A 123,060-nucleotide genomic window follows, 5' to 3' on the forward strand; every position below is an offset into this window, starting at 1 on the left:
AATTTATGAATGTGTGATATTAATTAATATCCTCTAATTGTATAGTAAGCAAAGTTTTAGATGTATACATAAATCGAAATTAAGTTATTAAAATATCAAAACGCACTCGATAAATATATAGTAACAATTCTCATGTAGTTTGAAAATATTTTAATTATTTACAAATAATTATGTATAAAATAATTTTTGCGAATAAATATATAATATACAATATAAAATATTTATATAAGGTTTTATAGAATTAAGAATGATTAACTTAAAAGATGAAGTTAATATATTATTTTAGCACAACTCAAACTGTTATAATTTACGTTTTTATGGACGTGTATCAATAACACTTAAACTGTTTGCGCCATTTTGTTGTATTTTAATTCTTGAAAATTGGTAAAAAATTGAATTGTTGCGTTATGTGCGAAAAACTATTAATGCAATATAATAATTGATTTATTATTTAATTGAATCACATTTCATTTCATATTTTAAAATCATATTTGTCTAGTTATTTTTTTTACTTAGTTTTACTTACATATAAAATGATTAAAAAAAGTCGATTTGTGTTCAATTTGTCTTTTCAAAATTTAAATTAAATAAATTGATATTATGTTTTATTTATAAACGATGCTATAAATATACATTACAAGTTTACAAAGTAATTGAATTGATATGCTAACTTCTTTTACAATATTTTTAACAAATATTCGTTTAAATTAATTTATCATTTTTAATTTGAATTTTCTTTTGCAAACATAACATAACAATATGGAATACGTATATTATTATCTTTATCGAAAATAATTTTTAAGTGTACATAAACTGCGTTTGTGTTTATAAAATTCCAAATTATGTACGTGCATGTGCCACTTGTTTTAATCATAATTTTAGGGCCACGTGAAGGTAAAACAATAGTATTTCGAATGAAAACACTGCTGTGAATAGTTTTAGTGGTTGTAAAGAAGTTATTCATAGTTTTTAAGATGAAAGATTATATTGAAAAATCTGTTAAGCATACATACAGGGTGACATACAAATCAATTTGTCTATGTAACGAATAATGAAATTGTTTTTGTTTGTTATATGTTATATTCGTTTAAGTGAAATAAAATATATTATAAAGCATAATAATCAAATGTTTAAATAGTTTATATAGTGCTGCTGACATATTTGTAATCTACTTAAAAGAAATTAATAGACATATTAATTGCGATATAAAAAACTCATTTTTAAACAAATATTGATTTTTTAACTTTTACACTTTTTGATTTATTTATTCCAGCCTAAAGAAATTTAACTTTGCAGTGCTTTCAGAACTGTATGAATTCAGGAAAATTTAAACTAGACTAAGTGAGAGTATTTAATCTATAATTAATAGGTTGAAATTATTTTATTATGATTTCAAAAAAATGTTTCAAATTTAAAATAGTAAATGCGTTAAAAAGGAGTGAATTTGTAATTATTAAATAAGAATACAAATTATCGTAAAATTTTGATATAGTTTTAGCCTTTAAAAAAAAACACACTTTACTATAGGTACAATATCAGAAATGGTAGAAAATTTAATACTGCTTAATATATATATTTTTTTTTTTGAGGACTTACAAAATGTACTTGTATATTTTCACCTTATTTAGGAATTCGAGTTTTTTCTGAACTTTAAATCTAAAAAGTCCGTGGATAAAGAGACTTTTGTTTAACTGATTTGCGGTAAGTTTTTTTCTAACATATATAGTACTAAAATCTAACAACAAAAATTTTTATAATAAATTTATTAATGATTGCGGATTATGCTTTCGTTCTTTTATAATATAGCAAAAGAATGTGTTACTAAACGTAACAAAACTCTAAGTTAGGATAACTTCAGCGGTGTTAGGTTAGTTAAGTGACACTACGCTACAAATTTGGCAATTGCAGTTTAACACTAGATACTTGTACTTTAAAAAATTATTTACTAACAATTTAATTCAATAAATAATGAATTAAGTCCAAAGACCGCAAATTGACAAGGAATCAAACAATAATATTTTGTTGTTGTAATTCACAAATGTTCTTCCAAAACTGTTTTTTTAAAAACGATTTCTTTTGTCATTTTATCTTAGTTATTTTATAACATTCTGTCAGAGGAAATGACAGGAAACATTTTTGAGAACAGCAAAAATTTAAAAAACATTTTACAAGTAAAATGAACTTCAAATTAATCTTGGTTTGCCATAATGTAACATAATGTCACCCTGCAGGATAACGGAAAATGTGAAATTATAATATGGAACCTTAATAAAATAATATAATTCGTTAGAATAGTTTTTTAAGCGGCATTTTTATTTGATTGCAATCGTAACACAAACCAATTTTTGATTATAGCACTATTAGTTAAGTTAAAATTTTAAAACTACTAAAAGATTACATTTAATTTATATTTTTAATAAAATGAATTATTTAGAAATGCTAACAATTTACATATGATTTCATTTATATAATCATTTGTAATATTTAGCTCAGTTTAAAATAATTTTTAAAATAATTTTATTTGAAGTTGTACAGAAATTTGTTTCAAAATGATGTCCTTAGGTGAACAAATTATTAATAAATTCTTCTCATATGTTTCTCTTAAAAGTTAATAGTTGTATTCGAAGAAAGCATTTTGGTTATTCTTTTGCAATTTTTAATTCGATAGTTTAATAAAGACAATAAATAAATTTTTAAAGTATTAGTATATTTTAATAAAAAATTTGACCTAAGATTATTTTAAATAAACTGAATTTTTTTTTTTTGATTATCAAATAAATATAATTATTATAAAATTTACAGAAACTAATAATCTTTAATGTTAATTAACTCCAAAAATCATAACTAAGTGTCGAAAATGGAAAACATATACATACATAAATGTTAATAAATAATTCAATTTAAGATATTTTAATTATTATTATCATAATCAATATTTATTTTAAAACTTTTTAGTTAAGCTAAGCATTTAAAAGATTCATAATCGCACTAAGATTTCATTTAAAATTTATGAAATATCCATTATTGTTTTTTCTTGTTTTATAAAAACATAAATATGTACATATATACATTGATATATTAAATTACTTATAATAATTTATTATCCTTATTATATTTTTAATAAATTTAATAGTTCGTTAAGTTGAAAATATTTGAAATCAGTTTTATTTCGTTCTGAGATATTGGAATGTATGTGTTCCATTTACGTAGTTCCTTTCAAATTGGGTGTCCTTAAATGTCAAGTAATGTACCGGCAAAGAGCTTTCAAATAGAATGTTTTATGGTGTGAATAAATAAATTTGCTTCTTTATTTAATTCCAGAATCGTAGGGCTTTTGGTTCTTTGCGTGTTTACTGTGATACTGGCGACTGTAAACCATAAACTTAAATAGTATGTTATGTATTTCAAAAAAAGAAATATTTAATAAGAACGATAAAGAGCATGAATACTTATTTAATAGAATATTTTAATTTGTTTACATTCAAGAAACAACATTTTTAGTACACATTCATTCTGACATTCAAGTTTTAGAAAAATTGCTCAATAATATTCACATAAAAATTAAATATTAAAATAATTTCGAACTTTGTATTATTTACACACAGAAAACACAGAAAATTATCAAATTGTGTTATAATCGGTATCCCTAACCTAGTACGAGTTTGAACAGATAAGCTTATCTTTCCATTGCATTTAGTTGAGAACAATATTAGAAATTTAGCTGATGTTAATCAGTTTGAGTATTGAAAATTACAATATGATTTTGTTGTTATTTATTTAACTTAGACAAAATGTTCAAAATTACCAAACATTTACATTACTTTACATCTAGCAATGTCGTAAATATAATATCGAACCAAATCCAATATCATAGAAATTAATCAAGATTAACTATGGCCTAGGTGCCATAGTTAATCTTCTATGCAAGCCACTAAACTAAATTAAATAGAAGACAGATAGTCCTTTAAATAAAGCTTATATTTATTATTTATTTAATATTTCTAGCTTATTTATATAATATTTCTCGTTGAAAGTTTTCTAAGAAAGAAGTCCTTAGCTTAGTACTCTCCTCCTGACGCAATCTTAGTCAAACAATTACAAAGAATATAACAAAACGTCAAAACGTCTGCCTACAAATAGAGCTACCATTGTGTTTTCTTAGGTGAACTCATTTTATTGAGATGAAAACGCACAAAACATTATCCCAATAAACAGTCTCCCATATTCTTAGCTCTGATCTACTCAAGAGTGAATCGATACTGTAGTTGATAGTACGAAATAACACCAAAACTTGACAAACACTGGCCAATTGATCAATAATGACGTGAGTGAAACGTGTAAATATATTAAAAAAATTTCCAGCGATTCTGTTGAGAAAATAGTCAACATATCTTAAAAGAACAACAATATGTATAAATTCTGGAAAAAGGGTGATAAAAAAGAAAAAAGAAAGAAACGGGACCTATTTATTTGGGACCTATTACAAAAACATGAAAAATATTAATCTGACAAGAGTGCAGTGCGAAAAATGAAGTTGAAAAGTGCCGTATACCCATCGATGTATTCCAATGTACTTATATAGATGTATTGTATACTGTATGGCGTATACAACAATTATATATATCATCAGTAGATGAAAATATTCCGTCGAGAAGAACTGCAAATATTTCCTTTAAATTTCTTTAACAGCAAAACTAAATTCAGACAACATAATTTAGAATCAAATATTCTTAAAATATACTTCTGATAAAACAATAAACACAAATAATTATTAAATAACACTTGATAAGGTTTCAGAGATATGCAAACGAATATTTGAAATGAATTTTCGAAAAACGAAAGTGATAAGTAAGTATAAAATGGAAATTCTTATCAGCGGTGGCGCTTAGGTTGAAAGCGACCCCTAATTGCTCTGTAGAATAATTTCTTTTCAATATTTAATGACTTAATAATGTGGTTAAGTAATTATGTTTATAGATGCGAGGCTTCTGTAAAGTAATTTATAATAATGATTCTACACTTTTTATTGATTCTATGAGTCAAAGATAAGAGTCTTTATATGGTTGTAAAAATTGAATACTAAACACAAAAGCGACTTTTGGAGGTAGAATTAAGAAGAAACTAAAAAGAAAAATTTGGTAAATATTAAATAAAAAATTACCTAAAACTTTGATTCAGAAAATGTGAAGCGCAGAATCAAGGTGCATGTAGGGCACTTTTTATAGTAACATAAACCTATTTCATTTTTTGTTGTACTTCTTCTCTAAACAATATTAGTTTATATCAGTTAAACATGTTTATTATCTTATATAAATAATTTACAAACATATATTAAAATTATTTTCTTAATTTTTAATTTAAAAAAAATTAAAGAACCTAAATCTTTTTATGGAATTAAATTTAAATATTTGCATATTTGGCAAAAAGTTTTCACTCATTCGGAGCAATGTAGGAAATAGTCGTATCTTATTATGAAAATTCACTAGTACGACAATGAACATTGACCCATATTTATTTTGAGTCTCCGATGTTTACAATATGCAATCTATTGTCGTTAAAAATAGCGCAAAATAGCAAATTAATTAAAAACAACGTTTGGGCTTATCAGTTATGGTAACTTAAAAGCTGCTAGTGGTCGGCCACTAGTCCAGTTTTTGTGCCACAAACTGATAGTGAAACAATTAAAACTAAAGTTGTTGGAGGAAAATCGTGAACAGCTGGTTTGACGGCATTTAAAACACCACATAAACAACCACCAGCAAAGAAGAGAGAAGGAATTTTTAAACTAATTTAAAACTTCCAACAGCTGAGCGTTGTTTACTTTCCGCTTAACAACATTACAGACGAACACAATCGATTACTGAGCGAAAGATATGTATGAGCACACAGCGAACGCGCGTACTGGCACGCAGCACCAGCTGAGAAAAGATACTTGGACTTTACCGTACTTGCAGATTCAATTCGATTTCGATTGCATACCGCACTGACTATTCTCAGTCATAGGCAAGCGATCAGGCAGACGAACGTGCAGTGGGCTTATCTTATCGCAACTATGCATAAAACGAGGCGAAAATGTTGAAAGTACAAACCACAACATTAAAATAAAAGGAAATTATCAATATTAAAAGAATTGTTGTTTTTCTCCGTACCACCAACGGCAACAATAGCAGCAACAGCAGCAACAACAACAACAACAACAACAATAAGACAACAACAGCAACGACAACAAGAACTCAAATAAAAAATGTTATTTAAACTTAAAGATTTCAGTAGCGTTCGACGCTCGGCTACATCAACAGCAACTAAAACTGTCTTCCTACAGAACTCGCAGTTTCTTTCAATTAAATGTTTTACTAGACTAATTTGGATTTGAACTGTGTTAATTACGATAATGTCAAATAAAGTAAATTAGATAAATAATTTAATAGACAAAGTGCAAGAAATAAAGAAACGAGAGCAAAACTGACAAAGCATCTGAAAATATCTCGAACTATCTGCAGCGTTTGGTTTCTGGTGGCAATAAACTTTTATAAAAATCTATCAACTAAGCTAATCTATAGAAAAAGTACAGTGAAATTACAAAATAAAAATCTGCACAATTCATGTGTGTTAAAAACACAAATTAGAAACTAAAACGAACGATTGAATGATATCCATTTCATAACTAAAAAAAATATATCTCAAGCTCAAGATGATCTACAAAGGCTTAACACTATTCAAAGACGGGTGAGTTTTATAAAACAAATATATTTAGGTGTTTAATGATATAACATATAACACATAATATATTATAGATACTATATTTTTAGACTAGTCCAAAATTCAGTTAACCACATATCAGACAGATTACACCAATTGAATTTCATTGCACCCAAAATTAAAATTTGATAAGTAAAAGTAACTATAAAAGTATACTTTTAAAATTTGGTTTTTTTAATTAAATAATGACAAAGTGAGAGAGTGAGACGAAGAGAGAGCGAGAGAGAGCGAGAGAGATAAAGAGAGGGGGAGATAGAGAAATAGAGATATTTTAATGTTTGTGTGAATATTTCCAAACTTATTTCAAAGTTCTTTAGTTTAAATTTAAGGTAAGAATAATTAATTGATTATTTTGAATCCTTCGGTAAAACACTTAGGGGTAACTGACTTAATACCAAAATTTTGGAGAAGTAGTGCCTACCACAAAAGCACCACTATTAGAAAAAATTATAAATAAGACCGAGTAATAAATAAGTAAGTAATGACTTGGGATTTCATATACGTCTTATGGTATATTAATGATTAAAATGTCTGATTCAATCACCAGCAATCAAAATGTTAATATTCCAAAAATCAAAATGAAATTAAAAATTATTTGGGCTCAGTACACTTCACGTTTGATTAGAAATATTTGAAAAATAATTGTTTTAAATCTAAGTTCATTTATTTTTGGTTGATTTATTGATAATAATTTATAGGAACTACATAGGCTGTAGTTAAGTATTACTAATTATATGAAGTCAGTAAACTTGCCAAAATTATTTGTATTGTTCCATGCTTTTTTTAATTAAATTACCAAATTTATTTCCCTTTTTAAATATTTCCGCAGCTTCAGTTCCGTTGTCGCATGTGCCAAAGACTTAATTTCATCGCACAAGCTCGCATTTTTAACAGAATTGATAATGATAGAACTATATTCAAAAAATCTTTACATTCGGTCAGTAACGATTTTGAGAAACGCGTTTAATGGTGTTTCAATACGTTTGATTTAGAGATCTTGAATAAGCCACTATAAGCCACTTAATTAATTCGTTTGACGAGCATATACTTATCCGATTACTATTCGTTTGTTTGTTATCCATTTACCATATTTATGGTTAGAATATAAATAAAAGCAAAAAAATAATAAAAGAAAATCTGTAAAGAAACATAAACAGCTTGGACATGAGCTTATTTTTTTATTTCCGTGTATTTTGTGAATAATTAATTAGATTAATGCAAATACATTATTGTCAAAAAGTTCCATACCTCTTTCATATTTTTTATTACTGTAATCTCAGAGTTTAAACATTGTTGTGGATTAAGTTGGATCTTTATCAAATTTATCCAAATTTAAAACTACACAGACTCGAGTAGATGAATTTAATCATTGTTTCCTTTGACGAAATTCTTCCTAAACATATTGAACATGTGTTGAGGTAAAGTAGTTTACTGAATGTATTGAGTTATATTTCATTTTACAGAATTTTGTTATGCTCATATTTTATTCACTTTTAAATTTCAATTTTAGCTATCCACATAAGAGAGACCTTTGATATTGAATTGACATACGTTATAATACTTACCTATATACATTAAGACTGAAAAGTTTTCGGAAATTCTCATTTAAAATTCGCGCGCTGTATATTTTTCGATATTTTAAGTTTATGTAGTTTGGCAGCACTGTCCTTAATTACTATGCCAAAAATGAGCTCGATCTGTCAGACAGTTCGTTTACGGCAGCTGTTGAAACCAGTTCACCTCAGTAGTGCGTTGCGAAATGTCTTCGACGGTCGTACGACCGTCCTGGAAGGCTTTGTACCACTCATAAACTTGAGTTTTCGATAAAACTGATTCCCCATAAGCCTTTTGTAGCATTCGCAACGATTCTGCACACGAAATTTCGTTCGAAACACAAAATTTGATGCAAACTCTTTGTTCAATATTTTTTTCCATTGTTTTTTTCGCAACGCCCTACTGAGGTGAACTGGTTTCAACAGCTGCCGTAAACGAACTGTCTGACAGATCGCGCTCATTTTTGGCATAGTAATTAAGGACAGTGCTGCCAAACTACATAAACTTAAAATATCGGAAAATATACAGCGCGCGAATTTTAAATGAGAATTTCCGAAAGCTTTTCGGTCACAATGTTATCGTATTGTCCTCGACAATACTGATAACAGAGAAAAGAACCGACTAAGAACCACATGGTATAGTTTCAAATATGGCATATAATCCTTACAAAAATGTATTTAACATATTTATTTAAATTTTATAAAAAATACTCTTTCGAAAACAAATACAAAAGGAAGTTATACATAGATTCATTTTTAGATATTGGATTCATTTTAGATAATCTGAAACAAGTGCATAATTGCCTTTATTTAACTGCAGAAAAAACTAAAAAAATTAGGCTTAGTTTCGTAAAAAGTTTAATACACTTCACGAGTATATCTAAGGTGTATTTACATATTATATTGTTTTTTTTTAATTTGTTTTTGATTTGAAATACAACACAATTACACATATAAACATAACTAGTTTTCGGAAGTTATTTGTGTGCGCGCTAAAGCATATAGCTAACAAGTTGCAGTTATATTTAAATTTTATCTAAGCCTCTAGTTTTATTTAATTAGATCAAGCCTTTGATCAGTTATTGATATAAATGAAGACAGATAAACATTTTATACTAATTTTCTTTTAAGTGCCATTTTATGCAGATGGTCAAATGAACGCCGAGCGATGTTTTAACATCAATATAAAAATGTATCTAATCGTGTTTTCAATTGTATTATTTATCAATATCAGAGATCGTAGATTACTTTAGTTTCCTGATGGCTGAATTTCATTCATTATGTTCAGGATGATTGTTAGACAACAAAATTTTAAATACATTATAATATCTCGAAAACATTATTTGTTGATGATATTATTTAATTTTATTTTTATGAACAACGGGTGTAGTAAATTTGCTAAATGAAACTCTTTTTTACTTGAAAGTTATCTGAATGCATTTATTAGAATATGTAACAATGTAAAAAAAAAGAGACACCTGCGTCATAAGAAGTGCTAGACAGTCAGGCCGCAAACGGAAAATGTGTTGTAAGGGTCAATTAAATGAGTAAATAATGACTTGCCAAAGCATTTGTTCGAGTTCATAAATACTCAATTGTTAGCATATGAAATATAGGAACCAAAATATATCAAAATTAATAAACCGCATTCCAATTGTTATCATTCACAAACATTTTCGTTAAAATAAAATATATCTGTTACCAAAATCCAACACAAAACATCAATCTTAAATTGATGTTTAATAAAGAAAACTAACGTTGATTTGAAAAAAAAAAACGGAAAAGCATTTTCCATTAAAAACATTACATTACAAACACTTCAGCACGAATTCATGAATTCATGAATGCCCAACATTGCTCTACTTCTCTGTGCTAAAGAAATAAAAACAATCTGCAAGATACGTTATCTTTTTTCTTTTGAACTACAAATTACAAATCGAAATGACCGGTTTCCCCTTAAAAACAAGTTTCGTCGTCGTTGCTGCCGCTCAGCTGTTCGCCTTTTTATGCCAACAGAGTTTTTTGCTCTCCTGTTTTGTTTATAAACAAAACGAAATGTGCAAACATTGCTTTTCTTAATTTTATTATTTTTTGTGTTTTGTTTTTCAGTTTTAAACAAAAGCAAAAGTTATTGATTGCGTCATAGGTACATTTCGATTGTGTTGTGTACAAATGACTAAGAAATTCGCAGCAAAATGGAAAAATAATTGCATACTTCTGGGCAGTACATAAAAATATCGAACATGTGCATAACACATTCTATCGTTTTTGTTTAGTTTATTTTTTTTTGTTCATTTAAATGGAAAATTAGACATATTGAATGATTACATTTGCTTAAAAATACAGTTTTATTACAAAAAAATAAATTAAAAAATAAAGATGTCTTAGACCCAAGTAAAACATGCATTGAATTTGGCAAAGGTTACAAATTCAACAATAATTATACATCATTTAAAAATTGCGTAAAATGCGTGTGTTAGTATACAAATCCTAAAAAAGCAACATATAAACAATAAGAAATAACTAGAAAACAACAAGAAGCTATGTAATCCTCATTATATTAGATTCAAATCAAATCACAAGCAAATTTTTTAATAATTAATAATTAATAAATTTTTTAATAATTAATACGTATTACACCGTAGAGCATCCAACATTTTGACATAACTGCAAGCTGAGCATAAATTCAAAAAATTAATGTTAATTTAAAAACTGTACTATTAGGCTCAGAAGTTTCTGTAAAATCTCTATGTAAAAACATTTTTGATATTTAAATTATAAAAATAAATAATTGTGGTATACAATTTTTTAATACGATTTATGTCGTTGTTGCAAGATTATGTGGCGGCTAGCCGACTTTCTAAGTCCTTATCATGATAGGAATGACTTATCTAGTATACTTTTACCGATTTTCTTGCTATTCTTCATGAATCTTAATAATATTTGGCACATCTTGTATCATATAATAGATTAGGCATTATGGCATTAGAATTAGTAATGCCCTCAAAAACTAGGCAATGATTTATAAACATGATGTGATAAAGCAAATTCAATTTATAATATATATATATAATTTCAATTTATATATAATATATATATATATTATATTACGTCCATTACTTTATTAAACACAAATTTCAATTATTTACATTTAAATATTATCTTTGGTTCCAATATTCTTATGTATCTATAATTTTTAATGTAATTTTATTTGGATTTTAACTTTTGTTTTAAATTTTATTTATATAAATTGTTGCCTTATTTTAATATTAATTTTGATAGAAAGCTGATCTTAGTATGTTAATAGTAAAATATATTATATATGATAAGACCATACCTAGTAGAAAAAACATATCAACATATCTGAATGGATTAATCCTTGAAATTTAATTAAAAGCTACACGAAAAAAATGTATACAAAAATAGTACAAATAATGTTAATTTCAAAATTAACTAGTTTCATAACTTTTCTAGTTAACACGCTGAGAACTTCCAGCCTTATAACATATATTTCATGCGTTATTCTCAATTTTCTTGATGATGAATATTAATGGCATAAAACTATTGTTTTGAAGATGAATGATTGGTTTCTGATAATTGAGATTTTTTCTGATTTATTATATTTTTTCTGCAACCAATAGCTAATTTGAAAATTATTTTCCAAAGGTAAAAAGTTACTCATTCTAAAAATTAAACCAGAATATGTTATAATATAAAGGGTTCTAATTGCTTTTTTCTTTGATAATTAAGACAAACTCTCACTGCAGAAGAGCTGTGCCGTAGTGGAATCGACAGAAATTGCTTCAGGTACTAACTGCTTTCAAGATTTGAAAATTTCTTCTTATTACTTTAATAAATATTAATGCATAAAAAATAATATTAACCCTAAAGTACTCCATATATTAGTTACATTGAAACTGATATAAATACCAATTCAATTTTAGTTGTTATCGCAATAAAAAATAAAACTATTCGCTAGTTGTAATTTGCGCTGTTTTGCAAAAATGATTTCTGTTTTCCCGTTGGGAAGTAAAATACCAATATTTTTGTATCTTTTTGCTGACAAAATCGCCTAGCAACAGCAACAGCAAGAGCAAGAGCAACTTCAAACGATCAAGTTGAACTTGTTTTGAATTTTGATTTTATTTTTATTTCTTACTTCGTATTTGTTTTGGTTTTATTTTTGTGGATTCCCCACACAAACAAAAACAAACTGTTTAGATTCGTTTTGTATTTTGTGTATCTACAAGTTAAAAATTAGTGAGCTCAGCAGTTTGGTGGCAAATTCAAAGATATTTTTATTTATATATAAATATGTATACGTAATTTTTTTGAATTAGCTACTGTTTCACTTTCTGGTTTAGAGTGCTGAGAGGGGTTTCCTCGAAGTATTTATGTCAAAACTGCTAATTAACTTGAAATCTACGAGCATCGTCTGATTTTTGTTAATATTTTTGGCGACATCTGCGATCATATTGACTTCTATATTTATCTAGTATATATTATTTATTGTTTTTGTTTTTGTATTTATTTTGTTTTTATCCTCAGCAACATGTGCTTTGCGACGTTTCGATAGGATAACTCGAGATACAGTTGCTTCTTTATAATTTGTAATTGCTTGGTTAATATATTTAAAGTATTTTGTCTTTGGTTGCTTCTGCCTTCGCTAATCAGATAAATGCGTTTCGCCACTTTATGATGTGTTTCAGTTAACGATTGAGTATCTTTTTGGCTCTGTACCCAACTTACGAGTACATATGTGACAGTTCGCTTAAGAAATTTTGTTAATGTGCGATAACCTCGCCGTAGAAGAGGCGAGCCCCTTAGTAGCTTGTTTTTAAAATCGCACATAAAAACAAACAACAGAACAACAACAAATCTTGTTTACATTCTGTATCTGCACTCGCGCTCAAGATTGAAAACAACTTGTTGTTGAGCGATTGTAGTCGCGATTGCAGCGGCGATTGTTGCTGGTATTGATGTCAATTGTTTTGAGATAATTTTCCAAGCGAATTGAACGATTTAAGGCGTTAGCAACAGCGTTAACAATCTTTTTTTGTATATTGGAAATTGTGGCATATTTTTATTATTTTAACAATTATATTTTTAGTTATAAAAAAAAATTTCATTGTTTGACAAATTTATCTATCTAGGATCTATTCAATTTATTTGAGAATCCGATAAGCAAATGGAAATCTAAAAATGTTTAAAATTTTCACACAGATATATTTTAAGTGCCATATAAAGTATAGTAACTAATATATATTAGTTGAAATAAATTCTTAGATTTATGGATTTATCAGATCTATAATTCTTAGTACATATTTCAGCCTTTACCTATATTACATATTTCTATTTGAGTTAACTAATGAAATTTTTAGTAAAGTTTTATGTCTACGAATAAAAATTTCAACTTGATTATTATATTGCGATTTCAAAAGTAAATGTAAGTGAAAAGCATTTGTTATTGAGATTTTAGTGAAACTTTTATTTATTTGGAACTTGCCATTAGTTGTGAAATAAAAATTCATGTAAATGTTTTCCACAGGACATATTACGGTACAGCACCTTTTTGATGTAGCTTTTGCAAGTCCATAACTTGATGGTAGAAGTTTAAGGGTTATCAGCATAAAGACCAACCTTTTCATAACTGCCAAAAAAGTTAATGGTTACAAAACGTGAAAGCCGATCAGCGCATGTTCTACGCATTATTTGGTTAGCCAATTTAAGTTTATGTGCTCGACATATGGCAGTGCAACAGTATTGCGATAGCAGTACTACAAAATGAATAATCCTTTCGCAGTCAGATAATTAATAACAATTTGTAATAGAAATTTTTCAGCAAAAGTTCATTAAAAATTATTTAACTTACTGAATTTGCTAGATGCATCTGCAGTATGTGTCGCAATACTCTGGATTCATAATCTGACTTTTTTAAATTTATTTTTATGTTAAAATAAATTTGTTAACGTAATCTCCCAATGTTCAAACAGAATATTATTTTTAACTTTCGTAAGCAATTTTTTGTTATTAAACGCAGTTCGTGTGCCAAAATATCACCACATTTCCATTGTTTGCAAAAATAACGTAAAAATGTAAATTTATCTATAAGAAGAAAATATAAACAAAATAATTATAAATCAGTAAGAAAGCATTGTTCACTTAAAAAAATGTATATGTTAGACATGTATCAGACATGATTTAAATATTTAAATTTAAATTCCAAGGCAAGAGACAGGCGGTATTCGAGCAGTATTTGAGCTGTATTCGAGCTCGCTCTGTTACATTGCGGAGGTCATATCAGAAACAAATAACAGAAAATTTACATTTCCTTCTTTGCGCAAATGTTTTGAAGTCAACAATAGAGTATTTTTAATGTTAATCGGAATCATTTACAAAAAAATGAGTTGAATAAAATTTGTTCATATCGCTTTGGTGTTGCGTTAAATTTCTATAATCAATTTTTATCTTTGGACTTAAGAACTGAAATGCCACTGTTCCCAAATACCATTTTTTGGACCCAATAAAAGAATATTAATTATTCAATATTTATTATGGCTACAAGCCTTCTTGTTGACCCCTTGATATTGCGACTTAGGTACTTCGGTTTCAGTTGCTAATTGGCATCATAAAATCAGCTGAGAAAAAATTGGTGGGCATGAATAACGAATCGATAAGATAAATTTTTTGCTTTCAACAAGTTCAATTTTTTTAAGTAAACAATGATAAACATTCTTACAATCCTTAAAACTAATCTACATTTTATAAAAAGTAGCTTAGAAATTTTATTGTAAAGCCAATTAAAATTTCTTTTATGTTTGTTTAGAAACTGAATATTAAAAGGCTGGACTATTAATCTGTAAACACATAGATAATATGAACACAATAGCGGTATTCAGACATAGCTGAGTAACTCGATAACTCGGTAACTCAGTATTTCGTAACGCACCTGTTTAATTTTTTCTCGGTAATGTTGTGAAATTGAACTACAAAAGCAGCTGAAATCAGCAATGTAATGCCAAGAGAAGGTGGAAGACTTTAAATTGTGTGTAAAATTTAAATAAGACTAATTTTTTTATTTAATTTTTATTGTTTTTAATATATCCATATTTAGTAGACTTTTAAACATTTTTAATTTAAATTTTATGTAACATTTCAAAAAAATATATATCAGTTGTTATTTTGTCGAATACCGAAGAAATTATTGAACAGACCAGAGTTGAGGTTGCTGGTTGGATATTTAGCGGGTCACTATGGACTGTGTTATCACCTTAACAAAATAGATCTGTCCGAAGAGATAGACTGTCAGCTCTGCTTAAAAGTAGATGAGATTTAGATGAGGTCACTGGGTTGAGAACTACTCTCCCCTTCGGACATTAGGAGGTCTTCAACGGCCGACATTCTAGTTTTTATTCGAAAGGCGGAATGTCTTCTGTTCGGTTAGGGTCTGTTACAAAACAAAATATCAACCATGGTCGCAGTGCTCAGTTCTGTTGGGAGCTGCTACCCCGTTTATTCCTATTCCTATTCCTACTTCTCTAATTCTTTAATTCTTTATCGTTGTAGTTTCACAAAAACCAAAAATACATACAATTATAACACTACTCAGTTACCGAGCTAATGTGCAAGTCTGAATATTCTGAACGCCTTTAATATATAACAACATTGACATTCATCACAATACCAGCCATACCAGCATATATTAATAATAATTCAGAGAAGTAACTGAAGAATATGTTCTGCCTAAGGAACAAAAAAATTATGATTAGTTTTCATTACCAATTGTTCATACACTGAAGTTGTCTACTGAAATAGGTATATATACATAAACAAGTAGAATAGTAAAAATCTGGTCAAAAGTGTATTCTAATTGATATTCATTTCATTTTCGCAAAAGATTTATGATCCTCCTAGGAGCTAAAAGATTCAGTATATATAAAATATATATTTATTTGTGAGAAGTAGTTAACAAAAGGATACATAGTCATTATTTTGGCCTCAGCTTTATTGACACCTCACTTGATATTATTAATAATATTGTCATTGTGTTCAAGGAAAATAATGAAGGTAACATCTAAGTAGTGTTTTAATGAGACGACAGATTGAGGATTGCACTATGATTTGCTCCTAAATCCATAAACATAAACATTTTCTTATTCTAATTTTGAGGAATGTTGTCAACTAATTGCAAAATAGTCATTAATCATAAGAACTAAAATAATTGGTTATATATTCAAGATAATTGCACTCAAAGACAATAATTATAATCTAATTATTATTTTAAGTATATTGCACTATTTGGTTGTAACAACTTAAGTACACGAATGGGTAATTGAAATTAACTTTATAAAGTCAAATAAATATTGTTCTTATTTGAAATTTAGTAAACAAAAATCATATAATATATATATTTCTTGGAATTTAATGGGTAAATAAAAAATAGTATACTAAATCACAAAGAAATTTATTCTGTACAAGGACGTAAGCTGAAAACACAATTAATTGGGTGACGACTGCATTATAAAATCAATTAACTTATCATCAAAAATCCCACTGTAAACAAATCGATCAACAATGGGTTTTTCATTTTTATATATTGAATTTATGTATATCGAATGCATTTGTATTACATAGGTTTGTATTTGTCATTTGTCTTCCTATATAAATAATACGTCATTGAATTTAATATGAAATGGTTATACTCTTATCAAAATGAAGGGTTTTGTTTTCCATTAATTGAAGTTGTGAATCTATCTATCTATCGATCTATCTTATCTATCTTTCGATATAGAAAAACGAATTTATTGAATTTCTCTCTTTACATTTACGCCTTTACTGATCGGTGTCATATTGTATTAAGGAACATCTAAGAAGTTATCATGCTTTTGTAATTTAAAATATGTTCACTAAAATTGATAATGAATACCTTTTTCAATTGTTTGAATTATTAGATGTCCTGCTCCAAAACCAATTTATAGCATTGTTTCACGATGAGTTGGTTTCAGTGATTCGTAGATCAATACTGTCTACAAACTTTATTGTGTAGTACATATATGTAATGCGTTATTAAAAATGGTGAGATGTGATCCTATGAATATAGTGTCGCAACTAGTCTATAATTTTAAGATTAATGTTTTAAATTTAAACAATATTTTAAATAATTAAAAAAGAATTAAATTATTTTGTTTAGCAGGAAATTAGTAGGCGACAAATGCCGACGTAGCCATAAAAGTTATCAAATTCAAGTCGTATTGCTTCTTATCAGCTGAGTTGAGTATTTTAAGTAATTGTAGGCACAGGTCAGACGTATTTTGTACTTTGAAATACTTTGATTTTCCCATAACAAAAACTGAGTTAACTTTTGTCAATGGCAAGACCAATACTCCTACATTTGCAATATTTGTACATATACATATATCAGGTTGTTCGCAGTTAGGTATCTTCAACAATTAATTTTGTAATATTGTAAATATTTTTGTTATTATTTCAATTGAAATCGAAGTCTTATCAATAAAAAAGCAGAGAAGCAAACATTTCAGTAAATAGCGTATTAAGCCTCAAAGTCCAGTCACACCAGAGTAAAATTTTTATTTTATGTACACTTCGTCTACAAATTATAAACTATAAATCATGTATATTTCGAGGCACATATATATATATATATATATATATATATATATAATTTTGGCTATCAAATTTAATATTTGGGCTTCGTTGTTAATTTAATTGTAGGTTTTATTTATTTTATAATTTTTTTTGCGACGTATTTAAAACTCATTTAACAAGTTTCAACCAGTTTGAGGGCAATTGATGTGATGACTTTAATTTGTCATTTACTTTGAAAAATGTTTGTGACCTAATGTTTGCCTAAATCAACTACATTAAATTCAATCAAATATTAATTTTTTATATACATTTCAGCATACTTAACGTTTTTAAGATCTCACAATACTTCACGGTTGTTAAAGTAAAATATTTTCCTTAATCTATTAAAGCAAAAACCTGCCCTCTCTGAAAACGAAATAACTTTAGTTCTTCTTTTATTCTGTCTTCATTTATTAATCAAGGGCCAAGGTTATGAATGTGAATGCCCTCCGTCATTAAAACCAGTCAAACCATTTTTAATACATTTTGATCGCATATTTGGTGATCTGACGTTATCACATAAAAGTACAGTTTCACAAAAAGTGTGTGGTTTTACACTGGAAAAAAATAGTTAACGTATTATATAATTTAAAGTGTAATATATGTATTCCCAATTTTCTATTAGAAGTTTAATATTCAACACATATGAATATATGATTATAATATATAGATTACAAAATTTGTTGAAATACAGAAAAAATTCAATAGTTATCATTTATCATCAGTTCTTAGTTATCCTCAATGCAAAGTGAATTTAATTGTAATCAAATAAGAAAATTAAAGAACAAACAAAATATAAATACAAGAGAAACAGTTTTTAATGCCAGTTAACAGCATTAAAAAACGTTGGAATGATTTAAATTTCTGTCTAAAACCTTTAAATTAATATTACTTACTTACTTAGTTGGCCAGTACAGATGTGAGTTGTCCTTGGCCGCGCCGAGTAGCCTCCGCCAATCAGTCTGATTAGGTACTTGCTGTAGGCAGTTGGTAGTACCAACCGCCCCCAAATCAGTCTTCCACCGAATCAAGCTTGCGGACATCCTCTACCGCGTTTTCCATCTGCGGGTACCGAATCACACACATTTCTAGCCGAAGCACTTTCTTCCATTCGCACAACAAGACTAAGTCAGCGAAGCCGCTGAAGTTTTATGCTATTAACTATGTCAATGTCTCCGTATAGTTCATACAGCTCATCGTTCCATCTAATTTGATACTCGTCGCCAACGCGTAAGAGACTATAGATTTTCCAAAGAATATTTCACTAGAATGCTCTTAGCGCTTTCTCATCACTGTTGGAAATTGTCCAAGCTCCTGCACCATACATCAGGGCAGGCATAATAAGAGACTTGGAGAGTGTGATTTTTATTAATCGAGAGGGGGCTTTATTTCTCAATTGCCTACTTAGCCCGAAGTAACATTTGTTGACAAGAGTGATTCTTCGTTGAACATCTAGGCTGACGTCATTTTGGTTATTTTATGCATATTAATATGTATAAAGAGTTCTGCATTCACAATAACAAAAGAATAAACAATAATGCAATTTGAATGTTTATTATATTTAATTTTTATCTGAGATATGTATAGTATTCACTAAATAAATTCTATCTAAAGGACTATTGAGATTTTATTTATTGCTTTCATAATAACGATTTCACTAGAAAATGTTGAAAAGGGCGCCTTATCATCCTGTCTGCATAAAAAAAATATGCATGTAAGCTATTGAATTTTGTAATTAAATGAATAATTCATTAAATATTAAATTTACAGAACTGATGTCTTACTCAGTTCATAATCTTTTAAGGTTGTAAAATATCTCTGTCAAGGTTAAAAAAATTCATATTTCAATGCGCACAAAAACTCATAAAAAATTGGTACAAAAGAATTCGCACTTTCTTATCAATCGAAATGTTTTTCTTGAGCTAATTAATGAAATAAAAAAATTAAAAAAAGCACGCTGAAAGTAATCAAATCACGCGCTCTTTTTTTATTCAATAATTTATTTTTGTTAAAAAAATTCTATACATAACATGAGCTATTCAGAAATCACTGTGGAAGTCTTCCACAAAATCGAGAAAATCCATTTAAGATTTTCACTTTCGGTAAACGTAAAAACAAATTTAGAATAAAATAGTTTTTTTTAAAAACAGAAATAAAATTAAAATCAAATTTTTGAATTCGAAACGTTTATTTTTAAAGCATCTTGGCACGACAAATGAGTTTTCTATTTTCTGTCAGAAAAATCATCGTGGGATTTTCCTTGACCAAGTATGAGACAAATTTTTAGAACGACTAAACTCCATAAAAAAATATTATTTTCACATCATTTTTGTCAGACTAAAGCACATCAGTCTTCAAAGTCTGATGTGCACATCAGTCTTCAATAGACTTTCAAAAGTGACAATTATGAATGAAAAAAGTGTGCGCCGTCGGTAATTATTTATGTGCATTTTACAATAGATTGGAATAAATTTTCTTATTTATAAATAAATATCATTAATTTGCCAGCTATCTCAACAAAACTCAATCTCTGGTCTACTGCGTTATATGACACAATTTGTGCTCACCTATTGGGCAGTTCTGTTTTGCGCAAATAGTGTAGCTGTATTCCTCCCTCCTTCAATGTTCCCAGTGTTTCACTACACTTCACTTTAAATCACAGTCCAAGTATCAAAGTACAAAAGTGGGGAAGGAAAAGCAAAGTTTTTTCCTCAAAGCAGTTGATTTCTACAGTATTCAGACTACAGAATCCTAACATAATTCGTTTTTGCTTTGATAAGTAACACAGAGTGCGACCCCATCGATAAGTGGCTGATCTTAGGGTATTTTTGATTTCTGCAAATCATCTGACGTCAACCCCAAACAATTACGAACATGTGTAGACTTTATTTACTATTAAAAATATTGTGTTAATAAATTTGTTTTCGCGTTCTACGTAATTTCTCAAAAAGCAATGCTAGGGCCTTAATATGGTGACGGTACTGGAATCCCTTAATAGCGCTAAAATATAAAACCTTAATTTACAAATATTTTATGACTGCACAATAGGCAATATTGAAATATTGTAAATAATTGAAATATATTCATTTTATAATGAAGTTTTAGAAAGCAGTTGAAAGGTTTACATATTTTATTTATTTTTGTTTTATTTGTAATATATACAAATAATAGATGAAATGCTAGATTGATCAATGAGAAATGAATAAGTTACATCTAAGTCTAATGAAAACCTCTTTAATTACGACTACTTTTGATAATTATTTAATAATTACTTGTTTGCGGAATTTATTTTTGAACTGAATTTTTTTATCATGTGGTTATGGAATCTAAAGAATACTATATGAAATGCATTACGAGCTAATTCATAGGCGATTTCCATACACAGTTCGGAATTGTTACATGCCACCTTATTTTGAAATATCTTACTTAAATGGTATTATATGTTAGAATAATAAAAATATTGGACTGTTGTTAATATATATTCTCTTCTCACCACCACTTTTTTATGAACTCAATAAAGAACAATGAATTGAATTAAATTGATTTGGTTCAACAATGGAAAACTACTCGTGATAGATAAAAATATCAAAAGTTAAACTGCAGTGCCCTTTAAATGTAGGGTGCAAATAAACCAATAAAAAATTATGTTCTATACAAATACAGTCGACGTAGTAATCACAACGTCAAATAATCACACAAATTTACGCCGACAGACTCTATGTTCTACTTTCAGTGGACCTCGTCATCGAGAGTTTGAATGGGCGTTTGCGGTGTCCGTACTTGCCATCGTTTTGTGTAGAAAGTTGTCCATGCCTTGGGTGCAATGCTCTATAGAAAAATATTGAAAATAAAAACAAATAGCAGCCAGCAACAATAACAATAAATGCTTTCAAATGAATTTTGCATTCATCGCTAAAATCATTGGAATTGGCGTTTTTATCGTCTTGTTGCTGACCAGCTGACAGAGACCCTCCCTGCTCGCCCGTTCGTTGGCTATATATCTAAGCATTAAAATAGCTTGACTGATGGAGATGATGAAATGTTGCATCATTCAATTTGCTCTCTACAACAACTGATAAAAGAATATTAAGATACTCGTAGTACCAGAAAATCGTATCTCGCCGTTGTTTGTTTGGGTTTCTCGCCGTAGTTTCTCGATTGTGCTTTTCTCGTTTTTTCCGCTGATATGGCATCACATATGCTTCATTGAGGTTGCTTTAGTTAATTTTTTTTTTATTATTGTTTTTTTTTTTTTTTGTTTTTATTTGTTTTGATACAATCGTTTATAATATTATTTAAAGTCCTTTATACTAGCATTCAAAATTTTAGATAAACATCCGCTACATATACTACATTTCATGATTTAATGTTTTGTTTTATAGTTTTAATTAATATGAATGGACTCGTACACATTGTCTTTCTTTAATATGGGTTCGTTTATTGTATTATATTACTTTGCAAACATAATTATATCAATTTGTTCTTATAGTACCCTTAAAGTCGGTAAATCTTAAAAAAGTAAAGTATGACAGAGTCGGGTTTTACTTATGGACAAAATGCTTAAGCAATTATTCGGTTACACATTAAGAGAATTGAATCCAAATGTATTTACCACTAAGTTATGTTTTATCATAATACATTACTTTAACTTAAGTTTGATTACATTCAATTCCTTGAATTAAAGGTTGATACGAGTCCAAATATTGTCCAGAATGTTAATCGCAACAGCTCCTCCAACAATTTGACTAATCTGCAATATAAAATTAGCATAATTCAATAAGCTAATAAGAATAAGAACTTAATTTTCTGGACCTGTTGTAACGGTGATAAGCTCCTTTGTTTAACTTTTTTTTGCCTTACAGAAAAAAAAATTTATCTCCCTACAGTTGATGTCGATTTATCCGACATCAAATTTGTCATGGGGTAATAAACACCTTACAGGGGAATATTAAAAAGCGATGTTTAGAAATATTATAGAATTCTAAAAAGTTTAAATTTATCTTTATATTTAATACTCAAATGAATTTTTTGGATTTTTTGCAAAAAGTTTTAATTTAATGTTAGTATAATCTAATCATTCTTGTATAATATTTGAGTTTAAAATAAATTTATCTTTGGATATATTGGAGAAGTTTATTTACATTATTGACTTATTATATTATCAAATTATGTTTAGAATTACATATAAATATATATTAACATACCTTTCCTTCAGAGTTTAATCATATTTTTAAAATTTGCTGTTTTCAGGTATGGCCTGGCATTGCGAACAGCTCAATATAACTACAGACTCTACCAACGCGCGCTTTCAGTACACTATGGCAACGCTGCTCTGTTAACCCCATCAGTCAAGTCATACGTTGAGGAATGTGTCCAATTATGTCAGCCCGATAAAATACACATCTGTGATGGTAGTGCTAAAGAAAGTCAAATGCTGCAAACACACATGCTTCAACAGGGCACCATCATTCCTTTACCCAAATATGAAAATTGTTGGTTGGCACGCACCAATCCTGCGGATGTAGCGCGTGTTGAATCTAAAACTTTCATCTGCACTGCTAATAAAGAGGAAACAGTACCTGTTACTAATGAAGGTACACCTGGTGCGCTAGGTAATTGGATTTCAAAGAAAGATATGCAAAAAGCTATTCAAGAACGTTTCCCCTCCAGTATGGCTGGGCGCACGATGTATGTTATACCCTTTTCAATGGGGCCGATAGGGTCGCCATTATCAAAAATTGGTATCGAAGTAACAGATTCTCCTTACGTTGTAGAGTCCATGAAAATTATGACACGAGCAGGTACTAAGGTATTGGAACAACTACAAACAGGTGATGGGCAGTTTGTCAAGTGTTTACATTCTGTAGGTAAGCCAAAAAATGGTGTTATAGAGCAACCTTCATGGCCGTGTGATCCAGAACGTACAATCATATTGCATACACCCGATAATAATGAAATCGTCAGTTATGGTTCAGGTTATGGGGGAAATTCGCTTTTGGGCAAAAAATGTTTTGCATTACGAATTGGTAGCACAATTGCTAAACGTGAAGGCTGGCTGGCAGAGCATATGCTTATACTTGGCATTACAAATCCTAAAGGTGAAAAAATTTACATTGCTGCAGCTTTCCCATCGGCCTGTGGTAAAACAAACTTGGCTATGCTTACGCCTACACTGCCAGGATATAAAGTAGAGTGCGTTGGTGATGATATTGCTTGGATGAAATTTGATTCTAATGGAGACTTACGTGCCATAAATCCAGAAAACGGTTTCTTCGGTGTTGCACCGGGCACATCTATGGCAACGAATCCTAATGCTATGAAAACTATATTCCGTAATTCACTGTTTACAAATGTTGCACACACGTCTGACGAAGGAGTTTATTGGGAGGGTATGGAAGAAGAGAATATAAAAAGTGTGAATGTTACGGACTGGTTAGGTAAACCCTGGAATAAATCGAATGGTAAACCTGCTGCACATCCGAATTCTCGTTTCTGTACACCTGCAGCACAATGTCCAATTATCGATCCAGCCTGGGAAGATCCAGCTGGTGTACCAATTAGTGCCATATTGTTTGGTGGTCGCCGTCCTGCTGGAGTACCGCTTGTCTATGAAGCACGCAGTTGGGCACATGGTGTCTTTATCGGTGCAGCTATGCGCAGTGAAGCTACTGCTGCAGCTGAACATAAAGGAAAAGTAATAATGCATGATCCATTTGCTATGCGTCCATTCTTTGGATATAATTTCGGCAACTATTTGAGTCATTGGTTAAGCATGGAGAAGCGCGGTAGAGTGCCAAAGATTTTCCATGTTAATTGGTTCCGCAAAGGTGCTGATGGGAAATTCCTTTGGCCTGGATTTGGTGAAAACTCAAGAGTTTTAGATTGGATATTCAGAAGGGTAAAGGGTGAAGAATGTTACCAAGCTTCAGCTATTGGTAACTTACCAAGTCAGAATGCATTAATTACACAAGGGCTACAAGAAGCAATAAAATTAGATGAACTTTTTAATTTACCAAAAGATTTCTGGGAACAAGAGGTTATTGAAATCGAAAAATATTTCAAAACTCAAGTGGGTGATTTTCTACCAACTCAGGTAGCGCAGGAACTAGCAGGATTGAAAGATCGCGTCAGTAAAATGTGATGAATTTTTATTGTTGTTGATGAATTATTGTGAAAATTATACACTAAAAGACTTTTCTTAATAAATAATAATTTTTAAATTTTAAATCTATTATATATCGTTTACAATAAAATAATTGAGAGAAGTATATAGTAATTAAAATAGTACGATAATAATAAATAGTTTAAAACACTTATGATAAAACCGCATTTGTTTTTTTGATAAAATGTCTTGCAGTTTATTTAAGAAACAACGATTTCGGTTGTTTTTGAAAACTAAACCATCTTATCTCGACCCGGTATAATACCAGTTATTTTTTGTTTGATATCAGGTATCGATATCAGTTGGGTTAGTCGTACGACTCATACGAAGATAGAATTTTCCAGTGACATATTTATCTCTGTTTATATTTATTTAATTCAAATTTCGGCGACTGTTGTTAAGCATTGATAATGTTTTTGTAAACAAGTCACTAAGTCTTGCAGTAATCGCAGAAAGGAAACAAAACAAATAAAAAGGTTAATTGAATTTTTTGATAACCCAAAATCTGTGGGTTTATTGCTTTCGGTTGTTCGATTATAAATCGTATTAACTATGAATTCATATATATTTTTAGAAATGTCCGATCTTCCAAACTGACGTCAATATAATTTCGTCGATTTTGCATAATTTTTGAGTTGGAAATCTAGTATAACGGGTTAGCACCAACAAACAAAGACTTAACTTGACCAGATTAAAAATTAATTTAATAAAATTCTCATTAAATAATTTAGGTTTTAATATTTAAAAATAAAACAGCCAAACGAAAATAAAGCAAATCATTTACTTACTTGAAAATCCTATGCAATACTCACGGATTTCATTATGAAGACTATACACTCGCTGCAAATGTTCTATATTTCTAGTTAAAATAACAAAATCAATTTTGAACTTATTACAATGAATGACATTTACTAAATAAAAAAATAGTAGTAATTTGATCATGTTTATATATAAAAAATAATGAATATATAAAATAAATTCCCTGTTGTTGCTGTTGCAAATATATCTAAAGAATATATAAAAGGAGCGCTGAAATCGAAATAAATATACAATTGGATTCAGTGGATATAGGTTTTAACAGCCCATAAAGAGCGGAGTTGACACAGTAAAGATAGATGAATAGAACCAAAACTTTTAAATATAATTCGTTCAATGTATTAGTTGTGATTATAACTATATACTTATGACTATCTTGCTTTTATATAGTAAGTATTTGTAAAAGCAAACATTACTAAAACTCTTACTAACATTTAAGCAAGTTAAAAAACAATAAATGGTAATTTAGTTCTGATAGCATAATTCTTGTTTTTTAACAAATTTTTAGATATTAAAAATAAATTATACAGAAATACATTTGCATTTATCTTAAATTAGTTGAGCATTTCGTTCAGCCTGTTTTTAAGCATTTGGCTCTGCAACGTTCTTAAGAGGCCTAAACGGGATTGATAAACAATAATTTAACTTTCACTTTTCATGGCTTTGTTCAATGTTTTGTTTAAATTATTTTTCAAGAAGTTTTTTTTGAAATCATCTAATTATTGTACCCTCTTAATAATTTTACAACATGATGATTAGGATTTGTGGTGCCAAATTATCTTATGAATCAAACTAAACTAATTGCCAAACATCTATCTGATAAACAAAACAGAAAACTATAATATATCAAACGGCTACTGCAGTTCAAATTTTTCTTACCGATTTAATCTTACATATCTGACCAATAACTGTGATAGCTTCCTATTCGAAAAAATATTTCCAATTTGCAGAGTTTGTGTAATTTTTGTTTCAATTATAGCTAAGAATAAAATCAAATACAAATGTGAAAAGACGATTGAATGAAAATTTAGAAAAAAGAAGGAAGAGAAAAATAAGAAATATGCAAAATAATAATGTAAGAATTATTTAAATTTGTTATTAAATTATATGTATATCAACTTCCTCTTGAATTTAAAATAACAACAATTTTGTCTATGCTTCAAGTTACCATTGTGACACTGGAGAGGATATAAGAAAATCCATTCTTATCGATAAATATTACTGCTTGAACATTTTAAAGGGTTAGAGTAACATTTCATTTTTCTCCTTCGATATACTGGTTATCAACCAAAACAGTCAAAAATCTATAAATTAAGACTAGTAATAATAATTTCAATTCCAATTCTTGTAATCCCTTGTTATAGAACTTTCGTTTCTCCCAACTTACCTCAGTATTTCCCATTTAAAATATCGTGTAATATACAGATATTTCAACGAAACATAAACGTAGTTTTATGATATGTACTGACTTAAACGCTAAGTGACGATTTCTCAAGATGATTAAGAAAAAAGAGAGATCTCCAAAAGCTATATCAGACCAAACTACTGATCTGGTTAGGCATTGACGCACTTCAGTGAATAGAAACGAATTTTAAATTTTTCTTCATTTGAGAGCAGACGTACTATATTTTATTTTATTAATCATTAAAGCAAATGACTAGCTGCGAAAAGATAAATTTATGAGAACCAACTCAAGTGAAATGACTGCATTGTTTAAATAACCGAATTCAGTACTATTTGTGGAGCGTCTCTTGTCTGATAAATAAATCTTTTTTTTTTTTTCAATAAATTACAAATCAAAATATATTAATGTTAGACATTTATATCTACTTTATATTAGGACGTTATAGCAAATTCTTTTTCAGTTTTTGAGATTTGTGACCAAACTCAGATAAATACAGCTTTCATATATTTTGAACCATCGGAACTGGCTTTTCTTTATTATTTATGCAGATATGCAGGCTTATAATCTGAATACCTTTTTTTTAGTAAACTCTATACAACTCTGTTTAAAGGGTATTAGGTTCAATCGAAACTTCTTTTTAATACTGCCTGAAAAAGAACATCCATAAATTATTTGAAATAAATTTGACTATTTTAATTTGATTTATTATCACTATTTTAATAATAGTGATAATAATTTGATATATTCTTACCTATTATTTATTTAGATCCTAAAACTTTTTTGATCCTATGAATTTTCTCGTATTTTCTCGGTTTGATTAGTATTATACTAAATATTCTTGTTTCAAGTTAATAAAAAAAAAAACAAATATTCAAAACAGGTAAGTAATTTGTTGAAGACTTTTGATATAATATTTTAGATTTCACTTCGTAGATAATGGATATCTTCGCTAAAAATATTTTTTAAGATATTCAGACATCATTTTGTTTACCAAAAGTCACAAGATTCTTGGTACGAAAAACCTTCATTTCTCCTATAAATCGTGTGATAATATGGTCTATATTATAATTAACAACCAACGAAAGAACAACGCTTGCCATTATATAAATATATATTAGTTTATATATACATATGCGATAGTATATTTTTATTTATACTGGTTTTAATTGTGGACGGAGGACATTTTGTTATGATTTCTGCTTAGAAACGACGCATATTTTTGAAATTCTCATGAGAAATTTTCCGTGGGAGTCGGTCAGGCAATTCAGTCCAGTCTATTTTTGGCACAATGACAGCAATATTTTGATGAGAAAAGAAATGCATGTGATTTTCCGCTTTTCCTAGTATTCTATGATGAAGTAAATTAAATGAGAAAAACCAAAAAAATTTAAAATACACATGCCGGCAATTACCGCAAAAGACCTAAATATAAAAAACGATTCTATACTAGAGCAAAAGACGCGTGGCTGCCCCGTTGATTATGTATGTTTTTTAATTATTTGTTGTTCTTATTTTTGACGATAAGGCCTTTGTGTATTCTGATAATTATTATTATTAAAAATGCTTAGTTTGGTTGTTTTGGTTCTCTATGCTTCACAGATATTTTTGCCAAACAAGATCTTTGCTTCGATTGGCAATTATTGTGCCGATTTGACTTTCAAATCACCTGATAAGAAGGAATTTTGGAACTGCTTATCTACTAAGAAAGACCAAACAAAATTTACAACTTTAAATGTCATTTATTCGTGCAATAAATACAAAGTTTCTTCTGATATTCACATATTGCGTATGTATGAGTGTTGCGACATCTTTACGAACTTGTTTAATTGTATGCGTTTGCTTTGCAACGAAGGCAAAGCAAAGTCTATTTAATACTTGAAACGGTTATAACCGGTTTTGCGTATGGCTCTTGAGTGTTTTCTTTGAAACAATCTGCACCTGCTGTTTTTTTTCGAAATAAATGGTCTATTTTGTTATGGGTCTGTCTACGACGTACTTTTCACCAATAAATGATATAAAGACCTTTCTGTTTGTGAGATACATTTTCACTGACAGTTAAAAAATTAATTTAAAGGGTGTTTATAAAAGTATCTTCCGAACTATTTGCTAATTGTAAACAAAATATTGAAGAAAGTGAAATTTACACACTGTAAGATTTAACCATTTTTATTATATGTATTTATATTTTTAGATTAGCTGTGTGAAACACGCATTTTTTGGCAATTTAAGAAAAAATTATTTATTTGCAACAAACTTTGAATAAATTTTATAACAACGAAAGAATATGTAACAAATTATCTTAGTTCTTATCTCCAACTGCCTTGAGTTCAAGTAAAAATTCTCTGTTGCTATACGAGTTTTGTGAACGAACAAATAAAAATAACGAAGCAAAAAACAAAACAAACTGCTATCAAACAATAATAATAACAACGCCATAAATACTACGTAGACGAGCCTCCAACTTTTCGGCCAATAAAAACACACGAAGTGTGCCTTTCTTCGTTTATTCTAAACTCTTGCAATTCGTTAGTAAAAACGACGCCAGACGCCAGACGATCGTCACTTCAAACGAAAATCTGGTTGCTTCCACGAAAACACAAACAACACACACAGGCGTGCAGCTGCACTGGTGTTGGTCGATTTCGCATATAAAAGGCCGAAGTGGCATAGAATAAGGCATCAGTACATTGTGGCTTGAGTAAATGGAAAGATCAAGTGAGCAACTCAGTGGTCTAAAAACTAATTTAATATTTGACAAAAAACTTTGGAAAAACATAGGAGCTTAAAAAGAAACAAGCAAGAAAAATACCTACCAAAAAAAATTTAAATTCCAAATTATTGTGATACAAAAATTGTGATCAAACCAAATAAAATAATAAAAAGAATTTCAAATTAAAATTTATTCCAAAAGATCTAAAATCTTCTTTTGTGCTTTAATTATCCCACCTTAAACAAATACAAATAAAAACTTCAAAATGCCTGAACTCATCGAAACACCTAAACAAATGTAAGTATAGTGACATTATGTTAATTTAAAATGGCCTTAACTTAACTTTTTTAAAGAAAACTTCAGCAATTTTTAATTGTAATTAAATAATCATTAATCACGCTTGTAGTTTTCCAATATTTGAATCTCTCCTTTTAGATCTCTTCGAAATACTCGATACTTACATTTTGTTTGTTTTTTTCTTTGTAGTTCTGCCTCCTGTCTTCATCAACAAGGCAAGTACAAACAAACCAACTTTGGTTTGTACAGCCATATTCGGGGTACTAACGTATCATACGGTGATGTAAATAGCTTGACTCCGGCTGTTAAGGCCTTTGTCGAAGAATCTGTGGCCCTCTGCCAACCCGATCAAGTGCATATTTGCGATGGATCTGAAACTGAAAATAAACTACTATTGAAGCTTATGCTTGAAGTTGGTACTATAATTCCATTGCCAAAATACGAGAATTGTTGGTTGGCACGCACCAATCCAGCTGATGTGGCACGCGTTGAATCACGTACATTCATCTGCACTGAAACTAAGGAAGAGACCATACCAACACCTAAAGAAGGTGTTAAGGGTACTTTGGGCAATTGGATATCACCAGCTGATATGGACAAAGCTATAAATGAACGTTTTCCTGGTTGCATGAAGGGGCGTACTATGTATGTAGTACCATTCAGCATGGGTCCAGTTGGCTCACCACTTTCAAAAATCGGTATTGAGGTTACAGATTCTGCTTACGTAGTCGCTTCGATGCGAATTATGACTAGAATGGGTGCAGCTGTATTAGCGGAACTACAAAAACAAGGAGATTTCGTCAGAGCTATGCATTCGGTTGGTACACCAGCAAATGGTGTTGTTGAACGCACTGCTTGGCCATGTGATCCTGAACGCACTATAATATTACACAAACCCGATGCTAACTTAATTGTTTCCTATGGCTCAGGCTATGGTGGCAACTCACTGTTAGGAAAGAAATGTTTTGCTTTACGTATTGGTAGCACTATCGCAAAACGTGAAGGCTGGTTAGCTGAACACATGTTGATCTTGGGTGTCACAAATCCAAAAGGCGTTAAAACGTATCTTACAGCTGCTTTTCCTTCAGCGTGTGGCAAGACTAACTTGGCTATGCTAAATCCTTCATTACCCGGTTTTAAAGTTGAATGTGTTGGTGATGATATTGCTTGGATGAAGTTCGATGCTAATGGTGACTTACGTGCTATTAATCCAGAAAATGGTTTCTTTGGTGTTGCTCCAGGCACATCTGTGGAAACCAATCCAATTGCCATGAAAACTGTATTTAAGAACACTATTTTCACAAATGTTGCATATACATCAGACGGTGGAGTCTATTGGGAAGGTATGGAAAGCAGCTTAGCCGATGGAGTTGAAATCACTGATTGGTTGGGCAATCCTTGGAATAAATCAAGTGGAAAACCTGCTGCACATCCGAATTCTCGTTTTTGCACACCTGCAGCACAATGCCCAATTATCGATCCAGCCTGGGAAGATCCAGCTGGTGTACCAATTAGTGCCATATTGTTTGGTGGTCGTCGTCCCGCTGGAGTACCACTCATCTATGAGGCACGAAACTGGGCACATGGCGTCTTTATGGGTGCAGCTATGCGCAGCGAATCTACTGCCGCAGCAGAATACAAAGGAAAAATAATAATGCATGATCCATTTGCTATGCGTCCATTCTTTGGCTATAATTTTGGTCATTATGTGCAGCATTGGTTGAGCATGGAAAGCCACGGTAAAAACTTGCCAAAAATCTTCCACGTCAATTGGTTCCGCAAAGGTGCTGATGGCAAATTTATGTGGCCTGGATATGGTGAAAACTCACGAGTCATCGACTGGATACTACGACGTGTTAACAATGAAGATTGCTTCTTAGATACCGCTGTTGGTCGTATACCAGCACAAAATGAACTACACTTGGAAGGCATGAAAGACCAAGTTGACTTGACTGAAATATTCTCACTGCCCAAAGACTTTTGGCTTAAAGAAACAGAAGATATAAAGAACTATTTTGATTCTCAGATTGGTAAGGATTTGCCAAAGGAAATATATTTAGAACTGAAAATGTTACAAGAGAGAATTGAGAACGAATTGTAAGAATTTGATGAAACATAAGAACTAACTTCAGATATTATAAACACTACCTGTCTGCAAATATTTTTTTTGTAATTTTATGTAATCCCCAATTTTATGCAGGAAATTATTTATTATTTACTCTTAGCCTAAGTACAAAACTGTTAAATAGTTTAAGTAATAGATTAATGAAGATAGAAATATTTTATATAAATTAATTTTAAGTTAAATTTAAGCTTTTAGAATAGAGACAAAAAACGTATACAATATATAAAAAACGAAAACCAATAAATAAAAAAAAATAAAATAAAAACGTGCCATAAAATTTTAAACAAAAACAAAATTATTTTATTTACTAACGCTCGTATTATATAGATTACAAATTTCAATTTAAGAATAATAACATTGTTAGATATGAAAATTAAAGTAAAATTTTGTAAAGGTTTGTATTTCAATATCTTAAATGAATCCGGCTACTACGCTTATCACTAACCCATTGTAACTTGTGTCCAATTAAAAAGAAAAGTTAATCTCAAATTAATGCAAATATGTACATTAAATATTGAATAATTAGTTCACTACTGAGTCAATTTCATCCATAAGATACCCATAAATTTATATAAATTCGTCTGAGTAATTTAAAACTGTATTCAGTATTTCGATAACATTTAAAATCATGGTCTTTAGAATCACAATCAAATCTAAAATTGAAATCAGTGTTTCTATTATTTGTATTTGGTTTTTTTAACTGTTGTGCATTTAAAGAATACTAAGGTTTGGAAAGATCTATGTTTTTTTTAGGCGACTTTAATCAAATTTTGTTAGGTTTACTTTTGATAACTGTTGTAATATCATCATCATCATCCGTGACTATACAGTCCATGTAGGACTTTAGCTTTATTTATATACGTAAATCTATATAAATTCGTCTGAGTAATTTAAAACTGTATTCAATATTTCGTTAACATTTAAAATCATGGTCTTTACTTTTGATAACTGTTGTAATATCATCATCATCTGTGACTATACAGTCCATGTAGGACTTTAGCCTGTTTAACAACATCCTTCCATAGTTCTCTGTTTTTGCTTTTGTTTTCCAATTTCTTATGCTCATTTCTTCTAAATCCTGCTGCACACTCTCTTAATATTTCAATACAAAATTACATTTTACTATTTTAAATCAAAACTCATTAGTTTTTCCTTTAACTCCAATTTCTAACTTTATGATTTTGTTAGCTTTTTTTATGAGATATATAATATAGTTTTTAATTCAAATATTCCTACTAACACCACTTAAGAGTTTAGAATTTTTATTCATTTTTTATGAAATAAAGAAAAAATGTTTGTGTTTGAAATATGTATGAGAACTCTCTATGAACGAAAGTACTTTTGGATTTTTTGTTTCAAAATAAAATTTTACCCACAGTGCAACCGCAAAGCTCAGCATTTCACCACTATGAATGGTAGAAATGGAGAAATTAAAGGTATATTCAAGTTTATCAATGAGCAATTATACTAACACTGGTCATTGTTGATATAAGAAATAAAAATGTTTCCAATAAAATTTCAAAGAATATTATTGTATATATTCTCAGGATATCAATTTCAAATAAAAACAAAAATTAAAAAACAGTGTTTAAAGTGAAACGGTGATAAGTAGTCGAAAAAGTTTCCCAGTTACCAGTCTTTCTCTTAGCGTGTAGAACACATTAAGAGAAAACATCTTAATGGAAGTGCTTTTTAAGCTCCTGAACAGCACTGGAAATATGGAGTTACCCAATAACTTGAAAGCTTAAGCACAACAGCATGCAGACCCCATGCGTGCATAGGAGCCCAAATTGTGCGAGCACAAATAGTTAAGAAATCAGTAAATATTTGCAGTCTGTCTTTAGCAACGGGACCGAGCACGTAACAAGCACTTCCGGTAACGCAGCACCAAATATTTCAAACTAAGTGAATAAGACTAGTGTGTGCCCCCGAAGCGGTAAATTGTCAACTGTTCAAAGTGGTATTAGTGATTACAGTCGGCATTGGAGTGATTTTCAGTAAGTGGCAGAACTTTATGACGAGGATAAAAAACAGGAAACCAGGAAGAAGAGCACACAGGAAGTAAATTATGTGCTACAAAAATTCAAGTCGTTTACTTTGCCGCTTCTGTTAAAAATATTAAAGCAAAGCAAATGTTCATTGGGGACAACGGTAATTAGAGCAATTACACACGCTCTGACTAGGTTGGTAATTCTAGGGGGTGCAATTAAAAGGATTAGTAACTCATTATTTGTTGCTTGCAACACTTGTTGCACGCTATTCTCCTTTATGGCCGATGGCCCGAATTAGCTCCGAAGTGGTGTTAAATTAAGCAGACATAAAAGCAGTTAAACGCGACACTCATTAAAATTCTTAGACAACTATTTCATGACACGATAAGGGGAGCGTTTGGTTGGGGCGTTTAAGTTTCATATTTGCATTCATTTACATAAACGTTGACATTGTTAAGTATGTGTCTCAATTACAGCTACAACAACAATGCGAGTAGAACAACAACTAAACGACTACATAAACTACTCTGTGTGCCACTCATAAAATCAATACTGAACTTTGGCTCGTTGCGTTGTTTTTTGCGATTCCCATTTATCTTATAAGCACAATTATGTAGACCACAGATACATAATCAAATCCGAAACAGTAATTTATGTCGCACAAGTTGGCAGAGGATTAAATCTGAGAAGAAGTAAATAAATGATTCGCTTGTTGCTTTCACCACTTTGTTAAATGAATTTCTATCCGCATCTTCACTCATGGAGCAGAGTTTATAGAGTATATATTCTTAGTTATTTGCAATATATACTCTAACATATTAGTCCTTGAATCATGAAAACGAACTGCTACAAAATTGTAACCGAAGTGCCTTGATTGCAATTCGATTAAATTAAGAGCCCGACGTAGTTGCACCGTTCGCATTGATGTCTTTCGGTGCATTGTCAATAGATTTTTTGAAGACTACATATTCGTATTTTACGGTGCATAAAACTACATAAGTAGATGTTGTTATATTTTCTGAAGGATATGTAACCAGTAAAGGACAAAAAGAACAAAGGGTAGTGTAATCAATTAAACGGTTTTACATTATTTTATATATCGAGCAATTAGCAATTGCATACTAAGATAATTGTCATTTGAAATGCATTATTTCAGAGTCTAAAATAGTTTATCCAGTTAACATGTTTACTGTTTAAAAATTACATTAAATAAATTAAATTAATAAATCTTTAATAAGTTTTTGTATATGAAAAATATATTTTAGTTATTATTTGTATTTACATTATACAAATATAAATACATATTATACAAATTATATAGTACAGTGACCTAATACTTTCTCAATTCACACGATGTTGTTTGGTTCTTTTCGTTTATGTGTAACTTATATTATGATATCATATTACAGTGTTGGAATAGTTAATATATAATAAATTTATATTTAGTAATGTCAATTCTTTCTAATCTGTTAACTCCAATTTATTTCTCAGTTCATCATTCAATGCATTCTTGCTTCAAGGGTTCAGTACTGAAATATAATTCAAAATAAATAATCCATTAGCATGTGATACATTTATTAAGTGAAATATAAGCGATAATGAATTTTCCAATATAACAAGTAAATATATGATATATAGAAATAATCATATATACTCCTTATTGACATCAATTCAATCCGACAATCCATATTAATTCTTTTATGTCTTCTTTACCTTTTTTTCTGTCATTGGCTTTGTATAAAAGTTTATACCATCCTTCAAAAATTCATCTGAGGTCCTTATTATCCAATCTTATCTAAAAATTTGTTTTTGTCTGAATAGCTACGCATTGGAAACTTATTATATGCAAGAATTTAGATCACACCAACTACTTAAATTAGGTATAACCTTTTATGAATCCATTTCATTTCCATGTAAAAAATTTTTTAACTAGGGTATATAAGGTATAAGAAGTAATCTTTTTTAATATAGATTAGAAACATTTCCATAAGAAGTCAAACTCCTCTTATTCTTGTCTGTGGATCAGTTGTGCGCCACTGTACTGTAGCAACAGTTCGCAGCAGAAGTAATAAAATTAAATTACAAAAGATACCTTATTTTGTTACGCTAAGTGCAACCGGACGCAGGTAAGGTTATTTATTATAGCTCAGCATTACTTGGCAATCACACACTGACTCCTTATTAGTCAACGCACACAATCACTTACAAAGTACATACAATACCAGAACCGACACAGTTACAGTGACATAAACTCAAATTTATGTACTTGAGCCGTTAGTTTGTCAGGATATCACGTTAAAAGCAAGCCAGCATTAGTATGACGATTTAATGGTTTAACGGCGAATACTCATAGATATGCTGGGCTATGTAGCGGCATATTCGTTTACATGTGAGCATATAAGGTACACAGATGTACGTTTATTAGCGTACCGAAACTAAATTACAATTGCGCTTATGTGCTGTTGATATGAATTATCTATGAAACATCTGCATGCCTTACTATTTTATAGAAACACTAAATAACGAATTATCAGCCAAATATGCTCACATGGATACGCACCTACACTGCTGCGAATAAATCAACAAATTCACATTCTCATGTACTCGTATCGGATGAGCTCTCAAAATACTTTGTAGACGCTTCCTTGCGTAAATAATTTAGGAGCGAAGCTAAACATTATTGCTTGCGGCCGACTTTTTGCTTTGCTTCCGTTTTTATTATATTTCATTTTATTTTTCACATTCTCATTTTATTTTATTTTGATAGAAGCTTATTAAAAATACATAAAACCATAAATAATGTTTGCAAAAGGTGGCACGAATAGTCCTGGTAAGAGTCTGAATGGGCAATATTAATTCCGTATTGTTTACAATGTTCTAGTTTTTTCTTCACTTCTTTCTATTTTTATTACACTTCTTAATATTATTTTTATTTTTTGCGTTTATTTTTATAATATTAATTTTGTTTGTGTTATCGTAGTCTTCTGGTTACCCTCGTCAGTTGATAACTTGTTGAAATTTGCCTTCTCTAATATAGCATTTTACCAAATTCTAATTTTTCCTTTTCTTGGGTTTATTCTTTTAATGTCAGTGAATTTAATGAAAGCATGAACTTAAACAATCAACAAGCAAGAGAAGCAAAAGGTTATCGCAATGTCCGGTATACGAAATTCTCCCACTAGTCCACGATTTCCACAACCTAAAATGGATCATCAGCATCACAATTGGGATGATACAACCCCAACAACAATGGCCGTTCCCAGTCTCTCACATAATCCAACAACAGTAGCAACAGCTTCCATGATAAAGTTACCCACCCGCACAACCTCATCAACGTCACCATACAAATGCCCCAAATCACCAAGGTACTTTTATCTTCTGTTTTGATGACTTGTTGAGCTCAATTACAGTTTATAGTTGCTCTTGTTAGTTAATGTCCGCATGTTTATGATACATATTCTGTGTAATTTTCGTTATATTCTGTAGAAGCTTTCACATACCAGCAGCTAATGTTTACGACTCTTCATCTCCGTTACCGCCACGTAGTCCATCAATACGCAGCACGTACAGTAGTCATAGCAATTACTCTGACCCATCGATTGTGAGCCGAAACCGCTATGATAATTCACCGCGAAGTCCTAAAATCACAACTACGTATGCGAATGATAGCTGCGACGATGCTTCATCCACACCTTCCTACTACCAGACACCTACAGGCTTCTCATCAAATGAAAATTCACTTGATTCTCCTGCTTGCAGTTTTCTAAGTGGACATACGCCATCACCGCCTCGTCGCAGTCCAAAATCTCCGCGTAAATTTGTATTTGATGCGATCAGTCCGATTATGGATCAATCTTGCAAAAAACTTGAATATGAGTACTATGATCCAATATCACCAGATGACGAGCTAGCATGTGCAAGTAACTATTATGAGACTCCCGTCTCACCCAGGCGACAAAACTCAAAAAAATTAATACGATCTGATGCACACGATAAGCTTTCACGAGGTTATGCTGCAATTGAAATGGCAGGAAGTCTTAAACGAAATGAATGGGAATTTCCATTTGGTTCACACATTGACGAACATTGTTTGAGTAGTGGCAGTTTCTACATGAAACGAGACTCTTGCGTTACTGAAAGCACGCAATTGTCGGTGGAGTCCAATGATACAACTAATAGCACCGTTGCAACAACTACAACATCATTTAGCTATTCAGATCATTCGAAGCCAATGACGTCCGAGAAAAGCATATCTGGAAGTATGAGTCCAGTAGATCATTGCACGAGCATTCAAAAGCGGCGACATGCTATAAATATAACATCAAATCCTGGTTACCAGGTAAGTCACATATAGTTACCGATATGAATATCTTTTTATCCAGATTAAGGATTAATGATTATGTCTGTTCGTATATTAATTCTTTTTGACAATAAATCCAAAAATCTATATGGATGTGTAATGTTCAGTAAGGCCTCAAACGCTACTATTCGCAAGCTAGAAATTGCATAAACCAGGCTCTGCGAGGACTTTTGTGGTTTATAAAGTTTTTGATATTTCCTTAAATGTAAAGAATATAAATATTGTGAATAGAATAGGACAAGCAAAACTATTACCTGATCATCTCATTTTTCGTTTCGTTTGAAAGATGACAAGAGTAGACTTTGAAAGTAGTGGGGATTTTTTAAGATTCTTTAAGATATAAATGAATATATTCCTAAACATTTAATTTTTTCTTTTTTTGATAGGTTTTACACAGCTCCCACTCTACCCTGGATCGTACTTGTTCTGACAGTGTTGTTTCATTACGATATCGCAAGTCAACTAGTGACTTAACAAAAGACACCGACAATGAATCTGGTAAACACAAACTTGCTAACGATAACAATGTCAGCAGTAATAACATGAACTACAAGCCACGACGACGTGGAAGTTCTAAAGGTGGTTTAGCTTATTTGGCAAGCCGCCGTAGTTCACGAGAATCAATGAAAAGTGCTTGTTCCAATACATCAATATTCTCGAATGACGATATTGGACCCTTAGCTTTTCAAGCATCAAATCGTGGACGACAGAGGCGTACTTCAAACTTTTTAGAGTTACCTGGTAAGTGTACAGACTATAAGAAAAGTATTATACTAGAGTGACTCGTATATTCGCATTATTGGCAGTTCCAGACCATGTGCGGCCACGTGTCTGCTCATTACCAGATCGCCCATACAACCCACGTGTGAGTGATGATCTTTACAGATTGCGGCATTTCTCCATAAGCAAAGGAAATGTTGTCAATTGTGGTGATTCTATAATATCACGTCGTTCACGAAGTAATACAAGTGTGAATTCCACAAACAGTAGGTTAGTATTTACTTTTTGAAGTAGTAAAAATGAGAATGGAAACTCACATTTGCTGAATTTGTGTACCAAACACATTTAAATGTCTGTATTCACATGTTGCTTCTTCTAGAGCGAGTGAGCGGTCACCGTTTGAAGGTTCATGTTGTGGTGGGGGGTATGCAAATGTTGATTCATTACCAGCCTCACCTGATGATTCGGACAATCTTGATCCGCCACCTCCGCCAAGGTAACGAATACATTTGCCTAAATATCAGCAATTTTTATACAAAATTAACATTACGCTTGAATTTCATTAATTTATTGACGATACAGGTATCGTGTAGTAATGTTGGGTGACGCTGGCGTAGGTAAAACCGCACTAGTCAATCAATTCATGACATCCGAATACATGCACACATACGATGCCAGCTTAGGTAAGTAAAGCGTTTACTCTCATAATAAACAACAAAAAAATGCACATTTTTGCGCACAAATCACAGGGAGCTTAAGAGCGTTTATCTAAAATCCTGATATCTCATTCAGTACATTTGGCAGTTTGTATTTTTTAGTTAATAATTCTAATTTGAGTTTTAGATGACGAATTTGGTGAAAAGACGGTAAGCGTGTTACTGGATGACGAGGAATCCGAATTGGTATTCATTGATCATCCCAGCGTTGAAATGAGCGTAAGTCTTCTGTCAAATAATCTTTTCGACACCTATATATACATTCATCGTCTAAAATCACTGTGTTTAGGTGGAAAATTCTCTGTCAACATATGAGCCGCATGGCTGTGTTGTTGTCTTCTCGGTGGTGGACAAGTCTTCGTTTCGTGTTGCTGAGGAAATAATCAATTATTTGTGGCAAGAGAACTACATTAAAGATAAAGCGGTCATTTTAGTGGGCAATAAAGCCGATTTGGCGCGCGCAAGGGTTATCACGTCACAAGGTAATTAGACTTTTTTCTTTTTTTAAGTAAATGTATTTGTTAAGTAATTTGCGTGGAGCGGGAGTTTTGTTAGGGTGTCACTATTGGGGTATTGGGGTAATGACTACAGATCAGTATGCAAGATAAACAAATTTATTTCCATAACTTTTTGTTATTGTATTGTAAATTTTATTTATTTGATTTAATGGTGAACTTTTTCTATTGTACTTTTCTTGTGGATTTTTAGATGGCAAATCATTGGCGGCCTCACGCGATGCGAAGTTTATTGAAACCTCTAGCGGCATACAGCATAATGTGGACGAACTACTCGTTGGTATATTGAAGCAGGTATGAAGTAAAACTCACAAAGTTTTAACTAGTTCTAACAAATCTTTAAGTTTATAAAAGTTAAAGATAGGGGTTAAAGTCAAAAATTTATTCTAGAGGAAACTTAATTAATAACATGATTTCGTTATAGTTCAATGTACTGTGAAAATTAATACAATAGAGATTTGTACAACGAGAATCAAATAAATAAAGTTAAAATCATAATTAAAACCACAACAATACTTTAAAGCTCAATTTGGGGTATATGTTGATCACATTAAAATGAAGTGCACAAGATGCGTTCCATCCACTTCATTCTGAACTGCTGAAATGGCCTCGAGCTATTAGTACCGCTAATGTCTGCTTACCTTACTGATCCAGTGGTGATGTTAGCAACATCTTTATTTGTGTAATACTGAACTATATAATATTCGAATCATCTATCTATTATTTTAATTTAACTTAATATTTATATAAACTAAGAATAAACAAAGCATATCTACTTTTAGTACTAATGTTTAATTGCTGATTGAGCTCAAAGTATATGTCTATTTTTTGGTTTGTTTTTAAAAGCACTTTATTTCTGGTTTTTATAAGACAAATAATGACTATTTTCGATTATTAAAATTATATTACTACTATGATATATAATTTTATATAAGTATATTTTTGAATGTTGCTGAAATCACCTTAACAGTTATAAAACGCCATTCAAACCTGATGAAGACATAACGGTAGTCTAAACTTAGCTTTCTCTTTATTTCATTGCAGATGCGCTTGAAAGAGTCTCGTGAGAAGAAAGCTATCTCGTCCAAAATGAGAACTTCTCGTACGCATATATCCCTACATCTGGCTAAAGAAATTCTGCAAAAAATATGTCTAAGTGATATTTCTAAATCGAAAAGCTGTGAAAATTTGCACGTTTTGTAAATTTAGTATACAAGGAGGCAACCGCATGAAAACAATCATAAAAAAGAAAAAAGTCAAGCAAGTATAAAATTTTCCAAATCTTGGCTAATGCACATTTTTCATAAATAACTACAGAAAATGAAAAGGTTTTATATCGACTATCATATCGCGGTTAAATAACATATTAAAAAAGTTTTAAATTATTGAAATTGAAAATTTGTAACATTATACTATTATTATTGTAATAGCAACAAATATTAATTGTGCGATTATTAGAATAAGTAATATAAAAATCATTCTTCTGAATACATTCTTATTCTTAAGTCACTCTTATTGGTTATCTTATTGATAAAAAATTATTTTAATTTATGAATATTTTTACAATCTTTTTTAATTTAATAAAGTAGGCTTCTTATACTGTTTCTTACAAATAGAAGCTAAGATAAGGTAAGGGAATGGACATCCTATAAAACACTAAGTTTTAAGAAAATGTATTTTATAAATGTTAAGCTCTATGACAGATTATATAAATTTAGGTATAACTAATTAAAGTCATTAAAAAACTTGAATAATATCACTTCAAATCTGTGTACTGTCAATTTTCCATGCATACAAAGAATCTTTTGTGCAAGTTTAATGAAATTAAATATTCAAAATAAATTAAAATTAAAATTAATTTATTTTTATTAAACATAAATTAAGGACGTATCTTAGGAAATTTTAATGGTAATTGAGTTCAGTGACATGGAATCCCCCATTACTCATCTGAATATAATTAAACTAATCCATTCTAGGTTCTTTATGTATTGTATATGTTTGTACAAGCAAAATGTAGTAACTCTTCCATTTTAATCTTATCGTAATGACTGTTTAATGTTGACTGTATTTTAAATGTATAACAATATTGAATATTATTAAAGTTTAAAAAACAAACTAAAAAAAATTTGATATCAAGCGCATAAGTTGCCGGTCGTGAAAATTGGTTAACATTTCAATTGCCACTTTTCAGGATATCTGCTTCTCAACTTATGCGCTCAAATTGTTACGCTTATATTAATATTTATATAGAAGAAAATATATAAAATAAATATATAGAACAAAAAATACTATTTGAATCTTATATGAAATCTATTTTCTTACTCTTATATATACGATATCAATTAATTGTTACATTTACTTGAATGCAATTCTAGTTCAAGTCCTGTATTTTCATAAAATGGATTACATACGAAACTCTACAAGTATAAACAAAAATTTTTGAACATAACGAATTTTCACAAAGCTGAACTTAAGATTATATTAAAGTTTTTAAAAATAATTTTAGAAGTAGTCGTATATGTATAATATTATCATAACACCATAAGTATCTTTATATGTGTGAATAAACTCATATATATATAACTCATGTAATTCTGGGATAGTTTATCAATGTATTCCCGATATGCAATGTATCCGAAAATGTGTTTAGTATGTAAGACTGGTATTAAGGACACTTAATATTAAATATGATTGGCTACAGGTTTAGTTAATTTATAATAGAAGACTATGTGCAGAAGAAAAATGTTCTAAATATTTCGATTATTATTACAAAAATAGATTCATCAGTGAGTTCAAATTTTTTTTCTATAAAACAACATTTAATGTTAATAACAACTTTTTTAAAGCCGTTAACCACATCCCCCTATATATAATATTTAATAATTTTAATGTTCTGATGTTTAAGAACTTGTGTATCGAATGATCTTTTTAAAGCATTAACATTCGTCTTTGAAGCAACTTTCCTTTATGAAAATCTCCGAGTAATAGAATATAATATTAAGGCACATATTTTATTATACTTAAAGTATTAAAGTATTCAAACCCAACAGGTTTATCATTCTAGTTGCAAAACTACGTTTGAATGACTTAAAAAGAATTATTGCAAATATAATCATATGGATGGTTAGAACATAATAGTTTTTAGGACTATTTCCTTAAATCTGTTTGTAATAATTGCCATTATAATAACATATTGGTTTGAAGATTTCTGTAAGCTGGTTTTTGAAACTATCTTTTCATATGTGTTTTTAATGTCTCACAGTATGATGATTTTTACATCTATTTTCTTCTTTATAATTATTGACGAAAAGTAACTGCACAAAATTTAATACTAAATGTCCATCAGTGGATTGCGGTTTCAATTGAAAATTAGAATTGGTTTAAGGGTAGAACTTTAATTTATTAAAACTAATCGAATAGAATTATTAGAATATGTGTTATTATAATTGAAATTTAGGCGAAATCCACGGAACTAAAAGCTACTTTGTATAATAGAGTTATAAGAAAAAATGGAAAAAACATTCTCCTGTAAATTTAGTGAATTATAAGTCTTGAAAGCCTTGAGATTTATATTTTCATAATTTATGATTTTCACTTTAACAGGTGAAAAGTTCTTTGCAATAGTTAACTTGTTTTATTTGTAACATATCAACGTATTAGTGGACAATCACATTATCCAATCATAATTCAAAAGTTGTGTTTATATATAAGCAAATATACAGGACGTTTTCTATATGTAGGAAAGTAAAACAGAGTAAATGTTTTATATTACTCCCCACTGCACGCAATATTCAACTAAATGCCCTGTAAAAGCACTTAACAGCAAACAAATAGAAAGTTCATAAAATGTTATTAAACTCAAGTCAAACTTGTTACAAAACTTTTGTGCGACACGCTGCGTATGAGTGATTGCGGCTTCAGGTTCAAGACACTGAACAGAACTTTGCCAGGCAAAGTCTCACTATTTGGAATTCTAATCAAAAACTATAAGAAACTAAAGCATGCAATAAACTAAATCAAAGTAAATTTATGCCCACCGAATTTATAATGTAAAAAAACTTGCTTATATATTAGCAATTAATCTTCAAATTAAGCAAATCAAAAATATACAAATGTGTACAAAATAAATATATAGAATACTATATGTAATATATTCATAATTAAAAGAAACTTATAATTAAATGAAAATGTAAAATTATTAAATGTTATAATAACTTGGAGATTTTAAAATATACATAAATAAATGGTAGTACATGAAAAGAAAATTGTTTGTTATTATCTTGAATATGGAAAAACAGATTTCTTTTGCTGACAGCTCATATATCTTTTCTAGTTTTTTTTATATATTTTACAAAAACTTTTGAACGTTTAAACTTTTGTCACTTATTCAAACAATAGTAATTAAATTTTTTAAATTGAATTTTTATTTGTACAAACAAAAATTCTGGTGTTTTTTGAAATTCTGGCATTAATATCGAATCAGTAGTATTAATAAATTTTATGCCTTTTTGAAGAATGCATAGACCTAAAGGTAAGTTGAATACATATATTTTAAGTTTTATATGTTGTCTTACTATATCATTTGCAACTTCAATTAAAAAACAAAATGGTTTATTCAATAAAGTGAAGTATCGTAACGCTGAGATCCTTAACAGCTGACATTCTGAATTTTATTCAAAGAGCGAAATGACTTCTTTTCAGTTAGAGCCTTAGAACCTTAGATCCTCAAAAGATATTACATACTAAAAAAAATAAATTAGTGGCTGTCTGAAATTTCCATCACCATTTATTCAAATGTCTTTGTCTTAATATTATATAGAACAAAAAAATGTATGTATTTATTAGTTCGTTTCAGTTACTACCATACATTCGACGTTAAACAAGTAACGAAATTAATGCTATGAATGTAACCCAAAGCAACCTTTCACTACAACCGTCATTTACGAGGAAGTAATGACCTTAGAATAGCTTTGGGAATATCATAGTAAATCCATGTCCTTCGTTGCGTTATTTATTACCTAAAATATTCAAAGAAATTGTCTTATTGCCTTACCTAACTCACAACATCACTCCTCAATATATCCAACATTTCACCAAACTGCAAACGTGTTCCGATAGAGGATAAAATATTTAAGTAGATTAATATGATTAAAATTTCATTTTTGAAATTTTAATTTCTTTTTGAAGTTCCAACAAAATTGTTACCGCCTGGAGTGACACCTTTGCAACTATGTCAAAGTTGTAGCCAAAAATAAAAGCAATTCAAGAAGATAACCAAAAAATTTTTCAAAATGAATTCCATTTCTAATCCACACACAAGTGTACAAAAGGAAAACGAAATATTAAGTACATCAAAAATTTAAAGCATAGTATCAGGCGCTACATTTAATGTTTTTATTTTTCCTTCAATGTACGAGAAGTAAAGTTAAGAATTTTGCAAATAAATTTGAATGTCTAAAATGAACCTTAAATAACGATTTATGGCTTTTAATGGTATTTACCAGCGAAATTTGTTACAAAATGAAAGATATGAAAATTTCTTATCAAAATCATTTATACAAACAAACATTTGAACACAGCACCGCACATGTAAAAAGACATTTCAACAAATTTGAATACATACATAACTTGTAAAAATATTGTTTATAAGTAAATCCTTAGAGCCGCTCAGATGCCATGAATATTTATAAGATACAGAAACAAAGGGAAAGGTAAACGCAAGGTACTGCCAAAGCCAAAAATAACAAAAACAAATAATAATAACAATGTAACGGCTGTGACGATGATGATCAAAACAATAAAAAAATGGCAGCAGCAACAGAGTATCTGGTCTTGGTAAGGGAATCAGTCAAAAGCTAAAATAATGCGTTGCTAGTAAATGATTGAAGGAGGAAGTGAGAAGGGTCACACAGGCAAAAGTACAAAGGAAACGGAAACATTGCCATTGTTTACTTTGTGAGAAACAAACAAAAAATTAGTGGAATTTTCTTATAAAATGAGTATAGAAACACAAAAGCGGGTTCGCAACTAAATGATATAAAAGCAGACACCCACTCTGAGAAACAGAAACAAAGGCAAAAATGTATGTCAAGAAGACAAAATAATAATCTTTTAAGTGAAAAGCCACCACTTTTACCCTAAACGTCAAAATTCACACACCAAGCAACAAACAACAAGCACCAAACTTCAAACATCCAACCATAACCAAGACTCCAATGCAACAAATGTCAAATACTTAACGCCATAAAGAAAACTGAGTTTGTTTTCGGCATAAATTTCACTTCAAAATTGGTCTAGAGCAGGAGCTACCTGTTTGCTTATGCCAATCGACTGTGATGGGGGGGTCTATACCCCGACGCGTGTGTATCTTAAGCACCTGTACGAATGGGAGTGCGTGTGTTGGTGCCACTTGTTGAACATCCTTAATGGTTTATGGGTTGCGGTGCTATTGCATGAAAATTTATCGCACTCAAAAGTGAAGTCGTTCGTTTTATTCAATTTTATTTCATTTATTTTTCATTTCGTTTTATTTCTAAACAAATATTACCTAAAATAATAAACAAAAAATAATTTGAAATAGGGAAGCAAGTGACTGGCTTCATAAGAATATCATGGCAACAACGATGACAACAACTACAACAACAAGGAAATTGAAAGGAAAACGTGCATGCAGCAACGCCGTTGAACAAATAAAATAACACCTTTTAGCACGAGCACACACACAATTTGCGGTACAAATATAGGGCCACGCATGCTGAAACGCACCAGGAGAAACGTACACAGACATATTGTTGATATAACCGATGAGCTACATTTTAATAATCAAAATCAAAAATCAAAACATCATTCCAGAAACAATTTGCTAGCTCTTAACTATAAAAGCATCTAACAAATTTTTTAATATTACACTATGTGACATAGAATTCTGAACTCTATTAAATAATTACCTAATAGAACATTTCAAGAACGTTACATCAACTTTTGATCTTTAATAAGAATGCATATAAGACAAGATAAGACAGTTGCAATCAAAAGATACGAATATTGGAATTGTCTTACATTAATGTTACTTATAAATTATAATGAATTAGCTACATATGAATATTAATCGGACTCTAATCTCAAAAACTGAAAATATTGTCCCCTGAAAGTTACGATAACGCAAGCTCATTACCAAGCACAAAATTAAACAGTATTCAGATTACGATGGTTCGATAAAAGTAAGTCTTAGTTGCAGTTCGTCTGTTATATCGATTGCTACATGCAATATTCAGTCATTCAGATAAAGTAAATTAACGAATTTATGCAAAGAAATTGAATTTAAGAAGCAATATACGTGATTCTTGGTTGCAACATTGGTTCTGCATGTGAGGAGTAATGAACTCAGAACACCCAAATTTTGTGCGTAGAAATGTTAAACGACCATTAAACATTATTTTGTTATTGTTTTTGTCTTTGTTGTTATTGTTGTTATTGTTGTTGTACCTGATATTGTTTTATACATGTTACACTTGTATAGTTTGACACCTCCTGCCGCACCAATAACGACCTTTGGTTGTGACTGTTACTTTAACGCTTCTGGCATGAAATAAACCTAAATTGTGGAATTTTTTACTGTTAAGCTTGACGGTAAACAGCGAATGTGCTTCCACTTCCACTTCCTTGCAATGGCAAAGACGGACACGTTACGCCGCAAATCGGGATTCTTCACCCACTGAGTTCGGTTTGGCAAACGTGGAAAATGAAAGTATCACGTCTATGCGTCGAAAAGTAAGCAATCAAAATTTAAGCGAATTTTATGTCAAATTGAAATAAATGCATTTTAGGTCTTTTTACCGGCTTGATAAGTGAAATATTTTTTAATTTTATTAAATCGGAATTTACGAGTAAAAAAAGACAAATTAGTCTAAAATAATAATGCCAACTTAATAAGCTATTAAGGTGATTATGATCAGAATTGAAATCGATCCAAGTTTCATGTCTTATAAATTGTAAGAATTTTTTAATCGTATACCGTAAGAAATATCAAAGAAAAGTACAAAAACGTCGAATAATCTATAAATGTTATTAATTTAAGTCTGCTTTAGAATATGAAGTAAAGCTTAGAAGCTTTAATAAAATGGGAATATTTAGAGTGATATTTCGACTTAAGGAACATTAACTGTTGCTATATTCAAGTATACTCATATGTCTTTTACTAATTAATGCAAAAGTTAATTTTTTGCTAATTTACCAATAATTTCTTTAACGAGTGAATCATGCTTTTCTAAGAAATCAAATTCAACCACATCATAATTCATTTTGAATTTTTTTCCAACAGTTATGCAAATACCTGTACTGTATATAACAAGAGATATAAAATAAAACAAAAATTATGTACAATAATACACAATTATGTAATAATAATATTGTAGAAGGCATAAAGAAATAAACTGATATGGTTTTCATTAATGAAAACTCCATCTAAATAATATTCGTTTTCACTCTACTAAGATGACTTCTTAACAATAATCCTACAAATACTGCAAAATGAAAATAAGTCACTTGCAGACTCCTTAGAAAACATTTGACCACAAGTTACCTAATGTTAGTTCCATTTACCAGTACTGCAATCAAACGACAGTACTGTCGTGTCTTTAAGTATTTACCATAAATGCGTGCATGACTCAAAACCCAGTGTTTCAATGCAACTCTTTACCTACTATGATTTCAACAAAATTTTCCTAAATAAGCTTAAAGACATGGCTTCTTTCACTCTTTTATAAATTGAAGGATTATGTAGACCGCTGAGATAATTCCAATTCGAAGAAAACATTTTTTCCTCCATGTTCACGGATACTTAATTCATAAAAAATATCTTCATTATTTTCGAATTTCTATAAAATTGTTTTCTTAATTGTAATATTCTTAAATAGCAATAATATTCTTAATCTATGTAAGTCACCCAAAATTTGCATATATAAGAAATTAGAATTTATTAATTTTAATTTCAATGCCAATACTATACAAATATCCTTAAAGCCACCTACAGGCAGAAAAATATTCACAAATCATCCTAAAGTATTCTTAAGTTTTCTAATATACTTGGAATAGCAAAATCACATTATATGGTCAGGCTTGTTCTGCGGTCTGTTCAGCTCTGTTCAGCTTGTTTCTGGCGTTGAAGCGGTAAGGGTTGCTTTTACGTTGTTTTTACAATGTTGAAAGCTCTATAGTTGGAAAAGCAACGAGAACACTTTAACTGAGTGTACTGGAAAGTAAAGCTTGTAATTAAGAGAAAACAACAAAACTACCGTTAAATTCGATGTTAACACATAAAATTTTATATTTTCATTTATTTTTTTAATTACTTTACAAAAACAACAATAACCCAATATGCGAAGAGATTACTAAATTACATATATATATAAATATCGGCATATACATCTTAGTACTTGAAGTAGAAAAAGTAAGCCTTCGTTATTGAGCTGAATGGGGCATTATGCGACCTTTTAATATCGTGCGAATAGTTTCTTCCTTCTGTGTCAGTTTCTTTTCTAATTTGTCGATTTCTTCAATATGCCTGGATTGTAACCCACGTACTTGAGATTCTTTATGTTTGACTATAGTTTCTAGTCTTTTAACAGCTTCCCATGTATTTTGCACATCCGCTTGCCCTTGTTCTAGTTTCTGTGCCCATTGCAAAGCAATACGTAAACGTGCTTTTAGCCGATCGCGAGAACGATTCACTTGCTCAATACTGCGCTTCAAGGAGGAGTTTCGGGTCTTTAGTTCTTCCACTTCAACGTCTTGTTTGATTTTTTCACTCGTTTGAATTTTGTGTTCTTGTTGTAATTGTGTTAATTTAGTTTGACTGTCAAGATTACGCTCATTAAGTTCACGTAAATTTCGTTCCCAGCTTTCTTTTTCTTTGCCATGTTCATCCTTAAGATGAGCCAAAAGGTCTTTACACTCTTGTAGTGAGGTAGCAATAGCATCTTCTTGTGGGCGAGTATTAGCACTTTTCAGCGTGATGAGCTCGGATTTACAACGACCATAAGCAGCATGCAAATGTTCCAAATCTAAAGCCATCGTTTGTACCTTTTTTTCATAGCATTCCATAACTTCCATTAGCTTCTCTTTAGCAAGATCTGTTTTGCGTGTTTGTAATTCAGCTTTGGAACGGCACACATTAACTTGTGTTTGCAATCTAAGACGTTCCTCGCTCCAAGTGTGGACATCACGTTTCAAATTATCGTTTTCCTCTAGTAGCTGGTTATTCTGCTCCAATGATCGCTTTAGTTCGCCAGCGAATTGATCAAATTCGTAACGATATTGTTGTATTAGTTCATCCTTATCATGTATCATTTCATCATAGGACTTAAGAAGTGGTGCTAATGTGTGCGTACAAACAGATTCAGACTGCCAAGGAGATATATGTGAGTTGGAAGACTCTTGTTTCAGTTCCTGCTGTTGTTGTTGTGGCAAAACTTCTGTTGAAGTTTTTATTTGGCACAAAGACGGATTAGTCTTATCTTTGCATTTTAGTTGCTCCATGTCATCTTGATATTTTTCAATTTGCATGTTCAAACGGTAAACAAGCGTTTTCATCATACATAGATCAGTTTCAAAACTTTTATTTTCTGCTTCACTCTTTACTAATTCTTGTGATAATTTTCGACATTTTTCACAACTATCGACTTGGTCCTGTAATGACTGCAATCGTTTGTCCGTCTGAGATAACTCCTGACGCAATTTCTGGTTGTCATTTGCGAACTGCTCGTTATAATTGTGAAGGGTGGAAACGCGCTCTAAAAGTTGTTCCATTTGTTTATCCTTCACTAGAAGCTAAAAAATAATTTCAATTAAATACTCTCTTAACTAAAATATAATAAATACTATATCGCTAAAAAAAGTTTGATAAGAACAAAAGTATTTACTGCTAAACAAATGCTTATAATTTTGAACCAGAAAACTAATGAATTAGTTCTTACGAATTAGAATTTATTATTATTTTGTAGCAATTACCAAACTGAAAACATAATTAAAGGGTGTAAAAAGGTGCAAATAATATTCTGTCCAACTCTGTTTAATCCTTACCAATTCGTTGAAGTGGTTTTTCAATTTGTTTCTATCTGCATCAGTTGCTGTCAGTGGACTGACAGTGCATTCCACACTACGCGACCTACGGTTGAAATTACCAGTCATTGTCATCAAGGGTCTCTTCGATTGATGTTTCCGATATACTATGGCCTTTTTTTCTGCCAAAATATTTTGTTGTTGTGTATCCGATTGATCCAAATCAGTGATTTGCACATTCTTTTGACGCACTTTTGCATTACTTGTCATATTTTCACATTTAAAATTTGTAGGAATACCTCACAATGCTAAGTTTAATTCAAACGAATTTGCAGAACCAATCTATATAACTCTACTGACAGTGAAATAAAAATATATGTTTACTATAATTGTTTACGAAAAAATAAATAAATACTGTAGTAACCAATGACAACCGAAGTTGTTAGCCCTGTTTAGAATATTGCTCTACACCCGCTCAGGGTACGTTTAGTGCAGCAGTTTTTGTGCGCTATCGATTTTCGACTGTATTACATAGTTTAGTCCAAAAATACCGCCTTCAACATCAGTATTGAGTTTCTGGTTTGAAACAACAGAACTTAAATATACGTATATTTATTTTAATTCCGTTGCTCTCAGAGACTGGAATAAAGTGTTTCTTCCTCTACGGCCGTCTCAGTCAGGTTTACGCAAGTACAAGACTAGCAAGATCATGAGCAAACAAATTTATTTATTCCCAAAATCTTTTATGACTTCTCTGCCTGATTAGGTTCTTTATTTTTTATTTAATACAAATTAAATACCAGAAGCAATTGATTAACACATATAAATATACGTATATAGGTATACATATATACTTCATTTACGCACATTAATTTTGTAAAGAATTTTATTTTTATTTTCAAAAAAATAAATTTTTATATACATTACAAAAAATATAACAAAATTTAACATAAAAACTTTAATATATAGGATAAGTTAGCGTTTAAACTTAAGAGGTTGTCCAGTTTATGCTCCTTATAAGTTTTTAAACTTACTAAATCGTTTATTCTTAGCTTAAATAATCCAAATAGTTTCAGTGCATATTCATATACTACCTTTCTTGCTCGTTTTAATTAACTATATTATGACTCGAATTGCTTGAATGTTGTTTGGTGTTTATTGTACCTTTATTCTAATCGACAAGTAAAGTAAAATTCAAATTTAAATTTATAAAACCACTCAACTTTTGTAGCACTTCTGGATACACTCTTTGCATTAATCGTTGATAATTTTCATTACCTAATTGCTCCCGCAACCCATTGAGTTGATGTTCGATATATTGTGAGAGCACAATCTTATGAACTGGATCTTTAAGAGCTAACTGTCGCCAACGCCCAAAGTGATACGTTTCTGAATCTAAAAGATCCGTCCGAAAGTAGTCACTTCTGTCAATATCACGTTCGTCTAGATATACCAATGAGTCGGTATACTTTTGAGGTTGTTCGGTTTCTATACTATCGTCATCAGTACTCATCACTTCGATAATAGTATCAGTAATATTCTGGAGCATGCTTGGAAATCTTTCAAGTAATATTGGATTGTTTGTAAAAATCGATCCGAACGCCAGTGAAAACAATTTACTTTTTTCGACCTCAGTTATCAGAGGCATTTTAGCAATCCACACATCGAATATTTTTTCCAGCGCGTCAGGTTCTTTTATTTCTTGTAATACAGCGGAAAATACATTTTGACTAATTAACAGCACGCGTGCTACTATTGTTAAATACATCCCCATGAGCATTGGGAAATCTTCATTTATATATACCTGTTTAAATATGTATGGCAGAGCTGGTCTTATAAGAACCAAACCATACTGAGCGTCACATTTCAGACAGATTTCAAATACCTTCAACATTAATATGATGCCTTCGGCACGCAAATCGTCGAACATACGCATACAAAAAGATATAAATTGGTTACCGTGCTGTTCCAAAAAAGAAATTGCATCTAGTAGTATATATGCCTGTATTAATATGAGGACAATACGTAAGTTTTCCGAAGACATTTCAATAATTGGTAACAAATTTTTCGTTAAGAGCATTAGTTCTGGAGACATGTTATTCATATTTTCTACTACTGAAACCCATAATTGCAATCCTTCCTCCATAAGGTATACATGCGATGGTCCCTAAAAGTAAATATAATTAATACATAAGCCATATAATCTACTGAAAAATTAATTCTTTTAACCTGCAAGTCAGTACTTATTTGTATCACGCCATACAAAAAAGGCTTCAATTGTTCAGGAATGGAGTGCATTGCTTTTACCAATTGCTGGAGAGTAGAAAGTATAGCACATCGCAACATATTAAAGTCATCACTTTCTTTCCATAACTTTGGTAGATAACCAATGAGACTGTCTGCTTGCAATTCTATTTCATCACCCATTTTCTCAATAATGGTTGACATAACATTGAGTACATTCATTTTTGTTTCACATTCGCTTGCTTCACGAAGTAAAACTATAAGAGCATTAAAAGTTGGCTGCAAATATGGTAAGAAAGCATCTGTCATAAATTCGAAATCACCAATCAAGTTCGAAACTGCACTGGACGCAGCCAAACGTATTGACATGTCTTCATTCGGTCGCAATAAATGCAAGCATGCCTCATATGCAAGCGGTCGCAAATCTCTAGAAAATTTAACACTTGTCCACTCTGCTAGAAGCCATATTATACGTCGACGTAATATTCGAAAATTATCGTTCTCAATTTGTAATTCATTCAAAAGTTGCCCACTAAACCATGTATCGAAATCAACGTCACCGAAAAAATGGAACGAAGCCTGTCCAGCGGCATTGTAAATGGCATCTTTTAATAAAATATCTTCTAGTTTAGATTGCTCCGTCAATTGTATTTGCTGTGCTTTGCGTATATATTTACAAACTTCTTCAGTCATTTGTGCTTGATAATGGTTAAAGCAGGTTAGATAGAGATTATCGATTGCTGGTCGTAAGGCATATTTCCAACTTTCGCCACCGTCATTTTGTGCAAATCCTTCCGGATCTTCAGCCCACATTTCCAATTCCTCGCGGGTTAAAATAAAATAATGAGTTATTATTTTTTCGCACATATAGCATAGCCGTTCATTTGTAAAAAAATCACATAATTTGAGTGGTGGTTTCTCATCAAGTTTTTCGTAGCAATCACGTTTGTACTCATTACAGCTCATTATACCTTTCATTAAATTTATACATTGTATGGCAAAATTTTGAAAATTAATGACGTTATTTGTGAATATCAACTGTGTACCCGTATGGAATATATGATCAAAAGTAAATTCCAATGCAACGACTAAAAATCGCGCAAATGAACCAGCATGATATTCTTGGAATTCAGTGAGGGTTTTGACTTGTTTCAAAATAAACTTTTCCATCAGAATAAGCAATTGATTGTCAGCTCCTACAATTTTAAGGTCATAACGACATTGTAAAGACTGTCTTAAGCAATCAAATAACTGGGAAATAAATCGTAAGCAAAGATCCGTTCTTTGTGTTTTAGAATAACCATAAACACTAAGTTTACGCAATATTCGTAATGCTAATGTTGCACGTTGTAGTGTTGATAAAGCCGCTTCAGGAGTTGTTTTCAAATTGTGAAAATAAAGTGCGGAAAGACCATCCCATAATTCCCGTATAAAATCGAATATGTTTACAGTTAATTCTTGAAATATTCGTTTTTCTGCCATCATTCGCCGAGAAGCAAGAGCTTTTATCACATGATGAAACAGTAATAATTGCCTTTGTTGTTCCTCAGCATTAGAACCACTCAATTGTAAATTTTTTAATAACTCTGGAATTAGTTCTGGCCATTCCTTCGGACAATCAAAGCGTGCTATACGGCCTGTTAGCACTGCTAGTTGTAATGCTATTTGAGGAGTTTCCTCTGATGATGCATAGGTCAAGAGTAGCTCCCGTATTTGTTGTCTTTCATCTGTATTTATCTCATTTTTCACATTACGCCGCCAGTATTTATTTATACCATTTTTTAAATAAACAGCAGCCATCCAACGAGCTTTAGCATCAACTTGAGCATACTGCGGATGCAAGCAAATTCTAGCTATTGTTAAAAAGAAGCCAGATTGCACCTCCCATTCAGCTAATTGTACCTCAGCATTACGAACAACTTCATGGCTTTGATCTGTAGCAGCACGCAATGCCTGACAAACCATTAACTCAGGCGTTGAAAGTTCTGCTTGCATTTTCCTAGTATTTTACATAAAACATCCATTAAATTTATTTAAACTAACCAATTGCTTCCTCACCTTAATATTCATGTAAACTGCAAGTATTTTTATCAAATTAGTATTTATTATAAAATGATTCAATTTTTTCAGGAAGAATATATTTCTTTCTCTTCAATTCTTTAAAAGCAATATATGCATTAATGCTATTGTCATTTGTCGGCACAAAGCCAGCTGTGAATAATTCAAAATGTTATGGGTACGTTCAATCCGCGAAAAATTGTCTACAGTGCACAAGTTTTACAAATAGTTCATGATCAAAATTCCTGCTCCTGCCTACTACTTACTACAAGCTACTCTTAGTAACTTTGAGTAATACTGTGTATACACAAGTGCATTCCACCAGCAAATTTTCGAGTATATGTGAGTATCTGCAGAAAGTAACATCCCTGTCGAAATTTGAAAATGCTACACAGACTTTACTCGCACATTTTATTTCAAATAAAATTTGTGATTTTGTGTGAATCAACTGTTTTGGTTTGAATTTAAATTTTTGTACTGCTTATTTGCGCGATAATATTGTTTTCACCAGACTTTACACAAAGCTGTTCCATGAAAATCTGTGTTAATTTGGCACTTGTTTTGTGTTACGCTCTCAATTTGTACTTTACTTGTGTTTTACTTGAGTTTTACTTCGAGTAGCTCATAGAACAGACCTATTATAGTATATAATTTTAATTAAAACTACTATAACAGTAACAAAGAGCATTAACGTTAAAATTAAAATTAAGCATTGGTGAAGCTTTATACCGAGGGTAAATTATTTAAATTTAAGTTGGTTTTTTAGTAATGTTTCTGAAAAATTGAAGACGTAAGTGAATAATTTATTTTAACATATAAATTTAATCATGTGCTTCAATAAAGAGGGGTTTTGAAAATACCTCGAGTTAAGAAAGAGTAAAAGTGCTCAAGTGCACTGGCTCAAATAGCTTCAACATAATTAATAAATAATTTTATTCCATTTCAGGACCAATTTTTATTAGCATTAATATGGCAACTGAGTTAAAATATTAAATGGTCTAAATGAAGAAAATTCATTTTCTTTGAGTCACTGACTCAAACGCTTATTCAAATTTACACAATTTTGAATTGTTTTATTTTATATGTTTATTGAGTACCCTCAATGTTTTCACAAAACACTACTGAAACATGATAAGTGCTCTTACAACAGTTATATACATATGTATGTGTTTATATATATTTATCTGTGGTATATGCGTTCGTTTCATACCATCAGAGCGAATCTCATCTCCAAAAATATAATTCACATCATCTTCTGATAATGGTTCACAATAGACGAATTTTTAGTCTATTGTGAGTCTATCATTAACCACATAAAGAGCTTTAGTGCTTTTTCACTTTAGAATATGGTAAACAGAATTCGACCAAAATTATGTAAAAAATGACGAATACAACATTGGAACTGATCGAATTCTGACTATTTAACACATAAAACCAAATGTAAACATAAACAAACAATCAAATAATCAAAACAAATAAGAAATAAAAATTTTTTAAAATTTTGTTTTTATATAATAAATACAATATTAATATTAATTTTTGTAGGCGATACTACAACACTAATACGGCGTTTACATTGGGCGAAAATGGCTCATTTTGGTCAAAAATCGAAAATGAGTATCGAATGGCTCATTCTTGCATATAAAATTTCAAGCACAAAAATGAGCAATTTTCTCACATTCTGTATGAATGACGTTCGAATGCATTCCACATACGTTCCAAATGTAAAGGAATCTATTGAACATACCCTAAATGAAAGCTCTTCATGGCATTTTGACAGTTTGAAAAAGCTGTTTTTAACATATTTACAAAAAAAGTAAACAAATGTTTGGTGGTTGCATTTTCTTGAAAACGATGCACTGCCTTTTAGAACTTTTACTTCCCAAAAAGTAATTAATCGAAGTTAAAAATATGTTTTAAGTTTCTAATGTAAGGTTTGAAGGCATATTTAACCTTCATGCAACATTTTTTTGGCCTGTGCCAACATGCAACTTGAAAAATCAGCTGTTGAAATGAGAACAAATGAAATAGAACGAATGTAAACACTTTCAAATGGCTCATTCAAAATGAGCCATTTTCGGCTAATGTAAACGCCATATAAGATTACGAAACATGGGAAATAATAGAATTTTTCTGTGACTCACAAGTACGGCTAAAAACAGCAAGTTGCTAGCCTATACTGCCCGAAATGTACGCAAAACAATAACACTATTTTTTCTACCGCGGTCAGTATAGGTTTACTGGTCAAGCACATCGGTAAGTAAAAAAATAATTCACTATTGTGAACTATTGGAAATTCCAACGAATATTGCAATCGTATGTCAAAAATTATATGTAAATAAAAATTCAAACAGAATTCAAAACTATCATTAATTTGAAAATTGGAATAATAGAAAAATTTCAGTGTTTTATTTTTAAGTTTTCAATATTTTTTCCATTCCTCTTAATATTGTATTCGCTTTAATTTTCAATCTAAGCTAGCATTCATTTTTTGTAACGGTGGCGAGCAATCGAAATCCCTTTTAAAATTTCAACCAGTTTATTACATATGTGTATAATAAATTGAACATCGATTTCACTTAAAATTTGATGTCTCATCTCACTAATATGAGCAATTCAACATTGCATTTTACAACACTACTTTTTAAGCAGCTGATGTACGAAAAACCGACTGATAACACGTCAATAACAACAAAAATTTATCTGAGGAAAAATTAATCATACATTAATAAACAAATAATTAAAGAAATAGTACAAGATATCAGTTGAAATCAGGAAATTATGCTAAAAGCGGTGATATTAGTCGGTGGTCCACAAAAAGGTGAGTATATTATTTATAAATAATACTTAGAAAGATGTTATGGTATCTGAAATATTGCGTTGTTGAATATATGCATACCATTTTGTGATACTTATCATATGGCAGTAATGAGTAATGAAGAAATTGTGAAAAATTTTAAGCTGAACAATTGAAACACATGTACAAAGAAATGCTTATTTAATTCTTTTTTGTGTGTTTGTATTTATTAAAGGCACTCGATTTCGTCCGCTATCGTTAGATACTCCAAAGCCATTATTCCCAGTAGCTGGACGTCCATTAATACAACATCATATTGAAGCATGTTTGCAATTATCAGATCTGAAGGAAATAATTGTCATTGGCTATTATCCGCAATCGCAAATGCAACATTTCGTTAGCGATATGCAAAATCTTTACAGTATAAATATTAGGTATATAATATCTACCATAGTCACAGTTACTAGCTGTTGTCTCTTCTAGGTATTTGCAAGAGTTTACTGCTTTAGGTACGGCAGGAGGGATGTATCATTTTCGTGATCAAATACGAGCTGGAAATCCATGTGCTTTTTTTGTATTAAACGGTGATGTCTGTGCTGATTTTCCTTTGCAAGAACTTTATGAATTTCACACCAAACGACCCTCTTCAGCACTTGTTACCATAATGAGTACTGAAGCTACGCGTCAACAAGCTGTACATTATGGTTGTTTAGTCATAAATCGTGATACTGGAGCTGTATCACATTATGTAGAGAAACCTAGCTCATATGTTTCCACTTTCATAAATTGTGGTGTCTACGTTTGCTCTATGGACATATTTGCAACACTTGCCAATGTTTTTTATTCAAAAGAACAAGAATATTTGTGCACAAGTATTTCAAATGGTGGTAGTAATGGAAATGGAAAAGATCAAGGACACATTCAGTGGGAACAAGAAGTGTTGACACCGCTAGCTGGAACGGATAAACTATATGCGTTGCCAGTGTCGAGCTGGTGGTCACAGCTTAAAACAGCTGGATCAGCTATTTATGCAAATAGGCATTACTTAGGTAAGATTTAAGAGTTTTTAATAAATTGTTACTTAAACATTTAACATAAAAAAATTGTTCGAATACACTGCTTAGATTTGTATAAAAAAACTCATCCTGAACGTCTTGCTAACGCTGGTTTCAAGCACAGTGAAGATAATGGGAATTTAATATGTACAATTTTTCCGGATGTTTACATTCATCCCAGTGCTATAGTACACCACACTGCAGTGGTAAGTAAGAAATTATATTAGTTAACATTTGTTTCAATTATGCATTATTTCCAACATTTGCATTCGATTAATATCAAGTAATATACAAGTTTAAATTGAATTCTGTTATTGTATCGCGCCAATATTATCACTTCAACCATTTCAAGGGAAATCAGCGGGGCTCAATTTAGTTTTACTACTTATTTACATTATTTTTTAAATAGCTTGGGCCTAATGTTTCTGTTGGTGCTGGTGTTACTATAGGACCAGGAGTGAGAATACGTGAATCAATTATATTGGAAAATGCAGTTATTAAAGATCACACATTGGTATTACATACGATTGGTTAGTTTTTTTATTTGTTAAACAAATTAAATTAATTGCAAATATTTATTGTTTAATTTAAGTTGGCCGTGGATCCACAATTGGACAATGGGCACGTGTGGAAGGCACTCCTGGTGATCCAGATCCAAATAAACCATTTGCCAAAATGGAAAACCCACCCTTATTTAACAATGAAGGCAGATTAAATCCTTCAATCACAATATTAGGTATTTTAAATGAAATATTAAATTTAAAAATAAAATTATATATCTGAATCAAAACAAAAACGACACAACTAAAATTTTGCACTTTTAAGAGAGCGCAAAGAATTGTTTGAAACTTGGCTTAGTAGTACCGATAGTAATTTTAGATGCATTATTTTTTGGTCGCAAATATAATGAAAAATGAAAATTCTAAATTTGAAATTGTGTCACTTTTGTGGTACGGGTTCTATATATCTATAATTACCACTCATTTTTATTGCAGGATGCTTTGTTAATGTTCCTTCGGAAAAAGTGTTACTCAACAGTATTGTTTTGCCACATAAAGAATTGAATCGGAATTTTAAAAATGAAATAATTTTATAAATAATGAAGTTTCTAATTAACTTACCCACAAAAAGTGACTGTTTTATTGCCATTATCAATTTATTAGCACAATTTTTTTTTATAAATTATAATAGTATGTAGACACCAATTAAAGTAAAGCACTTTTTATTCTATCAAAACTGAATTAAGATAACATGAGTTTATATTCCAACTAATATTAATTATTCGAATTAATTCAAATTAAAAACTATACTTTATGTACATATCACATATATCACAATTTTTTTTGAATAAAGGTTCTAATACTTAAATCTAATGTTCGTTGTGAAGTTTGTTTCTTCAGGTCTGGTGTGGGCAGCAGTATAACACCGACTTGGCCTACCAAGTCAAAGTTAATTTAATGGGGTTCAATGAGAATTTATGGTTAATGGAATTTTAACTGAAGTGTTTTATATTGGGGGCTTGTGAACTTTGCTACTTTGGTGCGACAGAACCAAATATTAATTAGTTCTGATTTGTGAACCGATTGAAATATATCAGGAATAGACAAACTAAGATCAAGTTATAACTTGTTTCGCATGTGGTTATACTTTAACCTAAGTTGGGCCAGTTCATCTCTTGCTGCTCTAGATATTCGTCCTTCTTGGGAAACAATTAGTGGAAATTTGTTAAGAACTCGGTTACTATTACCCGCATCAAAAACAATATTGAATAATTGTTGCGTAATATAACAATCATGATATGTAATATAGGTCCACTCTAAGGATTTGGGTAGGGACTATATACATTATAGATCCCCTTTATTCGGCACTTAATTTTAATTAATTCGCATTATGGTGTCGAAAATATCAGTGGCATATCAGTGGATATATTTAGTTCTCAGAGGAACTTATTGTACTGTCTGTCAGGCGGAAGTGATCGCTATTAGCGAAGCTATAGCTTCTTTGAAAGTGGATAATATACTTGACTGCTACACACCTCTAAACGAAATGTCGACGCATCTGAATATTTTTCTAATCTGGGTCCCCAGTCGGCAATCGCAGAACAGATAAGCTAGTCAGAAAGAATGTTTCAGGATCTTACTCAGAACACCTAAGTAAGCTGCACATATCGTTAACATCATGCATTGTTACTAAGTTATTTCTGTCCTGAAGATTTTAATAAAAGATGGGAGGACTCAACGATATGCAGGCATCTGTATACAATCTGGCTATTTTCCACTAAAAGGAAATCCAATATTCTCATTGAGATGCCCCATAGAGATATTAATCTTATGGTAGGTTTACTTACAGGTCACTGCAAACTAGGAAACCATGCTAGAAGATTGAATCTCCCTTTCAATCACACCTGTCGCAGCTGTGGTGAAGACGATGAGAGTGCCTCTCATCTACTATGTTTTTGCCCAGCTCATGCACGGCGGCGACTCAATACTTTCGAAGCCCCCATTCTTGAGGATCTTGATTAATTATAAGACTTCCCACTAAACAGAATTCTGAGCTTCGCTAAAGGTTCTAGGTGGTTTTAAACCTTGAGTTTTCCTCTATATACGGTAATACAATGGGCCAACAGGCCTAGGTGGATCCCCTAGGGATCCCCTGTCTTATTATATTTCAATCATTGCTTTGTTAAGCTATAAGTTGGAACTACTATTTATTGATTCTGGCGTAGATTTCACAGATTTCAGCTATAAATTGAATAATAAATTTTAACCAATTTAATTAATACCGATTAGTACAAAATCGGTACAGGTTAGTACAGCAATAAATATAAACATATGTAGAAATACAAATAGTATTTTCGAAGTATTCAATTATTGACTTGTTACAGTAAATTTAAATAAGCATTGATTGAAAATTTAGCTTGAGCACATAAATATAGTATACTTTTTTTATTGTGCTGAAGTGAGGATTGTGATCAAAAAATGAAAACAGAAAACACTTTTTTTTGCAGCGTGTAAAAAACTGCAATTCAAGTGTACCTCACTTGTATGGGAGAATATAAGACCGTTGTACGTCCCTTAAAGCGTAATCAAAGTAACATCTCATAATAAAAAGACGACTCATAGTAATTTGCTCTCCTTAAAAGTGATATACCGGTGGCGAAGGACTTTTCAGACAGTTGTTGAAAAAAGGTTCACGATTTGATGACCAATTTTCAGTAACATGATGTTACAGATGCTAAATATATGTTAATACGATAATCTATTTACTAATACACTAGTACCAAAATTATTTGATAACGTGTTTGGTGCTTTACAAACAATTTCAATTCAACTTTATACTTTTAAGGCCTTTTCAATTATCTTATTAAAAAATGTTCTTCTTATATTAGTAGTAGTAATAAAATCAGAAAATTTTTACAGATCCATACAGAATTTATAAAATATAGGAAATTGTTGTTCATAATAACAATTGTTATTACACACTTAAGATCTATTAAATTCTTCCAATTAATACGCAGAGCATAATTTAATTCAAGTGTTTAAACATATAGTATTCATATATCAAGAACCTTTATTAGAATAACTAACAAATCTAGTTTGAATATCAGTGATTTCGATGCCTTGAAATTGGTAAGCAACCCAACATACCTGCAGATCGTGGTGAGTTCATAACCGTAGTTACACTTAAGTTATATTATTTTACGTTCCCGAATGTAAATAAATAAAAAGCAGCAAGTATCTACACTGAACTTGTGTGAGCAGAACAGGTATGAGTAGGTTTGTAACAAATATTACTACGAGTTACGTGTATTGGCCAGTATCTATCGTTTTCAGTGGTAATTTATCTGTTGCTTTTAAAACATGTAGTTTGCTCTTCGTTCGAACACTAAAATTTGTGCTTGAAAAGTGGGAAAAAAGTGATTAGAAATTTATAAAAGATATTGTTTTAATAAAGGAAACACAAAATTTAACATTTATTAAAAAAAGAAAACGTAGAGTTCGTTTAAAATGTTTTTCGGAAAATCTTCAGAAAAGGGAAACCTTAACTTATACCAAAAAATTTATTAATTTATTGGCAAACAACAGGTAGGTAAGAGCAGATCGAGTCGTGGTCGAGAGAGCACCGATATTGTAGTAAGAATTCGGTTTATTGGCGTAAGTGTATGCGTGATCGTTTTCGTAAAGTATATGTGTGAGTGTGTGATTCTTAATGAATGAACTGTTGCGACGTTAGTAACGTTGCGAGGGGCAGTCATATATTCTCTTCTCACCTGGCTAAGTTAAATCCTCAATTGTCTGTAATAACAATATAACTGCAATGTGCGTTTTCAATACAGAATTTAAAGTGTTTTGTTTACATAGATACTTTGCGCAAGTGTTAGTGAGAATGTGTATCTGAGCGTAAATATTATTTATTTACTTTCTTCGAAATAAGTATGTAAGGGGTAAAGTTTGATATATTACAGTGTTTCAATGTTTTACTAAATAAAATCTTACCGTAAACCTGAAGTGATATGTTAAAGATCTATATGTATACTGAAAACATATATATGGTAAATCTGCAATAAACGAATTTATTTTAGAATAGATACGATTTAAGAGCACAGTTATTAATTACAATTTTAAGAATAATATTGGGAAAATATCGAATCTACTGCACTATATAGGTTTTCAATTTAATACATATAATATATAAATTGGAATATTTATTGCAGAATGCACATTTGCTCTTACTTATTTTTATTCATTTTTTTGATTCAGGTCAACACTTCAATTATTAAAATGTTAAATATAAATAAATTGTAGCGAAATTTAATGACCTTTTTCTTCTATATGGAAAATAATAGGACTTTATGGTAATAAAACGTTGACAATATACCTAGAAATACATAATAGTTATTTGACGTTAAAAGGAGATATAAATTTAGCTTATCAGTTTATATTTGGCAAGAAAATGTTTATTTATATATATTAAAGCAAGATATAGTGAAAATTTATATGGAATTCATTTTAAACTTGTAGTAATTCTTGTAGGATAATATTCATATATTATTCGTTTCGAAGTATAAAATATATTTGAAGCTTTTTACCACGACATTCCACTTTTACGGTATAAATTTAATAAGTTTAGTAAGATTTCATTAAAAAATAGCTTCACAGGGCATTACAATAAAAGTAATTTAAGTCAGTAACCAAATTGTATGATTGAACTGTGCGTGTTGGAATCTTGCCTCCACGACAGTCGGTAAATGAGAATGAAGAGCGCAGTCAGTGGCATTGCTCTCTTGTTTAGATGTATTCGTTTGACAACATCTTATACAAACAACAACAATGCGAGAAATAAATTTACTCTTCAACTCCTATTGAGTACAGCAGAAACAGAGAATTGCTTATTAGGAGAAATTCAGGTAAAGTTACCAATACCACTGCGTAATTATCACACAATTCTGTTAATATACGCTGACAATAGCTTATCGTCACCACCTGAATGAAAGAGTGAACCGCGTAGATGACAGAATCAACAACAACAACACCAACAACACTAACAACAGCAACAACAATAATAACAGCAAACACGATTTCTTCTTTTCGTTGCAAGCAATTAAACCAAAAATATATTAAAACAAAAAACAGAAAAAGTTTACCTACAAAATTTACGTTTATTTTTCAGTGTTTCCAACAAAGTTAGTTGCTGTTTCACCATCGAACAGAGAACGAGTTTGATCGGAAATTGAGTGGAAGCAACAGTGCGATCTTAACGATCTTAATTTGAAATAAATATTATTTAACATAATACAAAACTAATCCCTGTATTAGAAGAAAACTTTAAAATAAAACATTTACTGATTGAACTTTAAAACGTCTCCAACCGGAAAGGAATTAACACATTTCACAAAAAGTCGAACTGCACGTCTCTAAAGCATTTTTGACTTTTTGATTTTTAAAATAGAAAATTGTTAAAACTAAGCAATAAAAGAAAGTGAAATAAATTTAGTTCTATAAGTAACAGAAAACAGCCATAACTTGAATCAAAACAATCTAAAGTTGAAGAGTTGATAAAAGTGAACTAAAATTTTTGATAAACATAAGAGCACAATTTTACAAACTAAAAATATATAAAAAGCAACGAAACGTTTTTGTGTTTATGACATTTAAAGACAGTTAAAAAGCAAATATCGTTACTCCAAGTAAGAAAGTTTCAAAGAATAACGTAAAAGAGTGGGAAAAATACCTCCACTCAAAAAAATCACTTTTTTCATATAAATAAAATATGTAAAGAAAACTTAAACGAAAATTTAGTTTTTAATGAAGTCTCCAATATCAGTTCAGTTGTAAAAGGTGGCAGTGGGACGGAGTTGGATATACCAGTTGCTTGATCAGCTTGTATGGTTGCCAGTTTGTGTGGAACCGTGTACCTGTTGTGCTCAAATAAATTTGCAGCATTGTAAAGAGGAAAAATTAAGCAATATTGGAGCATACATATATAAAACAATTTTTTGAAGGATATATATTGAGCTTTGCGGTATATAAAGGATATAATGACAGGAATGCTTTATTATTTATATAAACAAATACAAAATGTTTGAAATATTAAGTATAATTTTAAAGTAATGTTAAACAAATAACGCGTGTGAAGCAACAAAAACGTTGTATATTCAAAGTGAAAATATTTTTAACGGTTAAAAACTTATAAGAGAATAGAGAATAAAACACAGTAACATCTTACAATCACGAAAGACAACACAGTTTTATTTACTCCTCATTCTCATTTTTGAGTTTTTTATATATTTTTTTAAACACAAAGCAAAAAAAAAAACTATAAAAATCTCAGAACTTGTTCTTCTTCAGCAGCAATTAATCAACATAAGTTTTAGCTTCTTTCTCATCTTCCATTCTTCTTTGCTGTTCCTCTTTTTGAACTGATGTGAATTTGGTCAAAAGCAACAAAACAACTTTTAAGCTTTCCGAGCAAGACACTGTGCTGTCACCAACAATAAACAAATTCTTTAACGAAAATTGACTCGGTTATAATCATAATTATTTTATAAACATCAAAGAAATTAGCAGAAGAACAGCAGAAGTATAAAGAAAAAATTAACAGCAAACAACTGCAGCAGAAATAATAACAACAACCACAATATATTAAAAACAATAACAACTGATCATAATAATCAAAGCAAGCAAAATTGTTTGTACATTTATTTATATGTGCATACTGCTCTATCTCTTGAGACATCTTTCCCGGCGACATTTAGGTGAGTTTACTGTATAATTTTAGTTAGTGCCACATTTCTGTTGCAACATGCGTGCAATAAAACAAGTAAGACAGCAACACTGGTAAACCCAACTTAGTCAACAACAACAATGGGCAAAACAATAACAACTTAAATTGCAAAAATAAATAACAGTAGCGTATTTTTCTTAGGGCGAAACCACCAAACAAAAGTCTTATATGTACATACATATGTTAATGCATAGTTTGTGTTCACATAAAACAATAACAAAAAAAATACATTTAAAAGATTTATTAAAATAAAAACAGAGCAGAACAGGTTTGTAGTCTCTGAACTCTACTAGTTCATTCCAAGAATATCCAGTGCTTAACTAATGACATAAGCGACATAAACTCCTCTAACTAACGATTATGTGTCTAAGTTATGTAAAAATCAGGGTTCAGAAAAACACTGTGCTGTGCACAAAAATGCAAAACACCACGCACAAATGTTGTGCGATTCTAAAATTTCACACCACAAATGTGGTGTGCGAAAATTTTTGTGCACATCTTAAGTGCACATCTTGTGTGCACAAACGAAACGCACATTTCACACGAGTGTGGTGGAGTGAAATAAAACTCGCACACGCATTCGTTGTTTGTGCCGAAGTTATTTCGCACAGCACATTGTGTGTGCGGCAGCCAACTTGCCCTCGCACACAACGTGTGCAGAAAAGAATACGAGAAGCACATTTTGTGTGCAGGCTCGAAAATAAAAATGCACCCAAATGTGCGGAGACGAAATGTCTACTGCACGTTTGTGTAAAATGATGATTTAAAAGCGCACAATATTATGACAAATATCGCAGCAAAATAGTACGGAAAACTGATTTGTATTAATTTTGGTCTTAATGCGAAATATTTTATTGAAGAAATAATTTTGTATTTATATTTTAATTTTGAATTTATTATTAGATTTACATTTATTGCTTATATTACTTATTTTTTTAAGGTTTATTAATTTAAAATATGGGAATAAAGTTAATTTCACAATGTACTTGAAAACTTTGTTATATTAAATAGGTACATGAATTTAATAGAGAAAGAGTATTTGTTTCGAAATGTTATAAGTAAAGAGGATCGGTTCTACGGATCGTACTTTGAAAAAATTAAATATATCAATTTTGGACTACTTCATAAAATTTTATTTAATAGTAAGTTGTACACTAAGATTCGTTAGTAAGGTTATAAAAAGCAAATTAAATATTTTTTACAACAACATAAATTAATTTTGTTATTAGATTTCAATTAATTTTTATCTTTAATTACAGCTTAAATTTAACAAAGTTATTGAAATAATTTTATAATTTAATATCTTAATTTCTTATTATAAAATATATAATTTTTATTACATATTTTTTGAAATAAATTTTCATTTAATCTTATTAATAACATTGCTGAAATATTTTTTTCACTTAAATTATATCTCTGCTTACTTATCACAGTAGAAAGGGCGCTAAAATCCTGCTACCTGTTCAAGAAAATATTTTCTTAATCTTTCGCGTTTTTTAATGAATGTTAGATACTCTACCTATGTGAATACATATTTCTGGAGAAGAAAAATATCTATTTGTGGCCCTCCCGTATTATCTTTTTTAAACTGTTGCAAAATTTATTAAACAAATACACCAATACCAATACCTGCTACCTGTTCAAAAAAAATATTTTCCTAATCTTTCATATTTTTTGGGCATAAAAAAATCTTCCTAAAATATGTTTTTATTTTTTTTAAACTGGTGCAAAACTTTCCAAACAAATACTTTAAGTTCACTTACTATATTTGCATTTAAAAATGCACAAAAGTTGGGAAGTAATATACAAAAAACTAATATTTTAAGTTAAAATACAAATAAGGTTAAGACAGTTATAATTTTTAGTTTACATTAATTAACAAAAATAATTATTTTAAATATTTGTTAATTTATGCAATTTTTAACATAAATTACGATCCCAACGAACGCAAATATCAATTTTTTCAAAATTTGCAACAAAATAATATTTTCTATTTCAAACAAAATTGTGAAGTTCCTGTAATTTTTTCCACCCTTGGGTGCAAGCGCAAAATCGCACATTTGTGCACGTTTGTGCATCGCACATTTGTGCACGTTTGTGCATCGCACATTTGTGCACGTTTGTGCAGTCGCACATTTGTGCACATTTGTGCAAACGTAATATGAGCAGCACACTCGTGTGCAAAGAGAATTTTTTGTCGCACAGTGCGGTGCGAGCATAAAATTTTCTCGCACATCTGATTGTGCACATTTTTAAAAATCAGTCACACAGCACAAATGTGTGTGCACGAATCTGTGTGCACAATCATCGCTTTGTGCGATGTGAAATTTAAAATCGCACAACAAATTTGAGTGCGTGCATTTTTTTTCTTAACACCACAAATGTGCGTGTGCATATTTTAAAAATAATTTCCACTCGCACAGTGCAGTGTGCGATTTTGTGCACCACATTCCGAACTCTGGTAAAAATATACATACACATATGTTATATGTAAATATATTAAATATTTGGGGGTTTAAAAGTTGTGGGTTGCATAAATCCAATAATATAACTTTTTCTGTAGAACCTTTTACATATTTGGTACATGTATAAGGTTTGTAGGAACTATTAATTTTATCTTATTTATAACTATTTCTAAATACTATTTTTTTTGTTATTCAAGGCTTTAAGTATCTGCAGCACATTTTTACGTGACAGGTAAAAAGCAAAACGATTCATTCTATTTTGCTAAATGATTAAAATCCTTCCATTTAACCAGTATCAATTTGATTAGATAGGGTCATATGCATACCTATAAAACTTTCTTTCACGCGTCTTCTCTGAAACTTATCACGTTATAATATTTTCTGCTGCTGTAAAAGGAGATCCGGAATCTGGTGAAAATTAAAACATAAATCAGTAAATAACTAATTATTTACTAATTTGTAGATAAAGAACATTTTTTGAAGATTGTATATATCAATATTTCATTAGATTTTATATTGAGATATTACTATGTAATTATCCAATATCTGGAGTTCTGACTGATACAATTTTGTATTTCTTACAAAAGTTCGCTCCTGGAATGAAATCAGGTTTTGGACTTGTGTGCGCAGTTGCAATCACAAAACATAAGCGCAATTGTGAATTTCCTCAAAATTTTGTAATATGCCATAAAAATATTTTTATTTTGCTGCCGCTTTTAGTAATTACTTCTTTTTACGTTTCTGGTCGACAATATTTAAATAGAAAGAAAATAATTTCATTCATATTACACGTAAACACATGCAACATCCACCGAGAGTAAGAGTTGGTGACATCGTGATTAATTGGGATAGCATTAAATACTTAGGTATCACGTTTGATAAGCGATTCACTTGGCATAAGCATATACAAGTCAAAAGAAGCAGTTGCGCTAAAACACTGCAATGCTTACAAACTCTTTTAAAACACAATAACCTTAGCGTGAAAAACAGAAAACTGAGCTATAGCCAAATAATTAGACCAGCATTACTTTATGGGTGTGTCGTGTATAGCAAAGCTGCCGACTCTACTATACAAAAGCTACAAGTTCCTCAAAGTCAGGCTCTCCGAAGGCTCTTCAAAGTGCCTTGGTACATCCGCACAAACGACATGCTAAGAGACCTTCGAATAGACCCGATCCAAAAATACATAAGGGACAGAGCGAAAATTGACAGGCTATCATACTTACCACTATCTAATCTTAGAGGAGGTACGCAGATCTTAGATCAATCACTGAATAATCATGAAGCTTATAGGCAATACATAAATTAGTCAATGAGATGGGTGAGACCCTGTAGTATCTTCAGCTATCAAAGAGTAAAAGTACCCAGTTGCACTGACTCGAAAAAAGGGTCAACATACTATTGGAATTATTTAATTTGTAAACAAACTTTTGTGAAATATAAAATCTCTTTCGATTATATTGACTGTTATGGAACCACTTCTTTTTAACAATGTTGAACAGGCTTCTTTAGAAATATGTATGTATGTATATTCTTCACTTTAAAGTATTGCTAAAGCTGAATAGTATATTACAAACTTCTCTATTTATCAAAACCTTAATTTAAAGAGAAAAATATATACAAAAGATAAAAAAGCAACTTAATATGTTAAAAAAAAAACCACGTGCCTTTACAAAGACATCACGAGTCGTGTCAAAATTTAGGGACATTGCAACTATTAGTTGATAGTTTCGTAAAACACATTTTTCATGTGGAGTCGATTTCTATGCCTTGCACTTTGATTATTCTATATTACTATATTTCCATTTTATATATGCTGACTTTTTTTATAAGCTTTATTATAGTTGAGTGCTGGGCTATTAGTCAGATTTTTTGATTTGGTTTTTTAATAAAATTTTTTTTATTGTTTTATTTATTTAATAATATTTCTGACATTTTGGTTGTTTAAAATCATCATCAAGGAAAAAAATTTTTATAACAACTGAATAGAATAAAATTTGTATATGAAAAAATTTTTTTGACATATGTTTTAAATAATTCTTCTTGATTCTTCTTCTTGAGTTAGTGCTATTACGCGCTTTTACTCTATAATGGCTGGTGGGCCCACACTACCCCACACTAGACTTTAACTAGGCTACTTTATCTTTAGAATGATTTTTCTAGCAATGCACAATAGACAACAAAAATATATTATTGTATATACATATATTATTGCTATATTCATTTATTAGTACTATATTTATTAGTACGCCATTAGTTGCCTTTTCTTGCGTCTGCATTATATCTATTTGATTTGCTAATCACAAAGAACTGTTAAAAATTGGAATTTCGTCTTAACATCCGCTGTAATAAGCTTTGTTTTTGAGCATTAATCAATTCATTTTCATGAAACTGCACATAAAAGTAGATATGTATGTATGCTGTCTCTCAGGTTTCATCACTGGCAGTAGTAGCTATACACCTGTTTAACTGAAAGACTTGATTACCAGAAGAGCACCAAAATGAAATAAAATAAGTAACTATCTCAAACAGCAACACACAATTTACCGTGAAAGATATTAACATTAGCGTACGCATTTTTATCATTTACCTTTACCTAACATTACTGTCAATATTTATAGTCATGATTATTTCTGATATAGAACATTCATATCTGTTATCTTGACAATTTGAGTTTTGCTTTGTCAGTGTAGCGTTTAATTTATTCATATACATATATATATATATATATATATATATATATATATATATATATATATATTCATATATATATTTATATCTGATTTATAAGTACAATCGTTTATTTATTAACATATGTATATGGAATAATATAAATGCAATCCGAACAAAGTGTTATCTTTGGAATGAATTTTTTTTAGTTTAAAATCTTGTAAAACTGCTACTCATGGGGTGCTTAAAAATCTGTTATTTTTTAACACCTCAAAAACTTATCGCGTCTTATCAAGTAGCAATTTAAACAATAAACCTATATAGTTGTGAAAATAAACCACATATATTTAAAAATATATAAATATATACATGAATGTGCCTAACGCGACTGCGTACTGTTTGATTGAAAATTAAGAAATAAATTCACGAAACTAAGTTGGTTTAGCCGTGGTATTTACGTCGAAGAAAATTGAGAAAAACTTACGCGCATTGTGAAATATCCACTGAACCAGAACGAGGGAAAACACTCATTCACGGTTTAAAGATACAATATATGCTGTAATATATTTAGATAGATAAAATATAAAAGCTTTTAATATTTTTTAATATTTTAGTTTGAAAATAATAAAAATACCTAGTGGTCATTAAATTCATCGCGATAATAAAATTTTCAAAACTTTACGAAAAGATGAATTTTTTATTTTATTGGCATGAGAAAAGAAAGTAGCTTGCTAAAATGTTACAAAAAAAAAAAATTTGCTGTAAGTTTTCGTTAACATTCCATTTGTGTTAAGTTGTATTTGGAGTTCCTGGAATAAGCCTAAAGTTTAATGTTTCTAAACCTAAGGTTGCGCATTAAAATCATTCATACATATGTGTATTTATATATTTTTAAATTTAGTTTATTTTTATAACTATATACAAGCCTATACATATATTAGTTTTACCTATAATAACAGTAGACGATCTGAAAGAGACTAAAAACTTTATAAAATTTCGTGAATTTAAATTGTAAGTTATGAAAAAAACTTTAAGATATTATTAAGACGGTTAATTATTGAATTTAAAAAACTTGTCTCATCTTAAGATTAATACAATGTATATTTTTTTTTATTGATTCGTTACTTTTATAATGTTTATTATCTATGTAAGAAGAAGCAATAAGAAACATTCTAGCGTCTTGATAATCTATTTTAAAAGCAGTATATGTAATTTAATTTACAAATATTAAAATTTAAGAACAGATCATTTTTAAAATCTGACTTCCTAAAATATATTTACGAAATATATAAATTTGTATTATTACTGTCTTGTACATATACAGATGATAGATGATATGTATCAAATTCCTTTGTAATTTTATTGGTTTATTATCGGTTTTGAGATGAATATCATATAGCATTGTATTGCATTTGATTAAATATGTTCTTTTTGAATAATGGTAATGCCACATAAGTTAAGTAAACATTAGAGTTCTTTCTTGTTAAAATGTTTGTACTTTGGTTTTGAGAAAAATGAGTATTATTCTCATAGATTTCCAATTTAGCTATAAGTTTTGTTGGATTAATAATTAATTTTTCAGTGTTGTTGTTGTAATAACTGAGAATTTGCCATCAAAATCAGTGTTTAGACGTCTAAATATCTAAAGATATTTAAAATTTATATGTGATAGACTTTCTGCAGTTTTACTCATAATATTTAAATGATGAATGAATTTGAATTATAAATTTCTTAATTAATGTTTTGAACTATTTGTATTCTAAATGTAATACATCATTTAGCTTATTTCGTGTATTGTGTTTCTTCTCACAGTCGGGGCTTAGAAATTAATGGTACTTCACAAATGCACCACCTATTATTTTACAGGGAATATTGACAATTAATTGACAATTATTTATTAAATATTATTAGTCTAGAAAAACACAAAGAATAATTGCTGAAATTGAAAATTTGAATTCATCTGAATTGGAATACATAATTCAGCATTATGTCCATGAAAATCGATGGAAAAGGCAGAGAAGCCTTAAATAAAATTCTGATTAAACGAGATAAAAAGTGGATGATAAGAATAATTCAGAACAAATCATACATTATGTTTTCAGCTCCGTTTATTGCCAATGATGTTGAAATATTTATTAGAAAGCAATGTCAACCAGAAAGTCTCCGAAGAGTTTTAAGAAATATTAATTATAATGGACGAACTACCTGACAAAAAATCGTAAAATCCGCTGCAGTTCGCCAAACACCTTCTGTACAAGAATAGTGCTTTCTGGAACTCAGTACTTTTTGCAGATGGGAGTAAATCTCTCTATGCGTCACATGGCAAACCATACGTGTGGCATAAACCACATACTGAGCTTCAAAAAGAAAATTTACGTGGCACTGTTAAAAACGGCGGCAGACGTGTTATGGTATGGGGGTGTATTTCAGCGGCGGGAGTTGGTAAATTTATAGAATCAACAATAGATAAAGAACTGTATTCTAATATGTTAAAGAAATATTTGCATAAAAGTAGCCAAGATTTAGGCATAATTGACAATTTTCGACCTGAAGCACGAGTAGGGTCATGGAGTCTTCGCTTGTTTGCAAGACCTCTAAACACCTCCTCAATCATCTGACATAAATGTCATAAAAAATTTATGGCATATTTTAGAAATTTACATAAAAACACATAAAATTTCTAGCAGGAAAGTATGAAAGCTTTAAAATTGGAATGGCAAAAAATATCAGTAGAATATACCCAAAAATTAGTTATTTCGATGCATTTAAGGTTGGAAGCAGTAATTTAATAAAAGCGCTATCCTACTAAGTATTAAAATTCAGTGTTTTGTATCAAAAATGATTATTTTTTTAAATTATATTAAATTATATAAATTATACACGAAATCACTTAAGTTCTTGAATATTGATATTTTTGTTAATTTTTTTTTTAATTTAATAAAAGCTAAACATTCTTCTAAGTTGCATATTTGAAATTTTTTGTTTTGAATAAAATAAAATAATAAAATAAAATAAAACGACTAAATCTACAAAAATATTGCTTGCACGAAATAAGTTGTGACCCATAGTATATAATATAATATATATTATAATATATATTAATAATAATAATATAATATATATATGTTTTTAGATATATCATAATAATTCAACTAAATGCTGTTTGAGATACCCAAATTATTTAATCGAATGGGTTTTTTGTTATTAAATAGATTCTATTATCTTAATGTATTTCACTTTATTTATAAAAAAACACGAAATCTAATATTGGACACTTTGTCTTTTATATTAACATAAACTATAGATATTTTAGAATTTTCGAAAAAAAACTGGATTCTTTTTCTTCAATCGCAAGTATATGATTACTATTAAAATATGTAATTTGGGAAATCCAATAGTGTATTCATTTTTATATGCGTTAACTACTAAAAGTTAACAATCCTGTTTAAATCAAAAATCGAGCTTATTGTTTTATTATAAGTTTCGGTAAATATTGCTATATTCTCAGTTAATTAAAACTAATTTAAAGTGGAAACAGCTTAAAGTCTTGGAAAAATTTAAAAAAAAGGTAAGAAGATACGGCCCAAAAAGGTTTCATTAGTTCAAATGTGCATTTCCGGTTCCAGTGTCTTCTGTTTTCATAATCACACACACTTTCTTTGGGCTGAGTGACGCTTAGATTGAATTCAACAAAAAAGTTTTGAACTATGAATTAAAAAACTGAACTCTAAAATTGTAGTAAATTTAATTTAAATGATCTTAATGCAAATATATGCTCAAACCGTGTTTTTATGAGTATTGGGTTCAGGTTAAGTAACGATGAGCATTTGTCCCCTAACCTTCAACTTTAGCTTAAAGTTTTCTTTGCTTGTTAGTATTATTTACAATTTGAAATAATTTAAGTGATTTTTAATTACTTAAATTTTTAGATATTTAATTTTTGGGTAATATTTCATTTTTTGTTAATTAAATCTTATTTAAAACAAAATTCAAATTACAGATTTTACATTGTTATTTTATTTTTATTAAATATTGTCTATTACCTTCCAGTTTATCCGATTGCGTATGGGACATTCAAAGGCTTTTTATGAACAGCTTTTTAGTGGTGATCAGTTGTCCAATTGTTTATTTTGTTATAGCATACCAACCATAGATCATATACTTACCGATTGCCTTTCGTTTAATTCTATTCGTAGTAATATCTTTCCAAACATTCTATCTACCAGCCTATTAAATACAATTACGGTTAAAAAAATACTTATATATTTAAGCCTATAATCTAGTCAATAAAATTTAATTTATAACATCAGAGCCGCAGGCCCTGGCAGCTAGCGCTTGTTTTTCCTATCCTATAGATTCCTATAGATTTTATATTTTGTAATTAATTTTAATAAAATCAAAATAAATAAAATACCCTTCAGTTGAAATATTCAAGCAATTGTGTTGCAAAAATAAACAAAATCCATTTATCACCTATAAATACATATAAACATGTATTGAAAGAATTTCTGTAAAAATCTATCTAAAGTTCTATATGCCGTACTCCTTGACCAATGACCGTTTTAATTGCACTTTTGTAGCAAATTTGTCTTGAAGTGAATAAAAAATATTTTATAATAATGTTTAATTGCGTTCAGTAACAATAATTTTGTCCAACCTTTAACTGTCAGTAATAAATTATATATATAAAGAAGTCCAACTTCAGTTTATTTAACACTTTTTATTTTACGTCTTCGTGAATTTTGATTTTTTTTTTATATGAATACTTTCAAATATGCTTCCGTAATTTTAGATTTACAGGTGGTGTGTGTTTTTGTGGTATGCATTCCAGAATAATATTCAATTTATTTCTATGAATATTGTAAAAAATTTTCTGGATGCTTTTAAAAAATATATGTAGACACACCCCGCATTCATAGTATTTTTCAGAAATTTTAGGAATTATGCATTTTCATAATATGTCGAGTTCTCGCATCTAAACACGTACATTTCGTACATTTTTCTGCAAGGATCTTTTCTCTTTAATGTGAAATATTGGTGAATATTTTATACGGTGTGTTCAGCCATACATCTGCGATTGTTTCTAGCTCACATATTAATAATATTGATAATATTAATATTGATATTGAAGTAGATGATCGGTTTATTTTATAGTGGAATTTTTAAATGTATGTATACTAAAATTTCTAAATAGAAGTTACTAAGAATAAAAGTGTGTGCCAAAATTGAACTCAAAATGTATTTCAGTTAACTTGAATTGTCAGTTTTAATGTGTCTAAATTATCGTTTAAGCTGTTCTTATTTTTAATTGCTTAATGGCTGCTTGCATTTGTATCTGTATGCGTCTTGATGTTATATCTGTAGTTGTAAATATTTGTTGCTTGTGAGTGCTCGATTAACCCATGCGCACCTGCTGACCTTTAGACATCGCACAAACGTCAAAAATTTATATTATATTTAGTTCGCGTAATATAAATCTGTTGAGAAGAGTTGATTGGATGGTTGGTTGAACGTCTAGTCGACTAAATATTATATACGTTGCGAGGACCGGAAGAGGAGGGCATGCGACGTGGTTTTTTAAAACCAGTAATTATTTGATTAGCCTTTCATAGCTTTTATCATTACATTTTCTTGAAAAAGTTATTACAGTTCACACACATACATTAAGACTGAAAAGTTTTCGGAAATTCTCATTTAAAATTCGCGCGCTGTATATTTTTCGATATTTTAAGTTTATGTAGTTTGGCAGCACTGTCCTTAATTACTATGCCAAAAATGAGCTCGATCTGTCAGACAGTTCGTTTACGGCAGCTGTTGAAACCAGTTCACCTCAGTAGTGCGTTGCGAAATGTCTTCGACGGTCGTACGACCGTCCTGAAAGGCTTTGTACCACTCATAAACTTGAGTTTTCGATAAAACTGATTCCCCATAAGCCTTTTGTAGCATTCGCAACGATTCTGCACACGAAATTTCGTTCGAAACACAAAATTTGATGCAAACTCTTTGTTCAATATTTTTTTCCATTGTTTTTTTCGCAACGCACTACTGAGGTGAACTGGTTTCAACAGCTGCCGTAAACGAACTGTCTGACAGATCGCGCTCATTTTTGGCATAGTAATTGTCCTTAATTGCTGCCAAACTACATAAACTTAAAATATCGAAAAATATACAGCGCGCGAATTTTAAATGAGAATTTCCGAAAACTTTTCGGTCTTAATGTATTTACGTAGTCAGTTAGTACTTAGCCTTATATTTACTCTTTTAATTACCCTTCCCCATTAAATTTTTTGAATTTTAATATAGTTTTAATATTTCAGAAACATCTATGAATTTTGACAAAACATCATAAAAGTATTTATTAAAAATTTGGTTTTTCAGTTGTACTTTTTGTATTTTCAATGTTTTTTGTGCGAAAGGTTAAAATTACAAAGTGATTTCCTTTCTTTATTTAAAAATAATACAATTGAGTTAAAAGCATTTGGATGGATATAGGTATATCTAAAAAAGTAAGAGTACTGAAGTATTACATAACATTCTTTTTATTTCTTTTACTGAAAAGCATCTAAAAATTTTAAAACTAGACTTTAATGCTTTGGTAGTTAACGTTTGCTCTTCCACCATCAACTGGGCGTTTCAGCATTATTGGTTGGTGGTAGAAATTTTGTCTGAATTTTAAACAGTTCCTTCAATTCTTAATTTAATTGACAATTTAAAATAATTCCATAGTATAATTCATCATAAACAAAGTCATGAACTTTAGGTTTTTTTAAAACTCTTCGGAGGTAAATAATAATATTATTACTACAATAATATTTTTGTAAATATGACAAAGAAGAATTAAAATAATATTTTTGTCAGGGTTTTTATTACATAAATTCAATATCGAATTCAAGTATCAGATTTTTATTTATATTAACAAAACTATATGATAAAGGCTCAAGTCACACTTAAGGAGTCATAATTCCAATAGTGATACAAATGTATAATAATCGCTGTAAACGGTATCTGTCATATGCATTTGGCTGCCATTGTATATATATAAGTAAAGGGAAAACTCATATGATTACGAGTTTCGTGACATTGATCAAATAATAACATATCTTTTCCGAAAGGGGAAGAAATTACAAAAGTAGATTTTAAGAGTTTGCATAACTAGAATATGAATTCAATCTATCATAACTAATAGTACAGTCAAATTAAATTCATCAATAATAATATGTTCATATTATGCGAAGCAGTTCTCTTGTAAAAATACTGCTTAAGTATGCAAAATGTCTTCTAAATATTTATAAAGAGAATTATTATGCATAAGTATTAATAGCTACCCAGTGTTAATGAATCTTCATGATATAGAAATTCTGTTTTTGTCATAAAATTGGCAATATAATTTAGGAGGAAATCCAACTTAAAAAGTCGATAAGCTGATAAAATACATTATGTACGATTTAGTAAAAAAAAGTAGTGGTTAACATTTTGTATCCCTGTATTGATTTTACATTTAGTCAGATTTCTCTATAAAAAAGTTGTCGGAATTGGCAAAAGTTTCTGTTTTAGAGGAATCTCAGATTGTTCAACTATTTGTTACTTGTTGCAAAATTTTTATAACCTAATGCATATGATCCAAAAACAGGACTAAAAATAGGTGCCATTGTCTTTATCTATATAATAATCAAAAGTGGTTATATTTTATTAATTTGCTTTTGAATAAATGCAGTGTATAGAAGTTATTTAATATGAAAACGTCTGAAAAATCTTCTCTATAGAGTCTTTGCTATATTGTTACAAAGTTCGTTATAGAGAGTCCGATTATATATGAAATCTTCAATATAAACTCAGAAAGATATTTAATTTCAAAGTTCCAAAGTAAATATAGCGTAGATTTTACTTATTTTTTTAACAACACGAATTAAAATGTCTTATTGGTTACAATTTCAGTCAATAATAGTTATGAACAGATTCGATGTTTAGCATTACTTATAGTACTTCAGTGCGGTCAATGCAAAAAGTATTAGGAGTCGAATTTTCTTATATATTATTTGTTTATTAGGAAATCCAAAATTCTCGTTGAGATATGCCGTAGAGATAACAGTCTTTAATCTCTCGTAGCTGTGGGGAAAACGATGACAGTGCCTCTCAATTACTATGTTTTTGCCAAGCTCATGCACGGCGGCGACTCAGTACTTTAGGAGTCCCCTTTCTTGAGGATCTTGACCAATTACTGGACCTGGCACTAAGTAGCATTTTAAGCTTCACCAAAGGTTCTAGGTGGTTTTAAACCATATATATATATGGTAACAAAATGGGCTAATAGGTCTAAGGGGATCCACTAGGGATTGCCGGTACAACCTAACCTAACCTATTTGTTTGTTATTTGTTAAAAATATGTGACTCCCAGTACGGGCTCTTATATCAATCTAACTGCATACTGATATGAGTATACTGAAATAAATTTATTTTAAATATTTTTGTTCCTATTCATACGTTTTAAGTTGAATACTTCAAAGTTCATGTAAATCTCGTGCAATTAAGTTAAATATATAATGATTTTCAGTATGTTCAATGGTCAAACGTGACTAGAAAATTTTTAAAATAACTTTTTTGCTTCATGTATTAACTAACATTAAAAGAATCTTATCAGAATTCAGTTTCAGATTAACTAAAAAAATTCCACCTATTTGTTTATCTAAGATTATTGCAATATTTGCTGTGGTCTCTTGATACCACGACTGAAACTCGTAATAATTTTATGGGAAATTATGAAATAATTTTATTGTTTACCTTATTACCTTATTAATTATATTACTTAATCATTGTTTTAAATCTTCAATTTTTTAATTTTAGATTTACTTTCAACGCAAAGTAGCACGGCAAATGACAAAATCGCAATTACCTTACCAAAAATTAAAATAAAAATATAAGAAAACAAATAAACATTGTACGTACATGAGTACAAGAAGTACATTGTGCTTTTAGTTCGACAAGAGACAAGAGACAAGTTAGGCGAAGTAAAAAGACTGCAAGACATAATATTTCACAAAATGCAAGTACCGGAGCATATTGTATCGCTTTATGTGGCGACATGCGGACAAAATGGACCTGGCCTAGGTTCTGATGAGAAGGAAATCATATTGCTAGTTTATGTTATTTTGGACGCAGCAACTTCACAGGTGAGTTACAATTATTTTTTATTTGAAATGTGTATGTTAAAAAGGAAAAATTTTACTATTTTGAGCTTTTTGGTCAATTAAGCAGTTCGTCGATTGGTGTTTGCAGTAATATTATTCACTTGAAAATCACTTGAAATAAGTAGCTTTGACGATGTATGATGCGACTTCTTGGGTATATTTGACCCACTTAACCATTGCTAGTTAATAAAATAAGTAATTTTGGGTTTTATTATCAAACACTTGTTATTCCGCAGGTTCATAATTAAAATTAATTAATTTGCTGTGTCAAACCTTTTCTTCTCAGACCGTGGAGAAAGCATGGAAACTTGCTGTCAAGCTGCTGTTAGTTATGGTAGTTGGAGCATTGATGTTTTTTTCCTGCTAGTTTATGTTCATACCTTGAAGTCCCGCCTACTTCATACGCCATTTCTTTCTGCGCTTTGCTAGTTCGTTAACAAATTAAACGCTTAATTAAAAATAGTGGTAAAAGAGATATCTAAGTCGTAAATTTCCTGCATTTCAATATGATTAGGTTACATGTATTTAAAAACGATTCCAATTCGCTGTCCAAATTTCTTGCGTATGTATACGTATGTATTATATATCATCCCATTAGCATTTTAAGCTTAATGACTTGCATTCATTTGAGTGTTGCCAAGAGCATTTAAAAATTTAATATTTTCGTAGAAATAATTCCAATTATTAATACTTATTTCGATAGAATTTTATTATTAAAGAATATATGTCACATGTATAAAAATCACTTTATATTTTGTTATGAATTTATACAATTTCTATAGATTTATATTAATAAATGAAATGCTCAAAATGTAAGAAATCAAAATAACGCAAATAACAGGTTCTCATAGAACTGTTATGTGAGAGCTTTTGATATTATATATAGCTTATATACACATATATGTACTCTGTATTAAACTGAAAGCTTTATTGAATATTATACTTTTCAGAATTGTAACTAAATTTATTTGGAAAACTAAAGTTAGCTATAACATTACTGATCAATTATCTTTTTTTAAATGCTATTCTCTTTTTATATAAGAAAAAAAATTTTGATTCCAGAACGTTCACTCCCAAGCAATTAGTTTTCAGTTTGAGTAAAAATTTTAAATGAAATAAATAAATGAAATAAATGAAACTTGGTAACTCTAGTCGTCTTTTTCTTTTCTATCCACAAACACAAGCTGAAACAAAGTATTTTGTATATACTTCGAATTCAATTTGGAGTTTTTTTTGAATAGTTTTGTATGAACTGAAATTAGATACATTTTAATTATGCAAATTTTGAACAGAGTCTTCATTTTAGTCTTTAATTTTTTGCAAAATTTGATTTAATTTAAAAAAAAACCATTTATGAATGATAAATTCTATATAATTGTCAACCCGTTTGCTGACCAATTTATGTTAACAGATTTGCATAAACTTCCACCAGACAAAACATTGCAAAAAGTGAAAATCAGTTAAATTTGCAAAAATAACTGCTTATGTTTGTAATTGAACAATGAGTCAATTTGGCTTCAGATAAATTAAAGTTTTATTAATGCATGTCTGTTTTTAAAATATATTCGTTATATATAAATCCAATCCAGAACTTTCTGATCGACTAAACACTAGAAATAAAAACTTTTCTTCAAGCACTCAAAGCAAAAAATGTTTGACATATAGATATTCCACTTTTTTTAAATTTTGAAATGAACCTAAAGTTATTTTCCGACGTAGCATAATTTTGATAATATAAACGACATTAGTATATAAAAAAAACAAAAGCAATAGCAAGAAATAAGTAACGATTGTCAAAAAATAGGAATCAATTTGAATACGAAATAGACTACAACGTTAATGATTGGATAATATTATTCTAAATGGCTGATATGCTGATGAGATAAGTTACTAAATATAGCGCAGTTTTATATAGCGGTGGGAGATTGTTATGTTTAATAATAATTACCAGCTGTTGTGATAGAAATAGATCTTCAATCTAATTATTTTAATATTAGATTCTCTATTTATTTGTTCATGTCTGGTATGTAGATTTAACTAATTACTACTGGTTTTTTTAATTTTTACCGAAAAAGTAAGTCATTTATGAATTTAAACTATCTTATACTTGTTTTATAAAATTGGTTTTATTATTATATGTTATAAGAACATATCTTCAAAAAATGTAATTAAAAAGTTTTATATATGATACGAGTATATATTCTAAAGGTTTCAATATAAGACTAAAATTAATGTTAATATTTATTAATATTATATATTATTATTATTATATTATTATTAATATTAATATTTTCATCCTTCTATGACTATCAAGTAACAATTTTCGCAAGTAAAATCTAACGCTACTCTGTTGTTGCTCATTTAAGGAAAAATAATTACATATAAAATTTTACTTAATTAGTAATATGTAATAGATTTATGATAAATTTTTATTAAATATTATGATAAAGAAAATGCTTTTAGTTATTTAAAATGATTATTTTTTTAATTGAACTAGTATCCATACAGAAACTTTTGGTACAGTGAAGTAAAATAACCATTAAAATTTATCTATCTCTTCAGTATTGTTAAAAGAAATTTTTTCGTTTATATTTTCATTCAAGTCCGAACGTTTTACTGTTGAAACTTAAGTGAGTATATCTAATTATATTATCTACACTATTGGTATCTGTACATCTGTCCATCTCCTAAACCATACATTTGCTATTAGGTTAAAGAAGTGGCTAAAAATTAGCTGGGTTTTCCAGCATAATTAAACATATAATCGGCAAGACAATCAGTTAAAATTGCTTCTTCATTCAATAATTTAAACCAAGATTCATCATTACAAGTTTTGTGTTTTTCCATTAGTGCCTTCTCTGTGCGAGTGCTAGTGTTTTCAACGGATTTTAAAGTGATCGCGAAAAAATTGTATTCGCTTTGTTATCAATAAATTCGTTAATTCAGCACAAGTTTGACCTTTTTAAGTATTTCGCCTTTACATTTTGCTTTTGGCCAATTTCTTTAAAAAATTAATTTAATTTTTTATGTTGGGGTCATTGTTTTGTTATGTGAAGCATATTGAAAGCAGTAAATTATTTATTTTATATATATTTAAATCTCTTTCTGATTTCTGGTGGTTCCCCGGCCATTGGAAATTTGCATAAAATGCTTGAAAAAACTAACATTTAACAAAATATTCAATAATGAATAGTCTTTTGCTAATCTCAATAAAAAATTGTGTATAAATTTTGTTATTGTTATTTTGAAAGTTTATAAAATTTAAAACATTTTGAAGAATTCATGAGTTTGTCTGTGCTTTAAATTATGTGATTTTAGTCACCTAAATAGGTGCTGTACAACTCACAATCGAAATGTTAATGATCTTCTTGTAGGTTTCCTATGCACAAATCCAGACAATGTTGTTGCAGACTCAATGTGAAGATCATCATTAAATAAATAAATATATGTTTCAATGGTCACGTGCTATTAAGTTTATGTATCAAAATAGTAGACAAATTTTGGTGACTTGTTTTCTTTCTTGGTTTTAAATTCATATTTTATAATAAGCATAATAGTTATATTTTAGTTTATTACTAAAATGATCGTAATTTAAATAGAATTTAAATTATCTTTAATTTATAGTTGTAGTGCAGTCGACTGTGAATCCATTATTTGAGGAAGTTGATAATTGTCTTAATAAACATCTTTTAATATCCACATATTAACATAGGTTTAATCTTCCTTTTAAGATTAGACAAAACGAGGATTTTGATCATACTTTATGTAACTGATGGATTCTATATACAAGATAATTCAAACATTTTTAAAAATTAATTTTGTAGATTAAGTTCAAATCTTATAAGCGATCATTTCTAGTTTTAAAGAAACATGTCTTTTTAACTGATAACATTTTCTACAAAAAATAGTAATATTATTTCGAGATTTTTATAGATCATTTGAAAGTATTTTGGGAGCTTTTCAGAGCTTTTCATTATTTTATATTTCATGAAAATATAATATGTATTATCGTTTGTATTAATATTTAGTTATTTCTCATTATTTCCAGTATTTGATTTAATACATTTCAAACTTTATCTCGAAAGCGACTAATTCTTTAAAAATGTTTTCCTGTAGATTCTTATAAAGAAATTTTCGGACAGTTAAGGCGATAAGATTGAATTCAAAGAAGACACTGAAATTCATAGGAATATCAGACAATGAATAAAAAGTTTTTAAGGATTAAAATTACCTTTCAAAAAAAAATATTGATGATTAATTAAAACAAAATTATAGATTTGATTACACATTTCCTGATTTTATATCATGCTATTATATTCTCGTAAATAATTATGTTTATTTTATAACATAGTTATCAAATATTATTTTATTGAAATATCTATACTCATTAGTGTAGCTATATAATTTAGTATATTAATGATGCTTATAATGTTTATCTTACCTATAAAATGTAGTACATTAAAGTAGAGGTATATGGTGGTGTAAGGAAAATTAGTACATTATACATTTTAAGTCCACTAGTTCTATTGGTATCATCTATTAAACATATTGGTGTGTCTTTTGAATGATTCATTAGCCCGTTTGGATATCTTCCACAAAGTCACTTGATACCTTCCTTAATGTCTAGGCTTCTTAAGTTGATTTATATTGATTTGTAATCAAAAGAGCGTTAAAAATTTTTGTTTGGAACTGTTGATTATGTGGGATTTCTTTTCTTTGAGTTGCTTGAATCTCCTCAGAATATTCGAAGCTCATTTTGATATTTAGTGAATGTTTCTTCTCTTTGATATCGTTATTTCAAACTAAACGACGATTTAAATGAATTTGAACGAATTTTGTAGAATTTTCTTAAGAGAAAGATGATCCATTTAGAGTAACGGATTTTACTGAATTCATTTTAACTTTGGTATTTTTAGGCCATCTTTGAAAAAAGACTCTTAACGAATCTATTTGTAGGAATACTCATATAAGTTAATAAAATTTAAGTATTAGTCGCAGGATATTACAATTATAATATTGAAAATAAACCATTGTGAAATAAATACTTTCTTCTCCTTCTGTATTTTGGGAATAGAGAATATCTACAAAGTTAAATAAAAATTAAAAAATTTCATATAATTGTTTAAATGTACGAGTATATTAGATAATAATATTATAATAGATTTGTGTTAATACTAAGTTTTTTACTAACGAGAAGTATAGGTAGGTAGCAAATATCCCATGACTAATGAGCTATACTTTAAGATGCCTTGATCGTTGATTTGTCTGTCTAATGATACCCGTAGTATTAAAAAAGGTTTAAATTAGTTAATGTCTATCATTTCAATGACGTTTACATTAAATTATTTTTTAAATATTTTCATTTGTCTTCACGTAATGCCAAATTATTCGAACTTAATGGCTACAAATTTGTGCGCTGGCACAAACGTAGAATTTTTAAAAGTTGTTTTTGTTTTTACTTTGCTTTAACTGGAATTATTTTGCGTTCATATTCAGTTATCAGAAATTCGCTTGCTTCTTGCAAATTCGAATTTGTTGGCCGTTTATAGCCGTAATTGTTGTACAACATTACCACAAATTCAATAGCAGTTAACAGCAAACATGCAAACAAGCAAACAACACAGCAAAACAGCAAAACAGCAAAACAGCAACAACACTCAACAAAACAATCAAAGCAAGTACAACAAACCAAAATTACAAATATTATTACGCTTCATTAATTGAGTTAATAATAAAGCCGCAGTTGAAATTTTAATTGCATTAATTTTATACGATTTTTATTATTATTATTAAATTTGTTTATGATTTTTTTTACTTCGTTGTAAAATAAAATGAAAAAAAGTATTTTTGATTTGTAAGCGGAGCTTAAAAATTTGATTTGAGTTTGTCTCAATGGCAGTTCAGCATTTTGTATCCACTAAATACGGTATTAAATATTTTTCTGTATTTCTGGGCTTACGTCCTGTAACTTCAGTCCATCGGACATTATAATCCTTTGACATTGCAGTCGTAGTTTTAGTCTGTGTTGGATATGTGTAGTTTGTTAATCTGCTAAACGTAGAGAGCAATGCTAATCACAGTAGAACTATCTTTCATCGGTTATTAGTGTGACATAAATATATAATAGAAAATAAAAAAATGTCTGTTGGGCTTCATGACTCTTTTCGGATTGCAACAAACTAAACTACCAAATCTGCCGAATATTTATGTACAGTACGTTAGCTGGCTTAGTAATTATTTAAACGAAAGTTACATTTAAAATACCCGTACGAGTAATTCGAGTGTCGTGTTTGATTATGCGTAAACTTCGCTATTAAAATATTATTTATTCGCTTAATATTAGTTTGAAATTTGTTTCAGTATTTGGCTTTGAGTTGCGCTTTTATTTGAAAAGAGGTCATATCAAGTTTTGTAAATTGTTAGCAAATATTAATTTGAGTATGTAAATATTTCAAATCGGACTTGAAAACAATCTAAATAAATGTTTACTATTATATAGCGTTCCTCTATCAGAGTTTGCTAGCGTAAATAATCGAAATACACATATGTAAATAACATGATGAATACTTAAAATAATTCTTTTCAATTAAGTACAAGTTAAGCACACAGAATACTATGTACTAAATTCTATTTTATTGACGCATCAATTCACTGTCATATTAGTTTATATAAGGCAGTCCGTAATAAATATTCCGTAATACAATATTTAAGTCAAGTGAACACTACTCCCAACACTACTTATAGGCTTCAAAAGTTTAATTCGGTTTACATTACTTTTTTGATTAAATTCAGATTTATGGAAATGTTCCTATAGATATATCATATCATCATTGTTTTATGTATGTTATTTTCGATAATATTAATTTATCACTCGAATCAAAACTTAATGACGATTTACGGTAGTATTCTTGCGTTAATTTGATGTTGGATTATTGCACTGAAAATGTGTTGTTGCCATTACTATTATTACCTAGTTGGTTTTTAGCGCAAGCATTTACTCATTCAATAATCATTCATTTGTTTCTTATTCACAATGCAATAGTAAATTAAGTTAAATATTTAACTTTGAAAGTCTTTCCAAATTGTTTTGCCGAAATATTTAATGCTATATCAGTACCTTTGAGGAGTATGGAGGAGCAGTAACTATGGTTACAAATAGTTCTAAATGATTGATGTATGTAATATATATGTAGTCGTGGGTAGCTATTTAAGTAATATTTGTTTTCACAAATAATTCAAAAAAAAGCTGTTTAATGTTTCGTTGCCTTTTCCAATTTTCAAGCAATGCTTATATAAGCAATGCTTTTATGTTTTGTCAGATGTATTAAAATATTTAACTCACCAAATAAAATTCTTTGGTGCAGGATGCTTGAATAATAAAATACAAAGCAATTGTTTAGAAATTGTTAGAAGCGAGAAATATTGATGAGCAATTTTTTAATAAAATGTACGTATTATGTATTTATTTCTTGAACATAATTCATTATTGGTTTTAAAATTAGAAATCTAATATTAACAAAACTAGTGTGTTTCACTTGTGCTAAGAAATTCAAATTTATTATACTAAACATTTTAGCTTTAAAGAATCTCTAAAACTCCCAATGTCGGTAATTATAGGCAATATTTAAAACATGTTATTCAGTACAATAGGTAAATTAAGCTTTCATATTGGAAACAATTTATTAGAACGGATTTAGTCACAAAAACTTGCACATCCGTAATCAGCATCTTTGTTAAGTGTCTGACGCCTTTTGACGCACGACGTTTTATTGCTTATTTGCTTATCCCAGGCAAATCCGAATGTTGTTTTTATAGATATTTTAACAAATCAAATAATATTTATCAGAGGCAAACAAAATGGTTGAAATCATTATATTCCGCCGAATATGTAAATATATTTCGTTTCAAAGATACTCGTACTTTATTTTATTTTAGTTTTGTTTTCTTTTCTGGATAGCAGATACTGAACACCTTTCTGAAGCGTAGATTAATGCCTGCATGATTTTGTCATAATTTTTGCAGGCAGTTTTTCTTAATATTTAAGTTAAAATTGTTAACAAATATAAATTTTGTTGACATGAGTACATTTTTGCAGCTAAGCTAACAAAACATTCGAATTGCAATTTTGTTTGAGTTAGTTTAGAAAAATCTTGAAAGTAATTGAAAGTAATTGCACTTGCATGCAAAAATATCTATGCAGTTGTTGCCATAGGAATTTGTATTTGCATTAGCGATTTTGAATAGAACCAAATAAAATGAAAAATTATGATTACTGAAATCATGCAATTTTCTAGTGAAGCTGGGCTAGTTAAAAAATGCTGAAATTTGTATTTGCGTTAATAGAGACCAGAGTTTATTAGTTTGGTGTTTTATTAAAACTTTAACACTCTGGTCAAATTATAAAATTTTCAGTAAATATTTTTAATTATCCTGAAATGTTGATGAGCGTTTGATATTTCCGTTTCATGCAATTATAGTAATACCTTACTAAACAAAAGTACAGTGCAAAGGTGCAGAAGTCACAAAACGAAATGCGTACATATAATTAAAATTAATTTTGAAAAATTATTTAAAACTTATGTTAAAAAAAATATTAAGAAGTCTCAAAATATTCTTTTCGATTTGTTTTATGTTTTTAGAATATTAGAGTTAGATCCGTTGTTTAGAATTTAAAAATATGTAAAACATTCAACCATCTGGTTTTTAAATGCTTTCAAAAACTAAAAACCATATTATTTTTTAATAAATATGTTAAATGACTTCATTCTTGGAGTTTAACTTTTTGTAAGTACCAGGAACGATGTAATGATTTGGTCGACAATAACAACACAAATTTTAGTATTAAATTCGTATTAACCACTCAGTTAATAAGCCGTGATAATCAAAACTATGTTAAAAAAGGTATAAAGTCAACAAAAAAAGTGGGATTGTGGGATGGGTTTTTTTTTTGTTAGAAATAAAATATCTATCTGGCATCTTTTCCACCAAAGCCCCGTTTTTTTTGGTATTAAACACATGTTGCGTCAAGTATTCTTACTTGTTTATAAACTTTTCAATTTCTGGTATATATGGTCTTTACAACAATTTATATAGTAAATAAAGCTTCTTTTGCAGAAAACTTCATATAACTTTGTCATGAAGGATCACCCAATTATATTTTATTTACAAGCGCAAAAATTGAAACCCCAAAAATGGATCATCTGTTTCATAAATATTTAAAATTAATTGCTTGGTAGCAAACAGCAGGATAGTATTAATCAAATAATTTTTTATTCTTCTGCGCTAATTTATTAGAACAAGGAATTCCAAATGTTATACGAAGCTTTGCCGCAAAATCTCTTTCGTGTTAGAACAAACTTGTGTTAAAAGAAGACGTGTTGTAGGAGGTTTAACGGTATATCAACTCATTTACTAAAATAATCACTAAAATTATCGTCATTCTCAGTAGATTCAAAGGATGAAATCTGGTTATAAATAACACAAAGCATTTCCGATTACAAGATATTTATTGCCAAATTTCTTCGCACATGTACTCCCTGATAAAAAATAATAATAAAATGCATGAAAAAAGTAGGATGGTATTTATGGGATAGTTTTTATGAACATGTCGCAATGAAGTCCATAACTTTATGAATAAAATACAGTTATACTAAATTAAACTTCAGTGGAAGTTTTTTCTTCGCTTTAACTATGTATCAATGGATGCATGTTTTGTAGATAGTATTGAAAAAAAAAATTCAGCTGAACACTCAGAACGTTATTGGTGAGAAACGCCTTCAAATGATTGAAAAAATGGTGGAAAATTATATCTTCAAGATCTAGCTCCTCCGACGCTCCAGTGGTAGCCGTATGCACGAAATTATGTAACTTAAATAATGTCATTAAAAAAGTTTTTATTTTCAATTTAAATTTTTATTTTATCTATTTTAACAATAGATCATACATGTATTTTTGAAAAATAAGCCATGAAGCAAATGCGTTCCTTATCATTATTTTTAAAATTTGTTTTGTTTTAAATATTGCTGTTTCATATAGAAGAATACTGTAATAAATTGCATCTACAGTACACTAATATTTTGTTAGTACTATTCCTGATAGTCAGGATCTCTTTTTGGAGAAATTCGCAGTTTCTTTGTGTACTTTTACTTTTTTAACTTATTAGCCTAAAGACATCGTACCCTAAATGAATATAATATTATATTTTATGATTAATTTATTGTATTATAATTTTAGTATTTAATATGAATATATTATTCATAAAGAACATTCCAAGTTCGTTGTAACTGCTATTTAGCTATAGCTATTAACCGATCTATATCTTCAGAGTTATTTTCTAATTTTCTACTACCTGTTTTTGTTTCATTTTATATTTTTGTTGCGATTTATAATTGAATTGCAAAATAGCTAATAATTAGTAGTTAATTGCATCGGTTATGACTTGTGTAGAGCCAATTAAGATTAATTATCATAAGTGTTCGTTTCTCAAATGTGTGCATTTTAAAGATCTGCAAAGAAAATAGTTTAATTGATAGTACACTTAGCGAAAAAATAAGGTAGATAAAGAAAAAGTGTTCTACTATTGAGATTATTATTTTTTTTTTAAATAATCCATTTTGTGCTGTCAAAGTTCTAAGTTCATTCTGCAGTTTTTTTGGTCCAAACCTTCCTAATTAATTGCGTAAAATTACATATAATGGCATTAAAGCATAGAAAAACTTTCTCGAAATGTATTGAGCTATTATTAATGGACAGATTAGAATAACCCTCATTTGAAATAGGATTATATAAACGTTTTTTTTCAAATTTTTTGTCCATTGTTTTTTGTAGTGTATAGCACAATACCTGCTCTTATAATTAAGACTGAATTAAGTTTTTAAAGTAAATTTAAATAAATATTTTAATGACTTTAAATAGAGCAAATTAAATTATACTTCGCTGTTGGCTACTATATATGTGTAGTAGTGAGTTTTTAATCAATAGGCTGCAAGTCGATATCATTGATCCTAACAGGTTAGACAACAATAAAAAATATAGGATACATAGTATTACATTCAGTGTAATTGTACGTATGTGTATTGAGAACTAAGAATTTTGCCTCAAATTCTAACATTTCATAGTTTCATTGACTAAAAATGCAAGTTTTAGCAAAAGCTAACAAAATTTTGTAGATGTCATACTTTTTTATAGACAAGCATTTTGACTTCTGCTACTATCTTCTTTTATGAAGTTTACTATATCTAGTTATTGAATCATTTTTTTGAGTTTTGGAAAATAGTCTGTACTACTGAGTCATTGGAAGCTTTAAGGCTTTAACTTAAAGTTTAAGTTTAAAGTCTGAATTTATTTCTACAATATTATTATTTTCTAATAGTATTTCAGTACTATAAATCCAATTTATCTACTTGCTGTTCTTTCAAATGGTACGCGTTGAAATAGCTAATCGCTGTATTTTATTATCTTAATTAGGTGAGGTGAATATTATTAAATTTAGATGTCAAAAAAAAATATAAAAGTTAGAAATCACTACTCTCTGAAAGGATTTGAAGCAAGCAATTGAGTAAAAATTTATACAAAATAGTGTAATATCTTCAGTTTGGGTTCGTCTCTCGATTTTAGGTTCTTCTACTGTCCGTCTTACAAAATATTTGCAATTTTATTGCGTATCTAAAATCAACAAATTTAAATGGCTCGATCGTCTTTGTTGCAATGCGAAATCGATTAATTCTATTGTTTTGAATAATAAGCTTGTACAGGTTTTAACCTCAAGATCAATTTAATGAATACATTTTACACATCATTTTGAATACAGCCCATGGATGAATATACTAGTGTTTAAAGGCGAAATTGTAGCGTTTCCGAGCTGTTGAATTTAACATGAAATGTAAACTCATAAATATTTTATATTGAAAACTTACTTCAAACTTATTTGAATTTTACTTTCGTGTACCGTTTATTAAGACTTTGAGGATTGTGTTTAAAAATGTAAAGTATATAAAATATGCAGCAAATATGCGAGCAAAGGTGTTAGTTACCCAAATACGATTAAGTTATGCCGTCTTATTTCTGTTTCAAATATGCATTGTTTCATAGTTTTCCGCTGTTATATTATTTAAATAGTTTATCAGTAATTCTGCTTTAAGTCGGAAATGGAGACTCTACTCAGCAGTTAAATAATATGCAGTAATTCTTATCATTGACAGTTTATCAAGGTTACGAAACCTTTATTGAACAACAATATTCAAATTTCGAACTGACTGACAGCATCTGTTCATAGTATCCTTTACATCTCAGTTAATATAAAATATTAATATAAAATTTTACAGTAAATATGTAAAATTAACCAGTTAAACATATTTGTATGGGATCTGTTTCAAAAGTTTGTACCTTAGATCTGTGTTTTATACTGTAAAAATGTTATCATATTAAATATGTCTTGTTTGGCTTTTAAGTTCTCTAAGTAATTTATTTTATATAAAAGGTAAAGTATATAAATAAGCTTTTATATAGTTTTTGAGTACTAAAAGTTGCGAACAGTTTTTGAAGTCACAATTATTACAATTGCAGTCTAGGTATTCTGTTTTCTAATCAGACAGGTTTGTTTTAAAATAATTTCATGCACTTAAGTCACTTAGTTGTGATATTATTAAAAATAGATAGTTAAAGCAGAATATGGTTGTAAGTAGAAGAATTAAGATTGAATTTTTGTTTCCAAAAAGTAATCAGTTAAACATCGACGACACTTAGTTTCAGCAAGATAGTGCATCTTACTATACAGCGCGCTTAACGATCGATTTATTGCGAAATCAATTTGGTAACAGTTTTATTTCTAGAAGTGGTCCTGTTAACTGGCCTTGTCGTTCGTGCGTTTTAATGCCTTTCGATCACTTTTTATAAGGCTATGCTGAGTCATTGGTTTATGCCGACAAACTAGCAACTCTTGAAACATTGGAGCCAATGTTCATGTTACCATTAACGCCATGCGGCGTCATTAACTTAAAAAAATAGTCAAAAATTCGACCGATCGAATGCATAATGTAACTAAAAGCCGTGGCGGACGAATACGGGAAATCATATTCAAAAAATAAATGCCATGAAATTATCTACCAGATTATAATGAAAAAATTTCATTCCAACAATATTTTTGTCTTGAATTATCATTTTAAGTTGTCATGCAGCCACAAAAAAAAACACTCGATATTAGACATAAATAGAAATAAGTTAAAAACTATGATGGAAACAATGGCAAATTGTTTTTAGAAACCAAATAGTATTTTAGATACGGAGTTGTTTCGTTTCAATCTTCGATCAACCTTTAACGCTGTTTGTTATCAACTAATGTTTTCAGATCATATTCCAATTTTTCGCCACTAGTGTTTACAAGTTCTATATTTAATAGGATTAATTCATCTTTACAATCCTATGTTGCCAACTTATTCCTCCCACTATATTTCAAAAAACCGTTTAATCACTCATTGATAAAGCGTTTTGTAAAGTCAAAGTTTGTAAAATTTTATACACTTATTTGACATTGAATATGTCAATGCATTAAATCGAAATTTCATCATAAAGGTTTTGCTAATTTAAATAATTTCATTTGACATATTTATATTTATTTAAACGAGATCGGTTTTACTAGTTCAATAAGGAAATTTGACTTCCGCGTTTTACATTACTTGCAATTTTATCCAAATCTGTAAGGAGTGACTTCATCACCAATATAAAATATTGGTATAGGTATATGTTTAAAGGAACATTGCTAGATTATTAATTGAGAGTAACAACAATTTTTCATACAAAAAAAAAACATATCTGACACCTCAGTATATATGGCGGATACAGTTATATTTTTAACAATAGTTATTAAATATCAGTTTTTAAAATTTATATGGAAAATTTAATTAATTTATCTTAAATACTGTGACTATTTTGTTTTGAAAAAGCAATATAGTTAGATTAGCATGGCTAAATTGATTTACCCTTTCGAGTCTCTCTACTATGTACATATAGTACAGGAGATCCTTTCTGTAAATTTACATTATTAAAATACAAACATTTTGGCTAATAAAACTCACACTTTTTACATTTTGTATGTAAAAAGTTTAAAAATAAACAATTTATTAATAATTTTTCAATTTCTTTTCCATGCTATATAAAAAGTTTATAATACATAAAAAGCACTTTAGCTTGTTTATATACAGTAACTATTAAAAGATGCATTATATTTCTTTTATATTTTTATTACTATTATTATTATATATTTGATAAATATTTATTTTGCTTTCAAACAGATAATCGGTACGAAACAAATCTTAGTGCGACCTGATGGTAGTTTCGTGAAAGATCGCACAGTTTCAACGTCATCAGACGCATCTAATAATGCTTCATCACCGCCACTGGCAATTACGTACACGGACGTGAATAGCAATAAAAACAGCACAAACAATAATAATTTAAATGGAAATATTACAAATTCAAATACATATAATTCTCAAAATTCTACAAATGGTTCCGTCAATAATAATAACAACAACATCAATATAAATAACAATAACACAATTAGCACCAATGGTCCAATAATATCAACGGATGAAATCGAACTGCCCATCGCTGTTGCTCAGGCTGCTGGAAAGCCATTAAATGAGGCCATCGAAGAGGTTAGTTTCAGTATAAGCAAATATTTATATAAAATTAAAATTTAAAATATGTAAGAAATTTATCAATGAAACCGAATATGAGACTTCAACGCTAATTGCAGACAATGAAAGATATTTTTATTATCAATAAATTCAATTCATCTTACAGTTGAACTAAGTGCAGGGAAGCCCTAAAAAAGAATTGATTTTTTTTTGTATCGTGTAGTAGTACAAATGAATATTATTTATTAGTTTTAATTTAATATCCAGTACTCGTAATGAATGAATTGTGATTAAAACTCACTAAAATTTGTGCCAAACCCTTGCATAATTAAACAAAAATTTCCTCCAACTTTCAGACTGCTTTTTTTTATTAAATCGGCTATTTCTTTTTATTTTTCTGAAATAAAACTCTCGATGCTTTGAATACAAAGATCCGTTAAGTAATAGCTAAGCTATATGTATATATGCCGACAATAATTTTGGCAGAAGCTGTTAATGTTTGCAGTCGATGCATCAACATAAAGTTTTTTTAAAATATTTCATCTGCTGTCCATCTAATATTGTTAAATATATATCCATATGAAAAGTATTTCAGTTTATCTTATAGGCAGAATGTAATATAGTTTAAAGTTTAACCAATTTAGATACATTTAGTTGTGTACTCAATATCGAGTTTAGTAAGTCTTATAACCAATTATTGAAACTAAGCAGATCTTTAAAATAAATTTGCTATTTTTTTTAAATATCTTTGAATATATATATTTTTTAAATAATTATTGAAATGATTGATTTTATTAATCAATTTGTAATGGTAAAATACATTTTAAATAAACTAAATATATGTATACATAAGGGTTAATAATATTTATATATTGTAGAAACTTTGGTTTAAAAAATTGAACATTGAATGAATTATAATATAAATAATAAAATATACAAATATAAAATGATATAACATAAAAATATAAATTAAATTACAGTATTATTGGTGTTTCGCTGCGGTTTCTTACCAAACACTGAATATGATTGTTTTAGGATTTCTTGCTTGACATATGTAGTAAGCATCATATGTACAGATTCTGTCATTCATACTGACCTCATTGGCTCGGTACCAAAGGTGAACACAATTTTCATTAGTATAAGCATTATCAGGTTGATCAGCTGACCATTTAGCAAATGTCACTGGATTACCAGTACCGAGCCATTCAAAGTTACCTTCTTTACTTAAGTCATTTGCTGATATCCAATACTCATCAATCCATTCATTTTTCTTTAAGTATTCAGTTAGAGCTTCGTATTCAGCTTTTGTTTCTATAGATATAAGATCAGCTGAAAGGGAACGACAAATGTGAATGGCTGCAAACCAAGTGACCTATTAAACAATTTTCTCACAGTTATATAGGTATTTGAGTCAAATGAGAGTGTGTACTTACTTTTTTCTCTCTGCCAAATAAATAATGCTTAGAACCGACTTTTATAAACGGCTTCGTATCAACAGTACCCACACAATCTTCCGGTAAACCTTAAAACACATATAAATATATTTGAAAAAAAGTCGAACATATTAACTGACCGTCATAGGTTGTGATCATATTAGAAAAACTCGCTAAGCTTCCAGCTACAAACACTGATATTATACATATTTTTATTTGCCACATATTTTTAAAATTAATATTAAAGTTATTTGTAAAGTTGCAATAATCCGTAAACTATCTTAACTGAATAGAAATGCAAGCCAGAAGCAACTAAGCTTTGAGTGGAAAATGTTGTAAATAATTCTATTTCTCAATTTATTGAAGTATTATGTATATTTCTTAATTTTTTAGAAATATAATTGTATTTAATAAATATTTTGCATAAATCTCTCTTTCTCTCTTCTCGTTTCACGGTTATCACAAGGAAAGATTGACATTTGTTATAATAAATGTAATAAGCCCCCTTCCATTGGAGAGATTTTAAAGATACTTTACGTATGCGCTTGTGTATTTGTGTAGAACCAAATAGGAAGTAAATGCAGCTTTAATACGAAACCTGTCAAAATGTAAATATCGCGTTGATAAACTTGATCAGCTTTAAACACGTTACAGTAAGTTATTCCGAATAGCCAAGTATAACGATTTTAACATTTTAACTACTTACTCAAGTAATTCACCGCATTAGAAGTTTTGTTGTAATATCGAAAAGAATTCAAGTTTATTACATATTTTAATTGCAGAGATTTGTACAGATTATTGTACCATTTATAAAGTTATTTATTAATATGATTATAAGAGAAGAATTTTAGTTAAACTAGATTTAATTGTCTATCAAATATTCCCTACTATATTGCTCGCAATATCTGTTCTTATTAAATTTAACTTATGCTTATAACTCTAATACATGTAATGGATAATATATATTTCCCTTTTATGTTTTTTTTATTTGAGTTGAAATAAAAATGACATGAAAGAAGGAAAAATTTAGACTAGAGTCTTTAGTTTTAATATAAATTTTTGAGATCTAAAACTGAATGTAAAATTGTTCAGAAATATGTCTTTAAATATTTTAAAGAATAAAAAACAAACCAATTGACGAAGATGCCCTTCAACCCTTTATAAATCTGCGCCTATTTTGCCCGATCAAAATATATATACTACATTCTATTTATGTTCTTATATATAATTATAAGTTAATCAAGTTATAAGCTAATTGAAGATAAAATTGGACTGAGCAATATTGGATCAATAATAAACGCCATTTAAATTATTTGTCTTACTTTTTGAGAAAGCAGTATCTTGAAGTGTTTTCGTTAAAAAAGTTGAGTCGAAGTACTAAAGTATTTGTTGTTGTAATCATTGTTTGAACTTATAACTTGATTTAGTATAAAACTGTGTTAAAAACGACTTTCTTTGAAAAAAGAAAATTTCATTCAATCCATATAAAATAAGTGCCAATTCTTCATACATATTCTTTGATGAAATAACAATTAAATGCTTGTTCTTGCTTGGGTATGGATAGGTAAATGTCTTGAAGGAACTGAAGTGTGATGACAGTTAGATAGTAGTAAAATAAAATGTGAAAAAAATAAGTAAAATAAAGTAAAATAAATTACTTAAGAACACTGAATTTGCTTATAAATGCTGATGTCCTATAAGGTGGCGTCTTTTGTCTCTTTCTATATATTGTTTTTACTTTAGATATTCTTAGAAGTAATTACATTGTTTTTTTTATATTTGCGGATGATATTCGTTTAATATCTTCACAATATTCTTTCAAAAGTTTCAAGGTAATTTAAAGCTCACCTAGTTCTATTAGCTTTTCTAGTTCCGTTTCGACAACATTAAATTTTCAATTCCTTAATTCTCATATTAGTCTTGAACTGTTTAAGTGAGGGCCGTGTCTTAGGAATTACCTATTACTTTATCTCTAATCATAAGAGAAGTTTCAATATACTTGTATAAGACAAAAGCATTAAAATAAAAAGAGTAATTGTTTTGTGTACTTACAATTATCACGCCATATAGATTTCGGTCTTCCCTGATATTTAGACATTTTATATAATAATAAAATAAATATAAATTTATTTATAAAAGTTCATTTCTCAGTATCAATTCTAGCAAATCGGCATGACATATTAAAAAATTTACTTTAACTCAGCATTACTCAGCATTTTTTTATAACTTCTTTTGGCTATAAGTCGTACCATACTTTGTTGTCGTTTTTATTATTATTGTAATTATTTTCGGTAAGAACATATCAGTTTCAAATCAGAGATATAAAGTGCTCAATTCACGTTTCTTTGCTATTGGTTCCCATGGGTTGGAAGGAACATTTATTTGCTCACTGCGTGTTGCTTGCGAAGCTTATCACTTTGATTAGATTAATAATACGGGATTAAACTAAACTATTATCATAATTTTAAGTTTGTAATTGTTAATATCAATTTTTAAATTTTTCTTATTCACATTTTTAAACTTGAACAAATTTTGTTTGATTATCTCGTAACGATAAAGTCGTAAACCAGCAGTTAAATCTTGAGTGCGCCATGTCTGAACTTTGATCAAGTGTTTTTTATATGTTGTTGGCTGCAATGCATTTAGATACAAATTAAATACATAATATTGATATGTATGTAATATTTATATTCTTGTGTATATGTGTGTAATTTTATAGTAATTTTAAATAAATTGCTTAGTAAGTAATAAATTGCACAGATACAAAATACATTCCATATTGCCGTTTTTTGTCCAAAAATTGATTGATGTGTTAACTCATTGTTCTGTGTGCTCAATCTCATCATAAGAGTTTTTTATATAAAATTTTACATATATAGTTTGTACTTGGTCTACAAATGCCTCAAAGATTTTTTGAGGCATAATTAAAATGGAATAGTTTAATCATTAGTCTTACGCTATATTCAACAATGTAAGATAACAGTATAAATATTCATAGATAAACCGTTGATTTTGTTAAAGTTTTAAATCCTTGGTTTCTCCATTTTTATTATGTAAGAAAACTTAAAATCTAATACATTGTAATTGAAATTATAAATGAATGTTTTGCAGTTTCTCTCTCTCGATTCCTCACTCATATATGTTTTATGGATTCTCCTTCCCTGGGTTAGCGCTTCTGTTGATTATTCTGAATTTATTAGTTAATTTTATTTCAGCAAAATCTACAACATTGCAATAAGAATATTAGTTAGTGCATCCGTGGAGAGCCCAAACAGGCATACGACAGTCAAAAAGATGCATTGATCTTAATCACATCAAAGTTGATGCTATTCTTGGCCTTAGCAGAAACGATATTAAAATGTACACTGAACTTCTTACAGGTCACTGTAGACTTAATTACCAAATGAAGATTATAGGTGTGGAAGAGAAGTGACTCCTGTCGACTCTGTCATGAAGAGAAGGAAACATCAGAACATGTTCTATGCAACTGCCCAGCGGTTGCAAGACGTAGACTCCATTACCTTGGAAGCGGGATATTAGTCCCAAGTCAAATAGATAAAATTAAGCCCACAGCAATTACAAGATTTATAAATAGTCTAAAATTGTCCTAATTGGGCCTTAAGGCGCACAATAGTTCTTTTAGGTCGGGGTGCTTCAATAGCCTATTACTTAAATAAAATAGTGCATCCGTAATAAAAAAGTTGAATAGGATTTGCATTAGTCGAACAAGAATACATCTAATGTTATTACTAATAGGAAGGAAGCAATTTTGATATAAAATTAAAGTTATTTCAAAGTTAGTAGGATTCCTCAAAAACTCCGACCAAAGACACATTTCAGCAATTAACTTTCAGTGTCTTGTATTAAATGTTTATCCCCGTGTAGATATCATTGAAAGACATGAGATGTTTGCGCTTGGTAATCTTATTTATTGCTGTTACACAACATCATATATAACATTATTGCTAAAATTTATTTCTTAAGAATTGCATTTCATGGGTTTGGACTTCGCGAATATATATTGTAGAAACAAGATTTTTGCAAAAAAACGCCGTAAATGAAAATAAACATTTTAAATAATATTGAAATATGCGATTGGATTACTTGCAATTTTTAATGAGTGAAGAGATGCCTAAAGCTGTCTCAGATACTCTTGAAGTAATACAACAATTTATTTATTATTTATAATTTTTAACTACTATTCGTACTTCCTGATATTTTATTGCATTTTATTTAACAGAATGCAATTTTAACATATTATATTATGTATTATTAAAAAAAATGTTAAGAGCTTCATTATAAATAAAACACTATAAAGTCGATATTTGCACCTCTGCCTTCAGCATCACTAATTGAGGTTTTAAATTCCTTGTGTTTTTAGAGTCTGAATAATCACTAGAACTACTTGAAAAATTAGTACGCATATGGAGCGCTCGGCATCCGTTTGCGTAATTTAGTCTGAAGTGGAAACATCAGTGTTATTTGTAAATCAGAAGTGTGTACTTTAGGGTGGGCTTAATTGCATAATTAAAGCAGAGAAGGGGCTAGAGGTGATAACCCAAAGGTTTAGTATTGCTGCTTTATTGTTTATTGTTTGACGTGTGCTTCTATTTGAAAAATAATTTATTGACAAAGCTCTTAATTAAAAACTTTATAACTCACCTGTAATTATATTGAAACATTTACACTTTAATATATTTTTTAAAATATTGTAAAATCTATTAACTATTCAAGCATTACCAGTGCAACATATTTGCATTCTAAACAGAAAAGTTAGCTATGAAATAGTTAGTATTTCAGGTATTTCATTCAATTTGGTATACATATCAGTACTTAGACACTTACTTTACTATCAAGAAATATATAATGGCAATTATTTTATTTATAAAGAAACTAGCATTGCGTCTACTAAAATGTTTTTATGATTTTTGCAGTTCGATGAATATTTGCGCTCTCTGGCCGTTAGTGACGTCAATGATATTAAAATAATCACAGATGGACAATTACCTTTACGACAGTGCTTGCATCGCGAGGCTTGTGCCAAAGATATGGACTTGCCGACCTATTATAACAAATTTTGTGATTTACGTAAAGAATACTTGAAACACAAATCGGGTGATCTATCACGCGCGTTGGTTCCCGTCAAAGATATTAAAAAGATATTACAAATGCCTGTAATGTCCACCCCTCAAAGTATCAACGAAATGTTGAAAGGTAAGCAGCTTTTAAATTTCACAATTATTTTTTTCTATCTTTCGATTTGTTGTTTTATTCGCTTCAGAATTAAATCTTCCAAACACTGAGAGTAATGAATTTTATATAAGAGAATCTCGAGATATGGTCTCAGTAATACAACATATGCTCAAATCAGGTAGGTAGCAACAAACAATTGTCTTAAATTATTATTTATATTATATTTGTTTACAGGTCATAAGTTTATTGCCAATGAAACGGTTAGTTTAGTACTTGAACCTGGTATTTGGTAAGTCAAACATTAATTTCTTTTAATGTTAATTTTTTCTTGCCGATAGTGGCGTGTCTTTATGACAAAAGCAAAGAAAGGACAAAGACAAAAATTTATTTAATTTATTGAAATTTGGCTGAAAATACAACGCTGTTTCGAGTATTGTCAAGTACTCATCATCAGTGGTCTTAGGAAATAATCGAATTTTTTAATTAGTTTATAGTCCGTATATAATTTGTTTGGACTGCAAGTGCCAGGCTTAATATTTTTTATTTAGGAATGTACTGAGATCTTTATTTAGTAGAATAATCGTTTTAGTTAGGTAGTTTTTGATTGTAGATGAAGTGCTACAGTATTATGATTAAAATCATAATAAATAATAGTTCACAATTTAGAAAATAACAACTATTTTGTTAGTAAATATGCAAGTGTTTAACAAATCAGTAATATTTGTAATACGAGTATTTGTGTAATATGATTTACACAATATGAGATTATTTATGATGACTTGTTTGCAATAGTTCTATTGAAATTTAAATGATGTTTGTTTTCAAGGCGCCGGAAGTTTGAGGATTTGTTACAAAAAATCCGACCATTTGATTAACGCAACAAAAATCGATCAGTGGTAACAAGTCATATGATTTTGATCCACACCTCCAAAACTCGACATTACGCTAACTTAGGACATCAAAACTAAAACAGGATGTGTTGTGTTGTGGGCTTATTGAAACCACATAGCGATCAGTGTTGACAGTTTTTGTCGATAAATGTTCTCAAGCCACTGTTAATAAATATAAGTGCTACTCTATTTACTGATTGGATTACAGTAAAAATTTTTAATAATATTACTATTGAAGTTATTACTTATTATAATATATACTTATATAAGTTGTTGTTCTGATGGAACATTATATATGTTCTGGCGGAAGATTTTTACATCACCCAGTCCCTCATCCACCAGTTGTATTATAGTGGTTATAGAGGTTATAAACTTTGAAATTTGCTGTCACCTGAGTTGAGGTGATTTTCAGTTACAAGCGCAATATCGGGCTTATTTTGACTAATGAAGTCTTGAAAGATTCTGCGCTTGAGATTGGAATATATTGAGTTGGCGTTTAAGAGAACGAAGTAAGAGGAGAGACTGCTGCAGTATTGCTGTTTGTTGCTAATATTCATGTTGCTAATATACTTTCATTATACTTTTGTATTTTTCTATTTAGTAAATTATATTGTACACATATCAGGTCAGATCGAATTTGTTTTTTATTGGAAGTTTGATATTGGGTCTCTATTTAAAACCATAAAATTTAATTATTTTTTTGAATTTCAATGTTTTAGTTGATGTGTCGTACTTATTGTTATGATTAGTTGGTATATATTATGGAATGTTTCTGTAAGGCTAAAACAATTAATTATTTAATTGAAAATGGAAAATCTGGGTTTCTCTCATGAGCCAATGTAATTCAGATTACAACACAAATGTTTTAATATATTTCGATTTTCCACACATTGGGTTTCTTTGTTTAATATACCACGTTAGCATTTAAATTCATCGCTACATTACTAACAAGCTTCTTCCAAGTTTCTTTGTTTAATATACCAGGTTAGAATTTAAATTCATCACTACATTACTAACAATATGTGTTATATAAAGATATAATATAAATTAAAATTATATTTATAATTATATTATAAATTTATAATAGTTTTAGTGAGATGTTGGATGTTGTTGAATTTCTTTTTGGTTGTCCATTCTGATAATTATATTATTAAAAAAAATATGAACGTTCATTAACAGTCTTAGAAGAAAGCACTCGTATAACAAACAAAATAGTATTAATAAGAAACTCAAATTAATAGAGACATATTATTGATGTTTTTATTTCATCATTCTTTATTTGCAGTAAGTCACAACTATTTATCTAATCTAAATAAGTACAATTGGTTATTTTATTTCTACAACGTGTTAAATAAAATATAAAAGTCTTGTAACAAAATTAAAAAAAATGCATATCTAATTTTTATTCGTTTGCTTTCGAATATTTAAACAGAAGAAGCAATAATAAAATTCTTAAGACCTTTATACTTTGCCTAAAATGAATCACTCAATAAATTTAAAACAAACCACCCATCATCGTGAGTAATCATTAATTTTAATTTTTAATAGTACAAAATTTAAAGATAATAATAATAGAGATTTTCCTAAAAAAATAATTTACAATACTTCAACTTATGCTTATCTATGTAGTCGTATAAATATTTTTGTTTATCAATATCAAAACATTAAAAACAATTCAATATCCTTCAATGCGTTAATCTATAAAAATCTTTAAAGTATTTCAAATGTTTATTGATAATCTCAAATGCACTTAAGACAGCGCGTATTTTGGTTGAACTCAGTTTGGTCGTGTTTTGCTGAGCTGAGCTAAGCTGCTCACGAATAAATTTTACATAAATGTGGAAAGAGGAAAATTTAGTTCCTAGCGTAAGAGAGAGAATCTCAACTTGAGATACATCCGAACTTGCCAAACAGTCTTTGAAATACTTGGCACAAACTCAAGTGTGCGGCGCTTATCAGAATGTATACGATATTTTATATGCTCAACTACACAGTATGAAACTGTATCGATAGACCGGGAGTCTCAGTTTCAGTTTCAGTCTCTGGTGAAACGCTGAAACGAGCGCTACAAACAAATTTCCAAATAAAAGCAATCGATTGTTTGTTTGCCTTATCGTCTTGCAAATTAAATTGCTTAGCTTTCAAATATCAGATAACAAAAATAAGCATATTAGTTATTTAAAAAAATTACAACAAAATAATCTTATATTTTAAGGACTGTGAAGATTAAAGGTATGTCTACCACTCAACCATTTTTTTAGAACAGACGTTGGTTACGAATGTTTGGCTCTCCTTCCCAACACAATAAATAAATAAAACGAATCTTGAAAACTTTAAATAAAATGTTTGAAATGCTTTTGCTTTGGTCAGCGTTTTATTTGGTCACAGTGTATATGTAGAACGTGATTTTATGCTAAAATCAAACTCTGTGCTTTGATTTGTATATAATAACATTAAAAGTTTTTTTTTGCTTGTAGCTCAATTGACGACGAGATTGACGGAAACTGCATTGTACGCACGCGTGGCTTACCCTGGCAGAGCAGTGATCTCGACATTGCCAAATTCTTTCGTGGTCTAAACGTTGCGAAGTAAGTATCTCTAAACTGATTGAAATCAAACTGCTTAATAGAAATAAGTAAATTTTGCATAAATACAAAACTTCAAAAATAGATGATTTTTAAATATTCAAAATGCTCATGTATAAATAAACTAAAACTAAAACAGTGACGTAGTCTTTAACATTTCTCATCTGCATAAACCGTGGAGTATACAAAAGTGTATATATCACGATATCACGAGCATGTCCATTGGCTAACAATTTGTTTCATAAACATTGTGAAGTTCTATGTTAAGAGATTTACAGACATATTGTCACACATGAACAATTAGAATTCAATAATGTCTGCCAATATTTCTGGCTTCATATTTTATAAACTAGCTAAGTAAATTTATTTATGCCGGCCCTTAACTACGCCCTTGTGGACGAGAACAGCAAGGCCCTGCATGTAATTTAATCGAAGATCTTTGTGATGTAAACAGTTTACTTTTTATTTGAAAATATTTGTATAATAAAAATAAATATTCCAATTTGATAATGGATGCTGCCTTCGTAGCTGCTGTCTTATTTCAGCTTCATTATATATGCACACCGTTCACGCACTGATAAGAGGCCAAAGGTTTCTCTGCTTCACTTTATTTTTATTATTTTTTGTTGTATTCAACTTTGAGCTTATTACAAAAATAAATTCTATTCCATTTTTCAAATATCTTTTTTGTTTTTATTTAAAACTGGAATGCATTTGCTCAAAATTACATAATACTTGCTTTTCATTAAGATTACTTTCTTTTATTCTTATATTATTTTGTCTTCTGTGCAGAGGTGGTGTTGCGTTGTGTTTGTCTCCGCTTGGTCGTCGGAACGGTGAAGCATTGATACGTTTCGTTTCACAGGAGCATCGAGATATGGCACTCAAGCGACATAAACATCACATCGGTAATCGATATATTGAAGTATATCGCGCCACCGGCGAAGATTTTCTATCCATAGCAGGTGGAGCCTCTAATGAAGCACAAGCTTTTCTATCAAAAGGCGCCCAGGTGATCATACGAATGCGAGGTCTGCCATACGATTGTGTAGCTAAGCAAGTTGTAAGTTTTTTATTAAATGATTTACTTCTATTTTAAATGCTGAACGTATATGCTTTTAGCTGGACTTTTTCACTGTTGGTGAAAATCCGTGCAATGTACTCGACGGTACTGAGGGAGTGTTGTTCGTCAAAAAGCCTGATGGTCGTGCCACTGGTGATGCCTTTGTACTTTTTGCCACTGAATCAGATGCACCAAAAGCTCTGTCACGACATCGTGAATCGATTGGTCAACGTTATATTGAATTATTTCGATCCACAACTGCAGAAGTGCAACAAGTACTTAATCGTTCAATGGATCCTAAAACTTATGAAGCAAACCATCAACCACCATTGATTGCACAGTTGCCACCTATGCAATTATCTCTATTGCCACAGGTATGATTGGGTAACAAATTAAAATTAATGCCGAGTAACACTATATATAAAAAGAATAGAAACTAAAATTTTGCTATAGAATAGAATGTTAACAATGGACTATTAATTTATAATTTATTATTATATCATTAACAAATGCATCTCTGCTTATTATTAGTTTATCTTGCTTTTAATTAACAACATATCATATATAGTATGCAATCCATTTGTTAATACTAAGTAATTTAGTAAATATTGTATTTAAAATCTTTGTAATGGGCCAAAATTAATTTCACATTTTTTTTAATATTATCTCCTAACTAATGCTTTTCTGAAAACTGAACTTTATTCGAAAATTTATTTCTTAGCACTTAATAACATCTGGAACCACTAAAAATTGTATACGTTTACGTGGTCTGCCATATGAAGCGCTTGTTGAGCATATTTTACATTTTCTTGATGATTTCGCTAAACACATTATTTACCAAGGCGTTCACATGGTCATAAACGCACAGGTAATTGTAATAAAATCACATATTTAATAATTTTTATTTGATATCCAATTCCCTTTTTTAGGGACAACCTAGCGGAGAAGCATTCATACAAATGGATACGGAAGAAGCAGCGCATTTATGTGCTCAACGCAAACATAATCAATTTATGATGTTTGGTAAAAAGTACCGTTACATTGAAGTATTTCAGTGCTCCGGTGATGATATGAACATGGTGCTAAATGGTGGTTTACAATCTCCAGTAGCAGCACATCATCCGCACCATCCACCAACAGGAAAACAACCGTCATTATTATCACCGGGTATGTTAGCTCAACCGCCGCCGTCTACAGCACAAGCAATTAGTCCTCATACGCATGCTCATGTACAAGCTCATTCACATGCTCACACTCATGCCCAACAATTGCAATCGGCCCCTACAGTAGCTGCAGCAACAATTACGGCACTTTCTCAACCTACAGCACATACGCATGTACCACTGCCTTCAGCCCATCCACATATGCCATTAACAGCAGCTCATCCACAACCTGTTGCTATGGCCACTGGCAGTTTAAATCCCTTTTTAGCCGCAGCTGCTGCTGCTGCCCCACCACCTACTACTCACCCAGCGTTACAGCAAGCTGCTGTTCAGGTTGGTGGCTTGGCTACTGCAGCATCACAGCTACCAATACACACCGCTTCAGCAACTGCTGTTAGTCAACAAATGCCAGCAATGGCTTTTCCATTTAATTTCTCTCTACCACCACCACAAGCGGCTAATTCTGCTTTAATAGCTCAGCAGCAAGCACAATTCATTGCTCAACAAAACCTTTTAGCTCGCCAACAAGCAGCTGCAGTTGCTGCAGAGCAGCAGCAGCAGCTTTTTGCTTATGCTGCAGCTGCAGCAGCACCACAGGCGGTAGCCGCCACCGCCACGGCAGCTGGACACCCACAATTCGTCTTTATGCCTCGTCCATATTTTCAGCCATTTCCAATCAGTCCCTTTCCGGCGGCACATAGTGCGTATTCCTTCGCAGGCACCGGTCTACCTACTGCCACACACACAAGTGCAGCGGCTGCAACCACGATTCCACACTCCATGAAACGTTCATATGAACACGCATTTCAGCAAGAAGCAAGCATCACCAGTGCTGCGAAACGTGCTCTTACTCGACCACCAACCGGTGTCTACCCATTCTACAATCCAGGCGTATAGGTAGTTTTCGTCATTGATGACGCATTTAAAAAACAAAATAAAACTTAAGAGCTATTCTTCTTTCATTGTTACTACCGTCCGACTTGACCTATATTGCAATATTGGCTTTAATATTTCTTAAGAAAGAAAAACTTTTTCAAATACTGCAAAGCAGTCAATACTTTAATAAGTACCGCAAATATTTGTCTGACTAAATTTGTCGTTAAATTTGCTTTATATCTATCGTCTACAACCATTTTGATATAATTGGGCAATATGCACCGTAGTGCTTCCAGGGTCTGAACCCCAAAAGATAACTCTCTATATGTGGTATGATTGCAATGTTTTCATTTTTTTTCACTTAAATTTATTTTAACACATTTATACCTTCTAAATCGGTATATATTTTATAAAAACAAAAACATTTTCATATATACTATGGTACATTATGCCGACATAAATGACATTTCCATTTCTCATAACTTAGCGCTAATTTATATTTTAAGCTTAATCAATGTTTAAATTTTATTGGATTATTTTACACATAGAAAACTAGTATCCTAAGCATTGTTCATAAGTATCTTGTTACGTTCATGAAGAAATGAAAAATATTCGAATGGCTACAGAACTTTTAGTTTAGTACAGATATTAACACAGTTTCGGTAAATGATTTGTACACTTATTAGAATATATATTTGTAAAAGTCTTAAAAAATTTGAATATTATATATGTATACGGATATTTATACTTGCATTTATATTAAGTGGCAGCTCAAAATAATTTTTAATTAGATAAAAATGTAGCGCAGCTTTAACAATTACAACTTGTGTGTATTAACAAAAACAAATTACTATTTATATATTAAATTGGGCTTAGATATTTAAAAGTTTATTCAAGAGAAGCAAAGTACTTTATGGAGCTGATTTAAGAGGCTACCAATGTACATGTACTGAGACTGTGCAACCGATCTCCCACAGCAGCTTGACATCTCTGATTCGAAAGTGTGAACTATTAAATAAGTTAATTATTGAATTTTATAATTTTATAATTTTAAAGTTATTCTTTTACTTTGAGTTGGTTGTTAACTCCGTACATGGACATTGCGAGGTGTTGGCTCATGTTTTTAGCAGTAAAGTAAAATTACATTTAAGTCTGGGCTTTAAAATATATCTGAACATGCAAGCGAACTGCATTTTACTACGTTTACATATATTTTGTGTTATTTATAAACAATTTATTACAAAAATTGAATTGATTTATTGATATGAGATTTTGGCATTATTATTATTTTTTATTTCGATTATTGTCAATTGCGCTGTAACTATTGAAATCCTTTCCTGTATCTTTGTTCAGAAAAATTATCTCTTCTTCACTTAATCACTTAAGTATTTATGCTAATGACTCGTACTTAATTCAATTGAATATTAACTTTTTATTCACATTTAACTTTATTAATTTATAAACATTTCTAGCTAATAAGTTAGTATAATTTTGTGTGTATTTGGTGTTAGTCGCAATCGATATCGATGTATGTTAACTATCATCACTAATTTTTAACGCTTTTAATGATAAGCTTTATTTGTTAACTTTCTATTTGTTTGGTTTGTCTTTGGCTAAGCGAAATTAACGATTATTAAGAAAAACTACATATTTTATTTCAGAAAATTATTGTATAATAGTAGGAAGTGTGATTGTGTGGGATATGTGTGTTTGTATGTATATATGCATTATACACGTAAAATTATCCAGTCGCGGTTCGAGGCACTATTTCAAAAACAACTGCCACAACTTTGAAATCAGTTATTAGGTGTGGGATTAAAATCATTTAAAAAACTCTAATAAAGTTTAAATATTTTTAAAACTATACAAGCAAGACGTGCTTTAAAACCTTAAAAGGTAAAAAGATTAACAAGTAATTGTAAGATAGTATTAAAAATGCAATAATTCGAAAGTTAACAAAGTTAACAATTTACTCAATTTGGAAGTCTAGAAAGTAAAAAGCATATGAAAAATAAATTCATACAAGAAAGATAGAGAGAGAGAGAGAAAGAGAGAAAAACATTTGGTAGGAATTAAAATATTTGGAGTAAAATATAGTCGTTCATCTTCTATAGTCACTTGCCTTGTCAAACGTTCAAGAGTTGATTATCCCTCCTAACTAAAATAATATCAAAATAATGACAACAGCAGCAATTCAGATCCTACCAAACTCGTGCTCGGTTATATTTATATTAGTTCTGAGTTGTAAATATATACTTATTCTGAAAATACTGCTACAAGTAGTGTAATACATTAATCTATATAAGAATTCTTATGATATTCCTTACAATACATACATGTATTAATACTCTTTAAAAGATATATTTATATAGACTAAATTAATACATTTATCCTTCATAAACAGCTCCCTGAGTGTATGATCTCTGTACTTACATATGTATTTCAGATAATTATTATAATGAAATATATGACCGGAATTACTCTAATTTTTCTAATGTTTTAGTAAGATCTAAAGATGTTCCATTTTTATCACAAATTAGAGTTGCAGATGGTTTTATATTTACAATTTATTGACCCAAGTATACTGTAACTTACCACATTTGTGGGACAACCTTTATACAGGCTGCATTAACCATGACATTAGTTATTTTAATACAATTTACAAACTGTTGGGTTTGGTGTAACACATACTCCTGCAAATAGTGGGAGACCTCTTCTAGGAAAACTATGCTTATATTTTTATACATTTCATAATATGTATAGAAGCACACATACAAGCACACAATTACATACATAATGCATAAACTGATTTCGATCATAACTTCAGATTAGTGAACAATGAACCTACATTCTGATAGCGATACTGCGGCTGACAGCAATACGCGAATGTACTTATACACGCAATCAGTGTTATCGAACTAAATGAATCGTGGTTCAGGAGGAAATTTTCTATATGTACTCATGTATGTACTTGGAGTTTATCTGAACCACTTTCTTTAGCCACTAAAAAGTAATTTAATACGAAAAATGGATTTCAAATAGATTTTAATCGATACTTAAAGGTCAAATTTTCTTTTGTGATTTTGGCACAAAAATCGTAAAAGTGGAATTATTTTTTTGGTATTAAGTATTTCACTGCATAATTTTTCGGAGAAAGGAAATGCTTTCAATAGGCAGCTTTTTTAATTTTTAAAAATTATATTAAGCAAAATTAGAATTTATGGCTAGTAAAATGGACTCATGTTATTTTTTTTCTTTTATAATGAAATATTACATGAAATGATTTTTACTAAAAAAGTAATAAAAAAAGGTTTTGGTTTATTGCGCATTTATATATAAACGAAAAAGTGATTAACATATTTTTTTGGAAAAATTCAATTTAAAAATCCTAAAGTACAGTATAATTGTGGCGTTAAAGTAACTGATTTATATGTTTTAAACAAAATAAATAATTTTAAACAAAAAAATTCTATTTTTAGTTTTCACAAATCTGTCTCATTCGTATGTATATATTACTTTTTGTTTATAATAAAAACTTAAGTCATTCCAAAATGCACGTAAATCAAAACTAAAAAAAAATGGCAATTGAATTTATTAACAATTTAATTATAACTAATATTAAAGTTTACTTAAACTATTGTAGCAATATAGCTTACATTTTTGATATATATACTTTTTATAAAATTATTTTTCTTAAATAAATTTATTTTACATAAAATATCAATTCTATCAATTTACGTTATTTATAAAATCGTTTTACTTTTAAATTCGATATAAATTTTATCCTCGTGCCATTTATTTTGTAATTGTGCAAAATGTTTTACTAATAACTTTTTATGACTTTTGGTCTAATTACACTATACCCATTAACTGCTTAATAAAATTATAATTTTATCTCAGTGTTTATTGGATTTTTCAAAGGAAAGTTTTAATTTTTGGTTGTGGTTTCACAATTTTCTAGAGAGTTGTAAGTACAAAAGCAAGTAAATGGGTGAAAGTAAATTTTGCTGTGTTACTCTACCTGCCTTTAATTAACGTATCGTTTTTTGTCCGTCTGAATTGTTTTCGCAGGATATCGATACGTAAATTGGCGCATTAAGTTGACTAGTCAAGTTATCAGAAAATGCTTGGACTTAAAAATGTAGCACTAGTTTCCTTATAACGAGTAACCAGCAAAAATAACTGACAAAAAATTTGCACAGACCAAAAACGACATCGAAAATATACATATTGGCATATAATTTTGTACTCGTCACTTGATAATTGTTAATTGTTATTCGTTAATCGGTATTCTTTGGTGTTAGGAAACAAGGTTAACGAATCGCTAACAAACTACAGCTAGTATTAGTTCGTTCTCTAACGTACTAGCGTATTTAACAGCCATTCTTTTAACGTAAATTAACGTGGTTAAAATTGCTTACATAATCAATAATTTATTTATATAATAATTTTACATATTTCATTTTCTTATATTCATAGTCTTAGTCCGTATGTTACTGGGTTTACTGAACTGCACACTGGAGAGCTTATCTATTCAACAGTTTATGATTGAATTATATACATTAATTTTTATTAAAATTTTAATACTATATTGTGTCCATAAATCTATATATATATACTAGTTAATATATGTGTTATTGTTGCAAAATTATATATCATCGTCGTACCTTGGTCCAGAGTCTTCTCAATTGCATATTCTCTTCTAATTGATGGTGCTTGGTGGAATAAAAAATTACCAAAATGAAAAAATAGTATAAAAACGCAAATCAACTTCTTTTCATGGTGGGGCAATGGTAAAAATTTGTATGTATTAAAACAAAAATCCATTTTGCAATGTCTAAAACGGTGAGTGTTATAATTTTACTTTAAATTTTTATTATAAACGAAACTTACAATAAGTATATCTAGGAATCTACTAACACAAAACACGTTTCAATTCTAGTGCCTTAGAAGTTGTCCATTTACAAAAATAAAATTAACACTTGCAAAAAGAAAAACTTCGGTTATAATATGTAAAAAATGATGAATTGTCCAGTATTTTTTAAAATTGTAACTAGTTCATAACTCGTTAATTTTTATAAAACTAACTAATACTTTTTAACTGCTATTGGTACTTTCTTCTTGAAAGTTAAACTGTCCACTGGGTTTAGAATAAGTTTGAATATATTTGGAGAAACTTTTTAATTATTTTTGTTTTTTTTTTCAATAGGTGCTTCTGTTATCGGTTCACCGTTTGGACCATTTACGCACTTTGGACCGCCAGCACCTATAATTACTTCGCCTCATCGAGCTCATCATCCTCACGCTCCACATCCTCATCATCCTGCGGCTTTTTATCCACACCCGTTAGTTTACTGGCCGTATCCCAGTCCACCTGTATCACCCACAACTTATTTTAGCCAACCCGCACACTCACCACCTCAACACCAGGCAATGGTAAGTAGACAAATTGAATCTCATCCTCGTATTTATACTCCGAAATTTCAGTATTTAAATTGGTGAAAATGAAACTTAAATTAATATATTTAGGCAGAGTCATATTTACTTTTTTAAAATAAAAAAATGTTTTTATTTTAAAGTTCAGCTTTTTATTGGGCTTAGAAAGTAACCCAAAATTCAGTACAATTTGAAACTATTTTGTTTCAAACAAAAACTTATAAAAGTATTTATAGATTACAACTAACAGATATTAAAACATAAATTTATCTATGATTGCAAATCTTGATTCTGCTATTGGTATCATTAGTTTTCTATTATTGACGACATAAACATTAATCATATTAATCATATTTTCCTTATTAAAAGTAGAAAAAAATTAGTTTTTATGAAATCATGGATATATTCTTTTCATAATCGTAATTAAATTCCGAAGTAACTGTGTTGTTTTTCTATTATGAAATTATTATACATTTTTCAAAATTACAATTTGTAATTATGAATATTTTTTTCCCGATTATAGCAATTATTCCGATTAATGTATATTTGAGGTTAAATGCGAAACTGCATTCTTCAACTCTTGAATTTTAAGTAATTACTACGCATTTCTGTTTTAGTACTCACTCGATTTCATACCTGCTGTAGCGCCTACGAATTATGCCGCACCACAAACTCCACTAAGTCCACCCAGCGTTACGATACCACATACAACAGCTGGAATCATATTAACACCAAATAAGGCACAAACAATGACACTTGTGCCGCCAAAGCAATTCACAACTATAACTGCACCACTCACACCTATACCAACCGTTGCTCACGATCCAACGCCAAATGCAGTTTATCACAACAAATTACAATTATCACACCAACCAAAAAATATTTATCACTATAGTTCACCAACACAGACACCGATACCTTCACATTCGCAACTACAACCACAACCACAACCGCAACCGCAAGCACAATCAGCACTAGCACAGCCTACTGTTCATACAAAAATAGAAGCACCAGTACCAGTACCGGTACCAGCTTCAGCAAATGTAGCAGTATCAGAACCTGTACCACCACTAACTTCAACTCAACAAACACCAACACAAGAAAACGTTACTATGTCAACAACTTCACCTATAAAAACATCCGTGCCCGTTGTTGAAGCTGAAGCTATTTCTTCAGCAGAAACCGGTCTTGCCACTGACAACGTCGGGCGTAGTGACATTGTTACTCAAACTAATGCCCGTAATAAGAATGCGTATCTCTCAAATACCAAAGCCACTTCAGTAGTTGTCGAAACAATACCAGTCCCGCCTAACGTTAACGGCACAGGTCAGTGCATTGTGGCTAACCAATGCGTAGAGGTTTACATTTCATAGGTATGTTTCACATATTATATGCCTGAAGCTAAACCAATTAGATACTTTTCAAATTATTACTAAATTTTTTTTAAATATCATCTTGCCACTGAAATGACCAAAATTATGTCACAAATTCGCTTGCTAAAATCATTTACTATTATTTAATAACCAAGCTACCCACCAGGGTTCCAAACCAAATGTGCTGTTTGCTGTTCACCACAGCGTTTACACTAACCTTTTACGTACGATATCTTTTATGCCACCAAAGACTGCACGATGATACGGTCTTGGCTACTAACGAATCTCGAATTTTGCCTGAAACGGTCTTTGGCGTAACGTAAAATTCAACATTGCAACTGAAATTCGTGCGTCCTACATTTAAACACTAGAAACTTGCTAAGCTAATCAAAATGATAAACCAGTGCAATAATAAAATATAAAATTAGTTGTTAATAAATTATAAATTTATTTAAAATCACATTTTTTATACGCAAATGAAATTCAAAGAAAAACAAATTATCCCTAGTCAATAGAAAAATTATTATTATGTACTTATGTTTTATGTTTTATATGAAATTAAAATCGATTTCAAATTATTTAAATTCATGAAAATTAAAATTTGTAGTCAAATTCGATTTTGTTTACTGTTTTTATGTTATTTTTAATTGTAAGTTTATGTATTTGTTATATAATGAATTTATGTAAATTATTATTAAACGAAGAAGCAATCAAATGAAGTAAAAGTCAAAATGAAATTCATTGTTATGCATTTTATGTAAATTGATATTGATATTATAAATAAATTGTTTAGAAAGTGAAAATAAAATGAATTTTTATTCCAAAAGAATTTCAAAGATTTTTATTCGGTTTTCGGGTATAAAACGTATAATCCCCTGGTCATGTGTGCATAACAGTTAGACTTGTACCGAATTACTAATGGTATGAAGGTTAACGTAAGGCAGGGATAATAAACGTTTTCAGCAATCACTTTTTAACATATACATATACTGACCAGCTCTTTTTTTAACATTGAATTGTCTTTCTTAAAGGATAATAGGTATTTAAATCTTAAACCTATCTCCATATATCATACGTTACAAAACTATGTTACATGTATAGAATCATTACCTAACTACAGGTAGAGACAGGTAGATTCTCTGTGAGTAAATGGTTTAGAGAATATATGTTCTTGTAATCAGAATAAAATAATAAATAAATAGAAAAAAAAATAATGACCCTCTGAGATATTGTAGAAGATTCCCGACAGTTTGTCATGGCATCAATACCAAAAGAATCACAATGACATCGATGCTTTATTGCAGCTTTAGTCAGTTTCGAGGAATCAATGTGCGAAATTTATTGCTTTATGCTGTATTTCATCTCAAAATTTTGTAAACATATTGTGTGTTTTTTTATATATAAGGTCATTGTACTTCTTTTTTATATAATATTAATTTATCATTTTAAAATAAATATAATAATAAAATTTATACATTCATATATTCATCACAAATATAAATCACTTTTATTTGAATTTGTTGATTCTTATTTGTTACTTTTGGATGCTTTGTGACAGCGTTAAAAACTCCCCCATAAAAAAATAATGATTCCACCACACAATTATATTCATTATCCATACCTTTTACATCAAAAAGCCACCACCGCAATGATGCTTTTAAGCATGACCAGATATGAATAAAGCATCGATGGTTTTCCTATGACATGCAATGCACAAAAATATATTTAATTGGTATCGTAGTGGGATCGATGATTGATTCCAAAGTATCGATGCAGTATCGATTCTTCATCGATAATCCAAAACAGTATACCAAAAATTAAAGCGACGTGTCCGAAACACTAAAATAGTGTACTGTTTTCGACGTCTCATGTAAAATTTTTAATGTTGCGGTAGTGATCATTTTCCCCTAGGTAGTGATAATTTTAATGATCTTTTCACGAAGGCAGTCAACTTTTTAGCGATCTTTTCCTAAATGTAATGTATTTTTAGTGTCCTTTTACTGTCTATCGGACATAATGATATTACACAGACATAATTATTGCTGATGGGTGATTTGTATTTATAATGCCAACAAAAGGTAAAAACGGAATACAAAAAAATTTCTTACAATACGTTTCAATTTCTGTGTACTGGAAAAAAATTATATCTAACATTAAATTTTGAATTATTGCTGTTAATACGATTGTTTTTATTGTACATCACTTTGTAATTCATAGTAATTGTTTTGAAAAATTCTGGCCTACTTTTCCTAGAATAAAATCAAAGTTCTAAGTTAAAGGAGAGGTTTTATTAAGAATATTGCTGAAATGGACAATATTGAAGTCAAATCAAAACCCCCGGACAAAAACCCCCAATTGAAATCGGTATTCAAATCCATCATAGCAGAACTCTCCGAAGTTAAAAAACTCAATGAACTCTTGCAAGAAAATTAACCAAAGTTGTTGCTGCAATTCCAAGAGTTGAAATCACATTGTGTAGAGGTGGAGCAACAGCTGCAAAGCAGCTGAAAGCCTTATACAATTAATTTACAAGGTCGCAACAACAAAAGGAAGAAGGTTTCACCACCCTCTCCACTTAGCTCCTCCCGTGGCTCTGCTGTTTCCAGCGATGCGGATATGGAGTTACTGCTGAGGAGCCCATTGGCTCATGCTGTGGGCCCTCTAGCTCTTACATACAGATTTCCCAACTTACGATACGAGAATCAAATCGTCTAAAAAACTTAAGGAAAAAGTTCCCAAATCCACAACTAGTGTAGTGGTATCAGAACTGATTAAGGCCGCTTCCACCCATGGTGAGAAATCCTTAATAAATCAGGTAAACCTTCCGAAATCCCCTAAGCAAGTAGTGGTTCATGAAGGCGAGGTGGTTCAAGAAGGCGCAAACGTCACAGGTAATTCAAGTAATCGCAGCGAAGGGCACCCGGTTTGTGATGGCGCGACCTCTGATAAGAAACTAGGAAAAGTTGTCCCCATTGTGCTACGTCGGACTAACACTTGGGGCTCTTTGGTCAAACAATTCCATGTAAGAAACTTGAAGTTTAGTGAGGCTAAAAAGGTGCGTTTTGGGATCCAAATAACGCCAGTAACAATTGATGACCACCGGAAAATGACGAAATTCCTTACCGAGATTAAAGAGCCTTATCACACACACACTTTCTTCCTGATGAGAAGTGCCTTAACATAATAATCAGAGGCCTGGAGGGACAAAATCCAGAGGATATAAAAGAATATCTTGAAGAGAAAGGGTTTAGCAGCCTTGAGTGCCACTTCCTTAAGACGAGGCAGACAGTCGACAAACTTATTAAAATTCGTCTCCCTGCGTACCAAAAGGATATATACAACATTTCCAATGTTTGCCATCTAAAAGTGATTGTTGAAGCTCAGCACCCGCTAAAAGGTCCCCCTCAATGTCACAACTGCCAACAGTTTGGTCATGTTGCCACTAACTGTAAGGCCGCACCCAAATGTGTTAAGTGCGAGGGCACACATCATCACTTCCTATGTATGAAGCCTCGTGAAGATTCCTCGAAATGTTCAAACTGCGGCGGTGATCGTCCGGCAAATTAAAGAGGATGCCCGTGTGCTCCGAAAAACATTTCAAAAAGAAAAGATAACACTGTGATACCACCTAACTCCTCAATAAAGCCATCAATGACGTATGCGGAATTTGCAGAAAAAAACTTTTTCCCAAAAACTCCCCTCCTTACCACATCCACCGGCCGCCCAATTAGAAAAGTTAATGAACAACTTCCAGGAACAGCTGAACTCAATTATGAAGAATATGATGCAAGCCATGCTACAAAGCCTACTGCCAACTTTAACTTCACAATGAACACACCATCACATCGCTTGAAAGTTGTGACCTGGAATGCAAATTCTATAACAAACAAGAAACACGAGGTTACACAATTTCTTCATGATTTTGAAATAGACATTATTAATTCTGCAAGAAACTTTCCTTAAACCCTCAATGCAGCTAAAAATCCCTAACTACATCATTCACAGATCAGACAGGGTCTCAAGAAGAGGAGGGGGCACTGCTATCCTTATTAGGAGAAACATCAAACATCATCTCAGAATTGATAATTTACAAGCACTTGAAGCTACTTCAGTGGAGGTAGAATGCCCAACGGGTAATATCATTTTTACCTCAGTTTATAGGCCGCCAAACGTGAAAACCTATCTGGGGTACCTAGCAACGTTGATTAATAACAACTTACCCACATTCCTTGCTGGAGACTTGAATGGTTATCACAGAAACTGGGGAGATAGAAGTACGAATAGGGCCGAAAGAGAAATTGTCCAGTTCGTTAATGACTATATGCTCCAACTCCATAGCCAACTCACTACGGCAGCGGAGCAGGCTATATAATAGACCTTGGTATGTCCAACATAGATTATACCGTGCTTGTGGAAGTTTTGGATGAGCTGGACTCTGATCATAAACTGGTTCTATTCATTCTTGAAAACTGCCCCATGAATATTATGACCCCTACATTCTCTACCACTGACTGGAATGCTTTTAAGAATTTGGTAGACACCAGCTGCATCAATAACCATCCAGAAACCTCAGAAGAATTGGATAACTGTATACAGAACCTTACGCATCTATTAAAACAGGTCTTGGATAGATGTTCCACCCTCAAAGATAGAAAACCATGCAGTTATTTTAACTTACCGCAGCATATTAAAAACATAATTAGAAATCGAAATAGAGTCTGGAAATTTGCTCAAATAACGGGTGACCCAGAGAGCAGAAGGGAGGCCAATCGTCTTTCAAATGAAATCAGGAAAAGGATCTATGCATTTAAAAATGTGAAATGGCGTGAATTTCTGATGGGTCTTGAAACAGGGGATAAAACCTTCTGGGCCATTAATAAGTACTTCAGGCTGAAGCGTAAACCAGTAATACCACCCATCCATGGAGTGACAGGCTTGGTATATACAGATTTAGAAAAAGCTGAGGCCTTCGCGGACACCCTTCAACTTCAATTCCAGCCCAATAAAGACTTAAATATGACTCAGAGGAAGAATAACGCATCTCCGAGGAGGCAAATAATATTTTGGATCAAGAGCCAAATGATAGCATTGCTCCATGCACTGTCGAAGAAATCACCCAAATTATAGCAAGATTAAAGATAAGATCGGCACCTGGTCATGATATAATTAACAACAGATGCCTACGTAACCTGCCTGAGAATGTAATTCAGCTTATCACTAACATAATTAATTGCATGCTCAAGCTAGGTAAATTTCCTAAGTTCTGGAAGCTGGCCACAGTCATTGTCTTCCCAAAACCGGATAAGAAACCACAATTCCCGCAGAACTGGCGCCCCATAAGCCTGCTATCAACCATAGGAAAGCTTGCCGAAAGGGTAATTCTTGGCAGATTAAATGATGTAGTGGCTTCACGCAATATACTCCCTGATGAACAATTTGGCTTTAGGAATGACCTGTCCACGGAGCTTCAACTGGCTAGAACGACCCAAATGATCCAGGCAGCTCTAAGTAGAAGAGAGTCAACTGAAATTATCATTTTTGATATTTCTAAAGCTTTTGACAAGGTTTGGCATGATGGTCTGATAGTTAAAATGTCTCATCTAGGTGTTCCAGGCAGACTAACTAAGATCATTGGCAGCTTTCTACGTGGGAGGTCCTTTCGCACGAAAATCAACAGCGCTCTCTCGTCAGTTCGATCTATAGAAGCAGGGGTTCCTCAGGGATCGCCACTTTCCCCCACTCTCTACAACATTTATACATCTGATATTCCATTGTTAGGTCCCTCGATTTTGGCGTTATATGCTGACGATACGTGTAAGTTATACTCAGACAAATGTGCTCTCAACATAACAAACACACTTCCAGAGCATATAAACCTCATTCTGGAGTATTTTCAGAAATGGAAAATAAAAATCAATAATGAAAAAACTAAGACTCTGTTTATAACGCGTAAGTGGAGACAGAATCCGTCAAGAGTGAGAGTGGGTGATATGGTGATAAACTGGGAGGATAGCGTTAAATATCTCGGCATCACGTTGGACAAACGATTCACATGGCTTAAACATGTTCAACTGAAATGAATTAGCTGCGCCAAAATTCTTCATTACCTCCAACCGCTATTTAGAAATGAAAACCTTGTAAGGATGGAAATTTTGTAATAATTTCCAACCTACATAAATTTAGTAACACCACCACTTTGAACAAAATACGTGAAGTAATCTGTAATTAGGAGAAAACATTTCAATAATATATACAAAAGGTATATAAATAAAAATAACAATATAACATACCTTCATTATTTTTCCACATAAATTTATTTAAATTAATAAATAATAATTTATTTATAAATCATTTATTATTTTATTTATAAATAATTCAACTATAAAAATGTAAACAAACATTTACAAACGTCAAAAATGTCAGAATGCAATTCGCTGCAAAAAGATGCACAAGGGAGCTTTTGTGCAAAAGTGTTAAGTGCAGTAAGTTCAACTAAGATCAACTCTAAGCTTTGTGTACTTTACACAAAAAGTTCAAGAGAAATGCATATAAAATAAGGCGCAATTTTCTAAGAATGGAGTGTGTCTTGTATGATCACTCGGTGGCATTGTATGTCAACTAATAAAATAATACAATAAAATATTATCTGACACAGAGGCGGTGTTAAGTCAATGTGTATAACTAATACAAAAGTATATATATAATCGTTTACGAGCGTAAGGCGGTTTTAAGTCAACGCGCTTGGACACCATTATATGTGTATTATATAAATCAAACATATATTCCTCAATATCTTTCTTTTTTTTATTATCCGAACAGGTG

General features: G+C 30.0%; 8 protein-coding genes across 12 annotated transcripts; 5 read left to right on the plus strand and 3 right to left on the minus strand.

The window, feature by feature from the left end:
• The first annotated feature begins 6,275 nt into the window (after positions 1 to 6,275).
• Positions 6,276 to 25,131, plus strand: LOC119677831 (phosphoenolpyruvate carboxykinase [GTP]-like). The gene is made up of 2 exons (XM_038089365.1): positions 6,276 to 6,726; positions 23,208 to 25,131. Exons 1-2 carry the CDS (start codon positions 6,692 to 6,694, stop codon positions 25,096 to 25,098), a joined length of 1,926 nt encoding a protein of 641 aa, XP_037945293.1. The 5' UTR covers positions 6,276 to 6,691; the 3' UTR covers positions 25,099 to 25,131.
• Positions 25,132 to 30,014: 4,883 nt separating this feature from the next.
• Positions 30,015 to 32,480, plus strand: LOC119685777 (phosphoenolpyruvate carboxykinase [GTP]-like). The gene is made up of 2 exons (XM_038100156.1): positions 30,015 to 30,347; positions 30,537 to 32,480. The coding sequence occupies exons 1-2, from the start codon at positions 30,316 to 30,318 to the stop codon at positions 32,446 to 32,448; spliced, it is 1,944 nt and encodes a 647-aa protein (XP_037956084.1). The 5' UTR covers positions 30,015 to 30,315; the 3' UTR covers positions 32,449 to 32,480.
• A 5,083-nt stretch (positions 32,481 to 37,563) lies between these two features.
• On the plus strand, positions 37,564 to 42,122 carry LOC119682044. The gene is made up of 10 exons (XM_038095385.1): positions 37,564 to 37,828; positions 37,950 to 38,802; positions 39,210 to 39,564; positions 39,630 to 39,813; positions 39,923 to 40,039; positions 40,126 to 40,226; positions 40,387 to 40,478; positions 40,549 to 40,741; positions 40,968 to 41,068; positions 41,819 to 42,122. Exons 1-10 carry the CDS (start codon positions 37,617 to 37,619, stop codon positions 41,975 to 41,977), a joined length of 2,367 nt encoding a protein of 788 aa, XP_037951313.1. The 5' UTR covers positions 37,564 to 37,616; the 3' UTR covers positions 41,978 to 42,122.
• An 8,002-nt stretch (positions 42,123 to 50,124) lies between these two features.
• On the minus strand, positions 50,125 to 52,181 carry LOC119682045 (protein Cep89 homolog). Its single transcript, XM_038095386.1, has 2 exons — positions 51,854 to 52,181; positions 50,125 to 51,601 (listed from the first exon to the last, which is right to left on the minus strand). The coding sequence occupies exons 1-2, from the start codon at positions 52,100 to 52,102 to the stop codon at positions 50,234 to 50,236; spliced, it is 1,617 nt and encodes a 538-aa protein (XP_037951314.1). The 5' UTR covers positions 52,103 to 52,181; the 3' UTR covers positions 50,125 to 50,233.
• Positions 52,182 to 52,802: 621 nt separating this feature from the next.
• On the minus strand, positions 52,803 to 56,282 carry LOC119678747 (importin-11). Its single transcript, XM_038090764.1, has 3 exons — positions 56,135 to 56,282; positions 54,062 to 56,075; positions 52,803 to 53,999 (listed from the first exon to the last, which is right to left on the minus strand). Exons 2-3 carry the CDS (start codon positions 56,069 to 56,071, stop codon positions 53,004 to 53,006), a joined length of 3,006 nt encoding a protein of 1,001 aa, XP_037946692.1. The 5' UTR covers positions 56,072 to 56,075; positions 56,135 to 56,282; the 3' UTR covers positions 52,803 to 53,003.
• A 2,301-nt stretch (positions 56,283 to 58,583) lies between these two features.
• LOC119682610 (mannose-1-phosphate guanyltransferase alpha-A) lies at positions 58,584 to 61,288 on the plus strand. The gene is made up of 7 exons (XM_038096095.1): positions 58,584 to 58,955; positions 59,167 to 59,365; positions 59,415 to 59,980; positions 60,056 to 60,192; positions 60,396 to 60,516; positions 60,579 to 60,722; positions 60,982 to 61,288. Exons 1-7 carry the CDS (start codon positions 58,916 to 58,918, stop codon positions 61,080 to 61,082), a joined length of 1,308 nt encoding a protein of 435 aa, XP_037952023.1. The 5' UTR covers positions 58,584 to 58,915; the 3' UTR covers positions 61,083 to 61,288.
• A 2,626-nt stretch (positions 61,289 to 63,914) lies between these two features.
• Positions 63,915 to 116,707, plus strand: LOC119684818 (RNA-binding protein fusilli). Of its 5 annotated transcripts, none has more exons than XM_038098946.1 (14): positions 65,672 to 67,241; positions 81,247 to 81,572; positions 95,879 to 96,244; positions 102,594 to 102,873; positions 102,941 to 103,030; positions 103,087 to 103,141; positions 106,220 to 106,330; positions 107,120 to 107,390; positions 107,450 to 107,764; positions 108,112 to 108,258; positions 108,320 to 108,557; positions 114,639 to 114,865; positions 115,483 to 116,238; positions 116,405 to 116,707. In XM_038098946.1, the coding sequence occupies exons 2-13, from the start codon at positions 81,444 to 81,446 to the stop codon at positions 116,236 to 116,238; spliced, it is 2,985 nt and encodes a 994-aa protein (XP_037954874.1). In that variant the 5' UTR covers positions 65,672 to 67,241; positions 81,247 to 81,443; the 3' UTR covers positions 116,405 to 116,707. The 5 variants fall into 5 exon arrangements, with proteins under 5 accessions (XP_037954876.1, XP_037954877.1, XP_037954874.1 ...); XM_038098944.1 differs by having other exon boundaries at positions 65,672 to 66,508; positions 66,818 to 67,241; positions 115,483 to 116,707; XM_038098945.1 differs by having other exon boundaries at positions 65,672 to 66,508; positions 66,861 to 67,241; positions 115,483 to 116,707.
• Positions 97,177 to 97,949, minus strand: LOC119684820 (C-type lectin 37Da-like). Its single transcript, XM_038098950.1, has 3 exons — positions 97,800 to 97,949; positions 97,660 to 97,748; positions 97,177 to 97,598 (listed from the first exon to the last, which is right to left on the minus strand). Exons 1-3 carry the CDS (start codon positions 97,882 to 97,884, stop codon positions 97,233 to 97,235), a joined length of 540 nt encoding a protein of 179 aa, XP_037954878.1. The 5' UTR covers positions 97,885 to 97,949; the 3' UTR covers positions 97,177 to 97,232.
• Positions 116,708 to 123,060: the final 6,353 nt, after the last annotated feature.

The sequence above is a fragment of the Teleopsis dalmanni genome, chromosome 2 (assembly GCF_002237135.1).
Source record: "Teleopsis dalmanni isolate 2A chromosome 2, ASM223713v2, whole genome shotgun sequence".
NCBI lineage: Eukaryota > Metazoa > Arthropoda > Insecta > Diptera > Diopsidae > Teleopsis > Teleopsis dalmanni.

Coding starts and splice junctions, on each gene's coding strand:
- LOC119677831 (XM_038089365.1), top strand. CDS start 6,692: ATGATCTACAAAGGCTTAACACTATTCAAAGACGG. Junction 6,727..23,207: donor TTAACACTATTCAAAGACGG/GTGAGTTTTATA, acceptor TGCTGTTTTCAG/GTATGGCCTGGCATTGCGAA.
- LOC119685777 (XM_038100156.1), top strand. CDS start 30,316: ATGCCTGAACTCATCGAAACACCTAAACAAAT. Junction 30,348..30,536: donor ATCGAAACACCTAAACAAAT/GTAAGTATAGTG, acceptor TTTTCTTTGTAG/TTCTGCCTCCTGTCTTCATC.
- LOC119682044 (XM_038095385.1), top strand. CDS start 37,617: ATGTCCGGTATACGAAATTCTCCCACTAGTCCACGATTTCCACAACCT. Junction 40,040..40,125: donor GATCCGCCACCTCCGCCAAG/GTAACGAATACA, acceptor TTGACGATACAG/GTATCGTGTAGTAATGTTGG. Junction 41,069..41,818: donor TCGTTGGTATATTGAAGCAG/GTATGAAGTAAA, acceptor ATTTCATTGCAG/ATGCGCTTGAAAGAGTCTCG.
- LOC119682045 (XM_038095386.1), bottom strand. CDS start 52,102: ATGACAAGTAATGCAAAAGTGCGTCAAAAGAATGTGCAAATCACTGAT. Junction 51,602..51,853: donor AAAACCACTTCAACGAATTG/GTAAGGATTAAA, acceptor ATTATTTTTTAG/CTTCTAGTGAAGGATAAACA.
- LOC119678747 (XM_038090764.1), bottom strand. CDS start 56,071: ATGCAAGCAGAACTTTCAACGCCTGAGTTAATGGTTTGTCAGGCATTG. Junction 54,000..54,061: donor AAATAAGTACTGACTTGCAG/GTTAAAAGAATT, acceptor ATTTACTTTTAG/GGACCATCGCATGTATACCT.
- LOC119682610 (XM_038096095.1), top strand. CDS start 58,916: ATGCTAAAAGCGGTGATATTAGTCGGTGGTCCACAAAAAG. Junction 60,193..60,395: donor TAGTACACCACACTGCAGTG/GTAAGTAAGAAA, acceptor TTTTTTAAATAG/CTTGGGCCTAATGTTTCTGT. Junction 60,723..60,981: donor TCCTTCAATCACAATATTAG/GTATTTTAAATG, acceptor TTTTTATTGCAG/GATGCTTTGTTAATGTTCCT.
- LOC119684818 (XM_038098948.1), top strand. CDS start 81,444: ATGCAAGTACCGGAGCATATTGTATCGCTTTATGTGGCGACATGCGGA. Junction 106,331..107,119: donor CGTGGTCTAAACGTTGCGAA/GTAAGTATCTCT, acceptor TCTTCTGTGCAG/AGGTGGTGTTGCGTTGTGTT. Junction 108,259..108,319: donor ACATGGTCATAAACGCACAG/GTAATTGTAATA, acceptor TCCCTTTTTTAG/GGACAACCTAGCGGAGAAGC.
- LOC119684820 (XM_038098950.1), bottom strand. CDS start 97,884: ATGTGGCAAATAAAAATATGTATAATATCAGTGTTTGTAGCTGGAAGC. Junction 97,749..97,799: donor TATGATCACAACCTATGACG/GTCAGTTAATAT, acceptor ATGTGTTTTAAG/GTTTACCGGAAGATTGTGTG. Junction 97,599..97,659: donor TATTTGGCAGAGAGAAAAAA/GTAAGTACACAC, acceptor ATTGTTTAATAG/GTCACTTGGTTTGCAGCCAT.